Here is a 144,179-nt window from a genome sequence, read left to right on the forward strand (position 1 = left end):
TAGACACACTCCAATTTGCATACTGCCCAAACACATCCACAGATGATGCAATCTCTATTGCACTCCACACTGCCCTTTCCCACCTGCACAAAAGGAACAGCTATGTGAGAATGCTATTCATTAACTACAGCTCAGCTTTCAACACCATAGGACCCTCAAAGCTTGTCACTAAGCTAAGGATCCTGGAACTAAACACTTCCCTCTGCAACTGGATCCTGGACTTCCTGACGGGCCGTCCCCAGGTGGTGAGGGTAGGTAGCAACACATCTGCCATGCTGATCCTCAACACTGGAGCCCCCTAGGGGTGAGTGCTCAGTTCCCTCCTGTACTCCCTGTTCACTCACGACTGCATGGCCAGGCACAACTCCAAAACCATCATTAAGTTTACAGATGACACAACAGTGGTAGGCCTGATCACCGACAATGACGAGATAGCCTACAGGGAGGAGGTCAGAGATCTGGCCGGGTGGTGCCAGAATAACAACCTCTCCCTCAACGTAACCAAGACTAAGGAGATGATTGTGGACTACAGGAAAAGGAGGACCGAGCATGCCCCCATTCTCATCGACGGGGCTGTAGTGGAGCAGGTTGAGAGCTTCAAGTTCCTTGGTGTCCACATCACCAACAAACTAGAATGGTCCAAACACACCAAGACAGTTGTGAAGAGGGCACGACAAAGCCTATTCCCCCTCAGGAAACTAAAAACATTTGGCATGGGTCCTCAGATCCTCAAAAGGTTCTGCAACATCGAGAGCATCCTAACTGGTTGCATCACTGCCTGGTACGGCAATTGCTCGGCCTCCGGCCGCAAGGCACTACAGAGGGTAGTGCGTACGTCCCAGTACATCACTGGGGCTAAGCTGCCTGCCATCCAGGACCTCTACACCAGGCGGTGTCAGAGGAAGGCCCTAAAAATTGTCAAAGACCCCAGCCACCCCAGTCACAGACTGTTCTCTCTACTACCGCATGGCAAGCGGTACCAGAGTGCCAGGTCTAGAACAAAAAGGCTTCTCAACAGTTTTTACCCCCAAGCCATAAGATTCCTGAACAGGAAATCAAATGGCTACCCGGAATATTTGCATTGTGTGCCCCCCCAACCCCTCCTTTACGCTGCTGCTACTCTCTGTTTATCATATATGCATAGTCATTTTAACTATACATTCATGTACATACTACCTCAATTGGCCCGACCAACCAGTGCTCCCGCACATTGGCTAACCGGGCTATTTGCATTGTGTCCCACCACCCACCACCCGTCAACCCCTCTTTTACGCTACTGCTACTCTGTTTATCATATATGCATAGTCACTTTAACCATATCTACATGTACATACTACCTCAATCAGCCCGACTAACCGGTGCCTGTATGTAGCCTCGCTACTTTTATAGCCTCGCTACTGTATATAGCCTCGCTACTGTTATTTTTCACTGTCTTTTTACTGTTGTTTTATTTCTATACTTACCTATTGTTCACCTAATACCTTTTTTTGCACTGTTGGTTAGAGCCTTTAAGTAAGCATTTCACTGTTGTATTCGGCGCACGTGACAAATAAACCTTGATTTGATTTGAATTGATTTCTATGTGGTGGGCATCCTTTAAGTTGCTGATGTGGAAGAGAGAGAAAGTGTCCCTAGGGCTCTCTCCTAGCTGTGACTGTCCCCAGGGCTGGGCACAACTGCTGTGCTGTGTCCCCCATGCTCATAGCACATCATGCAACAAATGAGTCCAACAGGATGGTCTGACAGCATTTATGCCCCAAAGGCCCACTGCACCAAATACAGAAGATGGGAAGCTATATAGTCTGTAGTGTTATTGCTCTGTCAGGCTGTTATCAGCCTATAAAACACTTAATTCCAAGGTTCTGTTAAACACATGCAGCTGTTAGGTTTTATGTGGATGCTTAGTGTTCACAAGGGACAGGGGTACAGCTCTGGAATCTGGTAATGGGGAAGGGTTGACTAGGGTTATCAGACTGAGTAAAAGCTCTAGACAACATGCTCTTATGGATCCCCCAAGCACTGTCTGCTTATCACATGGTGATTTAATGGCTGACAATAGGGGAAGTGGCTGTCATGGGTCCCACAGAAGAATCGCATCTCATTACGTATGGTGCATTTACATTTACGTCATTTAGCAGACGCTCTTATCCAGAGCGACTTACAAATTGGTGCATTCACCTTATGATATCCAGTGGAACAACCACTTTACAATAGTACATCTATATCTTTTTTTTTTTGGGGGGGGGGGGGGTTAGAAGGATTACTTTGGTAATACACACAATCCAGGGTTTCATTAGACCTGCCAACAGCAACAGTGTCCATGGGGCTCTGTCTGCTCCACCGGTCTATTAGAAACTCTGAGCTTTAAGGGGCCGCTGGTAGTTTGAAAATGTGAATGCCCCCTCCTTTTTCAATATAGGCATATGCAAATTCATACTGTAGGCTATTATGTGTACTTATATGGCCTCATGAAAAACCTACTGGGAACTCAATATTACTGTGACAAATGAATCTCATCAAGAAGCAAAAAACTGTAATAAAAAAGGATCTGAAAACAGAGACTGAAAGGGAAGTGTAACACTCCATGTTGCAGTTCAATCTGTAACACCAGGGGCTTGTGTTTAGAACACTGAAGTCATATGTTGTAAGCAGAGGGTGGATGCCAATCAACTAAATGGTGGCTGGTTGTATCTATGAGGGTGCACCTCAAGCATGTCTACTTAATAATGGGTGAAAGTATGTAAATGAGTCTAAAATGGGAAAATGTCTGTCTATATGAAGTTTGGCAAATTCACTCTTCTGCATATTACATTTTCCTAATAATTATCTCCCATTGTCCTGTACAGCATACTAATCAGGTAATCAGGTCCACTGTAGCTCAGTTGGTAGAGCATGGCGAAGCATAGTGAAGTCAGGAACCACTGTACTCAGTCAGTTAGGAAAGCTAAAGCTAGCTTTTACAAACAAAAATGTTCTTCCTGTAGCACTAATTCCAAAAAGTTTTGGGACGCTGTCAAGTCCATGGAGAATAAGAGCACCTCCTCCCAGCTGCCCACTGCACTGAGGATAGGAAACACTGTCATCACTGATAAATCTACGATAATTGATCATTCAATAAGAATTTTTCCACGGCTGGCCATGCTTTCCACCTGGCTACCCTTACCCTGGCCAACATCTCAGCACCCCCTGCAGCAACTTGCCCAAACCCCCGTCCCCGCTTCTCCTTCACCCAAATCCAGACAGCTGATGTTCTGAAAGAACTGCAAAATCTGGATCCCTACAAATCAGCTGGGCTAGACAATCTGGACCCTTTCTTTCTAAAATTATCCGCCAAAATTGTTGCAACCCCTATTACTAGCCTACTCAACCTCTCTTTCGTATCGTCTGAGATCCCCAAAGACTGGAAAGCTGCCGCTGTCATCCCCCTCTTCAAAGGGGGAGACCCTCTAGACCCAAACTGTTACAGACCTACATCCATCCTGCCCTGCCTTTCTAAAATCTTTGAAAGCCAAGTTAATAAACAGATCACCGACCATTTCGAATCCCACCGTACCTTCTCCACTATGTAATCTGGTTTCCGAGCTTGTCATGGGTGCACCTCAGCCACGTTCAAGGTCCTAAACGATATCACAACCGCCATCGACAAGAGACAGTACTGTGCAGCCGTCTTCATCGACCTGGCCAAGGCTTTCAACTCTGTCAATCACCACATTCTTATCAGCAGACTCAATAGCCTTGGCTTCTCAAATGATTGCCTCGCCTGGTTCACCAACTACTTCTCAGATAGAGTTCAGTGTGTCAAATCGGAGGGCCTGTTGTCCGGACCTCTGGCAGTCTCTATGGGGGCGCCAGAGGTCTCTGGCCAACTCTTTTCTCTGCATATATCAATGATGTCGCTCTTGCTGCTGGTGATTCTCTGATCCACCTCTACGCAGACGACACCATTCTGTATACATCTAGCTCTTCTTCAGACACTGTGCAAACACACCTCCAAACGAGCTTCAACGCCATACAACACACCTTTCGTGGCCTCCAACTGCTTTTAAATGCTAGTAAAACTAAGTGCATGCTCTTCAACCGATTGCTGCACCCTCCCGCCCGACTAGCATCACCACTCTGGATGGTTCTGACCTAGAATATGTGGACAACTACAAATACCTAGGTGTCTGGTTAGACTGTAAACTCTCCTACCAGACTCACATTAAGCATCTCCAATCCCAAATTAAATCTAGAGTCGGCTTCCTATTCGCGACAAAGCCTACTTCACTCATTCCGCCAAACATACCCTCGTAAAACTGACTATCCTACCGATCCTTGACTTCGGCAATGTCATTTACAAAATAGCCTCCAACACTCTACTCAGCAAACTGGATGTAGTCTATCACAGTGCCATCCGTTTTATCACGAAAGCCCAGTATACTACCGACCTGTCTGCTCTCGTTGGCTGGCACTCACTACATATCCAAACCCACTGGCTCCAGGTCATCTATAAGTTTTTGCTAGGTAAAGCCCCGCCTTATCTCAGCTCACTGGTCACCATAGCAACACCCACCCATAGCACGCGCTCCAGCAGGTATATTGCACTAGTCATCCCCAAAGCCAACACTTCCTTTGGCTGCCTTTCCTTCCAGTTCTCTGCTGCCAATGACTGGAACGAATTGCAAAAATCTCTGAAGCTGGAGTCTTATATCTCCCTCTCCAACTTTAAGCATCAGCTGTCTGAGCAGCTTACCGATCACAGTACCTGTAAATAGTACACCCGACTACCTAATGTCCCATATTATTACTTACCCTCTTGGTCTTTTGCACCCCAGTATCTCTCCTTGCACATCATCATCTGCACCCATATGTAAAATGTATGCCTGCTAAATGACATATAATTATATTAAGTTTATTATACTATATAGTATTATTATATTAAATGGTAGATGGCTCTTGTAGACAATGGAACAAAAATGTGCTATAATGTAAAAGGTTTTTCCATTAACTCTGCAGCACCATGACAAAGGTCAGATAAGAACACTGTTATTAGAGGCTATTAGAGGCTAGATACTCACAAAACGAATGACTCTCTAATGGACTATTATCAAAGGCCAAATAGGGTTTGCTTATATTTGGCCTGTTTCACTACATGTACAGGTGGGTAACCTGTGCGAGTGTGAAATGTGTTTTTTGCATATCCCAACTACCCCTGAGACACATACCTTGCTTGCCAACCCATGTACCATACCCAGCAGCGCTATAACATATGTCCATTTAACATAGAACACAGCTTGTCCACAATTACGTTATGGCCTATGAGCATAGGACACTATTAATAAAAGGACATAAATTGGTCTTGCAATTTTACAGTCTAATTGGTCTGCGTATCTAAGCATAACATTTTGTGTTTTATGCACCCAACAAGCAGAGAGCAACGAAGCCTCCTGTATTCAACAGACATTCTGGGTATTAAAGAGTGGAGGTACAGTATGAGTAATCATGGGCATATCCTGACTAGTGGGTCTGGGGGTTTCCGATATGAGGCTTAAAGATCAACTCAGCTGCTAATGTGCTAATGAACATTTCAATCAGTCTAGCCTACTTATAAAAACACATTTTAATACCAACCCTCAATGCTTTGTCCTCAGAGCATGCGCAGACCAGCTGGCTGGTGTGTTTACAGACATATTCAATCAATCCTTATCCCAGTCTGCTGTTCCCACATGCTTCAAGAGGGCCACCATTGTTCCTGTTCCCAATAAAGCTAAGGTAACTGAGCTAAATGACTACCGCCCCGTAGCACTCACTTCCGTCATCATGAAGTGCTTTGAGAGACTAGTCAAGGACCATATCACCTCCACCCTACCTGACACCCTAGACCCACTCCAATTTGCTTACCGCCCCAATAGGTCCACAGACGACGCAATCGCAATTACACTGCACACTGCCCGAACCCATCTGGACAAGAGGAATACCTATGTAAGAATGCTGTTCATCGACTACAGCTCAGCATTTAACACCATAGTATCCTCCAAACTCGTCATTAAGCTCGAGACCCTGGGTCTCAACCCCGCCCTGTGCAACTGGGTCCTGGACTTTCTGACGGGCCGCCCCCAGGTGGTGTGGGTAGATAACAACATCTCCACCCCGCTGATCCTCAACACTGGGACCCCACAAGGGTGCGTTCTCAGCCCTCTCCTGTACTCCCTGTTCACCCATGACTGCGTGGCCATGCACGCCTCTAACTCAATCATCAAGTTTGCAGACGACACTACTGTGGTAGGCTTGATTACCAACAACAACGAGACGGCCTACAGGGAGGAGGTGAGGGCCCTCGGAGTGTGGCGTTGTACCAGCTGTCTTCAGAAATGGACCAAGGCGCAGCGGGAATGTGAATACTCTTACTTTTAATGGATCAGAGTAAAGCATCCACAGGAAAACCAATAATAACCAAGACAGCAACAGTTTTGCAAGCTATCAAACGCAGTGCAAAAACAACTATCCACAACCCCAAAGAAAAACACACTCCTATATAGGACTCCCAATCAAAGGCAACTCAACACACCTGCCTTCAATTGGGAGTCCCAATCACCAACACAACCATTCACACACACAAAACCCCTGCCACATCCTGACCAAAACTAACACCATTACGCCCTCTGCTGGTCAGGACGTGACAGGTGTCAGGAAAATAACCTCACACTCAATGTCAACAAAACAAAGGAGATGATCGTGGACTTCAGGAAACAGCAGAGGGAGCAGCCCCCTATCCACATCGACAGGACAGTAGTAGAGAGGGTGGAAAGTTTTAAGTTCCTCGGCGTACACATCACGGACAAACTGAAATGGTCCACCCACACAGACAGCGTGGTGAAGAAGGCACAGCAGTGCCTCTTCAACCTCAGGAGGCTAAAGAAATTTGGCTTGTCACCAAAAACACTCACAAACGTTTAGAAATGCACAATCGAGAGCATCCTGTCGGGCTGTATCACCGCCTGGTACGGCAACTGCTCTGCCCATAACCGTAAGGCTCTCCAGAGGGTAGTGAGGTCTGCACAACGCATCACCGGGGGCAAACTACCTGCCCTCCAGGACACCTACACCACCCGATGTCACAGTAAGGCCAAAAAGATCATCAAGGACAACAACCACCCGAGACAGTGCCTGTTCACCCCGCTATCATCCAGAAGGCGAGGTCAGTACAGGTGCATCAAAGCGGGGACCGAGAGACTGAAAAACATCTTCTATCTCAAGGCCATCAGACTGTTAAACAGCCATCACTAACATTGAGTGGCTGCTGCCAACATACTGACTCAACTCTAGCCACTTTAATAATGGAAAAATGTATGTAATAAATGTATCACTAGCCACTTTAAACAATGCCAATTTATATAATGATTACATACCCTACATTATTCATCTCATATGTATATACTGTACTCTGTACCATCTACTGCATCTTGCCATCTTGATGTAATAAATGTATCACTAGCCCCTTTAAACAATGCCACTTTATATAATGTTTACATACCCTACATTACTCATCTCATATGTATATACTGTACTCTATACCATCTACTGCATCTTGCCTATGCCGTTCGGCCATCACTCATTCATATATTTTCATGTACATATTCTTATTCATTCCTTTACACTTGTGTGTGTATAAGGTAGTTGTTGTGGAATTGTTAGGTTAGATTACTTGTTGGATATTACCGCATGGTCGGAACTAGAAGCACAAGCATTTCGCTACACTCGCATTAACATCTGCTAACCATGTGTATGTGACAAATAACATTTGATTTGATTTGAGATAGGCCTATCTCCCATCATGCATTGGTTGAGTTTGCATTGTGTGGACAGGTTTGGGGTGAATGAATGCCTTGGAAACCTTTAGAGGGTTTGAAACCTTATATGAAAGGCAGATTTATTTTTTTCTCTAACAATCAGACAGACCACACACCAATCAGCATCAATGTAAAAAGGTCACACCTCAGATTTGGGTTCTTTGTTGCTCTCTGAATCACGCCTCTACCAACGCTTGATAGATTGCCTAATGGTCAGAGGCACAGGTTACAGCATGTGACAAGGGTTAAAAATCATCCAGGGATATGAAAGGGTATGTGAGAAATGTATTAGCTAAGGCTTACATGGATTCAAAGTGGGCTAAATTTGACCAATTCAATTTCCAAATGAATTGGGTTCCTATTTGAATAGGGTTGTGTGGATCTCCTTTCTAATCTGATCAGCAATCAGCTTGGTATGGTACCAACAAAAATAAATCATGAACGAGAGAGCATAGGTAGTCACAATCATTTTCATCGCACCATGATATACCTCCCAAGCCGAGCATGAGGCTGAATGGTATGATTCCAGTCACTAATGTTTCAAATGGTTCAAATGGCTTTGGCTCACACAGCTGGACATTTCAGAGCTCTTGAATGGATTGGTTTCTGTCAGACGTTTTCATACCACAAACCGGGAGTCAATTTAATTGTGTATCACGAAGGAAGGCCTCTGTTCTTATTAATTGTGAAAAATTGCCTCCATCCAGTTAGAAGGAATTAATTAGTGCCAATCAATGTTCCCTTTAAACTGCGCGTGTGCGCGAACGCGCACCTCCTCCAGGACTGCTGTGCAGAAGAAATGCCAGGCCGCACAGAGACGCAAGAGATTGAACTTCACTGAGTTCACCCCATTAGATTCGACTATATAGATCAACGTTTTTTTTCTGTGATCGAATCAACATTATATCAGCAAAACAAATCTAACTTTGCAAGATGTAGTCTTGCAAAGGATGTAGCGCAAAGGAGTAGAATTATATTGGCGGGGGTAGGCCACGAGCGGTATTTCAATCAGTCGCGAGTGAATGCCCTTTTCAGATCAGAGCGCAGAGCCGCACATTTGTTGATATTCTTTGCTAGTTAGCGAGTTATTAGCCCAGTTATAGATAAGTATAGGTCTGCCTTGGGGAGTTACTGCTTCCTACAAGAGCACAAAACATGTAGGCTACATTTCAAGTAGTCTTTGAAAAGCCAGTTAGGTAAAAAGCTTACGTCTTAATTAAAGGGCAGTGATGTATTTTGACGCAGGGCGAATTTGCAAATAAGCCAATAGGCAGAGCGGTAGCCTATATTGTCTAATTCTCTGTATGGTAATAATAATCCCTGTTATTTTGTAAAGTGGTTTCTTGCATCATATAATACAATGCAATTTACAGTCACCTATTTGGCCCAGGCGTTACAGAACAAACCCTAGTAAAAAAATCAATGTCAAGCCCTTCAGAATGTAAAACCGTTATTAAAAGTGTCCTACAATGTAGGCCTGCATTGAACACCAAATATAGGCTATATCATAGAAATCAAAAGCTATCCCCATGTAAAAATGTTATGTGATTTGCTCCATTGGTTTTGTTGGTAGGCCTACATTATGCTCAAATAGCCACAATAGCCTATTGGCTACTGTCTAAAACTGTAAGGGTACAGCCTCAGTGATCACTGAGCATCAGTGCCGGAATTTGCATATAATTCTCACAAGGTTCAAGTTTCCGCTCACAAGACCTAAACTTTGCTCAGTGCCCCAAAACATTAGATGGAACATTGGTGCCAATAAATCCATTTGTTTGAGATTGAGGCCTGCAGGTTTCATCTAATGCCTATAGGCCTAGTGGGATGTACCCAACAGATGGCGTGCGATATGGACTCATCTCAACAGCAGACCAGTGGGTCAAAGTAATGTTTACTGATTCAAGCATTTAAAATCATACAAGTTAGTTCATTCCTACAAAGTATTTTCTGTGCTACGGCTTCATTATTCTTTACCTTTGATTCAGATGGAGATCATGGCCCTTTCTGACAGTTTCTCTCCATTTTGAGACAGGTTGGGGCATCATTTTCAATTTTACAGGAACATCCTTTTCAAGTGAATAATCTTACATCTTCAGGGAAGATTAGTCTTATCTTGAGGGCAGAAGAATCTTGTCTTCGGAGAGTAATAATAAATCTCTCGAGGGGATTATTTCATGTTCTGAGTCGATTAAAATACTTTTTTGTAACACGATAATACAATTAATCCCTGAAATAATGAAAAAGTTCCATGGTTATTTCATATTACCTTGAGGTAAACTCTTCTTAGCCTATGTCTCCCACGGCTCAACACAAAGCCGCTAGCCTACCTTTTATTCAGTACTGTTCTATCACTGTGAAATAGAAATAAGCTTGTTCCACTTCACCTGTGTAGTTGTAGGCTACAATCTACTGCAAACCAATTTTTACAACACATTCCTTGACTCTAGCCCCTCTACATACATAGCCTGTATAAAGAGAAAGGAAATGACTTTAAACTTCTATGCCCCCTCTCACTTGTCAGTGGATTGGGTTTGATATCATCTCTTGCAATATTCATGCAAAAGTACCCGGAGGAATGGTAATGTTCTTTTATGAAATTATACCTATTATCTGCTCCCTACATCTGGAGAATCCAATATGCCAGCAGCATATGTTATCCCAGGGAAGACGACATGCTAGATTTCATACAATATGGCTGCCGCATGTGATCTTAAGGTACCTGTGCCATTAGGCTACCTTCGACAGCCCTGCACTATACACAAACCCCACATATAATGTATTTAGTTAGCTTACAATCTGTATAATAAGCCAGCTGTAAAAAATAAGTCTGTGCAACTGGCAAAAATATTCTTTTCTCTATTATCGTAAAATATAACATAGCTTTGCACCATAACCAGCAATCAAAACAGTGTCAGGTTGCACGATTACACAACAGTTAGCCTAATGGAGGTAGGCAGTATTCTCTACTGTTGGGATAGAATTTGGAAGGCAGTAGAGTGCACTTGCCCCTCTGGGCATTCATTCTCTGACAGACAGTCATGAGTAGCAGAAGGAATAACAAAAATATAAGGAAGATGCGGTATTGTAGCTATCAGCACGGATCCTCCAACACACACTGACACGGTGCCCTTCAGGTCTGTTCACCACTGAGGAAGCTCTCAACTTTTCCACTGCTAGTTATGTGACTGAGGAGTTTATCTATTCCTCCTGTATATAAACACGGACTCCCAGCAGAGCCCAAGACATTGCTCTACATTCACTACCACTGCAGCTGGGGCTCTGTCACTCACTATGAAGCCTCCTGTTCTCCCGGTGCTGACAGACCTGGGAAGGGAACCTTTGTGCTGGTTGAGTGCAGGGGAGTGAGCCAATTAGAGGTGTTTGTCTGGGGAGCAGGTTTTGTTAAAGACGCACTATGGCAGATTTCCCTCCGGTACAGGGAATTACACTCCTTCATGAGACCCATTCCCTTCATTTCTTAAAAATAGGATAAGTAAATAAACTGGTATATCTTTTTGTGATGGCTCATTAATCATTCTAACAGCATAAAACTCAACAATGTTCTTCCATATTATTTTAATTTTACACCATGCTGTAGCAAACAAGGGCCTCCTCTGCTAGAGCAGAAATGGAAGTTCTGAATCAAACTTGAATGAAACATTGCCATGACAGATTGTATGTGGTAAGGTGGCTAACTTGTTGGACTAATTCAAAGTAAAACAACATCTCAAAACATGTAAACACCTACAAACAGATTGGGATAACTGGATTGTATGCTGAAGGGTCTTTTCTTTCAGAGAAAGTGAGCTTTCGGATTCCTTCAACATGTCTCATTTGCCTAGATAACAGAGCAGCAGTGTTCTCTAGTGGTGAAAGAAGTGAATAGCACCACCAATTATAAAAATGAAACTGCTTAAATATTAGGGATGCTTTACCTATCTAGCACCTTTCAGGCAAGTCTCATGTTGTTCACTATCATGGAACAATCACAATGTGAAAGGAGAAACTTGTTGAGCTAAACAGAGAACTAAGGTGGCAGTTCTGTGTCAAAATGATGACTTTGTGTCTTAAAACCCTGATATATTTACTTAAGTCTAGGTTTAGGATATCATTTAGTGACTAAAATGTTCAGTGTGACAAAACAATGTCATTTAATGCCTGCCAGTATTAGAGAAGGCATTACACAACATACCCATGTCTTTTCTTAACCGCCAGTCTGTCAAAGTCCAGGATTGTCCAGCCAATGATCACGTATTCTGTTAGATTTTATTGAATTTGGACGTCCTTAGGCACACGTCCGGTTCTGGGTAGTCCAGTAAGTTCACAAAACCAGGCTACAGAGAAAGAGAATGAAGTGAAAGTCAACCCACGTTTAACATCAGAGTCTGTTTGCTGGTCAATGTGTGTGCTGTGAGATTAGAAACAGCTACATTTCCCTATACCTGGGATAATGATTAGCTACAGTGCACTGATATCAAGACATCATTCTGACAAAAAAAGATCTAACAACTCTTAATACTGAGCTTTTACGCACATTGCTAGTACAAACCTAAATCTCTTTTTGTAATATAGTTGAAGTCAGAAGTCTACATACACTTAGGTTGGCGTCATTAAAACTCGTTTTTCAACCAATCCACAAATTTGTTGTTAACAAACTATAGTTTGGTCCCGTGTGGCTCAGTTGGTAGAGCATGGTGTTTGCAAAGCCAGGGTTGTGGGTTTGATTCCCACGGGGGACCAGTACGTAAAATATGTATGAAATGTATGCATTCACTACTGTAAGTCGCTCTGGATAAGAGCGTCTGCTAAATGACTAAAATGTAAAAATGTAAATAGTTTTGGCAAGTCGGTTAGGACATCTACTTTGTGCATGACACAAGTAATTGTTCCAACAATTGTTTACAGACAGATTATTTCACTTATAATTCACTGTATCACAATTCCAGTGGGTCAGAAGTTTACATACACTAAGTTGACTGTGCATTTAAACAGCTTGGAAAATTCCAGAAGATGATGTCATGGCTTTAGAAGCTTCTGATAGGCTAATTGACATCATTTGAGTCAATTGGAGGTGTACCTGTGGATGTAGATCAAGACCAACTCTTTGCTTGACATCATGGGAAAATCAAAAGAAATCAGTCAAAACCTCCACAAGTCTGGTTCATCCTTTGGAGCAATTTCCAAATGCCTAAAGGTACCACGTTCATCTGTACCAACAATAGTACGCAAGTATAAACACCATGGGACAACGCAGCGTCATACCGCTCAGGAAGGAGACGCGTTCTGTCTTCTAGAGATTAACGTACTTTGGTGCGAAAAGTGCAAATCAATCCCAGAACAACAGCAAAGGACCTTGTGAAGATGCTGGAGGAAACAGGTACAAAAGTATTTATATCCTAGTTTTAACTAGTTCTATATTGACATAACCTGAAATGCCGCTCAGCAAGGAAGAAGCCACTGCTCCAAAACTGCCATAAAAAAATCCAGACTACGGTTTGCAACTGCACATGGGGACAAAGATCATAATTTTTGGAGAAATGTCCTCTCGTCTGATGAAACAAAAATAGAACTGTTTGGCCATAATGACCATCGTTATGTTTGGAGGAAAAAGGGGGAGGCTTGCAAGCCGAAGAATACCATCCCAACCGTGAAGCACGGGGGTGGCAGTATCATGTTGTGGGGGTGCTTTGCTGCAGGAGGGCCTGGTGCACTTCACAAAATAGATTGCTTCATGAGGATGGAAAATTATGTGGATATATTGAAGCAACATCTCAAGACATCAGTCAGGAAGTTAAAGCTTGCTCGCAAATTGATCTTCCAAATGAACAATGACCCCAAGCATACTTCCAAAGTTGTGACAAAATGGCTTAAGGACAACAAAGTCAAGGTATTGGAGTGGCCATTACAAAGCCCTGACCTCAAGCCTATAGAAATTTGTGGGCAGAACTGAAAAAGCGTGTGCGAGCAAGGAGGCCTACAAACCTGACTCAGTTACACCAGCTCTGTCAGGAGGAATTGGCCAAAATTCACCCAACTTATTGTGGGAAGCTTGTGGAAGGCTACCCAAAATGTTTGACCCAAGTTAAACAATTTAAAGGCAATGCTACCAAATACTAATTGAGTGTATGTAAACTTCTGACCCACTGGGAATGTGATGAAAGAAATAAAAGCTGAAATAAATCATTCTCTCTACTATTATTCTGACATTTCACATTCTTAAAATAAAGTGGTGATCCTAACTGACCTAAGACAGGGAATTTTACTAGGATTAAATGTCAGGAATTGTGAAAAACTGAGTTTAAATGCATTTGACTAAGGTGTAAGTAAACTTCCGACTTCAACTGTACATTTCAAAATGCCATTGCTACTTTTCAGCCAGCACAGGTTTATTGCACCAGGTTTGTCTTATCTCTCAGCCATGCTGTCTGTGTCAGTCAGAATCTACAGTAAATGTACTCAGAGAAAGGACCCTGGCTTTAGTAAACAGCAAAAGGCTACTTGAAAGTCAGACCACCAGACCATAGGTACAGTAGACATTCATATAATATGAATTTTAGGGGTATTAATGATGTTATGTAGTATGACAAATCTGAATTTAAAACTAAGAACCAATAGAGAGATAAGAGGTAACTGAGGTCATGGGGAAAAAAAATGCATTTTGTTTATTAAATTCTTGAACATCAAATAGTTAAGAATGTTCACTCAAAATGTGCTTATAAAGATACTGATAGGTTTGTATACGTATAAAAAATATATTTGAGAGAGATAAGACCATAGTCTCATTGAAAGACTGATGATGATGCTGGTCATAGGGTATGAACAGGTTAATTCTGAGAGTTCAGTGGGTCTGACTTTTTCTAGAAAGACTAGGCAGGTTTTCCGTTCCAAATACAAATACACACGTCCTTCGTTTAGTGGGTGGCTGTCTGTCGGTCTACCTCAGTCAAAATCGCTGAAATATAAGGTAAGGTAAATTATTCTGATTCAATGAACTTTCATATTTTAAAATGACACATAACAGAAATGAATGTACACTTTATAGTAGCTTTGCATATGTTAGTAATGAATGTTTGCAGTAAAAAAAATATATAATAATATTGGAAATAGGCCTAAGCATTGCCTATACTATTGATCTTAAATTGGTTCACGTAAAATCTGAGTACATATGTTAATTGATTGGCTTTCAGGGAGGACTTAAAATGTGAGAAAATACATGTTAATTACAAAGAGAATAAGCTTATTAAGTAGTTTGAGATTAGGAGCACCGACATTGAGCTTACTTCCTCTGCTCTCTACCCCCAGCTGTTATGCACACCATTGTGCTACTGGTGTTGTGGGTACTGGGGACGTCGCTGGTGGTGCCAGACCCTGACACAGGGGGAGAGAAACCTACTGAGGAGCCCATTCCTTGTTCCAAGGGCTGCACTTGTCTGCATGACGACTACAGTCTAGAGCTCAATGTCTACTGCAGCGCACGCAACTACACCCAGGCCCCCTCTGACGTGCCAGTCTCCACTCGCTCCCTCTGGCTGGATGGAAACCTGTTCACCACTCTGCCTGTCACCGCCTTCAAGGATCTCAGCAACTTGGATTTTCTGAATCTACAGAGCGGTCAGCTGGTGTCCCTTGACTCCCAGGTGTTCAGAGGGCTTAAGTCCCTAGCTCACATTCACCTGGAGCGCAACCGCATCCGTTCACTGCCGGGCACTATCTTCCAGAACACGCCTAACCTCGCCTCGCTTAGTCTCCATAACAACCAACTTTCCCGCATTGAGGAGAAGTTGTTTGCTGGCCTCCCACATATGTGGCTTCTCAACTTGGGGTGGAACTCATTAGCAGTGTTGCCTGAGACTGGGTTCCATGACCTGCATGGCCTGAGGGAGCTGGTTCTTGCTGGGAATAGGCTGGCTTACTTACAGCCACAACTCTTCCAAGGTCTTACCGAGCTGAAGGAGTTGGACCTCACCGGAAATTACCTGAAGGTCATTAAGGCTAATGTGTTTATGAAGCTCCCAAAACTGCAAAAGCTTTACCTGGCTCAGAATCAGATAGTGACGGTGGTACCCAGAGCCTTTGTGGGTATGAAGTCCCTCAGATGGCTGGATCTCACAAACAATAAACTATCAGTGCTCCACGATGAGACTTTCCTTGGTCTTCACAGCCTCCATGTGCTGCGGCTCTCCAACAACTCCATCAGTGGACTAAGGCCCAGGACTTTCCGTGACTTGCAGTATCTTGAAGAACTGCGTCTGAGCTACAACCGGATCCAGGCCTTGGGGGACAGGATCTTTGAGGGGCTTGGGCACCTGGAGGTTCTGGAGCTGGAGCACAACCAGGTGCAGGAGGCCCGGATGGGCACCTTCATGGGCCTCTCTCACCTGGCTGTCATTAACCTGTCTGGCAGCTGTTTCCGCAGTCTTCCAGACCAAGTGTTCAAAGGTCTCTCCAAGCTCCACAGTCTTCACCTGGATAAGGGCTGTCTGACCAGGGTCACGACCCAAGCTTTCATTGGACTATCGGGTCTGCGACGGCTCTTCCTTCAAAACAACAACATCTCTGTGGTGGAGCGCCAGAGCTTCGTGGAACTCTTGGGCCTACAACAACTAGACCTGAGATTCAACAAGCTCGAGGTCCTAACCTCCCACACCTTCTACGGCCTGAAGAACCTGGATTATCTGCTGCTGTCCAGCAACCTGTTCCGTCAACTTCCCTCTGAGGCCCTCATGCCCTTGAAGCATCTCTCGTGGCTGGACCTCTCAGCTAACAGGCTGGAGATCCTGCACAATGGTACCATGCAGCTGCTGCCTAGGCTACGCTATCTAAACCTGAAAGATAACGCTCTTAGCAGCATTCCACCAGATATCCCAGACACCCTACACCAACTGTGGCTGACAGGGAACCGTTGGAATTGTGACTGCAGTGTCCTTCCCCTTAGAGACTACAGCTTGAGGAGACCACAGACGGTGCCCCGGCAAGTGGAAACCCTGGCTGAGGGAGAGGAACCCCACACTATTGTCACCATCTACAACAATATAACATGCAACAGTCCTCCAGGCTTGGTTGGCCATGACCTGAGGGATATCAGCAACGAACATTTCAACAACTGCTGAAGGGGTCAAAGACGCCAGACATTTGGAAGACAATAATTTCAAAATAATTGTTATTAGCCTACAATTTTCCCTGTACATTCAATGATTTAGCCTATATTAACTATTTCTCAAAATATGTAATGTAACAAAATATTTTTGCTACTGTGGTAATTAGGCCCTACATGTTGCAAGTATGTAGCTTTTGCATCATACACTTTTAGTTAGTTTCATATTTCATGAAATGTTCATTAAATCATTGCACAAAAAAATTGCAAGTAAGCCTACTAGAATACACAGTGTACAGTACATTTAGCTTTTAGGACATGTTTCAAAGCAGTCCACTTTTGAATGGGTGACTATTAAACTCCTCCTTTGAATAAACACAAGTCATGTTTGTTTTTGTGCTCTGAATAAATATTTAAGAGACAGATTTGCTCAACAAGGAATTGGTCACACAACCAAATATAGATATAGGCCCTAGGTAAACAATAGCAGTCTTTACCAATTAAAGGTGCAGAGGCCCAGCTATTGAGGGGCCAGATGGACCATGTGTGTACACAAGGCAAACACTTCCTCCTGTACCATAGTGGTCCAGAACTCTAAGCAGAGGGAGAAGTAAACCTTCAGGGCCTACATATAACGACACTATAACGTTTTCATTTTGAAGAAGTGGGCAGGAGCAATTTTACAGCAGCACATGTCCAATACAGCTTTGACTGCAGGATTCATAGACCGCAGAACTTGAACGGTTCATACATTACTTAACTCGCAGTCGCATCACAGATGTTGCCATGATCATGTTGACCATCTTCCCCAGGCCCCATCTCATCTGCACTGCAACACGTGCTCCTCCCTCTCGCAGTTCAGTTGTTATGGCAACCAACAGTTTGCCAGTTGTTGTTAGCAGCTATTTAACTTTAGCTAACTTAGTGTAGCTGACTGCTACTGCTTTCACATAAGAGTGGTCTATCTTGATGATTATAGATGCATTAGTTTATGTCAATATGGACACGGATCCTTCAACGCGTTGGAATGCACTTTTTGACAGCTTCAAACCCCATATTCCGTCCATTGATTCGGATTCTTCATCAGTGAGTTTGATTACTGCACTTATCTAACGTTAGCTAGCTAACAACAAGTGCAGCAGTAAGACAACGTTAGCTAGCCCTATGAAAAACCCTTAATTCGTATGGACTTTGCTACTTACTTGCTGTTCTACAAGAGTTTGAATTGTGTTTGCCACAGTAAATCTAGATAAATGTATAGCTGAAATTTGTCTAATCTTACTCTCCAGTCTGAAAATGTTAGCTGAAATTTGTCTAATCTTACTCTCCAGTCTGAAAATGAAGAAGACATATCCATCTTTCGCCGACCAGTAGCCCTTCTTCCTAAACACATAGAGGGCCTAGAGTGTCTGTCATTGGAGGACTCTGAAATAGAGGTAACGTGAAGTAGCTAGCTAGCCGAGCAAGTGTACACCAATTGGTGACGAGTCCTTATTAACAAGGTTACTGTGTGTGTATCTGTGTGTATCCCAAACAGGAGCTTCTAATATCTATGGCACAGCCACAACTGTGTTTGACAGAGGAAACCTTTTGCCCTCATAGAGAGGCTAGAACTGAACCCCATGGAGTTTATCAAGCCACTGATTTAGCCCAGCAGGGCACACTCCAGGAGCTCAGTCCCATAAGTAATAAGGTAAATGAGATATGCAGCCATGACTCTATTAGAAATGCAGCTTGGGCAGGAGGCCATCCATGCAGCAACGTTCCTGTGGAGATGAAAGGGGACACCTCAGCGCACCACAGCCATGGCACACTAAACAGACAAAAAACAACTGAGTCCACATCGCCACACCCTTCACATAACACAGCTTGTGAAGAAAACACATTGGAGTCACCCAATGCTTTGAGAAAGACACAGAGAACTGAACCAAATGGCTCTATGAAAAAGCCACTACAAAATAGTCAAACTGTTTTGTCTTTTGAGGTGAGTTTAAGTTTCCTGTTATAAATTGAGAAGGTACTACATAATAACTAATGTATTTGTTGACCTCTGGTCATTTTTATTCTGCAGTTAGATAGATACTGATGAAGTGTTATGTCCTACAAATCAGTACCTTTGTGTTTTTACCAGCCACTGGAGCACTGGGATCTGGACCAGATTCTTCTGACTCTTCAAACAGATAGACTCTTTTTAGGAGGCAGTGTGTCTGACGAACCTATGGAAATACAACCAGGTAGACAATAGGGTAACTCTAAGGTATCACTGATACAGTTGAAGTTGGAAGTTTACATACACTTAGGTTGGAGTCATTAAAACTCGTTTGTCAACCACTCCACAAATTTCTTGTTAACAAACTGTAGTTTTGGCAAGTCGGTTAGGACATCTACTTTGTGCATGACACAAGTAATTTTTCCAACAATTGTTTACAGACAAATTATTTCACTTATAATTCACTGTATCACAATTCCAGTGGGTCAGACGTTTACATACACTAAGTTGACTGTGCATTTAAACAGCATGAGAAATTCCAGAAAATGATGTCATGGCTTTAGAAGCTTCTGATAGACTAATTGACATCATTTGAGTCAATTGGAGGTGAGCCTGTGGATGTATTTCAAGGCCAACCTTGAAACGCAGTACCTCTTTGCTTGACATCATGGGAAAGTCAAAAGAAATCAGCCATAACCTCAGAAAAAAAATTGTAGACCTCCACAAGTCTGGTTCATCCTTTCGAGCAATTTCCAAACGCCTGAAGGTACCACGTTCATCTGTACCAACAATAGTACGCAAGTATAAACACCATGGGACCACGCAGCCATTATACCGCTCAGGAAGGAGACGCGTTCTGTCTCCTAGGGATGAACATACTTTTGTGCGAAAAGTGCAAATCAATCCCAGGACAACAGCAAAGGACCTTGTGAAGATGCTGGAGGAAACAGGTACAAACGTATCTATATCCACAGTAAAACGAGTCCTATATCGACATAACCTGAAAGGCTGCTCAGCAAGGAAGAAGCCACTGCTCCCAAACCGCCATAAAAAAAAGCCAGACTACGGTTTTCAACTGCACATGGGGACAAAGATTGTACTTTTTGGAGAAATTTCCACTGGTCTGATGAAACAAAAATAGAACTGTTTGGCCATAATGACCATCGTTATGTTTGGAGGAAAAAGGGGGAGGCTTGCAAGCCGAAGAACACCATCCCAACCGTGAAGCACCATGTTGTGGGGGTGCTTTGCTGCAGGAGGGCCTGGTGCACTTCACAAAATAGATGGCATCATGAGGATGGAAAATTATGTGGATATATTGAAGCAACATCTCAAGACATCAGTCAGGAAGTTAAAGCTTGCTCGCAAAAGGGTCTTCCAAATGGACAATGACCCCAAGCATACTTCCAAAGTTGTGGCAAAATGGCTTAAGGACAACAAAGTCAAGGTATTGGAGTGGCCATCACAAAGCCCTGACCTCAATCCTATAGAAAATTTGTGGGCAGAACTGAAAAAGCGTGTGCGAGCAAGGAGGCCTACAAACCTGACTCCGTTACACCAGCTCTGTCAGGAGGAATTGGCCAAAATTCACCCCAACTTATTGTGGGAAGCTTGTGGAAGGCTACCTGAAACGTTTGACCCAAGTTAAACAATTTAAAGGCAATGCTACCAAGTACTAATTGAGTGTATGTTAAACTTCTGACCCACTGGGAATGTGATGAAAGAAATAAAAGCTGAAATAAATCTCTCTACTATTATTCTGACATTTCACATTTTTAAATAAAGTGGTGATCCTAACTGACCTAAGACAGGGAATTTTTACTAGGATTAAATGTCAGGAATTGTGAAAAACTGAATTTAAATGTATTTGGCTAAGGTGTATGTAAACTTCCGACTTCAACTGTATAGCTACTGCTGAACAACTAGTAGATGTAGAGTAACCAGTGTGCACCAAGCATGTCATTCACACTCAATGCTATTATCATAATGATGTAATCAATTCATTCTCAATTTGGTCACAGATGGAGACAATGTAAGGTCACAGGATACTATATTGGAGAGGCTGGCTGCTTTCTGTAGGACACAGTCAAGTGGAGATGCTGAAGAGGAAAGAGAAACTGCGCCAGATAAAACTTCTGGTGTGCCTCAGAAAGCACCTGTCCAACATCCTACCAATTTCAGGTAAAATATATGATCAAGTTGTGTGGGTTTCACATGATTATGAATAATGTAATTAATTAACATGAACGTTTTGTTTACTGCAGACAAAATGGTGGATGGAGAAAGTCTTTCAAAAGGATGGCATTTGAGTTGCAGCCAAGCCGCCAGGAAGCGCCCACCGTTTATATTGATTTACGTAACCCTGAGCCTCCCACGAACACAACCAGACCATGTAACAGCACTTCATCACAATCCATGAAACTGACCAACCCCAACCTACACGACGAAAACCAATCTGATGAGAAAACAGACAGTAATATACGGTCTGGTTTACTGAATGGAAAAGAGTAAATATTGCCTTGAATAACTGACCCATTGTAAAGCTCTAAACATTATTACATAAGTTTGTAGATATACAGTACTATAATGGCTCTGTGTCTGTGAACTATGTACCAGTTTTACTCCTTCCTGAGTTACTGTTTTTTCTTTTTCTTCTCCCAGGGAAGTAACTGGAAAGAGCCTGTTACTCAGAATGTTACGCGAGGCGAACAGAAACAGGAGAGAGCCGGACAGGAAAGATCCAGTTCCAGCAGATTCGACATGCAGAACCCCCAGAAGAGTGGCCTTGAAGGACAAGCTGCCTGAGGCTAACAATGAGATAACATCTCTGCTTCCAGAGGTGGACAACCAAACCACATCTCCCATAATGAAGCGTGACCAAAACAGGCCGCCAGTTGAGAGAACACCTGCTATTCAGCAGAGTGCTACTACCGGGCAGCCAAAGAAACAAAGGTAGATAACATGTTCATTTTAGGGGACTTTGTCTCATATACTGTATCTTGAATCTTAGTCACAGTGGCTCACACAGGAGGTTGGTGGCACCATAATTTGGGAGGACGGGCTCGTGCTAAAGGCTGGAGTGGAATAGTATCAAATACTGTACATCAAACACATAGTTTGATGCCATTCCATTCGCTCCGTTCCAGAAATTATTATGAGCCGTCCTCCCCTCAGCAGCCTCCACTGGTGGCTGAACACCTGTTTTGTGACCTGTCAGTGACCGAGAGCAGAGAGAGCAACAGAAACAGAGAGCACAGCGCCAGCAACAGCTCCAGAAACAGCTGGAAAGCTTTAGACCAACAAGGTCTGCCGGAGACAGGGAGCCTGCCGCTGAGAAGACTGATGTTCTTTATGACGCTGTAAGTTCATCTGGAACAGAGACTCAGTGCTCACAATTCAATAGCTCTCCACTCAGTCTTCTTTGTCATTGTCATTCCCTCAGCGTTACCCCTACATATATAATATTTTTCGTTCTTTTTTTTCAGGAGGCCTCTCACCTACAATCAGTTAATATTCTGCCTGCTGATATGGAGGATAAGGAGTGCTTGCTGCTGACTGTATGCCTCTCCAGTCCAGGCCTGGTAGCCAGCAGCAGTCATCATTGGAAAGCACCAACAGTGGAGTCAGCCACAACCAAATCCCATATATACAATGCTCTGGTTGCTTGGTTTCTGTCTTTGGTGAGTATTTATTTGACTAGTTCTTGACAACGTCATTCAACTGAGATCATCTGATTATTTTTACTCTGTTTGAGATGGAGTCCATGTCTTACTGAGGCCTCAAACTTGTGTGTTTTAGGTTGGAGCACCAGGCCCTCAAGGTAGTGATGACAGGGCTGCTGTACCTTTTTGGGTGGCTGGCCTACAGCAGCTGTGGACAGAGGATGGACTGGCTCTACACATCTGTGCTGTGTCCCACGGAGAGAGCCTACAACTTGTCCAAAAACCCCGGGTGAGAGGAATGAACATGGAGATCCTTTTAAATTACTAATTATTAGTAGTGGTAGTATTCTAATTCCCAATTCTATGTGAATGCACCCAAACATTTCCTCTGTTCCTCCACCACCTTTTCTGCAGTTAAGTGATTTTCCTTTTTCTTCTTCATAGAAACGGGGTGTGGATAAGGGCCATAGTGTGTTCCAGCAGCGTGTCTGCAGGTTCCTCTCTCAGACCTCCCTCAGAGCCATCACCCATTGGCTGCCGCAGCTCAGGAGCCTATTAGACCAACAGGCCTATCCCCCAACCGTCCACATACCTGCCTCCTGCCTGGACAGCTTTATCTCTGTCAACTCAGACAAAATGGTAGGTAGTAGGTACAGGTGAATGCTTAGAATCTGAGATTGACTTGATGATGTGGATCTGTTCCCTGTAATGTGCTGTATAATTTGCCCTGTGTCTCAGGCTGTGAAGAGGACCTTTGGTCTGAACCCAGGCTTCTACTGGCAGACTGTTGAGACTCAGGAAGTCAGCTGTCAGAGGCCTGAGACCATGTGCACTCAGCAGCTACACACAGAGGTAAGAACATCCTGTCTCAGCTGTTCCTAAGCTCCTTGGTATCGTCTAACCTCAGTGTTAATACCCCATGGTCATGACTGTTGGTATAAGATGAGGAAATCAACCATACAGTTTTTTTTCTTCTTCTCCTCACAGGTAGCTGTTGCTCTGGGATACACGTCTTTGTTCCTGCATCCCCTGGTGGTTCACCACACCCTCCAGCTTCTCCACAACTCAGGCCTGGATGTGTGTGGCCTCCGCCTCCTTTACCCTCCTCCTGGCCTTCTGACCAACAGCGCCGGTAAAACGTTTATCAACTAATAAATTTCTATTCTGTTATATTCTTATCTAGTCTGCAGATCTTCAGTGGCCTAGACTGGAATGATTCAGTAAGTTATAGTAATTCTGTCTCTGATTCAGGCAGAGTATCCTACGGGCAGGGAGACGATGGGGCCGATCAGCCCGTCCTTGCCCTGGCTGTCCGAGGGCCTCACGCCCGCACCGTGTGGCAGGATGTAACAGGCCCTTCAGACCCCCTGCTGGCTAGGAAGACAGACCCGGCATCCATCAACGCCCTGCACTACAGCAGCAAGAACTTGCCGCTCCTCTACTCCCCACGCCTGGCCAGCAGTGTGCACAGGGAACTGGTCACGTGGTTCGCAGGGAGAGTTCCAGGAAATAATTCCCAGAACCCTGACCAGGCTCCAACTGACAGGTGTGTTTGTAGTCCAGCACCATCATGATGTCTCACAACCATCACTCAAACATTACAAATAGAAAAACAAACACATTACTACTACTAATAATAATTTATTGAACTTTTATAGCGCTATACCTTACATAACGAATCTCAAAGCGTTGTAAAGCAAAAGCAACAAAACAACAAGCAATTTAAAAAACAACATCATTAATCATCATGAGTAGATGGAAGGTCAAGAGACTGAAGGTTTACTCAGTAAAGATTGATTGATACATTTGTTTTCATCTTCTTGGGCTATATATATATATATACACACACACACACAACACAAACAGTAGTCAAAGTATTTCACAAAAAACATGATTTTCTTCCAACACTCTCAGCTCTGCCCATGGTGGAGAGGGAAGCAGCCCCTTGTATTTAACCAGGTCCTCTACCACCCTGTGTGCTACTGTTAAAGGTAACTCAGAAACAAGTACCCACTTGAGGTAAACAATGTCAGAGTTATGTATGGCTTAATGCTTTACTCTAGTCTAGATCCCAAGTAGATCCCAAGAAGTTTCAAAATGTCTTACTGTGGATCTGACTCTTCCCTTCCCACCTCATAGTGGACGTGTTCTTGATAGTGTCTCCAGCGGTGGTGCCATGCTGCTACAGCCAGGTTCTGTCTGTGTGTGAGGGCAGAGGGTTCAGTCTGAGGGGGGTCCAGAGGCTGCAGCTCCCCACCAAACGAACCCAGGCACTCGGACTCACAAGTCAGCAGGTAACGACCCCACCTCCACCACACTGTCTCCAGATCAGTCACACCACACTGAATTGACAGCAAAGCGCCTGAGAGGAGCTGGCGAGATCAGTGTTGACTATGCCCTTAAAAACTTGTCTTTCTTTTTGACAAGGTGTCAGTGTTCTGCAGTCCGCCCACTGTTACTGTGGATGAGAAGAAGGTTGAGCTGTCTTCCCACTGCTTGGTCTTACTTCTGAGGAGAGAGAGTGGCCTGCGTCACTGTGCCAGCCTGCCTGCAGGTATAGCACGTAACCCTGTAATAGCTAATATCTCTGCTTCTATCACCTCAAAAGTACACTGAGTGTACAAAACATTAGGAACACCTTCCTAGTATTGAGTTGCACGCCATTTTGCCCTCAGAACAGCCTAAATTCGTTGGGGCATGGACTACAAGGTGTTGAAAGCGTTCCACAGGGATGCTGGCCGATGTTTACGCCAATGCTTCCCACAGTTGTGTCAAGTTGCCTGGACGTCCTTTGGGTGGTGGACCATTGATACACACGGGAAACTGTTGAGCGTGAAAAACCCAGCAGCGTTGCAGTTCTTGACACTCAAGCCTGGCACCTACTACCATACCCCGTTCAAAGGAACTCAAATATTCTGTCTTGCCTATTCACCCTCTGAATGGCACACATACACCTTCATCTACACTGATTGAAGTAGATTTAACAGGTGACATCAATAAGAGATCATAGCTTTTACCTGGATTCACCTGGTCAGTCTATGTCATGGAAAGTGTAGGTGTTCCTAATGTTTTGTACAGTCAGTGAATAAAGAACATATCTTCCCATTTGAGCTTGTGACATCAATGTTCAGTCTATTGACACATATTCCTCTTTTTGTCAGCCCTTGTGAAAGAGTTGGAGAAGCAGAGGTTGTTGGGATATATCCACATCAGACTGTCAGATGAAGGAAAGCTGGACCCAAGCAGCTGCTTTCACATGTTGCCCTTCAGAGAGAGCCTGCTCCATAGCTTTGGTAAAGGAAGAGTTAACACAGTCTGTCAATAATGACCCCCTCCTTGGCTTCCTGGTCTAATTGAGTTTATGTTCATGCTTGGTTCTCAGGTGGGCGAATGTGGGCCGTACCCAACCCCTGCAATGTGGTGCTGTCCAAACACAGGTGTCCATCCAACCCAGAGCTGGAGCAGGTAGTGGTGCTTACGCTGGCTGGAAGGGACATCAGTCAGGGCCTGAGCCTGCTAAACAGGCTCTGGACAGGGGACACAACAGGTACTTTACCCCACATTAACCATTCCCACAACACAGCCCATGTAATGAAATATATTTCAAATGCATAATATTTTTCATAGTACCAATATTGTACTTGCAATTCAGCTGTAGCGCTGAACTCCTCACCTACCTAACCTTGCCCTGCGTTTCTCTCCTTTCTACCCTGTTTCTCCATCAGGCAATGTCGGGGAGGATGGATTCGAGCTGCTGGCCCTGAAGTGGCTGCCCACATTGTCCCGGCAGCAGGCGCGGGAAGTGAGCCCCTACGAGGTAGGAGACCGGCTGTGGCAGAGCAGCCTGGTGGGCCTGGCCTCCTCCCCTGCCCTGGTGTGTGCCCTGAGGAGGGTGGACGCCTTCGCCACTCTACGGCGGCTCCTGCCACGGGACTACCCCGGGAATCTGAACATACTGGTGTCTCCCACTCCTGAACTGGCCTTCAGACAAGCATCCCTCTTCTTCTCCCTGGGAGACATGATCCCTGGTAAAAAACGAGTCCGTGCAAGCTAGGTACTATTTCACTATACCCTATATCTGGGGTAATCATGTCAAGGATAGCTGGATCTATGTGGATTTTCTCTCATCTTCAGATCACAGTGTGCGCCCATTACTGAAGTTCCTACCCCCACCTCGCATTAATGTAGCTGGTATGTGTCACCGGGTCTTCAGCACATTCAAACGACTCTCTCACCCACCTCCCTTCTGACTTGTGTTTAATGTTCCTTACAGGTTCCCAGTGTGAGTCATTGTTAAACTGCATGGTGCAGGGTGAGTTTGGAAACGGGTTTATTTGGATGAACTTTGACCTTTAAATAGTATGATGTAATGTAGGATGTTTTATTAAACATTGGTTACTTGCAAAGTCGATTACTTAAACAATGGTTACAAATATCTAAGCACCCTGTTTGCCACTCTTATGTTTCCATCAGGCTCCCAGCCTCTGGTCACACTGTGTCTGTTCAAGCCTGGAGTGTGGAGCCATGCTCTGGGGAAAATCCTCAGCAAAGTCCAGCGGAGTGGCTTCACTGTGGTGGGCCTGCATGTGCTGGTTCTGGACAATAGCACAGCTGTGTCACTGGTGTCTGCTGCAGAGCATCAGGCAACTAACATATTCCTACCTACCTAAACCAGGCCAGTGGACAGATTGTTACATTGTTTTAAATGCATTGGCTTAGCTCAGTTTTCCTCTTGTGATTTCCTCTAGGACCCCTCTGCTGTAGAAGCCCATGTCCAGTACTTGAGCTCTGGGCCTTCCCTGGCTCTGTGCCTGCAGAGGGAGAACGCTGTGAAGAGGCTACTGGACATGCTGGGACCTGAGGACCCTGCCCAGGCCCGCGGTCAGGACCAATTCCTCTGGAGGGCCTATTACAGCTCGGACCAGCTACACAGCGGCATCTATGGTCAGTCAGTGGCCCTTGCCCCCGCACCATACTGGGCCACCTTCCAGGCCCTGCCAGACAACATAGATCAATCAGTTACAGAGTGGCTGAGACTGGCTTTGGAACAAGGCTTTAATGTTTCAGATGTAATGTTAGTAGCTCATGATGAATGATATAATTCTATGTTTTAGGATCAAGGAGCTATCAGAGAGCTGTTCAAGATGTGAAGAGGCTGTTCCCTCAGGGCCTATGCTGCACAGAGACCAACACCATGAGACAGGAGCAGGTACATCACACAGTGCTACAATAGACATGATTTACTATTCCTAGATGTATAGCCGTCTCTTATGCCCTGTGTTTAATAACGAACACATGTTGTGTCTGTTGTCACTCACTGTTCACAGATACCCAGTGTACATTCAGACCCTTTGGCTTGTCTGGCCCGTGAACAGAGCCACACTCTTGCTGCTGCGAACAAGCCATCTTTATCACACCTTATGGCTTCTGGACTGAATGGAGGTGAGGTCTAGTTTTGAATGTTTTAGCCTAGCTGAATCTTTGTTGTTGAATCGCTTATTTACTACTTTTATGTGGATACAAAACAGGTCCCTTAATCATTGACTTTTTATTGGGACGTTGCCGATGATTGGTCTGGGGCAACTGTTGTTGTGTTTAGTTGATGCGGTATCAACAGCAGTTGAACTTTGTAAACGTGGCTGTTTGTGTGTGGGTGGCAGCAGGGCTCTTGGTCCGCAGTGCTCTCTGCCAAACCACCTGCCTGCTGCTGCCCAACAGTGTACTGGGCCCAGCCCCCATCCACCTGGACCTGCTTGAGCAGCTGCTGAGGACAGGCTGCCACCTGGTGGCCGGGAGGATGACTGTCCTGGATGAGACCCAGAGATGTCACATAGCTGAGACACTGATGCTACCCTCTGAGAGGGATGGGAAGGTGAGGAGTGGGTATCTGCCATGTAGAAGGAGTTTGATAGTTGCGCAATAGCAGCATGCAGTGGTCACTCACTGTAACACTCAGCTTGTGGCATTGACTATCTCCTCTAGATTTGTGCTCTACCCGAGGGCCCTTGTCTTATCGTTGTTCTACAGAAAGATAACGTTGTGACCTGCTTTGACTCCATGCTTGAAAGGTAAGGAAATGGGCTACTCAAAAACATGTACCAGTTAGTGTTTTGCATTTTCTTCTTTGCATCATAATGGAATGCATAGATTAATATGCTATGGTTTATTTCTTTTGCACTATAGTATTTCCAGAGAGAGGTCTAACCTTGCCGAAGTGGGGAAAATGCTGATTTATCCCAGCACTGAAAAAAAAGTAAGCTTGTTCTAACTGCAGAAACATTGTGTTGTAGTACCAAATAATGGCAAAATGGACCCTTATGTTTAGTTAACAGGATCAAGTGACCTTGATAAAACAAGATTGTGAGTGAATGTCTATGAAGAAAGCACTATTGATAACAAGCATGTCTGAGAACATCTCTTGTCTGTTTTGGCTCTAGGCATTGCAGCTTCTGTGCTATCTATTTGATGTCCTGTCTCCTGATAGTCATCATGCCATTGTACCACAGCAATCTGAGTGAACCTTAATGCTATAGAGCATTACCAAGAAGGCCAACCTATTTTCTGGAATTCTGTACCAATCTTTGATTATAATCCATTTGATACATTCCAATACTGTATAAAGAAAATATTGAATTGGTTGTGGTAAGAAACCTTTATGTAACCCCCTCCCAAAAAGTAAAAACAATGGTTTTTCATGTGAAGAAAATAAATACTTAAAATGCTGGTTCATGTTTCAGTTATTGCAAGATTATACTTGTCAAGGGGCATTAATCGTTGGAGTTTAGTGATCTAGAAGTACATACTTTCATTACTACCTTGTTTTAAATCCATGAAACAAATATTCAACACATTTAAGATCAAAAATGGTTTTAATTCCCAAGATGATACAAATTGTGAATTCTGTAAACCATTGCATAATGTTGCAGTACAATTGAACAAGTTAATGATACTCTACAAGCAAAAGATTCAATACCTCCTACTTAATTTTGAGTAAAGTCAAATCCAGCCTTTCTTTGATTCCATAAAGAGGATCAACTTTAACACAGGGGAACTCCCATAATTTATATGGGGTAGCTGAATACTAATTCAATATACAATGTCCTATTTGTCCATACTTTATTGTAACAAAATAAAGGATATGTTTCTCATTCGTAATACAAATGTCTACTTCCGTCGACATCAGCGCAAATACATCTACGAACTACAGTTCACAATTTAAGAACCTTATCCTACAGTCATAACCGAAACCCTGAGAAAATAAAATGTATCCCCCATCCCCTTAATCATTACACTGATAAATACAGAGACCGGAAAACTGCATGTGTTTAAGTCTTACATTTATTTCATTATATAGCAATTCACAAAACTAGATGCTACATCATAGCTAACGGATGAACTGCTCTCCATATTATTCCAGTGACCTATTAAATATCTAATTTAGAGCGGTACATTCAATATTTCAGGGTTTCTATGTTAAATGAACATTTTGAACTATTGGGAACAATTAAATCTTTTTACAAAAGTTCTATGCTGCAATATGCATTTTTTCTCTCCATACTAAATTGGAACAGCGTCATACATTTATGTATGTACAAGATTGCATAAAATCTTCAGGTTCCATGATCACAATATTTAATAAAACAAAGAAACAAACACTTCACAAGAATGCAAAATAGATTATGCTAATCCACTGCAGAGCATTGTTACATCTCAATTACATTTAATTTACAAAACAAAAGAGTCGTACTTGGTGCTTTTCTTTAACAGTAATTGTCTTTTCTTGTGCCAATAAAGTTGAGTACAGAAGGAATCATATTTATTGGTGGTAGGTATTGTGGCATGTTATGAAGACTGATATGGCAAATACAGAGTGAGATAAAGAAGCAGTATTCATCATTCTAAGGTTGCCCTAAGCCTCCCTTACGAAACATGCAGTCTGGTTCAAAACGGCCTTTCTCTGATCACTTACGAATGCTAGCTCTTTACATAGAATTCTTAACTTTTCAGTTTTACTGTAATATAACAATTTACCCTCAATGAAGTCACCCCTCATTAAGAGCAATACTCTTCAAATGCCAGTTAAAATATGACATTTTAACATAAGGCACAGATTTATTTATTTTTTTTAAATAAAATTGGTCCATAGTAAAAGAACATTAGTGTAATATGGCCATAACATTGAATGATTTAGAGCCATATTTATAAAATATGAGCTTATGTTTTTTCTTATTCAGTGTAAAAGGGAGATGTATACTTAGTATGCCACATTGAAGAGGGGTTAAGGACCAAGAACGAATGAGTGATAAGAGTTGCTCCTTAAACTTATGTCTGTATCTGCCATTGATGCTGGTTTAAATAAATCAAGTTGTCATTTCACCCGTCAATGACTCACTCATATCTAACCAATAAACAAATGATACACTATTGCCATCTTTCCAATGACTGCAGTAAATTGTGAATTAAAATGTGAAGAAAACACCAGTCAAATTAAAATGAAAGAAAGCACATTACAGTCAGTGTACTCTATACTCCTGACAGCATACAAGTAGTGCACAACCATCAATATTTAAAACTGATTAAGAGATTTTAGCTGTAAAGTGAAAAGAAAAACATACTTCAAAATAGTACTCATCACAGGAGGTTGGTGGCACCTTAATTGGGGAGGACGGGCTCGTGGTATTGGCTGGAGCAGAATGGTATCAAATACCATTCCATTCGCGCCATTCCAGACATTATTATGAGCCGTCCTCCCCTCAGCAGCCTCCACTGGTACTCATCTATATGGCCACTTAACAATATTAACACGTCACTAAACAACTAGAATTGTGTATGCTGCTAACCACAGTCATTTGTTTTACAAAAAAAGGATGCCATTAGTTTCTGTAAATGCACACCAATCTATATAAGGTGTTAGGTTTGGTTTGTTTCAAATCAGGTTTTTAACGATTTGCTTAGATTACTGAAATTAAGTTATAAAAAAAGGAAACATAGCAATAAAGATCTTTGGTAAAACTACAAATGGGCTTTAAGTCCATCACTATTGTCAGCAAAAGCAGTTGGCATAGTTCTTTCTGTCATTGAACCATTGAAGAGAATGTTATACTAATTGTACATTTCAATACATATTTTTAAATGTAACTACAAGAACAAAACTACACCACCACTTTGGTTCATTTGAGTCAAGTCCACATTAACTTAGTTGGCATCACAGGAAAAATAAAAAACCTGTGGTATATTAAAAATTGGTGTGAGCATTTACTGTAGCCCAGTAGCTTTATTAGGATTCTCCAACAACCAATTTAAGAATCGAGACATTCTACAGCAGTACATTGATTGACCTGTAACAATGTTTCGAAGATTCACAAAAGTACCCGAACGTGCGACTGACAAAAAAAAAAATTAGAACAATTTAATCAAACGAGTCTTTGTTTAAGTGGTACTTTACTTGAACTATGACATTATAGAAGTTATAAACTTGGTATACCAAATTTTAGACACCATGACATGTCTCTGAATGTCAGGTAACAATTGTTATGCCATTTTGATATATATTAAGTAAAACGTGTTACTGCTTAACGTGTGTGACAATTTACGCTACCGATGTCTGAAATCTGAACTGTGTATGCACAATAACATTCAAGAATGTAAATGCATTACAACTACATGTATACATCTTTCTTTCAGCAGCAGCAAAGCTTGCAAAAGTGAAGTGATCGACTCTACAGTATGCTAGACTGACAATACAAATATATCTGGCAGTGATCTAGATTTGTAGCTGGTTAACGTATAACGCGTATAAGACATGCAATAAAATTGTTTCGCCTGCCATTTTAACATGATAAACATGAGGGAACACAATACCTTTTTTATTTTAGGAGAAACACATGTTTTGTTTTTCTGAGTTTCTGAATTACCATCCATGTAAATGTAAACAATTTTATTTCTAAATTTGTATAACTAAGTTACAAATCGTGTACCTGGGTATATATATGGTTCTTTCTACTGAACATACTAATTGCTGTAAATATTAAAGGACCAAGATATAGAGTGAGGAAAAATACATGTTTTGAACACAGTAGAAGGTCATTTCAATTAGATTAACCTAGCTAAGCACATTACACTGTCATATTTGAAAAAACAACTTACAGGTTCAACACCAATGATGCATCTTACACCAAACATCAGTCTAAAATGTATAGCAGAGCCTGTTTTTATCTTGTTTACAAACAAGACCAGTGTTGTTTCCTTGCTTGCATACTCCCAAACACTAAATCAAAGATTTAAATCAAAGCCGCACCAAAAAAAGCACCAATGCCTGTTTAGACAAGGAAAATATATTGTTTGTAAGCATGAAGTCAGGACACAGGCACTGACAAGATTTATATCATCATACAACTATAATCTGAGGAAATAATTTGACATAGGATTGGGCAATACACTATGGCATATACATATGCAAAGTAACAAAATTAAGTAGACATATATGCAGAAATGTGTGCAGAAGCTTTGACTACCTGTGTCTGCTTTTACAACAATCCTCTAAGCATCGATGCTCATGGTTATCATCTAAGGCAAGGCACTTGAGACTAGAATAGAGGCCAAGTATCAGATATGTTTGAGAGCTAGTAGGAATCCTATCAAATTCACCATGTCAGACTTATGTACATCAAGACATGCTCCTCTAACAACTACATAATGAACATTTCAGTAAGTCACTAAAAGACACAATTGATTTCCTAACTGCTTTAGCATAAATGTGCCTTACTGACATTACAGCTGCTGGTTATGCCTAAAATGCATTCAAACGTGTGTACTTATTTGATGGAAATGTGAAAAGTAGAAACTGTAGTTTAGTACTTTTCTATGAAAACTAACAAGATATATAGAACTATACCATGATTTAACAATGGGAAACATGAAATATTCTAGTATGTTTCACAGTACACACAAAAGCTCGATACATTAGCATATTAAGAAAAATATGTAAATCTAAGAAACAAAAACAACAAAGCTAATTTCTAAAATACCCTTTAACAAATTCCCAGGTCAACAAAGTGCTTTACGAGAAATCAATCTTCACAAAGATGGTTGCAATACTAATAATAATGTCTGACTGATGTGTTTCAGTGATAAAGTCAAATTAGGCCCACTTGAACTATGGATGCCCAAACTTTTTGGAAAATGTAAGTGATCCATTACAATACAAAATAACATACTACATTTAAGTACTTGATTTATCAAACACCATTTATGTAGTTCAAATTAAACTATTAATTGAATTACTATATGAATACTGAAACACAAAATGCTATTTAGAAAATGTAAGCATACTATATGTATTAGTAGTTCTTCAAAGGGCAAATTCCTTAAGTAGTACCTTGAATAATTGTACATCACCACTTCAATATTTTTGTCTTACAGTATGGACATTCTGATTTACTAGGTGCACAGTTCTTACAAAGTACATAATGTTGGCAAGGCTGCAGGACTATGCAACGATCATGCGTTTGGCAAACTATACATTTCTTTGACTGAAGCTGATATATTACCTGTGTTGGGAAGAGAAGAGGTTGTATCAGAAACTACTCGCAACAGAATAACTCAATACAATGATTCCAAGCAAGATCTTTAAAAAAAACATGCTTCACTAGGCTAAATAGTCTGCCATAATGTATATCCTGATCACTATAAATAAGAATGCGTTTAGTATCTGGCCCTTCTTACCCCGTCTATAAGGTCTAGGTCAGTGCGCAGCTGGCTCTGGATGGAGTGGAGCTTTGGTAGAGGGAGCTGGTCCAGGTCTCCATAGCTTCTAAGCAGGGGTGTGCCAGGGGAGCGACACAGCACGTCAAAGTCCCCCTGGAGCTCCTTCAGCTTGCACTCCGTGTCCTCTCGCTTCTGCTCTGCCAGCTGCCGCTCTGCCTCGGCCGACTTTGCTTGTTCTTTTGCATCATGGGAGTCTTTCTGCCAGGCCTCACATGCCTGGAACAGACAGACATGTCAAATATATAAATTGGTTTAACAAGGGTCAGGATGTATTGCTTACTGAGGCAGTGCCTTTAGTTCATGTCATAGTTCTTGCATGGGACTAGTGTCTGACCTGCTTGACCTGGTGCCAGGCGTCTTCCCATTGCTTGATCTTCCTCTTTGCCTCGTCCAGCTCCCTGAAGAGCCGGTTCAGGTCAGCGCTGCTGCTCACAGTGGTGGAGCCCAGGCTGCTGAAGACTGGTGATGGGCTGGGAGAGAAGTTGCCACTCACAAAGTCCCATATGCTGCTAGCTCCCCCATTCAAACCTACGAGGTGGGATCAGGACAATTGTTTAATGTCAAAGCGCAACAACAAAAACAGTGGAGTGATGTATTTATTAATTGTTGATGATGCCTCAAAGGTAAAAGAATAATGCTTACTCTTGCATGTTTATCAAGATTGCTAGTAAATATTCTATTGTTAACTTACCCAGAGAGTTCTGAGAGGAGGTAGGTGTTCCCAGAAGACCATGCTCAGGTTTGGTTAGCAGGCCCTGAGGCTGAGTCTGCTGTGGAGTCATTCCTGACAACAGGCACTGGGACAGGGACTGGGAGAGGGAGCTCAGAGGGGAGGCAGAGAGCGAGGAGTTGGAATTCAATGAAGAAGACCGTGCAAGGGAGCCAGGAATGTTGACCGGAGCGGATCCTCCCAGCATCCTTTGACCTAGAGGGCAACAGGAAGCATAAATCAATTTCGCAATTTAAAAACGCAGAACACACTTAAGTCAATTGTGTTCAATGTTTCAAACAAGGTTTGCTTACTTAAACCAAGAGTGTTGTTTTCTTGCTCCTCAAACTCTTTATCAAGAGAGGCAACATTGATGTCACAAAAATTCAGGTCAAGAGCAGAACCTGAAATAAAAGGCAAGTTGTTTTTTTATTTTATTAGAAAAAAAAGTATTCCTTGTATGAAGAGGTACATTCACCCCTCAAACAAGTTTGCACAATACAAGTACACTTACCTATAACTGACTCCACAGTATTGCTCCCAGGATAGAATGGGGTTGCTTTTGCATTCATTGTTGATAAGGTGGTGGGTGAGGAACTATCCGATCCAATACTGGAGGCCAGGCTAGATTCTATACTGGAGGTTATGCTGGATGCCAGAGGGTTCATCCCAGAGAATACACTATTGTGTGTCTGTAAAAGAGGGGTACATAGTAAGGTATTGTTTCATTAATAGTGTCAATTTGAGCAATACTTAGCTTTACTACATTGGTGCTTGGTTAAGAAGTAAGACAAGCCACAGATACCGTGCCTGGTCATATGCTTTAGATGGGAGACCATGAATAGGCCTTTTTTTAATCAAGTCGATTGGACGGGTCCCAATGACTTTGAAAACAGCAAAACCCTTTTGCGAATACCTTTAAATATAAAATCTTCTACATATCACTAGCGGTGTTTACCCTATGATTTTTTTTCAGCAGAGGCAGCAAAATTGAAATTCTACACATTTTGCCATGGCTTATGCTATCAGTGACTCAAACATTAACATATCAATGGGGGTCCGATGGCATTTTGGGAATTTTAGATTCTCCCTGACTGTATAGTTTTTATTTTGGTGATTGTTAGTTCTCAAAGATTAACTTGTTTAAAAAAGATATATATAGCTCCATTATCTTTTCTACATACTTTATATCTGGTTTTAGTCATTTAAGTTTACACTTAAAATGATTCTCCATAAATCATGTTTTTTGGACCGGCTATAAATTAATATTAGGGGGAACTAGCTTCTAGGAATACAAAGGCAGTGGCAAATGCCTTAGTTATTCACCTGCTTGTCTTGGTCCATCTTTTGATCACTATGTCCCTTATAGTTCTTTATCTGAAAACAGACAGCACATTCACATGACCCAACACTTAAACCCAGCAATGGGCTGGGTCTTAGAAAGCCAACACCTTTCTTAAAAGTGAAGAAAATTCAGTTAATACATCAGTCATCTGCAGCCCTATCAAATGAGAGAAAATGTCTAATGTTATCACCACAACCCATTAAGACAGTCTAAAACTAAATAAGCAGACATTTGTTTTATAACTAATAGATAACATGAACACAAGTTCCATATCCAAACATAATGTCTAATCTACGTTCAGAAAATGTTAAGCAAAACACAGAATTTGACCTGGAACGGGTAAACTATTATTTATTTTGCCTTGGTTGTTAATTTCAGTATTCACCTTAGTCATCACAAATTTATAGAAAATGACGTAACATAAAAAAAGTGACTGACAAATAATTTAATATGGAAATAAATCTAAATTCTGAATCAAAAGAATGGAAACTATGACCAAAGTGTGTTTAGCAGTGGGTCAGGCCCTACACTAAGCTGAGTACAGGGGTCTTCCCGTAAGGACGGTGAAAGAGAGAGAGCAGTCTTATTGTAGTACCTGATCCTCGCGTTCAAAGCCCGGCGCTTTGGGATAGTTAGACGTCAGAGATGACACACTTGACGTGGTGGACTCTGAACATAAGCTACCATTAGTTAAGCATTTGGACCTGCCGATGGGTCCGATTGGGGACAATGAACTGTTGCTTCCTGAGCATGGCGTTACAGTCGGACTATTAGAATATGAAACCTGAGGGAGAGAAGTACACATGGTCTTAATAGGGTTTTAGAGCCAGCCAAACAAGCCCAGCTTTCCAAACGAGGCCAGAGAGCAGATGATAACTGAAGATGTTTAGATGGAATATTGGCTTCAGAGAGAGAGAGGGAGAGAGAAAATGACACTGAATTGTTAAGGTTTGGTTTCTGTTGAATCCTATATTAAATTTACACTGTATGTTTCTTGGTGCACTAGTACTACCAGAAACAAAATGATGTTCCAGACTAGTGAAATACAAGGCAAGTACAGAAAACAGAAGAACGTAAACAGAAAATGACAAGAATATACAAAACAAAGGTGTGACATAAGGAAAGTTAACAGTTTAAATATCTATTCAGGGTCTAATCTATAATTGTATCTAATCTATTGACAGCATGTTTTTCATACAAACTGAGATGCCCTTGTAAAAGACAGTGGAGAGAAGTAGAGAGGGAGTAGTAATCAGATCCCATACATTCCCCACTTGGCCGTTGTTGATGCTGCTGATGGAGTGTGCACTGCTGCCCCACTCGCTGGCCGGACACTCTGAATACTGCTGAGAGCCCAGCTTGGCCTGGGAGCCCGACTGCATCGCTGTTAGCAACGAGTTCATGGTCTCTTCTGTGGAGGGAATTCCTGAAAAAGTACACAATCACAGACAGGAGGTTTTAACTTTGAAAGTTTGCCAACAAGCAAGATAGCAGTGACTTATTTTGAGGAGCTTCACTTACTTTCTACATGCGCAAATGCACAGAACGGCCCTCTAGGACAATAACCAGTTTGCCTCATGTCATTGCATTTGGTGGATTTGTAGATCTGTAGTGAGAAAGAAAGGTTCTCTGCTCATAACTGGGTGGCATTTTCCCAAATCAAGGTTTGACAGATTCCCCATTGCAAGAGACGAAATGTGCTAAGCGTTTATAAAGTCTGCAATGTCCCACTTACCTCTGGGTGGAACTGCTGTTCAGTGCGTGAGTGACAGTATTGACAGCTGTCTCCGCTGTCACACTTCGATGGCTCTCCCCACTCATCCCCATGTTTCACATTGGGACATGGAGTTGACCTGACACATCATTCAAGGGGTTAACTACATATTACAGAATTATTACACAGTTGTCAAAAGGCATACTCTGTTGTTTGACAGTCCTAATCACCTACCTGTATTTGAACTTCCGTGGATTTCGTCTTCTGTCTCTACTATTGTGGTAGTGAGGGCAGGCATAGCCCTGTCTGCATAGTCGTGGAGGCTTGGTGCACTGCTCTGTTTTGTAGTTTGCTAAAACAAAATTGGTGTCTGGAAGGAACGCACACAATGAGTTTGTTGCGTGCACACAAAACGATTATTGTAGATAGTCAGATTAATATAATCGTTTGATTTAAAACGTTTACATGCTTTTCAAGAACGAGTCTCCCTAATAATCCTGTTTACATGGACATCTGAAATCAGGCTACCTGACGGGACTTTGATGAATGCAGAAAAAAAATACAAATGTATAATAATAAGCTAATGAAAATAAACGTTCTACCACAGCAACCCTGTTATTTTGGCGAAAATATTTAGATTCTTAGTTTTCACATACAAACTATCTAATATGTATACTTTCAGTTTTTCCGAACTCACTTCACTCGCACAAAAGGAAGAAGCTCACGCACACTGCTGAACTCTTGTTAAAGCATTTACATGTCCTAATAATGCGAAAGATTGCGCCGAAAACCAGGTGTTTTAATCGGCGTATGCTTACTAACATTATGATCTTAAACCAATTAAGATAAGCAGAGTAAGGTGTTTACATGGCTAATGCCATACTCTGCCATAATCAGTTTAATATTGATTTATTAATGGGCATATAAACATACTCATTGTAAGACATTCTGTTCTTGACCTAACGCAACAGGTCAAGGAAATCCAATCAACAGAAAAATGATGTGGCACTGGTGACACCGCCACCAGAATCAATGTGTCTGCTGCTCACCCTGCCACCGGGGGTCCTCTGTAAGAGTCTTCTCTATCATGGCTTGGCTGGCCAGTACTCCAGGCTGTAGATCAGGGATACCCTCTCCAGATCCCAACTGGCCATTCTGGAGGGCTTCCTGTGCCTGGATCTCTCTGTGCACATGAAGAAGATCAGTGAGAGAGCTACTACACAAAACAAACAAAAAGAGGAAGAGACAAAATATAGAATATTCAGGCAATGCCTTGCTCTTACAGACTTGTTCTGCTCAACAGTTGCTAGGCAACACTTGAGCGTTCCTCTGATACCACATTTAATGTTGTTTTTGTTGAATTATTTCAAGCTCCCATTCCTTAATGTGACGTCATTCATGGAACGTTGGACAGGGCATTGCTATTTTCTAGTGACAGGAATTTAAAATGTGAACACATGGTTCATAGTAAAAGGGCAAATGTATGTTATTGTTAAGCTTAAGTCCATTGCTTGCATTACAGATATGGGCCTACTTTTTGTATCCATCTCTGAGATATGTGGGGTTATTACTTTAAATATACCACTGAATCTTTCATCCCATTAAAGAAATCACCATAATTTAACACTTTCATTGTTTGTACAGTATTGGTACTCAACAAAACCAACCCTGGCAATAAGTACACTATGACTGATGTCTATGAAGAGAAAAATTGTGCTTTCATCTGCTCTTACCCCCGGCCAATTCGAGAGGCATCAGGGAGGCTAATTGAGCTAAGAAAATAGATTAACACGCTTCATTCTCCCACTGCCATGTATGGGCATGTACTGGAGTGGATACAGACTTATCACTTCAGCGGAGACAGCTAGACATACCATGTCAAATCAAAGTAACACTAACAATGGTAGAGAAGGGGTTGACAGCCAGCTTCAAAAATATAGTCTACAGGTAAATTTAAGAATTTCATTAAAACTATGATGCACGAATGGAATCAGTTAGTACATTTTGTCAGTGCATGGTCAGACCTTACATGATTTATCCTTGTGTACTCAGCTAACTGGCTTAACAAGCCTATTCACATGTTCGTTGAAGTTATGACACCTTGAGAACAGAGTGGTTACTAAAGGCATGATAGATCACCTGATATCGTAGACAGGGGGGCGGAGATCATGTGGGCCATGGGCAAAGGCGCAGTGTAGGCCGTTCTTCACGCAGTGCCCGCGGGCATCAGTTTCATGGATACAGGTACCAGTCTTGTAATAGCGAAGATGGTACTTCCGCTCTGTGTCACCAGTGGTCCGGTGCAAGTAAGGACAGCTGGACAGGAAAGGAAACGATGATTAGACAAATGCAGACTCCCTCATTAAAATGATCAGGATTTGATGTGACAGAGATACAATCTGCATAAATACATTATTATATATATATATATTTTTTTTTTTAAATCGGTCTTTACCCCATGTTTCTAGAATTCTATGCTGTGCTTATCCTAAGAAGTCATTCCACAGATTTTAATTGAAAGGAAACAGACCGAGGCTAGAGGAATGAGTTACATCTGTCTTCCTCCCTGTATTAGTGGCAACTGTTCTTGTCGGTGCTTAATATGCACATCAGACAAACAAAAATGTAGCCAATGCCCACAGTGGGAGTCAGAGGAATGCAACGCCTTTTATAGATACAGCACTCTCACAGGCTTTGATGTATGGTGAGGAATTTAACTGAAATAATAGCAACATCGCTATTAACGTTCTCAAATTCACATTGAAAATGCTAGATAACCAATCATTTTCTCAAATACAGCAAAAGCTTCTGACTCAGCAACAGTAACCATGGCAACGGATGTGATGTCACGAGAAGACAGCAGCCACTGGTAGAATGAGGAATAGAGTGCAAGTGCTCGCTCTCAGGCAGAGTTCAAAAATTGTATAGAACTTTCAATATGACAGCTGGTTGAATTGAGGAACATTGTTTACTTACTGCAGAGAAATTCCAAATACACTGATATAGGAAACTGGAACTCAACCTCTCAATGATTAACCAACCACTCTATAAAAAAGTATTCAGTATGCTACATATTTAACACAAATACTTTTAACATCGCATCTAGTCTCTACACATCACTAAACTGTGGATCTGACCAAAGCACTTTAACCAGACCTGTGCCATTGAACTAGTGAGTGAGACGTTTCAAGTTACTCAATTTCTTTATGGTGCTCTGACACAAATAGGCCCAATTTATAGGAGTGGCTTGAATAGCATGTTTCAGAGCTGTTCTTCTTAGTGTTGAACAGCATCTTTCTCAAGATATAATCTAGAACTTCTATCCTGTCTTATTAAATAGGCTAGGTTATTAGCTGTATAGCCTGCTTCCTTTCAGTGAACCTTAAATTCTTTTTGAAATCCCCAACCAACACATACAATATTAACATTTCCATATTTTTACTTTAAACTGATAGCGCTGCCAGTAAGTATACTTACAAGTACATCTGTTCCAGTAGGCCAAGTATGGGTATTTTGTAATATTACTCAGGACAGGTTAGTAGTCCTGGAAAATGCCTGGGACTTCACGATACTATTACGATACTTAGGTGCCGATATGATATGTATTGCGATTGGCTCCCTATTGAAAAATAAGATAGTATTTTTTTCCTTCATAGAAAACAAGCTGGAGTTTTGGTGCAGGTATCGTCAACTATAGCAGAAATAATATTATGATATTGTGAATATGATATATCGTCAAAAATAATATCCTGCTATGTAAGTTCCCCCTTCACTGCAGGGTAGCACTCTGTTGTTTTTACAACAACCCTGTGACTTTGTCACACCTGGGAACTGAATACTGTAGCTTTTATTTTAGGTAGATGCAGATGAACTGCTAATTTATGAATTTATTCATCCTTCCTTTGGTGTCTATCCGCACCACCAGAAGCCTTCGCATATGTAATCTCAAGTGACAAACTGTATCCGCACAACTTGACTTGCTATATCATATTTTAGGCTACATCCATTACCATTTGTACATGCTATCATTACCATGATTGTGTCTTTACAAATGTGTAGGCTCATTTAGGCCTATTCTTTGTTAAGTTCATTTTCAGTAGATTGATGTCACACCAGTAGTGAAAACTACAGTTCTAAGAATGAGCTGAAGTGGCGTACCCCAAACATTCAAAATATGTTCCTCTGATTTTCTTACAAAAATTAAGTGAAAATAGCTGATGCTTTGAGGGTTGGGCCTAAAAATGCTGCAGTAGCCATTAAATAATAGAGCAAGAATAGTATAAAGACTTACATACTCCATCTGTACCCCTCGGTACATCTCTATTAATTATCATAAAAGAGTAGTTATGCTTAGGCTGAGTTGATAATTGAATTAGGCGATCCCTCTTGTATTGTACTTGCATGAATTCACACGGAAACGAATCAATTCATGCTACTTAGGTTTCAATGAACATAATGATACAGTGCAAGTGGTAAAAACCAGACACGTCCATGTATAACTACTTGTGACAACATTAAGGATACAAATACAAAGCAGGAACTCGTTCAAAGCGACCTCATTTTCAACGACTCAGGAACAATAAACATCGCTTGCTCGACCAATGGGAGAAGGCTATGTGCAAAGGCGGTTCAATCACGAGCAAGAAAACAGGGGGTGTGTTCATCGTTTCCTTGCAAGCTGGAGGAAGAAGCTCAACCCCACTCTGCAGCTCAAAACAGACGTGTGCAGCAGGAATTACAACAAAAAAACACCCATGAAATGACAATGAATGTGGTTAAATCATTCAGTTAGTTCCGCATTATTGAGAACGGCTGTCGTCCCACACAGGGGCCATAGGAGGCCATGCGGATCGACATTAGCTCGAACAATAGACAAGTCAACAACACCATGTGCAAGCTAGGTCATCACCAAGCTCGTGGTGCGAGCTGAATTCTGTGCAACGAGGATCATTCACTTCAGGAATTCGCATGAATCTGACTTCCTACTGAAACAATGCAGCATCCATAAAATATCAGCAACACCGTTATAAGTGTGCTCACTAAACTGGCAACCTGCATAAATTGAGTGAATTCTCAACCGGAATGAACAACAGCCACAACACAATATTAATAAGCATGATACAGTAGCAACAATCTAACCTGAACATAATTCACAGGGTGGGAAAAAAATGAAGCTTCACACTTACTCCTCTCCATCTGGGCAAATGCCCGTAGTCTCGTCATATTTTGTGCAATAAACGTCAGGGCTGTAGTTAAAAGTTCCATCTCTTCTTCTAATCGGTCGTCTTCGCCTCTGGTTGAGGAAATGCCAATGAAAACATGTAAAGGGTCTATGTTGTGTGCACTTGTGCTGCAAGAAGAGAGGGCACTGTTCGGTCCTAAACTCCTTCAAATATCTGCAAAATGGAAAGACAAAGGAGGTGTTAATGACAGACACCGTGTAAAAAAGTATTGAGTCCAAAGCTCTGGGGAAATATCACATTAACTTTGATAGCGAAGCTGTAACATTTCTATCTGAAATTTAAAGTAAACACTATCTATGCTAAAGGTAAGGAGAGAAACGTTTACACCATCTACAACTAATATTTCATTGACACTAGCTAGCTATGTAGCTGAATTTTACAATCACTCGAACTGATAAAACTACTTGGTAGTGATAGCGAGTAGCTATCTACTTTCACCATTCACATACAATCCACGCAAGATGTTCGGCGTTGCACTCTATCAAACAACCAGAACGTACGTCAAAACACATGCGTAGACAGACAGCAAATAAGGCCGAGGTGGAAAGACGAAAAGGATAACACTGCTGGCTGGCAAACCATTCAACTTCGCTAACGTTACCCAGTCCACGATAGCACGCTGACTGTCTAGCTAACCACCAACCAAGTTTCTGCGAATTCCGCTTTGTAATGTTACGCCTCTTTTTTATGTGGAACATTTTCACGGTCACAAAATAAAATTATCCAAATGTATTTGTTAAAATTCAGTTACTGTATCATTTTGAATATGTAGCTAGCAGGTTAGCGCTAGGCTAGCTGCGTGCATTGGGAAGAATTTACAAAAGGAAAAGCACCATGTTTTACTGCACTACGAGTGAAGAAATATCAAGCAGTCCAACTATAAAACAATATTCTGTACATAAAAGAAGCACGGTATTTTAACAAATACGTCTTTGTCCATTTAACGTTTGCTTTACTTACGTATAGTGGGTTGGTTTCTCGGTTTGAGGAGAAGCGTTCGCCGCCGTTTTCGAAACCGACGGCATTTTCAGTCAAAACAATGAAACGCGCCTGCGCGAACTGTCCTGTTTCGTTCCATTTGCGTGTGAAGTGAGATTTGTTTCTTTATTCTGTACATGTGTTTACCACGATCCGTGCGTATATTCAACATAACTCACAAATAAAACTTTGATGTGTGAATATATTAAAAAGGAAAGCTATAGTCCGGATATATGTAAAACAAATATTTCACAAATTAAACCATAATCCGTGAATATCTATAAATATTTCACAGATATTCACCATAAATCAAATAAAAAATATTATCTGTAAATATATTCAATATAGCTCACAAATAAAACTACAATTTGAACAAATGTAGAAAGATTTTCATGCAAATATTGAGAAATCCCTAACATTTACAACTTTGGAAAGTGTATTTGCGCATTCAAAAAGTGCTTGTGGATCTGTAATAATAGCAATAGTACAAAGTTACATAACAAGCAAAGCACACTGTGCACATCCTCGAATCACATCAAAAATATGCTGACCAAAATCATCAGCAACGTCAGCATCACCATGTTATGATGACCAAGGACAATGATGCCAGTTCCTGTACAGACAGACAGCTGTGTATTCGTGCTAGGACAAAATCCCCAAAAGTCCACCCCTTTGGGTCCCCAGGACCGTTTTCTGGGAAACGCTGCGGTGGGTCCTTGGGCGAGTCAGATGTCAGATCAAACAACTAAGGAAGGGCCTGAAATAAATGGGAGATTGACTAGTGGGGAGTTGCAGTACGGTCCAAAGGCAGCTGGTCAAGCGTTATTGTTAGGTTAATAATTTGTACAACTTTGCCTTTTATTGAACTGGCAACATTGCCCAGTCCCTTAACTCAATGATGCAACACAATACAGAGATGTATTGAACTGACAGTACTCATACACAGAATGCATGTATTGACTAGGAAACAACATATTAATACATTTATCTAAGGATGCACAACAAATGACTTGGCTAGCTAGCAAGCCTAGACGGACGGAGCAGAAAACAGTAGCTGAATTTCTAACATTTCTAATCAGATAAGGTTACAATTTCTTAATACCTCCACACCAGTCGGGAAAGAGTTGCCCTGCCCTGCTATTTTTTATTATTAGAATTTTCATTGTTGGACATCAATTAGTAAGTCGCTCTGGATAAGAGCGTCTGCCAAATGACTTAAATGTAAATGTAAGTCCCTGAAAGACAACAGATTGAAAAAGATGATTTGCAACATTTCAATTTAGCTTGCTAGCCAGATCACAACTCAGATTTTTTTTACTGAGTAGTTCTTCATAATTGACACGTTCCTGAATTAACAATTAACTATTAAGCAGTGTTGTATACTACTTAAGTAAAAATACTTTAAAGTACTACTTAAGTAGTGTTTTGGGGTATCTGTACTTGACAAGTTTTACTTCACTACATTCCTAAAGAAAATAATGTACTTTTTACTCCATACATTTTCCCTGACACCCAAAAGTACTCGTTACATTTTGAATGCTTAGCAGCACAGAACAATGGTCCAATTCACACACTTATCAAGAGAACATCCCTGGTCATCTCTACAGCCTCTGATCTGATTGACTCACTAAACACAAATGCTTCATTTGTAAATTATGCCTGAGTGTTGGTGTATACCTCTGGTTTATACAATAAATAAAATAAAAGGGTGCCGTTTATTGATAGAAGGAATTTGAAATGATTTCTTCTTTTACTTTTGATACATAAGTATATTTTAGCAATTACATTTACTTTTGATACTTAAGTAGATTTAAAACCAAATACTTTAGACTTTTACTCAAGTAGTATTTAACTGAATGACTTTTACTTGATTCACTATGACAATTGGGTACTTTTTCAACCACTGCTAGTAAGTTTAATTTAGGTGGTTTGTCTAAACAGGTGACGAGATCGCCTGCTAGCTATCGGTACACACACTCGGTATTGCATGCACCAATGGTCAAATTTAATATTCATACGAAAGTCATTTGTTGAACATTTTAACATCATTTGTTGAATAAATAAACGTTATACTCACATTTCATGAAGCTGTTCTTTCTTCTAGCTAAGGACAAGAAGTACACAGTCGTGATGTTATTTTGTCACGTGACATAAAGATTATCCCAATGAATGGAGATAGCCGACTCTCATCTGAAGCTACGTTTGTGGATTGCAATACATGGACGTGGGGTGAAAAATCTCAAAATTCTGTAAACACAGAATACAGATCCACAAGCACTTTTTGAATGTGCAAATGCACATTCCACAGTTTTAAATGTCAGGGATTTCTGAACATTTGCTCACAAATCGTTCTACATTTGTTCAAATTGTAGTTTTATGTGTGAGCTATGTTGAATATATTTACAGATCATATATTTATTATTATAAACTGGGTGATTTGAGCCCTGAATGCTGATTGGCTGACAGACGTGGTATATCAGAGCGTATACCACGGGTATGACAAAACATTCATTTTTACTGCTCTAATTACGTTGGTAACCAGTTTTTAATAGCAATAAGGCACCTCAGGGGTTTGGGGTATTTTGGCCATATACCCCAACCCTTCGTGCCTTATTGCTTAAGTGACTTATGGTCAATATTTGTGAAATATTTGTACATATTTACAGGTCATGGTTTATTTGTGAGTTACACCGTAAAACTTTTCCCTGTAAATCTACAGCATTATACTGCCACCAGAGTTGCAAGCTTAATACTGTAATTTTGTTTACAGCAGAGATGCTGTAATATATTTTACAGTACTATTTTCCTTATTATAAAACATATTACAGCATCCCTGCTGTAAATTTAGAGGGATGCTGTAATGTTTTACAGTAAGGAAAATAGAACTGTGAAATATTTTGCATCATCTCTGCTGCAAAGCATAATTACAGTAATAAGCTTGCAATTCTGGTGCCAGGATACTGCTGTAAATGTACACTGAAATTCTCTCTGAAATCGAAATGTAAGAAAAACAAAACATTTGTAGATAAAATACATTTATGAAAAGTGGTAACAACATTAAAAACAAATTAAACAACAAAATTGACAATATATAACAGTTAACCAAATAAGAACCTCATTACAACACTAATTTAATGTGGAGAGAGCGACAAAGAGAGGGAGTTAAAATTGAGGTTGATCATAGATCTAGGATCAAGGGCAACTCTATTTGGGGTAAGGGGGTTCAGAGGCGGTGAAACACAATGGGATAGTTTGGGCAAGAGAGCATCCAGGACAGAGAAGTCAGCGCAGTATCAGGTGCTCCTCATGGGGCTCCCTAACAATCCTACTCAGTTCTGATTTGTCAGCTCTTCTCAAACCCTAGGTCAAGCATAGAGCAAGAAAAAGTAGAATGAGACAGAGAGCACCAGAGCTGTTACTCTGTGGGTATAAACACAGGTGACAAGGGACATATCAAGCTGGTATGTGTATGTGTGTGTATGTGTACTTACCTCACTGGAGGTCTTCATTCAGAACAGCTGGATTCCTCTGGGCCACCTTGTCATGCACTTTGTCCCATCTTTAGGGTTCATCATCTTGGGTTGTGTCATGCGACTCTAACATGCAGGAGGGGTGAAGTCAGGCGCAGGAGACTGAGGTACATGGGAAAAAACATGTTTTAATAAACACAGTGCAAGAGAGCCGTAAATACAAGGCAGGGTAAAAATCAAGCAACAGGCAAGAATCCTAAACGGAGTTGGGATGCAGCCCAGCAAACCCGTGAGCCTCAAACCGAACGGCAGAGTAAAAACTCAAATACCCAACCTACAATACAATGACACAAATAATCCCGCACACTCCCAAACCAAAACAGACAGACTAAATACCCCCACTAATAACTAACTCAAAACAGGTACTAACATAAAACAGACATCACCAAATGAAAATGAAAAGGAGATCGGTGGCAGCTAGTAGGCCGGCGATGACGACCGCTGAGCACCGCCCGAACGGGGAGAGGCGCCACCTTCTGTAGACGTTGTGACAGCACACTGCGGCTCCCGCAGTGTGCCGACGCCGGCCTCGAGGACGACCCAGAGGGCGAGGCGCAGGGCGATCCGGATGGAGGCTGTGGAACTCCCGCAACAGTGATGGATCCAAGATGTCCTCCACCGGTACCCAGCATCTCTCCTCCGGACCGTACCCCTCCCAGTCCACGAGGTACTGCAGGCCCCCTACGCGACGCCTGGAGTCCAAGATGGACCGGACTGTGTATGCCGGGGCCTCCCCAATGTCCAGGGGGGGGGGCGGAGGGACCTCCCGCACCTCAGCGTCCTGCAGAGGACCAGCTACCACTGGCCTGAGGAGAGACACATGAAACGATGGGTTAATACGGTAATAACGGCTGGGAGAGTGGGCGAGGTTCGTGCCATGGGCCGAGATGGCGCAGAACTCTCTCCGCCACTCCTCTACTAACCTGTCACCCTTTCAGGTGGTGTTGGGTTACCAGCCGGTCCTGGTGCCCTGGCATCAGAGCCTCCACAAACCATCACACCCTGACCGAGCAGGTCCCTGAGAATCTCGTCCACAAAGGATTGGAAGAAAGTTGGAGCATTCTTCAACCCATACGGCATGACAAGATACTCATAAAGGCCAGATGTGATACTAAATGCGGTTTTCCACTCGTCTCCATCTCGGATACGCACCAAATTGTACGCGCTCCTGAGATCCAGTTTTGTGAAGAAGCATGCCCGGTGAAATGACTCCACCGCCGTTGCAATGAGAGGTAGCGGATAACTGAAACCCACCGTGATGGAAATTAGACCTCTATAGTCAATGCACGGATGCAAACTTCCCTCCTTCTTCTTCACAAAAAAGAAGCTTGAGGAGACGGGTGAGTTGGATGGCCGAATGTATCCCTGCCTCAAGGACTCAGTGACGTATGGCTCCATAGCCACTGTCTCCTCCTGAGACAGAGGATACACGTGACTCCTGGGAAGTGCAGCGTTAGCCTGGAGGTTTACCGCGCAATCTCCTCGTCGATGAGGTGGTAATTGAGTCGCCTTCGTTTTACTGAAGGCGATAGCCAAATCGGCATATTCTGAGGGAATGTGCATGGTAGAGACTTGGTCTGGACTCTCCACCGTAGTCGCACCGATGGAAACCCCTATACACCTGCCCGAGCACTCCCCCGACCACCCCTTAAGAGCCCTCTGTCTCCACAAAATTTTAGGATTGTGAGTGGCCAGCCAGGGAATTCCCAGTACCACCGGAAACGCTGGGGAATCAATGAGGAAGAGGCTGATACGCTCCTCATGAACCCCCCGCATCACCATAACCAGTGGCACAGTGACTTCCCTAACCAGGCCTGACCCAAGTGGTCGACTGTCTAGGGCGTGCACGGGGAAGGGTTGGTCCAACTGAACCAGGGGAATCCCTAACTTATTGGCGACCCCACGGTCCATAAAACTCCCAGCCGCGCCTGAATCGACTAGCGCCTTATGCTGTGAGTGAGGGGAAAACCCAGGAAAAGAAACTAAGGCATGCATGTGGCCGATAGGGGGCTCTGGGTGAGGCTGGTGCTGACTCACCTGAGGTGTCGAAGTGGTGCTCTGCCTGCCCTCTGAACTCCCAGGCGAGCCTCTCCAGCACCGGTCGGCAGTGTGCCCTCCGCGACCACAGTGGGCACAGGAGAAGACTCCCCCTCCGGTCTTCCTAGCTGCAGCCCCCCCTATCTCCATGGGCGTTGGAGCGGGAGGACTGGGAGGTGGAATGAGAAGGGCCCGATTGGAACGCCCCGCGGGAAGCCAGCAGGTTGTCCAGTCTGATGGACAGATCGATGAGCTGGTCCAGGGTGATGGTGGTGTCCTGACATGCCAGCTCCCGGTGGCCGTCCTCTCTCAGGCTACAGCGGTAGTGATCAATCAGGGCCCTTTCATTCCACCCCGCTCCACCCCACTCCAGCGACTAGGGCTACTCCAACGCGAAGTCTTGGGCACTCCTCGTCTCCTGTCTCAGATGGAACAGTCGCTCACCCGCTGCTTTGCCCTCCGGTGGATGATCGAATACAGCCCATTCTAGGCCTCTACCCGTGAGACAAGAGACGAGGACACTAACACTCTCCTCTCCCGAGGGAGTGGGGCGAACGGTCGCTAGGTAAAGCTCCAGCTGGAGTAGGAACCCCTTACACCCAGCTCCCGTCCCATCGTACTCGCTCGGGAGCGCGAGTTTAATCCCACTGTGGCTGGACTCCGTCGGCGCTGGCAGGGGCGCAGGGTATCGAACAGCAGCAGGCGTGGGTGGGGAGGCGCTTCTTTCCCAGCTCTCCAGACGAGCCAACACCTGGTCCATGGCCGTACCCAGGCGATGGAGGATGTTGTCGTGCTGGGTAACCCGTTCCTCCATGGACGGGATTGGCGCTTCCGCTCCTGCTGACTTCATGATTCTGGTGCGGGATTCTGTCATGCGACTCTAACATGCAGGAGGGGTGAAGTCAGGCGCAGGAGACTAAGGGAAAAAACACGTTTTAATAAACACAGTCCAAGAGAACCGTAAATACAAGGCAGGGTAAAAATCAAGCAACAGGCAAGAACCCTAAACGGAGTCGGGACGCAGCCCAGCAAACCCGTGAGCCTCAAACCGAACGGCAGAGTAAAAACTCAAATACCCAACCTACAATACAATGACACAAATAATCCTGCACACTCCCAAACCAAAACAGACAGACTAAATACCCCCACTAATAATTAACTCAAAACAGGTACTAACATAAAACAGACATCACCAAATGAAAATGAAAAGGAGATTGGTGGCAACTAGTAGGCCGGCGACGACGACCGCCGAGCGCCGCCCGAACAGGGAGAGGCGCCACCTTCTGTAGACGTTGTGACAGGTTGATTCGAACCAGGAATCTGTACAGACATATGTTATATCCAATATAACTTCTGAAATCAATTGAGGCATTGAACAAATACAAAATAAGACAGCTAGATAAAATTACTTCAAATCATAGCTAACTTATAAAACATTGCTACAGCCTACACAATACTACAGATTATTTTACCAGACTCACAACATTTTCCTGTCTTTCGGTGCCACCAAACATTTGCATACTACTAGTAAACTGAACTGGTTTAGCTAATACTGTAACATTATGGAGCAATGTTGTTCAAATTAAACAAATAGTTAGCGGGGAGATGCTATACGGACAATACTGGCCTGCAAAACAAAGACTTACTGCATGTTGCGCAGCTGAGAACCGAGTGATCATATCAAATTGTATTTGTCAAATGCGCTGAATTACAACAGGTGTAGACATTACAGTGAAATGATTACGTCCAATCCCTTAACCAACAATGCAGTTTTAAGAAAAATAAGTGTTAAGTAAAAAATAGATAAGTACATTTAAAAAAATAAAAGTAACAAATAATTCAACAGCAGCAGTAAAATAACAATAGCGAGGCTATATACAGGGGTACCGGTACAGAGTCAATGTGCGGAGGCACTGGTTAGTCTAGGTAATTGAGGTAATATGTACATGTAGGTAGAGTTAAAGTGACTATGCATAGATAATAAACAGAGAGTAGCAGCAGCGTAAAAGAGGGGGGCAATGCAAATAGTCTGGGTAGCCCTTTGATTAGCTGTTCAGGAGTCTTATGGCTTGGCCATAGAAGCTGTTAAGAAGCATTTTGGACCAAGACTTGGCGCTCCAGTACTGCTTGCCGTGTGGTAGCAGAGAGAACAGTCTATGACCAGGGTGGCTGGAGTTGTTGCCAATGACACCGCCTGGTATAGAGGTCCTGGATGGCAGGAAGCTTGGCCCCAGTGATGTACTGGGCCATACGCATTACCCTCTGTGGTGCCTTGTGGTCGGAGGCCGAGCAGTTGCAATACCAGGCAGTGATGCAGCCAGTCAGGATGCTCTTTTCAGTCTCCTGAGGTGGAATAGACGTTGTCTTTCCCTCTTCACGACTGTCTTAGTGTGTTTGGACCATGATAGTTTGTTGGTGATGTGGACACCAAGGATCTTGAAGCTCTCAACCTGCTCCACTACAGTCCATTGATGAGAATGGGGACGTGCTCAGTCCTCCTTTTCCAGTAGTCCACAATCATTTCCTTTGTCTTGATCACGTTGAGGGAGAGGTTGTTATCCTGGCACCACACTGCCAGGTCTCTGACCTCCTCCCTATAGGCTGTCTCATCATTGTCGGTGATCAGGCCTACCACTGTTGTGTCGTCTGCAAACTTAATGATGGTGTTGGAGTCTTGCTTGGCCATGCAGTCATAGGTGAACAGGGAGTACAGGAGGGGACTGAGCATGCACCCCTGATGGGCCCCCGCGTTGAGGATCAGCGTGGCAGATGTGTTGTTACCTACCCTTACCACCTGGGGGCGGACCGTCAGGAAGTCCAGGATCCAGTTGCAGAGGGAGGTGTTTACTCCGAGGGTCCTTTGCTTAGTGATGAGCTTTGAGGGCACTATGGTGTTGAACGCTGAGCTTTAGTCAATGAATAGCATTCTCACGTAGGTGTTCCTTTTGTGCAGGTGGGAAAGGGAAGTGTGGAGTTCAATAGAGATTGCATCATCTGTGAATCTATTGGGGCGGTATGCAAATTGGAGTGGGTCTAGGGTTTCTGGGATAATGGTGTTGATGTGAGCCATGACCAGCCTTTCAAAGCACTTCATGGCTACAGACGTGAGTGCTACGGGTCGGTAGTCATTTAGGCAGGTTACCTTGGTGTTCTTGGGCACAGGGACTATGGTGGTCTGCTTGAAACATGTTGGTATTATAGACTCGGTCAGGGACAGGGTGAAAATGTCAGTGAAGACACTTGTCAGTTGGTCGGAGTACACGTCCTGGTTTAAAGGTCTGTTGACCTGTTTAAAGGTCTTACTCACATCGTCTACGGAGAGCGTGATCACACAGTTGTCCTGAACAGCTGATGGTCTCATGCGTGCTTCAGTGTTGCTTGCTTCGAAGCAAGCATAGAAGTTATTTAGCTCGTCTGGTAGGCTCATGTCACAGGGCAGCTCGCGGCTTTGCTTCCCTTTGTAGTCTGTAATAGTTTGCAAGCCCTGCCACATCCGAAGAGCGTCGGAGCCAGTGTAGCAGAGTTCAGTCTTAGTCCTGTATTGATGCTTTGCCTGTTTGATGGTTCGTCAAAGGGCATAGCTGTATTTCTTATAAGCGTCCGGGTTAGAGTCCCGCTCCTTGAACGCGGCAGCTTTACCCTTTAGCTCAGTGCAGATGTTGCCTGTGATCCATGGCTTCTGGTTGGGGTATGTACGTACGGTCACTGTTTGTACGACTTCATCAATAAACTTATTGATGTAGCCAGCGACTGATATGCTGTAATGCTATCGGAAGATTCCCGGAACATATTCCAGTCTGTGCTAGCAAAACAGTCCTGTAGCTTAGCATCTGCATCATCTGACCACTTCCTTATTGAGCGAGTCACTGGTACTTCCTGCTTTAGTTTGTGTTTGTAAGCAGGAATCAGGAGGATAGAGTTATGGTCAGATTTGCCAAATGGAGGGCAAGGGAGAGTTTTGTACTAGTCTCTAAAGGTGGTCTAGAGATTCTTTCCTCTGGTTGCACATGTAACATGCTGGTAGAAATGATGTAAAACCTGATTTAAGTTTCCCTGCATTAAAGTCCCCGGCCACTAGGAGCGCTCTCTCTGGATGAGCCTTTTCTTGTTTGCTTATGTCCTTGTACAGCTCGTTCAATGCCGTCTTAGTGCCAGCATTGGTTTGTGGTGGTAAATAGACAGCTACGTAAATAGTGTGGTCTACAGCTTATCATGAGACACTCTACCTCAGGCGACCAAAACCTTGAGACTTCCTTAATATTAGATTTCGTGCACCAGCTGTTATTTACAAATAGACACAGACCACCACTACTTGTCTTAGTGGAGGCAGCTGTTCTATCTTGCCGATGGACCGAAAACCCAGCCAGCTGTATGTTATCCATGTCGTCGTTCAGCCACAACTCAGTGAAACATATGATATTACAGTTTTTTATGTTTTATGGTAGGATAGTCTTGATCGGAGCTCATCCATTTTTATTATCCAATGATTGAGCGTTGGCTAATAGGACTGATGGTAAAGGCGGATTACTCACTCGCTGTCGGATCCTTACAAGGCTCCCCGACCTAAGTCCCCGATATCTCCGTCTCTTCTTCATGCGAATGACAGGAATTTGGGCCTTGTCGGGTGTCTGAAGTAAATCCTTCGTGTCCGACTCGTTAAAGAAGTACATATGTTTAGTATAGTATGCATTGAATTGTGGATGTAAATCCCCCATTTTGTATGATATGTTATGAATTTACATTCGTATTGTTACAAATTTGCAAAACGTATAACATATTATCAATTTTCAAAACTTATGATCTGTTACGAATTCTAGCTTGGTGACTCACTTTAGCTAGGATAGGATTTAGGGTGAGGGTTAAGTTTAGGAGTTAGATTAAATGGTTGGGGTTAGGGTTAGCTAACATGCTAAGTAGTTGCAAAGTGAGCTAAAAAGTTGTAAATAGTTGAAAAGTTGCTAAAATGTTAAACTTGACCGCGATGAGATTCGAACTCGCAATCTTTGGGTTGCTTGACGTTCACGCTATACACCCACCCATCTACTCCGACCAACACCCTACTTTAGCCTTAAACAATCATCTGTTTTATGTAACCATACCAAACGTATTATGCCATACTAAATGGAATGTCACAGATTTCCGCACAGAATAATCAAAATGCTCTGAGACAAGGCTGTTTGTCAGCATATGCAATAGAGGTGGTACGTTTCTGTAAGCTAAGCACTTGGACAGTAGGGCGAGTTCATGTGTGTTGTACAAGTCTGTTTTAGCAGTTTTCTGTCTGTGGCTGTTCTTGTTACGTCGGATTTGGCCCACTGAAAGTGGTCAAGCCTCCGACCGACTGGTCTCTGCACACATGCCTACAGTTCATCATTCGTGCCACCGCCATAAAGAAAGCATTCAGGGAAGAAACCACCATTTAGGCTACATACTCATAGGCTGCTATTGCCTACATATTTATTTGGTTTGTCATTCTAGCGTTTTCATGGAATTTTGGTGGTAGTTACGCCTAAATATAATTTATTTATAATTTATCAGAATATATTTTCCAGAAATTATTTTACCATGCAGCTCTGCGTATTCTCAAATAAAAAAAGTGAGGGAGCACCATCACGCTATGGCAGCACTGCTGCAACACTACATCTCTGGGTTGCAGTGAAAACCTACATGAGAGAGCTCTCCACAACCTGGTCTCAGAGCATTTAGTTTTATTCTGTATGTAAATCCGACCATCCAACCTACTTTCGTTTTTGCCTTAAGTAACCATCTGTCTTATGTAACCATTGCAAATGTATCATATCATACTAAATGGAGTGTCTGAGATTTACGTACAGAATAATACATAATGCTCTGAGGGGGGTGTGTGACTGGTATGATGATTGTATTGTTACTGCATGCATGTGCTTCTGTGACTGTCACCATGATATCCCACGGCATTGCCCACGCCGTTGCCAGACAGTAGTGCTTGTCAAGAGAGAGCAAAGAGCAGTGTGTCCTGGTGTTGCCGTTTATACCCTCCCCGTTGAGTAGTAGACTGCATGTAGGTTAGGTATCAAGGTGACACCTAGATGGTTATCAATATTAGTTATTTCTTGTGTAGGCTGCTATCTTACTTGAAATAAAATCATGTGAGAGAAAAAAATGGGCACATTAGCTACCGCCGGCGACTCAAGCGTGTATCAACACCGGTGCACTGGTTGCTCGCCGGCTTATCGACTCGAAGCAAAACGTTCTTGAGTGGCAACAAATCTGCACAATTATCTGATTTGCTTTCCATAAACCCACTCCTTCTGACACACCCACTCGCCAATACTCCGGTCGTCATATGGCTGCAGCTACCCATAACTGGACAGTGGTGCTTAGTGACTTCTTTCTACTATTGCCTGGGGGTCGCTGTTATGGGTGTAAGATGGCACAGTGATGCCATCTGTTGGTAAATGTTAATTACTGCAACTCCAGTGTTTTTACCAGTGTGCTTGACATACCCGGATGTATTGTAATGTACTGAACAAGACTGGTTACTCGCATCAACGCCTCTGTCTCGTCATTTAACATTCAAACAGTCGCTGTTGGGTAAATTTCAGGGATGAACGTTGCACATGGGGATGTGTGAAACTTACTCCTCAGCCTGAAGTGTCCCCACTTGTGCCACCGAATAGCTAGGGCCGGATTTATTATCTCAGATAAAGCATCCGAGCGAGCAAAACAGCCCCCTCTGTCTCCGTATGTGTAAACCATGTATCTGATGCTGTCTGGACAGAAGGAGTATGGCATGTCATACTGTTTCTGGGCAGACAGCATCAGATACATATAGTAAGACAGAACAGCACTGTTTCGCTCACTAGTTTCAGCAGAGAGGGCGAGGCGAGAGGGCTCACTGTCGCCAAAATCTGTCCTGAATAATCCCAATGCGTTTCAATGGGCATAATATGTAGATCTAAACTTGTCGCCTGCATTCCCTTAGTTTTTGAGGGCGACTGAGTTGCACGGCCTGCTGCTGGCCTTTCACTCCCCCCCTCCATAGCCCCAAATGCAATACACCGTATATGCAATACTGGGGTAGAAAATACTCAGTAGGGCCTCTACTAACCAAATGTTTACTTTTTGAGGGGGACTGTGTCGCACGAGTTGTTGCTGGTTTTTTACTCTGGCCCCATATCTCCAAATGCAATACTATATGGTATTCATACAGTATTTGGTTGTAGAGAAACAACTTTACTACCTGTCTCAAATAAAGTGGGGTGAAAAATACTTAGTAGGGTCTCTACTAACCAAATATGGTTACTTTTTGAGGGAGACTGTGTCGCACGGCCTGCTGCTGGCTTTTTATGCCAGCCCCTCCATAGCCCCAAATGCAATACAATGTGTATGGAATGCATATTGGATTGCACATTTAACAGAATTCCCCCTCCTGGACATTATGAGCATTACATTAGCACATTTTTATTTGAGAGAAATGGTGGTCTAAATAAACATTGTCAGTCAGTTCTCTGCTCTTCCTGCTCCCATCCTCTTGCTGACCTGAATGATAACCTGTCAACTACTAGTGAATCTGTGTTTTAATTTCAACAAGTTACTACTGTACCTGTGATGTGCTGAAGGCCTTGCTTAAGACTGAGGTTAAAACATCCATGGGGGGTTGATATGCTTGACCTGTTTTTATTGCAGCTCTCCGACCCATTGATTGCTGAATCATTAACCCATAATTTTTATTTGACGATCATATCTGGTACTATCACAAGGGTTTAGAAGGCGGCTCACGTGCTCCCTTTCCACAAAGGTGGTGACCCTTGTGCCCTAAATAATGATTGCCCTATTTCTAAACTTTCTTACCTAGCAAAAGTATTAGAATCATTTGTATTTGCATTTATTATGGCAGTAATATACATTATAATAGAATTTCTAAACATTAAAATACATTTTACAAAAGATTTCACAATACATTGTGTGCCTTATGGCCACTACTCTCCACAACACACAATCCAGGTGTACATGTGTGTATAGTTTGTATGTTATGTGTGTTTGTATGTGTATTTGTACCTGTGTGTGACTCTTCAGTCCTCACTGTTTTTTTAATCTGATTTTACTGCTTGAGTAAAAAAAACAAGTAGTGATGAAGTCAATCTCTCCTCTAATTTGAGCCATGAGAGATTGACATGCATATTATTAATGTTAGATCTACGTGTACATTTAAGTACCAGCCGTGCTGCCCTGTTCTGGGCCAGTTGTAATTATCCCAAGTCCCTCTTTGTGGCACCTGATCACACGACTGGGCAGTAGTCCAGGTGCGACAAAACTAGGGCCTGTAGGACCTGCCTTGTTGATATTGTTGTTAAGAAGGCAGAGCAGCGCTTTATTATGGACAGACCTTTCGCCATCTTAGCTACTGTTGCATCAATATGTTTGACCATAACTTTACAATCCAGGGTTACTCCAAGCAATTTAGTCTCCTCAACTTGCTCAATTTCCACATTACTCATTGCAAGATTTAGTTCAGGTTTAGGGTTTAGTGAATGATTTGTCCCAAATACAATGCTTTTAGTTTTGAAATATTTAGGACTAGCTTATTACTTTCCACCCATTCTGAAACTGACTGCAGCTCTTTCAGTGTTGCAGTGATTTAACTTGCTGACGTGCATAGTGTTGAGTCATCCGCATACATAAAGACACAGGCTTTACTCAGCCAGTGGCAGGTCATTAGTAAAGCTTAAGGGGCCTAGACAGCTGCCCTGGGGAATGCCTGATTCTACCTGGATATTGTTGGAGAGGATACTATTAAAGAACACCCTCTGTGTTCTGTTAGACAGGTAACTCTTGGAGTTACCTGCCTAACTCTCAACTAAGAACTTTCTTATCTAAGAAATGTAGTGTAAATGTTCATCAATATGGCTTTAGACCAGATCATAGGCCTGGATCAGGCTGCGTGTAATTGGTTTAAAAACTACCTGACAGAAAGGAATACCAGACACATCAGGAATACCAGATACATGTATAAATATTCCCATATACTCGATGGTCGATATTCACGCCATAAGAAGTAATTCCCCTCGGCCACACCCACAAATTGGGGGAAACAAACATTCTTTCCCATTGACCCCCATTGTAAAAGAGCCAACTTCATCATCAATTTTCTGTTATACAGAAAATTGAAATAACAAAAGATGCTGTGTTGTTGTACATGTAACTATGTCAAAAATCATGACCAACAGTTCGCAATGCTCCCATGTAGGGAAATAGATCCTGTGAGAAGAGCGCTGTGGCTTCAGGCTATTCAGTGTGGGATAGTGGGAAAATGTGAGAACTCGGTGTCCAAGTAGTCTAGACATAGCTATGTGTGTGGAAAACATTTAATTACAGGTAAAGCATTTAACTCGTTTCATATAGTCAGTTTGTTTGTTAGTTGGTCTTGGCTAGCTTAATGTTCTGGTCAGTAGCAAAAAGGTGATGTTTTTGAGGTGAGACAATGGGGTAACCACGGGTCATTTTCCCCCATAGCGGGTGGGGCCGCAACATTCTATCTAATACCAACTGGGAGTATGCTGTAGGTACAGTTTAAAACATTCCCACCCCTGTCAGATAACTCAAACTCCTGATGTTAAAGTTTAAACACTGAGGTAAACACTAATGCTTAGGCACTATTTAAAAGCTTATTCAGTTCAGAAGGGTTCTATGTCCAGTAAAACCCTCTTGCCTTCCAAAGAATCCTTCTTTCCTACCAAAAAAATCATTAAAGAACACTTTCTTTCGAAAAGCGGTTCTTAGGATGAAAAAGGTTCTAGGTTCTTCCAAAAAGGGTTCTTCAGATGTAAATGGTTCTTGGTACAACCCTGTCCCTCCGCAAATAACCCCTTTGGAACCCATTTTTCTAAGTGTACTAATTAGATCAGTATCTTTCAATGTAATAATACTAACTAACTCAAGATTTGATAAAAGTGTTACAAAAATCTTTAATTGCTTTATTTTCAAACATGAATTTTAGGAGTCAGGGTGTGGGACAGCCACCTCTAAATAGGAATGGGTATTTAAACAATGACTTTGTACTATATTAATTTCACAATGTTTGTAATTGCCTTGGAATTAATTAGAATATATTATGATATAAATATATTTCAAAGTAAATAAATAAATGTTTGAAGACGTATCTGTTTTTTTTAATAGTACTTTGATAGGGGACAGCAATTTGAACCAGTTCTGTAGAATCACTAATACAAATTACACAACTTAATGTGCTTTGCCTGACTTGAGTTTGCTGAAAGTCAGCCAATAGATCATTCAGCCAATCGATAAATTGGTGGAATTGTCTATTGATTGATTGAGTACTGACACAGTATACGAACACAATCTATGGTTGTGACAAAGGGCAGTAGGCCAGATTCAAACCTATATGGACACTTTTAGCCATGTGTGCCGCAGGGCTACGGAACTACCGCTACACCAGCCAGGTGTCAGTAAGTGATCTAAAACGCTGCCTTCAGGATCAGTGTGGAGAGAAACATTTACAGTAAATCCACAACCGCCACTGTTGTACATAATCATTGTTCTTTATTAAAACACAGAAAAGCCTATTGATATGAATGAACTATTACACAACAGTTGTTAGAGACATTTTGTATGTGAAAAGAAAATATGTTAAAGTTATTATTCATAGTATGGAAACTGTTTATATGGAAATATAATGGGTTAAAGCGAAGATGTGTCAGTGGAACCCATAGAGGTAGAAAGAGGACTCTGGATGGATAGAACCTGTTTCAGCATGAACATTGCCATTGAGGGCTTTGACCATTTTAAAGTAGTAAACTGTTTGGGACTTCCTATGGGTTAAGGAAGGATCACATAATTCCATCCAGGTATCAGCCAATGAATTATACTCCTGAGGAAACATTCCAGAACTGCAGGTGGCAGTAAATCACCAACCTTGGCTTTATACCTGTTCAGACAACACATTGTTCAGACAAGTGTTTTTTCTCCAATTTCTGCTTTGGCCACAAAAGAGTATAGGATGAGCCAACAACATTATTTGGGTATGAGTTATCAGAACATTACATTTTAAAAGTGAGATTATCACTGGACAGTTACTTTAAAATGGAGATACCCCTCAATTGCACTGCCCATCCTGTCTCAGAAGCAATTATATCACAGATACAATGATTAGCCTTCTTTATACCTCTATGGTGGAACCGAATTAGAACGGGATAGAAGCCCTCTAGAAAAATGCCTTCCAAAAACTAGTGTGATTAATACTGTTTCATTTGTGGATTAATACCTTTGAATTTACCTTTTCATTTCAAAACAATCATCTATTTTACCTTAATCATTTTGTGTACCTTTTTGAGTTAGATCCCAATTAATATTTATAGTAAAACTGTCTATGCTTACATGGAAACCATGCTTAATTTATTATGTATGACATACCTAGACAGTATGTGAGTAAATGAAATGGGATTTTTGTTGCAACCAGGAAATTATCTCATGCCCTTTCTTGGAAATGCGTTGGGACCTTCTTTGTATGGTGTCTAAGGAAGTGGCTTATTAGAATGTTGAGACATTGTTTGAAGCCACAACAACAGTGTTTGTTGTTAGTAGTTCGTTCTATCAGTGATGACAAAATCTCTATATTAGGTTTAGTAAAGCATGCATACAAAATAGCATTTGATTAAATGCAGAAGACACATTATCGGTTGAATGAATTCAGTTGTGCGACTAACTAGGTACCCCCTTTCCCTTTCCTTTTGCTTTTGGTATTTCAGGGAAAGACAGACAGGTAAGAACAGTACAAGTACAGTAAAATTAAAAGGGCTGTGTAGCTACAGTATTTAACGCAAGTGATGAGTGCAAAAAAAATGTAGCCTTGATTGATAAAGTGTAAAAATGTAAATAATGCATGCAACTCTGAAGACAACGCTGATAGGAATACATTGCATAGAGTTTGTGAGGGCATGAGTGTCAAGACTTCTGTCGCCTTATCCCTTGGACGAAGACGGGCATAGTACCCAGCTGCCCCGTAGAGTAACTCCTAAGAGAAAGGCTTCACAATTTTCATTGAGATGTAGTTCTGGAGAGGCAAGAGAAAATATTTAATTAATAAAACACATCTTTGACTTTTAGTTACAGTAAGGTTAAATCCTCTGTTATATTCATAAGCAGGATGCATTTGTGGAGTGGAATTATTGCAATATTGCACTCTATTATCAGATCAAATAAATGCAGTTATGCTTAATTTTACCATATTATGTTACAATTCAACATATCAAAGGAATGATGCACATTGCCTGTTTACACTATATGAGTGAATCACATACAAACACAACAAATGTATGGACTATGTACTCACTATAGTTGCTATGGATGAAAGTGTCTTCTAAGTGGCATAGACATATTCATATTATAGATTACAAGGACATATATCTTACTGGTAGGGAGTACAGCAGGATCCCAAGGAACAAGAGCACAAGCAGGAGGACTATCAAACCAATGAAGATCCATTTGAATCTGCGCCATATGATGAACCTCATGGTCTTGCATGGACTGGTGAACCAGAAGAAGGAAGTGTCGGGGCGACTGTATGGGGAGAGAAATACCAACAAAACACATTTTTTTAGGGGGTAAGCCTAGGCAAGCCCAGTTTGAAATGTAGATTCTTACTGGGTGCCGTGACGTTTCTGAATGTTATAGCGCTATGTAGTTCGTATGTTAAAACATTCTACTGACAATGTACAAGCTACAATGATATTGTCATAGGTGGTTGAAAGGTGACTTGTGGATGTTGTCTTACTTGGGAAAGTCTAGTTTGGGGTTCATGTTGGGTTCGTCCCGGCCCTTCCCAGCAGGCCTCTCTTCTACCTCCCTCTCTTCCACTATTTCCAGGGTCATCTCCACTTTCCCCTATGGGAACACAGAGACAGTCATTAACCCTCCACAGACTTTCTCATCCATCTTCTCTGTGATCTATAAACACATTTAGCCCTAAAGCTTGTGACTTCAGACATCTATTTCACGTCATTATGTTTATCAATACTGTGCAAAGGATCAAAGTGACGAAATACTGTCACCTTGAGCAGGCATTTCTGGTTATAAATTCATCCACAATGACACATGATCCACTATAAGAATTTATTTTGAGGAAATATGTATTAACTTATTTTACATTTACATCTTAGTCTTATCCAAAGAGGCTTTCATTCATCTTAAGGTAGCTAGGTATGACAACCACATACCACAGTTACAGTAAATTCCCAAAGGAAAAGGTTGGTGTGTGTGCGTGTGTTCTGTCCATGTGTGTGTGTTGTCCACAGGGCCGGCCCGACCGGTAATCAACATAAGCGGACACTAGGTGGATGTTAGGGTCTCAACTTACATTGAGAATTAAAATAGTAGAAAACACAAGGTGCAATTTTTCAATTTGGTACTGTTCCTCCATTGATTTTGGGGGCACAAAGGTAGTCTAGCGGTTAAGAGAGGGGCCAGTTTCTGAAAGGTCGCTGTTTCAAATACAAGAGCTGACTAGGCGAAAAATCTGACGTGCCCTTGAGCTGAGCTCCTGTAAGTCGCTCTGGTTAAAAAACGTCTGCTAAATGACAATTTTGTTAGTCGCTCTCATCCAGGTATCGTATGAACATGGCATAAAGTAATGGGAAAATTTGTAGAATTGCAGTAAATTAGCTTGAAAACGGCAAAATATTCTCTCTGCCCCATGGCAGAATGTGTAGAATTGAAATATTTTCTGTATTCATGGCAAAATGGGAAAATTAACTTAGAATTTGCAATTTTTTCTCTCAGTTTCACTACAACAGGACTTACACCCAGGATGTGCTTCCCGTCCTGCTCGATCATACAGGGCCACCAGCCCCGCACAGACTTCTGGGAGAACAGAGAGTTGGGCGGTGGTTGTTTGGAAGGTGTGGAGCCTGTAACCCCTGGTAACATTTTCAGACTGCATTTCTCAGGGGTCTTGGCAGGGGGGATCAGATGAAGCAGGTCCAGCTCAACTGTGCCTGTGTCCCAAATACAACACAAACTGTATTAGCAATCCCTTTATATCACTGTTTCCTTCCCACATTTCCTATTCACCATTATATGTTATGCACTGCAGACCTGGGTTGAAATAAGATTGGTTTTCAGATGCTGTGTCATTGGGTGTACTAGAGGCGAAGTTAGGTGCAGGAGAGCATAGTAATATTTAACAGGCGCACTGTTATTTTTGTTCCCAAAAACGAGAGCACTACATAAATCAAATGCGCTCAAAACACGGAACATAACAAAAGTAAGGCGCGTAATAAAACACCACAATAACACGAAACAATTACACACAAAATACATGATGGGAAACAGAGGGTTAAATACAAGTAGATTGATTGGGGAAATGAAAACAAGGTGTGTATGGAACAAGACAAGACAAATGGAATATGAAAAATGGAGCGGCGATGGCTAGAAAGCCGGTGACGTCGATCGCCGAACGCCGCCCGAACAAGGAGAGGATCCGACTTCGGCGGAAGTCGTGACATGCTGATGGATGTTTCTTGTTATTGTTTTGATGGACAATAAACATAACTTAATTCAATGAGTTAACCAGTCAGTCAGTCAGTCAGTCAGATTTTTGGAGACATCCGGTGATGAGAAAAAGAGAAACACTTTGTATCAGTTAGTTTAGATCAGAGGAAATAAATGTATCTTACCCAGGTAGTCATCCAGTGAGAATTTGTCATTGTCCCAAATCTGAACAATAAATTTTGGGGGGGTCCGAAACTCGGTTTGGTCCAGATTCCAAAAATGCTCCTGACAACAAACCAAACAAACACATTTGGATGTAAGTCTGGAGCTCACCATCGGCCCAACATATACGTTTCTGAAACTATTATTTACGGTCAAACTTTTACTTAATTTGTCAAAATGCTTCACTTTAGGTCGTAACTGTAAAAGAGAATGTGTTAGCGCAGTTGGTAGGGCATGGCGCTTGCAACACCAGAATAGTGGGTTTGATTCCTGGTACCACCCATACATAAAATGTATGCACAACAAACATGACTAAATCGCTTTGGATAAAAGCATCTGCTAAATGGTGTATATCGTTGTTAGAGTCAAATAAAGGCAATAAATAATACAATAAATCTCTTCAAACGCACTTTCCTGGAAACGAGGCACAGTTGCTCTGCGGGCAGGTAGTCAAAGCCAAAGACGAATCGCCAGTTGAAGTTGCCGTCACCATCCAGGGATCTGTAATGGACGTCTGTCTTCTGCTTGTCCTCCTCCATACCAGGCATCCATCTGTAAATAAATATACTTTCAAATGACTAAAACCAAATGGAAACAGTGTAGTAATGATCATGGACCTACATTCATACAGTTTGTTGACTGTTTCCAACTCACTAATAATCACCAAAATGAAAGCTAGAGTAGGGAGCATCAACATTTCCCAAACAATGGATAGAGCACTATTCTTTGCTAATTTTGACGGCAAGGAATTATAACAAATATTCAGTGCGTCCCTTCAGACCTCGTATGTGGCCTCCAGGGCAAAATGAGTTTGACACCACTGATTGCTCTAGCGCCTATTAACTCGATCAACCATACATCATTATTTCTCTATCAATTCCCTGTTTACTGTATGCCACCAATCGATTCGGCAATGGGGTACACTCTCATGCTCTCTGCAATGAAAACATTTCAACATAATTATGAAGTCAAAGTTGGTTGTGTCTACTTGTGTGTATTGTTTTACATTTGTTTTGGACACCTAGGTTTTCCTGCTAGAACCAGCGCCTAGATCTAAAGTAGATGGACAGCTGTGCACGGTTTTCACTTCTTTTTTGTACACTTAAAATGTAGGGTTCACTACCCTTGCTTGATCAGCAATACAGTATGATCCGTATGAGTAGCCAATCACTCAATACTGTACCATTGAGTAGCCAATCATGCTCTGCCGTACCCTTTGACGTAAATGTCACTCATGTTCTCTCCGGTGATGCTGGTCTCATCTAGTATGACATCAGTGGTGTTCCAGACGATAGCCCGCATGAAGTACCTGTTGAAAAATATCATACACTTAAAGGCTCAATCTGCCATTTCAATAAACAGCCTAACACTGCCACTTTGTTTGGTAAATGTAAAGGTATGAAGTGGGGATGTAACTACGCAAATTCATAAGCAGAGCTGAGAATGAAAGAAATGACAGTCTATGAGATTGACACCATTCACACACAGTCATCCTGATTCCCATTTAAAATAGCCTTATGAGTGACCAAAATATATGTTCTCTCGTATCTAACTATCAGTAATGGTGAAAAGACAGGCTGAGTGGGTGGAGCGCTAATAGCTGAAGTGGATAGGGAGCTCACCTTGACTGACAGTTCTTTGAAACACCTATGTCATGAAACTTGGACACAGTGAGCAGTGAGATCATCCAAGCAACTCAAACAGCATTGAAGTTGTATGCAACATCCAATCCTGTCATACATCACATGATGGTTTCACAAATTATTTGTTTTTCCAACTGTTTTGTTATTGTAAAAGCATCAATATGTATACATAATGATGCCTGTATAATTGAGTTCGCTAACCAAGATGGAATTGTCAGCACTGATTTATCAAGCTAGGTATCTAGTTCATATTTCATTTGAAACTGGACGGAGTGAGGAATGGGTACGCCTCATAGAATATATACATATACAGTACCTTCGGAAAGTATTCAAACCCCTTCACTTTTTGTTAGGTTACAGCCTTATTCTAAAATGTATAATACCCCCCAATACCCCATAATGACAACTACTTTTTTGTTGTTGTTGAAGTTTTTGCTAATTTATTACAAATAAAAAACAGAAATATCACATTTACATAAGTATTCAGACCCTTTATTCAGTACTTTGTTGAAGCACCTTTGGCAGCAATTACAGCCTTGTGTCTTCTTGGGTATGAAGCTACAAGCTTGGCACACCTGTATTTGGGGAGTTTCTCCCATTCTTCTCTGCAGATCCTCTCAAGCTCTGTCAGTTTGGATGGGGAGCGTTGGTGCACAGCTATTTTCAGGTCTCTCCAGAGAAGTTAGATCGGGATCAACTCCGGGCTCTGGCTGGGCCACTCAAAGACATTCAGAGACTTGTCCCGAAGCCAATCCTGCATTGTCTTGGCTGTGTGCTTAGGCTCGTTGTCCTGTTGGAAGGTGAACCGTCGCCCCAGTCTGAGGTCCTGAGCGCTCTGGAGCAGGTTTTCATCAAGGATCTCTCTGTACTTTACTCCGTTCATCTTTGCCTCAATCCTGACTAGTCTCTCAGTCCCTGCCGCAGAAAAACGTTCCCACAGCATGATGCTGCCACCTCCATGCTTCACCGTAGGGATGGTTCCAGGTTTCCTCCAGACGTGACACTTGGCATTCAGGAGAAAGAGTTCAAACTTGGTTTCATCAGAACAGAGAATCTTGTTTCTCATGGTCTGAGAGTCTTTAGGTGCCTTTTGGCAAACTCCCAAACGGGCTGTCATGTGCCTTTTACTGAGGAGTGGCTTCTGTCTGGTCACTCTACCATAAAGGCCTGATTGGTGGAGTGCTGCAGAGATGGTTGTCCTTCTGGAAGGTTCTCCAATCTCCACAGAAGTACTCTAGAGCTCTGTCAGAGTGACCACCTCCCTGACCAAGGCCCTTCTCCCCCGATTGCTCAGTTTGGCCAGGAGGCCAGCTCTAGGAAGAGTCTTTGTGGTTCCAAACTTCTTCCATTTAAGAATGATGGAGACCACTGTGTTCTTAGGGACCTTCAATGCTGCAGAAATGTGTTGGTACCCTTCCCCAGATCTGTGCCTCGACTCAGTTCTGTCTCGAAGCTCTATGGACAATTCCTTGGACCTCATCGCTTGGTTTTTGCTCTGACATGCACTGTCAACTGTAGGACCTTTATATGTGTGCCTTTCCAAATCATGTCCAATCATTTGAATTTACCACAGGTGGACTCCAATCAAGTTGTAGAAACATTTCAAGGATGATCAATGGAAACAGCACCTGAGCTCAATATCAAGTCTCATAGCAAATGGTCAGAATACTTATGTAAATAAGGTATTTCTGTTTTTTTTTTTTTTTTTTTATACATTTGCCCAAAAAACCATGTTCATAAACCATGACTATCAATTATCTCCCAGAGGTGTGGACTCGAGTCACATGACTTGGACTCGACTTTGCAAATATGATGATTTGCAACTGGACTTTGACTTTAACACCAATGAATCGTGACTTAACTTGGACTTGAGCCTTTTGACTCGAACTGACTTGATACCCTCTCCAAGCCCAAATATTAAAAATGATGCTATAAAAAAAATGTGTGCAGCGCATCAACTCTTCATTTAACGGATTACAGTTTGAATTGGACAGCAGCCAATCAAATTGTGCCAGCTGAGAAAAAGTTGTGCGTGGCAGTGCAGAGGAACATCGGCTGGTAAATTCAGATGAAGCCCTTGGAAAGATGATACGCAAAATTATTATTTTCAGATATAAAGACTATGCTGTATCAACAAAAAACGGATTGCAACCTCCAAAACATGCAGGAAGAAAATTACAGACGGAGGCGCAACAACTTACAACTTTGTTCGACATTTGAAGCCCCACAAAGAACGGTAAATCATGGCTAATATAGCCAACAGCTATATAATTTATAACTTTGCTAGTGTAGCATGTAGGCTAACGTAACATTAAATCAATGAGCCTCCATACAGTCAGTCAGTGCGGGAACGTGATCATTGCACCCAAGATTGAGCTACAACTGGCTAGGCAGTTGGTAGCCTAAATCCTGCCTGATGTTACTGCTGTTCCTAACACCATTGACATACGTAAGCCTACTGTAACTACACACAGAGAGGGTGTGTGTGTGTGTGTGTGTGTGTGTGTGTGTGTGTGTGTTAAGGTTGGGCAATTGTGTACAAGCCTACATCACCCGATTGCACCCCATAGTGATCCTCGATAGTCAATCTCTTTGGGGGGGGGGGTCTTTCTCATGGCTACCCATGTATTTCCATGGAAATATAAAGTTTATTTGGAAAGTAATAAATTCATATATTTTTTAAAAGCATTCATGATTTGCGTAAATGTAATATACTAACTATTACTCTTGTTAAAAATATGAAATGGTATTACATTTGGTGAAGAGCACATTATGACTTGTTTAGGACTCGAAACTCAAAGTTTAGGACTTGAGACTTGACTTGAGACTTGTCGGTCTTGCCTTGAGACTTGACTCGGACTTGCCTGTCTTGACTTGGAACTTGAGTGCTAAGACTTGAGACTTACTTGTGACTTGTAAAACAATGACTTGGTCCCATTGGTCCTTTCTCCTATTTGGCATGCCTATTCTGTTGCAGTTCGCAGCAGCATTGACAGATGTGTTGACATGACATCTGCGTAGGAGTTTTGAATGACCCTTCCCCTTTTTTTCCCCATGCTGGCTGATGACCTAGCTAGCCATTAACTAGCTAACACCAGACACAAATGAAAGAGGAAACCTATAAGTAACTTTGCTATAGATGAATAGGGGAAAACAGTCATTATATTTGCTGACACACAGTCAAATTTTGGCACCAATAGACTAGCTAGCTAGCTATGTAAACTGCTCCCCTCCACGATGATGGTTGCAAGGTGGTACTTATTTAAATTAGGTAAGAGAATAAAACGTTACCATTGGTGTATTAAAAGGAGGTGAATGAAAATGTATGTGATGTCACATAAAGCCTCAATTAACCCCGCCTCCTGAGTTCAAATTTTTAACACAGAGGAGGAAGCCAGTAAGTGTATGATCAAATTTCATCAATGTATCAGCACTAGTCATTTCTCATACTTTGGTCATCCTACTTTGATCTGGTTTCATACAAATATCATCAAATGATTTTGACTGTGCAGGGTCTTTATTTTTTTATGAATGTAATAAAGGCCCTCACTTCTTGGCTTGGCGTGGAGTAATGTGGCAGGGAGGTCCCAGTAAACCCAGGCTCTTGGGGAAGATGTCCACCCACATCTGAATCTTTCCCTAACAATGGGGAGAGTGAGAGCCAATACAATTGGTAAGTATTCTCTAGACCAGGCTTTCTCAAATCTCTCCTTGGGGAGTCCCAGAGCTAGCAAATCTGATTCAACTTGTCAATTCAACATCAACATCAAGCCCTTACTACTTGAATCAGGTGTGCTAGTTCAGAGCTACAACAAAATGGTGAAACGCCCGGGGGTCCCCGAGGAGAGGTTTGAGAAGCACTGCTCTAGACAATGTCATGTTGTCAAACAAACACCACATGTAGACATTTCTTCTTTTTTCTTGGATAATGTGGCCTGATAATGCAATACAATGTTTGGACATTTCATGAGGGCAATAAGGAAACACTTTATAATAACTATAATAAACTATAAGCAATTCATTATTTCTAAATGCATTTTTTTACATGCTTATAAACTTTATGAAGCACTTATAAACATTTACAATGGCTTACAATGAAGGCTATTAGAAAGTGTTATCAGGAAAAAGGGAATAAGGTACAAACCTGGGACAGTGTAGGTTGGTAAGTACTGTAGAGAGTCCTGGTTTCCACATGCTCTGGTACCAGACCCTGTTTATTGAGGACATGCAGGGCCATCCTCTCCCTGGCTGGACCCAGGTGCTGGTGGATGACTTTGTTGGCCTCTAGCGACAGGACACACAACTCAGTCAGGAGACAGAAGTTTGGGTTGACGTTCAGATGACTAACACATTCACTATGTTGCGGTTGAAGTAAAATGCCAAATGCCACATGTATTTAAAAAAAAAAGAAGTAATATTCTTTCTGCTTTATCTGTGGATCTCCCCTAATAGAAATGAATGTACCTCAGATGGTTGAATAGTAACTTATTGGGCAAATCTCCCATTGAAATGGATGGTTTACATGGAGGTCTAAAGTGATCCCTCAAGTTAACAACGTGTGGTTTGCTACTTAGTGGTTTTCTGTACCAAAGTCCAGCAGGCTGTAGTCTCTCCCCCCGAAGGAGAGCGTGCTGCCATCAGCAGAGGTGCGGGGTGAAGGGATCCCTCTCAGTCTGGCCAGGTTCTCCAGGATCTGGGAGGGCTTCAGCTGATCCCTCCACTGGTTGGTCCCTGAGCTGTTTTGTAATGTTATATAATTGTTATATCGTATACACTACCGTTCAAAAGTTTGCTGGAAATGGCAGATTCTTTATGGAATATCTACATAGGCGTACAGGGGCCCATTATCAGCAATCATCACTCCTGTGTTCCGATGGCACGTTGTGTTAGCTAATCCAAGTTTATCATTTTAAAAGGATAATTGATCATTAGAAAACCCTTTTGCAATTATGTTAGCACAATAAAACTTGCCCTCTTTAGACTAGTTGAGTATCTGGAGCATCAGCATTTGTGGGTTCGATTACAGGCTCAAAATGGCCAGAAACAAATAACTTTCTTCTGAAACGCCTCAGTCTATTCTTGTTCTGAGAAATTAAGTCTATTCCAAGTAACTGAAGATCTCGTACAACGCTGTGTACTACTCCCTTCACTGAATAGCACAAACTGGCTCTAACCAGAATAGAAAGAGGAGTGGGAGGCCCCAGTCCACAACTGAGCAAGAGGACATTAGAGTGTCTAGTTTGAGAAACAGACGCCTCACAAGTCCTCAACTGGCAGCTTCATTAAAGTACTCGCCAAACACCAGTCTCAACATCAACAACGAAGAGGCGACTCCGGGATGCTGGCCTTCTACGCAGAGTTGCAAAGAAAAAGACATATCTCAGACTGGCCAATAAAAAGAAAAGATTAAGATGGGTAAAATAACATAGACACTGGACAGAGGAACTCTGCCTAGGCCAGCATCCTGGAGTCGCCTCTTCACTGTTGACGTTGAGACTGGTGTTTTGAGGGTACTATTTAACGAAGCTGCCAGTTGAGGACTTGTGAGGCATCTGTTTCTCAAACTAGACACTCTAATGTACTTGTCTTCTTGCTCAGTTGTGCACCGGGGCCTCCCACTCCTCTTTCTATTCTGGTTAGAGACAGTTTGTGCTGTTCTGTGAAAGGAGTAGTACACAGCGTTGTACGAGATCTTCAGTTTCTTGGCAATTTCTCGCATGGAATAGCCTTCATTTCTCAGAACAAGAATAGACTGACAAGTTTCAGAAGAAGGTTCTTTGTTTCTGGCCATTTTGAGCCTGTAATCGAACCCACAAATGCTGATGCTCCAGATACTCAACTTGTCTAAAGAAGGCCAGTTTTATTGCTTCTTTAATCAGGACAACAGTTTTCAGCTGTGCTAACATAATTGCAAAAAGGGTTTTCTAATGATCAATTAGCCTTTTAAAATGATAAACTTGAATTAGCTAGCACAACATGCCATTGGAACACAGGAGTGATGGTTGCTGATAATGGGCCTCTGTACGTCTATGTAGATATTCCATAAAAAAATCTGCCGTTTCCAGCTACAATAGTCACTTACAACATTAACAATGTCTTCACTGTATTTCTGATCAATTTGATGTTATTTTAATGGACAGAAAATGTGCTTTTCTTTCAGAAACAAGGACATTTCGAAGTGACGCCAAACTTTTGAACGGTAGTGTAATACAATAGCATTCTCTAGTGGGGGCTGGATTAGGCCAGAATAAAAGTTGGACAACTACAGGCAATTAAAAGTCATGAATCATAAATTCAACAGATCAGAGACACAGTGGGAAAGTTGGAAGGAGAGACCTTTATAACTGACAGTCGTACAGACAGACAGACACACGCACACATGCACACTCACATGCAGTAGGACTGTGGCAGGCCGCAGTAGGCGCCGAAGCGAGAGAGGAGTCTGTTCTCCAGGTCAATGACCGTCTCTCCCACTTTCTCATCTCGGCTGAGCAAGTCATAGTCGTACACGGCTATCTTCAGGTCTTTGTCTTGAGGGAGGAAACAGGACAGCTCAAACATCCTGACACAGGAGGAAGAGATGAGGTTAACTTGGTCAGGTGCACTTCTGTGTGCATTATTGATTTCACTTGGCTGAAACAACTTTATACATTTCAAAATAACTCATTCATCCATCCATCCATCATTCATTCAACAGTTTCAGTGGCATTTTGACAGTTTTCTGTAAGTGAAGGTTTTAGTTAAAACTACTCCTGTAGGCAGTCATTGTAAAATAAGAATTTGTTCTTAACTGACTTGCTTAGTTAAATAAGGTTAAATAAAAATGTTTACCTGCCAAACTCTGGATTGAGGGTGTTTGGTTTATAGTCATCCCTGTCATCTTTTGTTTTCTTCCCCAAAGAGATCTTGATGTAAGGGTCACACTAAAAACCAAAAAGAAACACAAATGTTGAAATATGGTATGGTGTTTGTGTGGGAAAAGGCTATGTAAGTCATGTATTTTAATGAGAACTGTTGGTTGGTGAGGGGGAGGGGCAAACTTATGTATATGCGCTGCAAAAACGCTCAGCTGGAAGTTGAAATTAATTCAGCTTTTGACATACGCCTGATCCAGGATCGCGTTGGAAGTGTTCTCAGTGTGTAGAGTCTCTTAGACTGGCGTCCACTCACCATGCCGTTGTTGTCTTTAGGCTGCAGGTCCATGCATCGCACCACGTAGATCCTGACCAGGCACTCCTGCAACCCGCTCTCAGGCAGCTCTCTGAACTGGCGTGGTGGGGCTGGCACCCCTGGGTCATCAGATAGGGGGTACACCCGGAATGAGCCCTACAGCACAGGAGACACCAGCAGGGTCAGGGGTCAAAAGTCAGGCTAGGTGTCAATACTTAGGCTGGGTTCACATATAAAGTGGAGAAAATAAGGACGTTTCATCATTGGTTCTATGTAACGTTGTTTTCCCCCCTGAGCTGCTGTATGTGCAGGGCTTTAAAAGGACCCCAGTCCATGTCTCCTTGTTATTGAAAAAAGGCTCTGGACAGAATTCCCTTGAAAATATATCTTAACAGGATGACGTGTATGCATGAAGGATCATACATTCCTAAAAGAAAAAGAGGTCTGCGATCACCTTGAACTCTCCGACCACTGAGGGGTCGTCGTCCTCATCCTCAGTCTTCCCCCGCTGCAGTCGGAATGTTTTACAGAAATCTGTCAGCCCTCGGAAATCTGGGACCTCCTCCAGCTCCCCTTCATACACCTGGGAAAACACACACATCACACTGTTATACACATGAGGACACATACCTTAATATGTTGAGGACAAACACACATCACACAACCTGAAACACCTTAAGACACACACAGATACAGACAGACACACAAATCAAAATGATTGGCTCCCTCGATAAAGATAACAAAAAAAGACAGTATAAAATAAATAATACAAACACTGAGCTATATTGTTATTTATTCTAATACAATTGCTCAGGGAAAGAGACTTTGTTAAACAAGTAATAAAAAAAATCTAAAAATGATAGGTGTCAAAATTATTGGCACCCGTTTTCAATACTCCAGCACCCTCCTCTTACTAGGACAACAACACTAAGCCTTTTTCTAAAATGTTTTATAACATTGGAGAACACATTGGGAGGGATCTTAGACCATTCCTCCATACAGAATCTTTCCAGATACTTGATATCCTTCCTCTATGCTTATGGACTGCCCTCTTCAAGTCAAACCACAGGTTTTCAATGGGGTTCAAGACCGGAGACTGAGATGGCCGTAACAAGATGATGATTTTGTGGCCAAAGAGCTCTATTTTCATGTCATCTGACCATAGCACCGGTTCCAATCCAAGTGCCAATACCATTTAGCAAACTCCAGGCGGTGCTATGGTCAGATGACATGAAAATAGAGCTCTTTGGCCATGTACACCAGTTGTTTGAATTGAAGAGGGCAGTCCATAAGCGAAGGATTAAAAGGATCTGGAAATATTCTGTATGGAGGAATGGTCTAAGGTCTATTGTTAAAAAAAATCTCTTTCTCTGATCAATTGTATTAGTATAAAATACAATATAGCTCAGTATTTGTATTATTAATTTTATACAGTCTTTACTGCTCATCTTTATCAAGGGTGACAATAATTTGGGACCTGACTGTATGTACAACCCTGATACACCTGAGACGACACACACAACTCACACCATCATACATATAAGAAAACACACATTTCTCACAGCATCACCATTATACTGGTTGTCGTGTAAAACCCAGGTGGGTGTTAAATATTGATGGAAAAAGTCCTATGAACAGTCCTTGTGACCATTGTAAGACAAAAGAGATTTCCCCCAAAAAAACAGGTAAACTCAAACCTTTCAGTCATGGAGACAGAAGTGGTAGAATGTTCTTACTGTACCTTTAGGGTGTCATATCCTTTTTTGAGGTACGGCCCACACTTCTCGTGCTCTCCCACAGAGGCATAGAACTTACTCCACCAGTCAACTGCCTCCTCCTCCTGCAAAACAGACAGACTCAAATAAGCCTCAATAACAGCCCATTTTGACTCTGTCAGAAGTGTACAAGCTGTCAAATCCTTGATTCTTTCCATCCTTGATAATATGTGTTCATACAAGAAAGGAAAAATCTCACCTTCTCTTTGTGGAGCTAAGAAGAAAAACAGAATAAAATCATCAGAATGTGCAACCACACAACACATTTTTGCTAGCCTGATCCCAGATCTGTTTGTACCATCTTGTCAACTCTTTTTCACTCATTGTCATGCCAAGCTACAAGACAGCAGAAACAGCATGGCACCCGGGCTACAGTGCTGGTACATTTCTGATAAAACAACACAACACAAGCTAATACTGTAAAGTCTTTCTTGAGTTTTACAGTAGCTACCTCAGTATTAAGGATGGGCCTATCCTCCATGTTAATGATGATGTCTCCTTGAGTTGCTGCCATCATGGCCACTAATACAACAATACACAACAGAAAAGAAAGGGGGTAGTAAATAGATGTGACACATACAGTACGCTACTTTAGCAATGTTGTGTGTGGATGTGTGTGTGTGTGTGTGTGTATCTGTGTGCACATTCGTGCATACGTTCATGCGTATTTGTGTGCGTGCATACGTGGTTCTGTTTGTATGTGTGTACCTTTGGAAGACATGGCCACCTCAGCATTGGTGACGTAAGGGTCACAGCGGAACTCCTCCAGGGAGAGGGTACACTGGCCCACAATGGGCTTCCTGCCGAAAGGCCGGTGGTCGATCACCTTCAGAACGATGGGAGGGGTGTACATCTCCTCTTTGGGTAGGAGCTGGGGGGAGGGGGGTTAGGGTTAACCTGGCTCAGACAACTCACAGTGTTACCAGTGATACAGAAACAACATTTTACATATCCATATTAGACATTGAGCAGACAGACGGTCTTAGCGACTTAGAGTTAGTGCATGAACTATAGGATCAAATCGATGACAATCAATCAATTAAACAGAAAGCATAATATCAATCAGCTTAAATTTAGAGACATTTAAACTGGTCTATTTATTGGGATGGAAAATGCATTAATAATTGGGGTCCTTAAAGCTGGAGTCTGTAGTGGTGATACTTCCACGTCCGTTTGAGATATTACAACAACAAAGACGTTATTTCAAACAACGAACGCTGTTTACTTGGTTCTGACATCATTGCAGGAATGATAGAACATCAGAGTATGTACTAGGATTTTTTTTTTTATCATGATGATGGATGCTCATCTCCTCAGTTACAAAAACATTAACAAATGTGCCTGGGGCGACAGCAGATTAGCGTTTTTGTCATGAATCATTTTCTGGAGGCAGCTCTGCAGCGTGGTCACTAGCTGCCCACAGCCACAAAGTCATAAAATCTGATTTTAAACCTAACCTTAACATTAACCACACTTCTAACCCTAATGCCTAACCCTAACCTTAAATTAAGACGAAAAAGCTCATTTTAGTTTCCATGAATTTTTACAATAGAGCCAACTTTGACATTGTAGCTTGCCGAAAGGTTTCTGGATCAAATCCCCGAGCTGACAAGGTAAAAATCTGTCATTCTGCCCCTGAGCAAGGCACTTAATCCACTGTTCCCCACGCGCGGAAGACGTGGATGTCAATTAAGGCAGCCCTCCGCACCTCTCTGATTCAGAGGGGTTGGAATAAATGCAGAAGACACATTTCAGTTGAATGCATTCAGTTGTACAACTGACTAGGTATTTCCCTTTCCTATCTAAGGGGAAATTGCTCAGTTCTGCCTCCAGGACAATAAACGTCAACCTGGGAGGCGACCAGTGACACCTTTCGTGGATTTCAGCTCTAACGATTAGCCTGGTCCTAGATCTGTTTGTGTTGTCTTGCCAGCTCCCATGGTCATTGTCAATGTCAAACACAAACATATCTGAGACAAAACTAGTTAAGTATCACCTACAAATCTACAGTACGTATGGTGTACAGTTAAAATACCAGTAAATACAACTCAAATATAGTACATTTATGTCACGTTCATTCAGTCACTTTGTTGACATCGAGAGCATTTGTCTTTTCATTCCAGTCCCTGATATTAATAGTATATCTCATAGAGAGAACTGTTATACAGTACACTGAGTTTGAAGGGAAGTTGCAGTACCACTTTAAAGAAGAGGACAGATCCGGGGAAGTTGGGGTTCTTCTTGATGTTCTTGATGACGGCCGTCTGGACGACCTCCCCCCCACACTCCACCATGAGACTGGGAGAGGTGACTGTGGCCAACTGGTAGGTCTTCATGTTCCTCAGACCCCAGGCTAAGATCTAGGACACAACACACACACACACACACACACACACACACACACACACACCGCACACACATAAGCACGAGTGTGCATGTACACACACACACACACACACACACACACACACACACACACACACACACACACACACACACACACACACACACACACACACACACACACACACACACACACACACACACACGCAGGCACACAGAGGAGAATGTGTGTGTCTTCATGTGCGCGAATGTGTACTTGCGTGTGTGTGTTCATGTCTGTGTTGTGTGTTTGAGTTCATGCATGCGCAAGCGTGCATGTGAGTGTGTGTGATGGTGTTGCGGGCTGCCTGAGGCCTCACCTCGATGGCGGTAAGCTGTACGACAGGCCTGATTCCCTGGGGAACCATGTAGAGTGTTGCTCCTCGTCTGGGGGGCACCAGGGGCAAGTCACTCTCATTGGCCTAAAAGTAATACACATCAATCAATCAATTAAATGTATTGTATATTGTGATTTTCACAAAAAAAGGGCTCTACAGTAACTCGACCTGGACTGGAGTTGGTGGAAGTTGCATCAACCACTGACACACAGTCAGATATTTTTCACCCGCCTGGCGTGAGGTTAGGGGTAGAGAAATCTGATCCTAGATCTGTGGTTAGGCGCAACTTTCACCTTAACAACACTGGGCACTACCCAGCTAGCATATTTGCTTCATTGGAAGTTGTGGGAATGTATTTTTTTGGTTTCACATTTGTTCTGGTAGAGAAGCCATAAGAGACGCCACGTTCTTAGAACGTAAGTGAACATTTCACCTGTTCTGGGAACACACATTTTTAAGTTGCAGGGAGGTTCTGAGAATGTTTTATTATGGTTCTCTAAAAGTTTCCCTGGCTGTTTTCTAAACTTTCAGAGAATGGAAATTCTAGGTTATTTGAAGACAATTAAAAAACTGCTAGCTTAGTTTGGGTTAAATTTTTTGAACTCCAAGCACAGATAGGACACATGAAAATGAATTTGCGTAGGCATTAATCATGCAAACACATTTATTTTTTTATTGTGGCACAGCGTCAGTGAGATGAGCTTCTATGAGCTTCTGTTCTCTATCTTCTAGCTTCTGTTCTCTATCCATGGAATGATCCCACTGTACCACCAGGTTGGAGCTAGCATGCCATATTTTTTTTAAACTCATACAAAGGTGTTAATTTTAGTCTACAAACAGACCCCATTTCAAAGGAAACAAGTACACATTAAGATCAGTTGTGGCCAATTAGTGGGCACGGCCAACACACCTGAACACACTTAATAAGACAGAGGATAGAGAGAGTTTTGTTGATGCTGAGAAGAATGGAATGTATATGTTTTTAAAATACATTCTAAAAACTTTCTCTGAGCGTTACAAACAAAAGTTTTCTTCATGTTCTCCGAAAAATTTGACAACATTACTTTAAATAGAACCACGAGGAAACCTGTAAGAAAAGTTATTCTGAAGTACTGAAATTCCCACAGAAGAATGTTGTTTCTTAACATTCTCGGAAATATTGCAGAACATTCCAATGTCAAACAAATTGGAGAACGTTCCTAGAACATTACCAGCATTTTAAATTGAATGTAACCATCTTTGAACTTTTGGAAACGTTCTGTTAAAGTAATGAAATTCCAAGAAAATAACGTTTTTTGTCAGGTTCCTTAAATGTGCTGAGATAGTTGCTTGGCCTTGGAACAATCTAGCACCATTCCCAGAAAGTTGCGGGAAGGTTGTATGCAAAATAACCATAGGACCAAGAAGCTTTCACCAAGCTCTAAGAAACATACGGTTCTCAGAACATTATGTGCTAGCTGGGTAGTACTTTACCTTGTCTTTCAGCAATAGCTCGGCAGCCACCAGCATCTCTCCTGCGTTGCGGCCTTTCTTGGTGACGGGGAACCACAGCAGTTTGGGGGAGACCACTGTGCCGAGATTCAGCTTCACCACAGGGGGGCACGTACAGCGACCCATGGCCTCGTCTTTACCCTGAGAGTCGGACACAGCACAGGGATATGTAGCATCCACATTTATATTTTAGTACATTTAGCAGACACTCTTTTTCAGAGCGACTTGCAATCAGTGCATTCAACTAAAGTAGGCAAAACAACCACATATCCAGATAATTTCAAGTAAAACCTTCAAAATTATCTAGCTAATAGTACAAGAGTAAGAGTAAAGAAAAAGACAAACACAACAGTTACTTTTTTCCTTTTTGTCTACAAGGACAGTGCACTCATCCAAGATGCTTCCAACATACACGCTTAAAAGAAAAAGAATAACAGATAGCTAGATAAGTATCAACTGCTTGCACTAGTCAAAAACAATGGTACCGAAATATTCTTGAACTTACAATATGACACTGTTGAAATAGACAGGGCTGGATAGGGATAGCCCCCTTTTTAAAAATTTTCACTGAAATGACAAACCCAAATCTAACTGCCTGTAGCTCAGGACCTGAAGCAAGGATATGCATATTCTTGGTACCATTTGAAAGGAAACACTTTGACGTTTGTGGAAATGTGAATTGAATGTAGGAGAATATAACACAGTGGATCTGGTAAAAGAAAATACAAATTCCCATCTTTGAAATGCAAGAGAAAGGTCACAGTTCTAGCCATCACTCTGGTTGTAATTCCGATAGTGTCCACAAGATGGCAGCAGTATATGTGCAAAGTTTCAGATGGATAACTTGAAGTATCAGTGAACTACAGAACCCAGGTACATTTGGGCTAATCGTGAAGGACAAATTCGCATTCATATTACATTTTTATGCGAGAATATCGTCCAATATGTATACTTGGACTTTGATTTAGCTTTCCAAGTATTAGTATAACCATGCAATTTTTGTCCAAAATGAAAAGGCATGCTGTCGTACAAAGTTAGTAGCTACATTTTACAACATATACATGGTTTCCAGATATTCCCATAAATCCCAGCTCATTGGCTATCTAGCTAGCTTTGTTTGACACCGATCGGTGCTTATTTGACAAAGATACAGTCGTTCAAGTGATGACCGCCCGCGTCATCGGCGTGCCATGAAGGCATCGCTCTCTGACCAAATATGGTGTCCTATAAGATACACTACACCCCTAATGATATAGTGAAGTCTTGTTACCTTCTAGGATCTCTGAGGAATACATACAAACGTGATTTGGCTGGTTGAAACAACGTTTAGGATGAGACAGATTCCTTTCTTTGCAAATTGAACGAGTGGAAATACAAAAATCGATCGTGCATGCTATAGGGACCTTTTTAGGATATGAAAAAGGATTTTATCTAACAAAACGACACTTCATGTTATCTCTGGGACCCTTTGGATGATAAATCAGAGCAAGATTTCAGAATATAAGTACACGTCACCTTCAGAGGTGAATTTATCAAACCTATCGAGGTAAAAAAAAGTGTTTTGTTGTTAGGAGCTCTCCTCAAACAATAGCATGGCATTTTTGTGCAGTAATAGCTACCATAAATTGGACAGCATAGTTATATTAACAAGAATTTAAGCTTTCAGCCGATATAAGACACTTATATGTACCGGCATTTGTTGTTTCTCTAAAATCTGCGATCTTGACATAACGCGCTGCATGATTTACTACTGTCCTGTTGATGGGACACCGATCCTTAAGAAGTTTTAACAGGGCACAGGTGAATAAGTCCAGGTGAACAGGCAGTGGATGGAAATTGACTGGTGTAATGTATTGACTTGACTCGGACTCACAGGATTCATTGAAATGTACTTAGTGGTGGTCGCACACATTGACCACTAACATGTACATAAGTGTATCACGTATGAATAGTGCTCGGCTGGTATTGCAGCACTAAGTGTCGCTAACACACTACAACTGGTAGGGTAAGTGAGGGTAGGATAGGGTACATACCACCTGGTCACTGTCGTAGAGTTCCAGCACCACGTTGGGGGGGTTTTGTGCAATGGTCTGGGGGTCTCCATAGATCTCGATGTCATTAAAGATGAGGGTCTGGTCCCAGGTGGGGTTCAGAGTGGACCTGATGACCTCCGTGGTCTTACTCACATGGAGGAAGGACACATGGGCGTAGGGATCTGAAGCAGGAGACCAGAGCACAGTCATTGTACTGATAAAAGGGATTTAATCAGCTAGTGGTTCAATTACAACTGCTGTGAGGATTGGGTTACGCTTCCACCTCCACCTCTCTCTTTCCCCATGCAAGGCTAGTAGAAACAACCCAGTCTGTTCCCACTAGTATTGCTTAGATGTTTCAAAAGTGCTAGCCAGGAGATTGTGGACGGTGCTCAATAACTAGCTTACAAACAAATGATTTGGATGTAACAACCCGCTTGGTAAGTAAAAAAAAAAAAGTGAGCTATCCATTTATCTACATTTTATGATGTTCCTCACCTGAGAAGCTGTCCCTGTCCATGGCGATGAGATTCCTGGCCTGATAGACATACACCCTCAGATGGTACATATATGACCCTGAAGAGAGAGTGATGGTGATTTAATGTAATCTGAAAAGTGTGGGCCCAGACTTCCTGAGAGGAAGGGCAGTGGAGTGGAGGAATCTGAGGAGAAATAAACATTTAGGCTGCGGTCCAGACAGAGATTGTCTGGACCGCAACATTTGGCCCAGTGTTTTTTCTAGTGGAGTCATACCTTCACGAACAAAGGAGATGATGAATGTCTACCTGTCAACAAAAATGCTGATGTTGTCCATCTTGTTAAGTATGCAACTCGTATGTAAAATGTGTAAATTAGTTTCCTTTTTTGGTGGACAAACCAATGCAGGACCAATGCATATGTGTTTTTCATACTCTTTCATCTATCTCTGTGTGGTCACAGCCTTAATCACGTAATCAGTGTCTGTAATCAGCTGGCATGGGTCAGTGTTACTCACGGTCAAAGTTACAGGAAACGGTGGGTGTGTTGGCACCAAACAGTCTGGCTGCGTCCTTCTTACTGGCCTTCTCATCAACATCTACCCCCTGTAGACAAAACACAGAGGCTGCGTTTACAAAGACACCCCCAGTCTGATCTTTTCCCACTAATTGGTCTTTTGGCCAATCAGATCAGCTCTTTTGCCAATAAGTGGGAAAAAGATCAGAATTGGGCTGCCTGTGTAAACGCAGCCAGAGAGACCAGTTCAGAACAGGACTAGCAATGCCTTCATTAGAGAGACAGGTAATTCCAGAGTGGTGAAAGTTGAATTTTTATTTTATTTTACCTTTATTTAACTAGGCAAGTCGGTTAAGAACAAATTCTTATTTTCAATGACAGCCTAGGAACAGTGGGTTCAGGGGCAGAACAACAGATTTTTACCTTGTCAGCTCGGGGATTTAATCTCGCAACCCTTCGGTTACTAGTCCAACACTCTAACCACTAGGCTACCTGCCGACCGAATACATTTGTCTTTATTTTATAGTTATTACTTTATTATGATCATCCATCAGGAAAATATTTGCATTGATTACAAGCTCATCATGACATGACAACAGGACATAATCACACAACCAACACAACCATGTCCCAGTCCCCAAAAAATTAACCCTAGTCCCTACCCCCAGACACAAGATTTTAGATTATTGGACCCTGCTGGAGCTATAATGATATTGCTTAAATCTATCCAATCCTCTTGAATCTCCATAAGTGTCCAGGGACTAGGGGTTTGGGTTTGTTTCTGGATTGGGCCCATGATGGTACAGCAGCACAAATAGCACAACACTGTGAATTAAATTTGATTTGATTTGAAATAAATAGGGCATGAGTCAACTCTGGTCTAATCTGTGCCTTTGGAGTGCTTTGCCAACCAGGATCACTGGGCAGGAAGGGGCAGATGGAGGAGAATAATGAGAGGATATTATAATCAAGATAACACACTAAATGGCACTTGGCCAAATTCCATTGTACACTGCTCAAAAAAATAAAGGGAACACTTAAACAACACAATGTAACTCCAAGTCAATCACACTTCTGTGAAATCAAACTGTCCACTTAGGAAGCAACACTGATTGACAATAAATTTCACATGCTGTTGTGCAAATGGAATAGACAACAGGTGGAAATTATAGGCAATTAGCAAGACACCCCCAATAAAGGAGTGGTTCTGCAGGTGGGGACCACAGACCACTTCTCAGTTCCTATGCTTCCTGGCTGATGTTTTGGTCACTTTTGAATGCTGGCAGTGCTTTCACTCTAGTGGTAGCATGAGACGGAGTCTACAACCCACACAAGTGGCTCAGGTAGTGCAGCTCATCCAGGATGGCACATCAATGCGAGCTGTGGCAAGAAGGTTTGCTGTGTCTGTCAGCGTAGTGTCCAGAGCATGGAGGCGCTACCAGGAGACAGGCCAGTACATCAGGGGACGTGGAGGAGGCCGTAGGAGGGCAACAACCCAGCAGCAGGACCGCTACCTCCGCCTTTGTGCAAGGAGGAGCAGGAGAAGCACTGCCAGAGCCCTGCAAAATGACCTCCAGCAGGCCACAAATGTGCATGTGTCTGCTCAAACGGTCAGAAACAGACTCCATGAGGGTGGTATGAGGGCCCGATGTCCACAGGTGGGGGTTGTGCTTACAGCCCAACACCGTGCAGGATGTTTGGCATTTGCCAGAGAACACCATCAGGAGCATGCTCAGGCGTTGTAGGGAGGTCATACAGGCACGTGGAGGCCACACACACTACTGAGCCTCATTTTGACTTGTTTTAAGGACATTACATCAAAGTCGGATCAGCCTGGTTTTCCACTTTAATTTTGAGTGTGACTCCAAATCCAGACCTCCATGGGTTGATACATTGGATTTCCATTGATTATTTTTGTGTGATTTTGTTGTCAGCACATTCAACTATGTAAAGAAAAAAGTATTTAATAAGATTATTTCTTTCATTCAGATCTAGGATGTGTTGTTTAAGTGTTCCCTTTATTTTTTTGAGCAGTATATTATCATGGACTTGGTTTCCCAAAGCCTTTTGATGGGTTCTGACTTTTAGATATGAAATACTCTTATTCATGTCACTGAGGGAGAGAAGGGAATGTATAACGTTTACATTCTGTCAGGATATGTTATTGTTAGTCATCAGGGATCCTATGGGAGAAGAGACATTGTCTGGTACAAGTCAACATGACAGCCGTGAGTTGGGGAAGAGTGAGCAATTTGGGCAGAGGTTAGGTTAGATGAAGTGAGGAAGAACATATATCACTAATCTTCTTGATAGCAACAGAGGTGTATTGGTTGTTCAGATGTGTAACAAGGGGCTCAACATATGAGAAAGGGTTAAATACCAGTGCTTGTGTGAATATGTTCTTTGTCTTATGCAGCTGTATGACCCAGTGGGTGAATAAACTTGGTTTGAACTTTAATAAGCGTGCGTGAGTTTTTTACTCTGTTTAACTAGAACCTAACACTTTAACAGTATTTTATTTCTCTCCATAACCCAGTCACACAGCTGGGAGAGAGCAACACTTATAAAATTTTTGATTGATAGTCAATCTTCTGCGGGTGAAAAAAACAACATTTGTAAAATGAAGCACTTTTGATGTACTTTGATGTGTGGTATGAGTCTAGTTTATGAGTCTAGCCTTCCTGTGTAGTCAACTGTTTTTGAACTCAGAAGAAGTTACTGACCAGCGCCCCCTCCAGTCTGAAGATGGCTGACGCTCCTATCCCATCTGACGGAGCCATCTTGCGTCTCCAGCGGCGACGGCGGAATGTGTCAGACGAACGCTCCTTCCTGTGGAACTTCCAGCCAATCAAGGACGAGTATTCCCAGCCTTCGCCGGGATCCCGCCTCTGTAGAGTCAACGGAGAGGAATTGGACAGTGTGTAAGAAGTAGAAGTTTAGCACTTGAAATTGACATACAGACACACACATGCTTCCACTCTACCCTGCACACTAAACATTTTCCTCCTCTCTTCTTCTGTAACCACTTCCTTCTCCTCCATCCTCCTTCCCCTTCTCCTCCTCTTCCTTCACCTACCCTCCTCTTCCTGCTCTTCCTCAATTACCTCCTCATCTTCCTTCTCCTCCAACTCCTCCTCTTCCTTCTCCTCCCTCCCTCCCTCCCTCCCTCCCTCCCTCCCTCCCTCCCTCCCTCCCTCCCTCCACTTCTCTTCTTCCTCCTCCGCTCACCTCAGGTGCTGCTTTAGCGTCTGCTATTTTCCTGCGTGGTCGTAAGAGTCTCTTCCTGCGGTGGATGTGGTACATCTTCTCTGCTGCTCCCCAGGACTTGGGCTTGTCATCGGGGGGAATGGTGACGCCATACTCCCAACCTGGTACACAACACACACAGTGACAAACGGTATACAGAGTCAGAGGACATTCAGCTTTATACTGTAGTATCATATTGGTTATAATAGGTCAAGTCAAAATACAGTACAGAAGAGGTGTATCAATTAAATTGTATACAATACAGTGCCATACTGTTCTACATATGATAATGCAATCCTTAAACAATATTGATTGTTTGATTGAAACAAGTATTCAGCAGTACACCATCAAATCAATCCCAGTGTTAGCATCTGGGTTATGGATATGAAGGAGAATAATTCCAGTGCTTCTTTACCTTTCTCATCCACAGCCCTGTTGCTGTCGAAACTCCAGTCATCCTCCCACTTCCAGCCAGCAGGACACTCTATCTCCCCTGGACTCTGGCTCTTCTGCCCATTCTACACAGAACAGTCACAGTCAGTCACTTCCACCATTACACAATGGCTGTATATCAACATGTGACAATGACACCACATACAACATCAAAACAATACAGAGACACTGTTTATAAAAGTAGTGAAGTAGCACTCTATTTTCCCCTCTGGGTATTCTGTGTGGGGAGGGATTGATTCACATTGGTTTCTAGTCTCCTATCAAGTATTTAACTAAGCCTCTATATTTATGGGGTTCATTGAAACAAGCACCATTGTGGTAAAAGGTTGCTGGCTGTCTAATCTCCCCGACGTCAAAACAATAAGCATCACAGTTTGAAAACATCAAGGCTATGCAGCTTAGCCTGAAATCCAGACCTGTTTTCATTCCTTGTACTCGGTGTCATATGTCAAACAGTCTGGACATTTGGCAATTTCAACGTTCAACATGCAGAATTTTAAGAACAACTATAAATACTGTTATTAAGAAACAACTTTTATTTTATTTTTTAGATACAATTCTTGGGATGACAAGGAGAGACAAAAAGTGGAATGGTACCCAGGCTATATGCAGCTCTGTTGACAAGGGAAACATGACTTAAAACATGACAGTGAGTGATATGTGCATAAAATGAATCCAGGGAAGAGCACCTGTCGCTACGTAGTCTAGGAGATCAAATTGCAAGGGTAACAGACGAAATGGTTTCAGTTTCGTTGGCCTCTTTTCGTAAGAAAAAGACAACATACAATTTCATCCTAAAAGGAGAATTGATGTGACACTGAGGGGTCTCAGCTTAACTTCTCAGTGTTACACATCTATCCTCTCTTGTAGATAGAGGGGTCTGAGTACAGGCGACAGGGTTGTCTCTAGCAATAGTGTGTGTGTCTTGCTCTGTCTCACCACGTCTGTGAAGGGGTCGGCAGCAGGCTTCCACTCCCCACCAATGAAACGTGTCTCGTTCTGGAAGACCTCGTCTGTGAACTCTGTGTGCCCCGCGTCTGCTTCTGTTAGCAGGCTGAATCACATAGACACATACGTTTGTTTGACTATCCTTGTGGGGACCAAACAATTGATTCCCATTCAAAATCCTATTTTCCTTAACCCCTAACCCTAACCCCTAACCCAAACCCTAACCCTAACTCCTAAACCTAACTCTAATTGTAACCATAACTCTAAACCTAGCCTATAAGCCTAAAATAGCCTTTTTCCTTGCGGGGACCGGCGAAATGTCCCCACTTGTCAAAATGTTCCTGGTTTTACCATCCCCGTGAGGACTTTGTGAGAGAAAAACTGCAAGATTATGTTATAATACTTTTATTGCATCAAATGGTTGTTTTATTCGACAGAATAGAGTATAACTATTGTGTGTGTGTTCTACTGAGGATGGGCCTCTGGAAGATAACACTGACAGAGGAGATTTACGATGTCTTTTGGGTGATAAAACCTAAAGAGCATTCCAGAGCATGAGTTAATGTTTCTGTTCTATATGGTAGTAGAGAGAGATGGTTCCAGTTTGGAGTTGGAGGGCCAGACACTGATCTATACAATGAAAACTGTTGACACAGCAGATACTGTCTGCTATGTATTATAGGTATCTTTCATACAAATCTTAACCTTGTGACCCATTCTATATATCTATTGTTCGTCATGTAGGTTAAAAGGGGTGTATCTTGGCTATAAAAGACCTTTGTACTTTTGTCTCGCCGCTCTCAACGGATCATTAGAAATGGTGATTCGTCGACCGGCCATCACTACTGCAAAGCTCTCACTATTAAAGATTTAGTTGAAGTTATAACACTGACTTGTGTGATAAGTTTGTCTCTCCTCATTTGATAGTAAAGAAATTAACCACCACAACTTCTGGTCCCCACAAGGGTAGTAAAACCAAACACAGACATACACATCACAAATAGCGGGCTTGATCCCACTAACCTACCGAGTACTGGCAGCTGGAGCATAGACCAGGAATGCTCACCTCTAGTGGAAAGAAGGTGGGATTACAGAACCACTGAAGGAATGTCTTGAAAAAGGTCAAATCAACCAAATCAATGAGGTAACTGTGTCTGGGGAAAGGTCAAATCAACCAAATCAATGAGATAACTGTCTGGGGAAGTGTTTCTATAGGAGTACTATGAGGGGGCTGGTCTTGCGCACTCCTGACTCAGAGGCAAACAATGAGGACTTAGGTGGAGTGGATGAGGTGGAAGTGGGACTATTGTGTACTGAGTACTCACTGAGTACTATGACTCCTTGCACATCTATAGAGACGGAAAGAGGATGATTCCCTAACCACAACCACAGACAATGCCAGACCAAGCTAGATTCGTGTGGGTGGGGTAGTCCAACTGAAATGTAAACTACTGAAAACAAACAATGAAAACAGGAAGTTTCTACTTAAATTCAATTATTTATAGAGCTAGAGATCTCCAGCTCACCATCTATCAGGGTCCACAACCTTCTGTGTGTGTGTGTGTGTGTGTGTGTGTGTGTGTGTGTGTGTGTGTGTGTGTGTGTGTGTGTGTGTGTGTGTGTGTGTGTGTGTGTGTGTCTGAGTTAGTTTGTGTGAGTGTGTGTGGATATGAGTATAAGTATGAGTGTGTGAGTGAGTATGAGTGTGTATGTGTTCGTGGGTGTGTTTAAGCATGCCAACAGGTCACTCTCACCCTCTCTCGGGGTCGACGAACCACTCGCCTTCCCACTCCCACGCCCTGGGGGGCATAAAGCGCTCCTGTTTCAGCTTCACCTTCCCCGTCACGTCAGAGAACTTATGCCGGCACACCAACCCTGTGGTGCCCCACTTCCCAAACACCTGGGCCTGGTTCTCATACTGAGGGTGAAGAGGGAGAGTGAGAAAGAGGATGTGAGGGAAAATAGATTTTGTCAGCATAGTAAAGACCAGGTAAAATACCAACTTTAGGACTGTAAAACAAAGCATTGCCACAAAACCCATGTGAATAACAATAATAATACCATTTCTGCAAACACACTGAAGGTTCCCTCTGAGAAGCTGTTGAACTTCTTCTCGTGGGCAGAGAGCCCCAGCCACATGTTGACACGGAGCTGGACAGGGATCTTCACACCTTTGTTTTTGTCCATGGGGTACTGGCCAAAACAAACAAACAACAAAACTAAATACTATACATCGGGGTTGAGCGGTATACAGATTTTCATATCTAGCACTAATCGGCGTTTGCTACCCTTAGCTACCCTTAGCTAACCAGCTAATGTTTAAATTATATTGACGGTATTGAAAATCCTACCTGGGTTATTTCGAAATATACCGTAAATACCGAATACCAGTGTATAATCTAACCATACTGTACATCACCTATGAAAACGCCAAGTAGCTAACTGCATGTTATCTCCGAATGTTTATGCCATATCTGAGGTTTAAACCAATGCACCTGCGTTTAAACAGATCTGCCCCCTGGACTCTTCCTCTTTTCGCACTCTGACAGACATTGTCATTGGACATTGACACAAAACTGATTGATTATGAGCCACTTCCCAGCAGGCAAAACTGAGAAAAACTATTTGAAAAGACATCAGTTTCCGATTATAATGACGTCACTTCAACCAGTTTCGCTTCAATATCCACTAACAATGTCTGTGGCATCAGTTTTAACTCTCTGCACACCTTAGTTACTGCATGAAGACTGTCTTGGTCCTGCTGCAGTATTCCTGTACTATTATCATACCACTATACCAGGGGTAGCCAATTAGATTCAGCAGCGGGCTGAATTCTGTCGGATCGGATGGTTGGGAGCCGGAACATAATTAGAATAATTTGAACACTGCAAATTGACCACAACTAATTCCAAAAAGAGATTGTATTTGAAAAGAATACTTTCATACCTTGATTACATTGAGACATGATCACGTCACTTTTTTTATTTGTGTGAATACTTGGGTACAGAATACCTAAAGTAATACTTTTTTTACTGCAAAAATAATAATAATAATAAAAAAATCCTATTTATATATATATTTTTTTTTTTTTTAAATAAAAAACGTTGAGTGGGGGGTAAAAGAAATCACTTTCGGGCTGGTTTTAGCGTGACACCTGTTGCCGACCCCTGTACTATACTTAAACAATAAGACCTGAGAGGGTGTGATATATAGCCAATATACTACAGCTAAGGGCTGTTCTTATGCACAACACAACTCGAAGTGCCTGGATACAACCCTTAGCCGTGGTATATTGGCCATATACCCCACCCCCTTGGGCCTTATTGCTTAATTATACCACTATTACTACTACTACTACTACTACTACTTAAACAAGTACTACTACTATTAGCACTAATATTACTAATACTGGTGATAATAGTAGTAGCATGATCAGTAGTCTCTGTTCTCCATCATAATACCTGCATTAAGATAGTATGGGTCCTGCCATAGAATTTCTCTACCATTATCATACTGCTACACTTATTACTACTACTACAACTACTACTACTATTATCACTAGTATCAGTCTGTTCTCCATCCTAGTACCTGCATGAAGATGGTCTGGGTCCTGCCACAGTATTTCCCACAGGCCTGCTCACTGTAGGTGGAGTAGAGGATCTGATTGGCTGGGAGACGGGCGTACGCCACCCTCCTCTCTCCACGCAGCATCCAGATCACCACGTCAGGCATACTGTTCTGGGGCTGAGGGAAGAGTGAAAGACAGGTATGAAAGAGAGATTATTAAGGGATGGGGAGAGAGAGAGTTTTCCATTGACAGTAGAGAGAGAGAGAGAGAGAGAGAGAGAGAGAGAGAGAGAGAGAGAGAGAGAGAGAGAGACAATTCAATTCACAAGCTGGTTCAAATTGAGTGGGCTTGGCACTCCTATAACAAGTCATGGCACCCTCAAAATAAGGGCACGCCCTTACTTTAAGGACATTCCAATATTCAATGTGCTATTGAACCCTGAATGTCGTGAGAATGTCAATGTCTTGGTGCTCCTGACCTCCTCTGCAAGCTGTTTCAGTCTCTCCAGCCAGCCCTCGATGTCTGTCAGAGTGGCTATAACGTCGGTGGCCTCCTCCTTCAAGTGTTTGGCCATCTCTCTGATGCTAGCCACCGCCGAATCACGCAGCTTCTTAATCTGGACGTCCAGCGCCGTCAGGTTGGGCCTGCCCTCAAGCTCTGGTACCTGAAAGCTATCAGAAGCTATAATGAGGCTACAGAAACTGTACTGAAGCTATCAGAAGCTTTAAAGCTTTAAGAACCTATATGACGCTATAAGAACCTAGCACTAAGCAATCAGAAGCTAGTGTTCATCTATCAAAACGTATCATGAAACTATCACAACCTCACATTAACTAACGAATGTGAAGCTAGGGTGAAGCTATCATAACCAAGCACAAAGTTACCAGAACCTAGCATGAAATGATCACAACCAAGCATTAAGTTATCAGAACACATCATGAAGTGATCTGAATCTAGCGTGAAGCTAGGATAAGTTAGAAGGAAGCTAACAGAACCTAGCAAGAAACAATTATAAGCTGAGATACGATCGATGAATGTCTTACTTGCTCAGATCCTCAATCATGTGGTCGATGAGTTTGAGCCAGATCTCAGCCAAGCGCGCCTCTGAGGCTTTGGCAAGGATGGCTGTTCTCAAAGAAGTGAGGTTGGATTCCTGGAAGAAATGACGACAAAATAATAAAGTTGCAACAACTGAGAATTATCCCATGATTGGTTGATTGATTATTTGATTGGTCGATTTGTTGAAAGTGTTTCTCACCAGTCTATCTGCGATGGAGAGGATGATGTTGACTGAATCTAATCGGTGACTAATGTCTTCCCAGAAGGATGTGAGGATGACAACAGGTTTGGTGTCAGCCCAGGGCAGGTAATAGTAGTGGTTGCCTACAGGAGAAACAGAACTAAGTCATATTCAGTTCAAGCTGCAGAGTGGTATATACCTGTAGAACTTGACAATTTAGTCCTGCTGTATGGGGATGTCTCTACTGCATTGGGAACAGCAATGCAGTTTTGATAGGCATGAATGGTGCCCTCGGAAAGTATTCAGACCCCTTTACTTTTTCCACATTCTGTTAGGTTACAGCCTTATTCTAACATTGATTAAATAGTTTTTTCCCCTCATCGATCTACACACAATACCCCATAATGACAAAGCAAAAACAGGTTTCTGAATGTCCTTGAGTGCCCCAGCCAGAGCCCGGACTTGAACCCGATCGAACATCTCTGAAGAGATATGAAAATAGCTGTGTAGCAACACTCCCCATCCAACCTGACAGAGTTTGAGAGGATCTGTCCGAGAGGATCTATTTCCGTTTTTTTATTTTTTATAAAGGAGCAAACATTCCTAAAAACCTGTTTTTGCTTTGTCATTATGGGGTACTGTGTGTAGATTGCTGAGGAATTTGCTTTATTTCATCCATTTTAGAATAAGGTTGTAAAGTAACAAAATGTGGAAGAAGTCAAAGGGTTTCAATACCTTCCGAAGGCACTGTATGTTTTCCTGTTTTGATATGCATGACTGTGTATAGTTGGTCTGCCTTGTGCCTTTAGAATTGATAGATAAACAAACACATGCTCTCAAAGCATGGGTGCTAAAAAAATCTTTATTTTGTAAACATTCAAATTTCAGGTCTAATCAAGGTCTAATGTGTTGGCACTGGGCTGGAACAATAGCTAGCACACCAGGAGGGTACCCATCAGAATGAAGAACACTGGTGTATAGTCTAGGTTTTCTCACCATCAAACACAGCACAGCTGTATTGGGTTGTGGATGCCAGCGGCATGCAGGTGGAGTCCAGCTTGTTGCCGTAGTTACCGATGCTGACCTCGAACTGGATTGGCTCACCGGGCTCCTGGAGCATGCAGGAGCTGTGGAACACAGCACACAGCGAGAACTTCCTCCTCCGCTGGTACTTCTGAAAGCACAAACAAGAGGTCAGGGGTGCTTAATTCCAGTGTACATTCATTAAAGGTGCATTATTGCCTGACTAAATCAAAATTGGATTTGGAAACACTGGTCTACACACAAGAAATCTGGATGGAGGGTAAACTTTTCCCTTCAAGCTTTCTCTGTATCCATTTCTCATCAGTTCTTCTCTAAGTTTTGCAAGTTTCGTACCAGGGTTGTTGGGGTCAATTCGAAGTCAATTCCGGAAGTAATTTGAATTACTTTTGAAGTAAATAGCTTCTACCTTACAGTTTATTGAGAAGTCATGTAAAATAGATGCCCTTTTTTAAATGATTGAACTGGAATTTCAAATTACTTTTTAAATTGACTGCCTTCAATTGGAATTGACACCAACCCTGTTTCAGACCTTTATTAATACATGAAGCAACAATATCCCAGCTATGGCAGGGTCCCACCCTCTCTGTGTACCTGGGCCACCAGGATGTCATCACTGGAGATGTTGTCCAGCTTCCTGTCAGCTTTGCCCTCCAGCTGAGTGGAGAGCTCGATGAGGACTCTGCCCCTGTAGGCCACCCCTTCACCCTGGTAGACAGACCGACAGACAGACAGACAGACAGACAGACAGACAGACAGACAGACAGACAGACAGACAGACAGACAGACAGACAGACAGACAGACAGACAGACAGACAGACAGACAGACAGACAGACAGACAGACAGACAGACAGACAGACAGACAGACATGAAACAACACAGTGATACTGTAATCGTGTTGCTACACAAGATGTTCCTGTCAACACAGGAAATTACTTGAAGGAAAAATTAAGCTTAATGACAATTGTGTTAGACAGCTGACCTGTCTGCTTTAAAGCTATTATCAAAGTTGAACTGGAACCGGACTATCTGGATTTGAGGAAGGGAAGTATGAAATGTGGAAATCTCACATGTGTTATACATTGGAGGGGGGTGTATATATATAAATTGGATACCTGTATGTTTTATAGATTAGATACGCTTGCCAAGAAACTCAGCAGAAAAGAGAATACTGATCTAAACCAGATGTTCCTTGCCTATATTTGCTCAAATGTATTTTTGTCTAAGAGAGTCCAATGCTGGCTGCGTCCAGAAAAGGTTTCCCCTGCACAGGTCACTACTGAATAAACCCTGGGCGAATGCTTCATAGTTTTCTCGACTACAAGAGCTGATTTTCTACAACAATTGAAATTCTGAATCTTAATAATGACATGTTTCTGTGAGAGAGAAGTGCATGTTAGATATGCAAATATTTACAATAAGAAAAAGGAATAACAAAACATCCAGCCAGAGCTGAAGCACTTGTCCTCAACCCCAGTGATGGTCTTACCTTGCCAAAGTTGAGTTCCTCGTACGGGTCTGGGAGGCCAGTGAACTCTCTGGGACTGCCGTACAGGTTTAGGTAGCAAGGCCCAAACGCTGGGAGGAAACCCACCCCCGCCTCTCCACTGCTCACTGTAATAAAAAGGCAGGTTCTCTTTGTGAAATGGTTTGCTACAGATATTTTGAATTAATGTAATATTTACTCCAGTCCATTGCCAAGTACACTGTAATTAGCCTGGCGACCAGACTCTGAGCGACAGTGTTAACAAATCAAATCAAAAGTTATTGGTCACGTACACATATTTTGCAGAAGTATGTATATAATGGTGTGTATAGACAGTATGGACAGTATATGAATAGAAAATGTGTGGACAGCAGTAGTTATATAGGATGAGCCTTGACTAGAATACAGTATATACATATGAAGTGGGTAAAACACTGTTCAAATGACCAGTGTTCAATGACTATGTACATACAGTAGGCCAGCAGTCTCTAAGGTGCAAGCTAGAGTACAGGGTGGTAGCCGGCTAGTAACAATGACTAAGTTCAGGGCAGGCTACTGAGCCCGGCTAGGGGTGACTATTTAACAATCTGATGGCCTGGAGATAGAAGCTGTTTTTCCGTTATTTCCCCCCGTTTTTTTTTTTTACATGGTAATACAACGTGGTCTGGTGCCTATCCTACATCTGTAGTCAAACTTTAGTATTGACAAATGCTGTCCCTGGTTGACAAATGCAATAAAAATCTAACATTTTTATTGTCACACACCAGATAGGTGCAGTGAAATGTGTTGTTTAATAGGGTCAGCCATAGCAGTAAGGCACCCCTGGAGCAAATTAGGATTACGTGCCTTGCTCAAAGGCACATAGATAGATGTTTTGACCTTGTCAGCTCAGGTATTCAACAAGGGACCTTTCGGTTACTGGCCCAAGACTCTAACTGCTAGGCTACCTGCCACCCTATAGGGAGGCCTCATACAAAAAGATGATGGTTCTTTACCTTCAGATGACAGATTGGTGCAATTTTCTGCAGGTGTATCTGTTTGAAGGGACAGATGCAATGTGGATGAGACAAGGAACCCACACACACACACACACACACACACACACACACACACACACACACACACACACACACACACACACACACACACACACACACACACACACACACACACACACACACACACACACACACACACAGTGAGAGAGAGTGAGAAAGAGCGATACCATACCTTCAATCTCACCACCAGATGAGGCTATTTTGGTCAGATTTAGAAATGTGGTTCCTATCACATCATTCCTGGTCAGACGATCCCTGTGTGAAAAGATCAATACGCTGTTAATAAACGTTCCTACGAGATCCATGTCTTCAAACTCAAAGTAGCAGCATTTAAAAGTGAAGGTATACATGAATGTGGATAGTGTAATCCACAGTAAACCGTTATTACAATTGTTTGAACGTCCAAACATGCACTGTATCTGTCTTCCAGGGAGGATAACCAAAGTCTTACCAGTCAAATACAGTCAACTTGATGCTTTCACACATGGATGGGAACTAAAGAGGGAAATGAGAGCATGTTGTGTTTGTCTGGCTTCCATTCATATCATCCAATTGTGTTGTGGTGTACTACATGTAATACGAGAGAGCTAGGTCATACCTTGACCTGAAGGTTGATCAGCTGGTTCCACTCAGGATTGGCATTTTTCTCGATAATTTTGGTGCACAGCTGAAACCAAAGCAATGTCATCATTAAGCAACATCTAACCAAAGACCTGACAAATATTTGCCTAACGACTTGCGTTTTGTCTTTCTCTTGCATTCTAGGAGTTCTGAGTCTTAGCTTTACCTTCTTGCCAGCGAAGCTGACCTCCAGAAATGGATCAACTAAGTTTTTCTTCTCGCCTTCCCCTCCAAATACTTGTTTCACAGTCTGTACAAACGCATCATCCACTGTAAGACGGAGTGAAAGGATATTAACATACACCCACAGAAAAAACAACAGGCGTTCAGTCAACGTTTTGAAAGAACAGGCCCACTGACAACAATGTTGGATTACTTGAAATTAATTCCCAGATTCAAAAAGAACACTTAAACACTTGGTGTTTGCAGATACGTGCAATCAATATGGTTTTGGCTGTTCATACTAACTTCTGCCATATTGCTTACACGTTTCCTTTACCTAGAAATATGCACACCCAATGGGGTAGGGGGTAAGGGGCAAGTGATAGGTGGAAGAAACAAGAGGTTTAGGGATAAAGAAAGGGGCAAGGGGTTGTTTTTGGACTGAACTAAAGGATACTTTGCTGCTGATGGAGGAAGAAGGGTGGAGGATGGAGAAAGAAGGAATATACACGTACTCTGAGGCATGTCCTCTGCACGGTACACCTTCAGGTTGAGAGTGACCAATCTGAGTGTTACCCCAGCCGGCACCAACAGATTACTCTCTATGTCATCTTGCTCCTCGTTCCGCTCTCTCTTCTCAGTCTGAACACACAGGAGGGGAGGGGAGGGGAGAGCCTTGATGAAATATGGTATGTTGTATGTAGTTGTATAACATTCTGATATTGTATACACATTCTACTAAACTTAGCAAAAAAATTAACCTCCCTTTTTCAGGACCCTGTCTTTCAAAAATCCAAATAACTTCACAGATCTTCATTGTAAAGGGTTTAAACACTGTTTCCCATGCTTGTTCAATGAACCATAAACAATTCATGATCATGCACCTGCGGAATGGTCGTTAAGATACTAACAGCTTACAGACGGTAGGCAATTAAGGTCACAGTTATGAAAACATAGGACACTAAAGAGGCCTTTCTACTGACTCTGAAAAACACCAAAAGAAAGATGCCCAGGGTCCCTGCTCATCTGCGTGAACGTGCCTTAGGCATGCTGCAAGGAAGCATGAGGACTGCAGATGTGGCCAGCGCAATAAATTGCAATGTCCGTACTGTGAGACGCCTAAGACAGTGCTACAGGGAGACAGGATGGCCAGCTGATCGTCCTCGCAGTGGCAGACCACGTGTAACAACACCTGCACAGGATTGGTACATCCGAACAGCACACTTGCGGGACAGGTATCAGGATGGCAACAACAACTTCCCGAGTTACACCAGGAACGCACAATCCCTCCATCAGTGCTCAGACTGTCTGCAATAGGCCGAGAGAGGCTGGACTGAGGGCTTGTAGGCCTGTGGTAAGGCAGGTCCTCACCAGACATCACCAGCAACAACATCTCCTACGGGCACAAACCCACCATCGCTAGACCAGACAGGACTGGCAAAAAGTGCTCTTCACTGATGAGTCGCGGTTTTGTCTCACCAGGGGTGATGGTCAGATTCACGTTTATCATCGAAGGAATGAGCGTTACACCGAGGCCTGTGCTCTGGAGCGGGATTGATTTGAAGGTGGAGGGTCCATCATGGTCTGGGGCGGTGTGTCACAGCATCATCGGACTGAGCTTGTTGTCATTGCAGGCAATCTCAGCACTGTGTGTTACAGGGAAGACATCCTCCTCCCTCATGTGGTACCCTTCCTGCAGGCTCATCCTGACATGACCCTCCAGCATGACAATGCCACCAGCTATACTGCTCGTTCTGTGCGTGAATTCCTGCAAGACAGGAATGTCAGTGTTCTGCCATGGCCAGCGAAGAGCCCGGATCTCAATCCCATTGAGCACGTCTGGGACCTGTTGGATCAGAGGGTGAGGGCTAGGGCCATTCCCCCCAGAAATGTCCGGGAACTTGCAGGCGCCTTGGTGGAAGAGTGGGGTAACATCTCACAGCAAGAACTGGCAAATCTGATGCAGTCCATGAGGAGGAGATGCACTGCAGTACTTAATGCAGCTGGTGGCCACACCAGATACTGACTGTTAGTCACATGTCTGTGGAACTTGTTCAGTTTATATCTCAGTTGTTGAATCTTGTTATGTTCATACAAATATTTAGACATGTTAAGTTTGCTGAAAATAAACGCAGTTAACAGTGAGAGGACGTTTCTTTTTTTGCGGAGTTTATAAACTATATAATCAATATTACATTAAGTACAAAGGTAGATAATGTAAAGAAAGACAGGTGAGGTGTGTGGTGTGGTGACATAGCATAGTGACACAGCAGTCGTACCGGTGGCTCGTCTCCTGTTCCCACGATGACCAGGCTGACCTTCAGGTAACCTTTGGCCCCCGAGCTAGAGTCATCAGGGTCACTCAGGAGAAGCCACTTCCTCATTATGGCGTGGGCTGTTGACCATAAGAACATACACATTCCAGACACAGACACAGACACACACAAAGGATGTCTTTGAAGATAATTAAAGATCAAGATAATACTTTGTTTCCTGTGTCACTCTTCTGTAAAGATGAACTTACCAGGTTCGTCATATATGTACCCAACATCCAACTGTTAAAATAAAAATAAAGTCTGGTTACACTACACAACTGATTTTAACTAGATTTCAACCATTTTACTTTTATTTCAATAAAAATGCATATTTGTTGACAACTCAATTAAATATCAACCAAATACGGATATTGAGGTTATTGCCTGGAAGGATGATTACTGTAATATATTCAATACTGTATAAATACAGTGTGGTAGTGTGCATTGTAGCCATACCATATTTGAACAAAGGATTCCTGTGATTTATCCAATGTTTTCTGTCATTGTTATGGAAGGCAAACGTAATAGATTGGATGTAATTGATGTATTGCTCTGTAAATAACTAAATGAAATGCACTTTTTGTAAATTAGGATGTAAGGATATTTAAATGTCTATGTCACCTTGAACTCCCCCATTAGACTGTCTGCTCTGAGGGAGAATGAATCATAGACCTAGAGAGAGAGAGAGAGAGAGAGAGAGAGAGAGAGAGAGAGAGAGAGAGAGAGAGAGAGAGAGAGAGAGAGAGGATTAGTGATGTTGAAACAAACCCAGCCCTTAGTTCTAAACTGCTTCATAGTTTACCACAATGAAGGAGTTTTAAAATGATTGATTTACACTGAGTGTTCAAAACATTAAGAACACCTGCTCTTTCCATTACATCAAATCAAAATCAAATCAAATGTATTTATAAAGTCCTTTTTATATCAGCAGATGTCACAAAGTGCTTATACAGAAACCCAGCCTAAAAGCCCAAACAGCAAGCAATGCAGATGTAGAAGCACGGTGGCTAGGAATAACTCCCTAGAAAAGGCAGGAACCTAGGAAGAAACCTAGAGAGGAACCAGGCTCTGAGGGGTGACCAGCCCTCTTCTGGCTATGTCGGATGGAGATTATAATAGTACATGGCCATTAAGGTCAGATTGTTCTTCAAGATGTTCAAACGTTCATAGATGACCAGCAGGGTCAAATAATAACCACAGTGGCTGTAGAGGGTGCAACAGGTCAGCACCTCAGGAGTAAATGTCAGTTGGCATTTCATAGCCGAGCATTCAAAGGTCAAGACAGCAGAAGCGGTAGAGAGAGCGAAAGAGAGAGGGAGGGAGAGAGAGTGAGAGGGAGGGAGAGAGAAAGCGGGTCGAAAACAACAGGTAGTGGGGGGGGCATACTTAAGTTCACACAGGACACCAGATAAGACAGGACAATTTCACCAGATAGGACAGACTGACCCTAGCCACCCGGCACACCCTGTTGCAGCATAGATACTGGAGGCTGAGACGGGGGGGGGACACTGTGGCCCTGTCCGGCAATACCCCCAGACAGGGCCAACCAGGCAGGATATAACCCCCACAATGCACAGCCCCCACACCACTAGAGGGATATCAACACACCACCAACTTAGTACCCTGAGACAAGGCTGATTATAGCCCACGGAGATCTCCTCCACTGCACGAGCCCGAGGTGGCGCAAGACCAGCAAGAGGAAGATCACTTCAGTGACTCAACCCACTCAAGTCAAGTATAGGAGAATAAGCCTGGCACAACATGATGCACCCGTCCTAGGGACGGCATGGAAGAGCATTAGTAAGCCAGTGACTCAGCCCACGTAATAGGGTCAGAGACAGTGGAGAGAGAGGAGCCAGCCAGGCAGAGACAGCAAGGGCGGTTTGTTACTACATTCATAGGACCTACTAAAGCGATGAGTCTTTAGTAAGGACTTAAATATCGAGACCAAGTCTGTGTCTCTCACATGGATAGGCAGACCTTTCCATAATAATTGAGGTCTATAGGAGAAAGCCCTGCCTCCAGCTGTTTGTTTAGAAATTCTAGGGACAATAAGGAGGCCTGCGTCTTGTGACCATAGTGTATGTGTAGGAATGCACGGCAGGACCAAATCGGAAAGATAGGTAGGAGCAAGCCCATGTAATGCTTTGTAGGTTAGCAGTAAAACCTTGAAATCAGCCGTAGCCTTAATAGGAAGCCAGTGTAGAGAGGCTAGCACTGGACTAATATGATCAAATTTTGGGGATCTAGTCAAGATTCTAGCAGCCGTATTTAGCACTAACCGAAGTTTATATGCCACAGGGGGCCTGTAAACAGTAGCTATACAACGGGACTGAGTGGGCTGCATAGATTTCATGGCTAGAAGCTCAAAAGAAGAAAGTGCAGTCATTTCTTTTTGTAAATTGAAATTTTCTGTTGTAAATGTTAGCAACACCTCCGCCTTTCCAGGGGATATGGTCACTAGTGTAACCAGGAGGAGTGGCCTCATTTAACACAATTACATTCATCAGTCTTGAGCCCTGTTTCAGTCAGGCCAATCACATCAAGGTTATGATCAGTGATTTCCTATACTTAAATTGCCCTTGCCTAACGATTGCGTCTGAAGCCGAGCTTGCAACTTGGCTATCCTCACCAAAAGGCAATGGTTCTCCTGTCTTTTTCGGCCAGAGGAGGTAATGCAGATCTATGTCCAAATAAAGCATCCGGGGTGAAAAAGTTCAATTAAAAAGTTGTGTGAGGACAAAACTAAGACACTGGTAAATTTGTTAAATACAGAGTTTGATTAAATAGTTGAAAAGTTTGGCAGGTAGCCAAGTAGCAACAAAAAGTACAGCAGTATGGCGACAACACAGAAGTGACATAGACTAACAGACTGACCGGGTGAATCCAGGTTAAAGTTATGATCCATTTTTGATGTCACTTGTTAAATCCACTTCAATCAGTGTAGATGAAGGGGAGGAGACAGTAAAGAAGGAGTTTTAAGCCTTCAGACAATTGAGACATGGATTGAGGGTGAATGGGAAACACAAAAGTGCCTTTGAACGGGGTTTAATAGTGGGTGCCAGGCGCACCGGTTTGTATCAACAACTGTAACACAGTTTTTCATGCTCAACAGTTGCCCAAGTGTATCAAGAATAGTCCACCACCCAAAGGACATCCAGCCATCTTAACACAACTGTGGGAAGCTTTGGAGTCAACATGGGCCAGCATCCCTGTGGAACGCTTTCGACACCTAGAGTCCATGCCCCAACAGGCTGTTCGGAGGGCAAAAGAGTGTGCAACTCAATATTATGAAGGTGTTCTTAATGTTTTGTACACTCAGTGTATGTCATTCTATTTAAACCATACTCTGGATGACCTCCCAACGGTCGGATACACACCATATAGATCAAGTGGAGGATCTTGGAGCAGATGACGTGTGTGCGTGTGTGAATGTGTGCGTGCTTGTGTGTGTGTGCCAGAGGAGGCTGATGGGAGGAGCTATAGGAGGACGGGCTCATTCTAAAGACTGGAATGGAATTAATGGAACAGTATCAAACACATCAACCATATGGAAACCACATGTTTGACTACATTCCATTTATTTCATTCCAGCCATTACAATAAGCCCATACTCCAATAGCTCCTTCCACCAGCCTCCTCTGGTGTGTACATACGTGTGCGTCTCTCTCGTTCTGTCAGTCTGTCTGTTTATCTGTCTGTCTCTATGTATGTGCATGTGAATGTATGTAGGCATTCAGGACATGTTTTATATTAATCGCAGTTGATAACATCGTTTCAGGAGGAGAGCTTTAAGCTTCAGACAACACATCTAATCCACATCTGGAACTGTTGCCTCCACAGTGCGCCTCACACCTCCACCACGCCCTTCCCGTCATCTTGCGGCCTATCTTGCCTTCCCGGCATTCCCAGCTTCTCCAGATGCACCATTCCGGCATCTGCGACCTGTATCCCTCGTCCGCCTGAACCATGGAGTTCTTTTCACCAGACTGGGGGTGGTCTACCCTCGTCCTAGTTGCCTTTCCAACCTTCAACCCACCTCCAGTTCTCAGAGTGATGACGACGTGGTTCCCTCTTGACCTGCTCAGGTTGACGTGGCTCCCTCTTGACCTGCTCAGGTTGACGTGGCTCCCTCTTGATCTGCTCAGGTTGACGTGGCTCCCTCTTGACCTGCTCAGGTTGACGTGGCTCCCTCTTGACCTGCTCAGGTTGACGTGGCTCCCTCTTGACCTGCTCAGGTTGACGTGGCTCCCTCTTGACCTGCTCAGGTTGACGTGGCTCCCTCTTGATCTGCTCAGGTTGACGTGGCTCCCTCTTGACCTGCTCAGGTTGACGTGGCTCCCTCTTGATCTGCTCAGGTTGATGTGGCTCCCTCTTGATCTGCTCAGGTTGACGTGGCTCCCTCTTGATCTGCTCAGGTTGACGTGGCTCCCTCTTCACCTGCTCAGGTTGACGTGGCTCCCTCTTGACCTGCTCAGGTTGACGTGGCTCCCTCTTGACCTGCTCAGGTTGACGTGGCTCCCTCTTGACCTGCTCAGGTTTACGTGGTTCCCTCTTGACATGCTCATGTTGACGTGGCTCCCTCTTGACCTGCTCAGGTTGACGTGGCTCCCTCTTGATCTGCTCAGGTTGACGTGGCTCCCTCTTGATCTGCTCAGGTTGACGTGGCTCCCTCTTGACCTGCTCAGGTTGACGTTGCTTCCTCTTGACCTGCTCAGGTTTGCTTCCCCCGTGACTTCCTAAAACTGCTCTGTTCCCAAATCCCTACCCCACCCGACCCCTACTAGCCGGGACTAGCTTGTTGCATGCACTCTTGGCCAGTCATGGTGGCAGCCACTCCACGACTCCTTGGTTTGCTAGCCTTCTCACACCCCAGAGTGTTATTCCCATCAAGGGCAGCACTCCTTTTGGGGGCAACCAACTTCAGCCCTTCGTGCGACTTCCCACAACTGCTCTGTGCCAAAATCCCTACCCCACCCGACCCCTACTAGCCGGGACTAGCTTGCTGCATGCACTCTTGGCCAGTCATGGTGGCCGCCACTCAATGACTCCTGGGCTTGCTAGCCTTCTCACTCCATAGAGTGGTATTCTCATCAAGGACAGCATTCCTTTTGGGGGCAACCAACTTTAACCCTTCGTGCAAGTTTCAAAACACTCATGGTAATCCATTGAAAGATGCAACAAGACATGGAAAATAAGCCCACAGTCACGAAGGTAACTTCAGAGCAAGATGATGCTAAAGCTACAAACCTAGCTCCAAAGAACTACCTGGCTAAAGACTTGGAGGATATTCACCGGCTCCTGGAAGAACTGCCATAAGAGAACAACTACCATCTCTCTCTCTCCACTTCTATCTTTCCCTATGCTGGGCAGTCCAGATCACACTTTGGTCCATGACCTGGGCCTTTCCCTGCACTGGGAAGTGCAGTCAAACCTAGTCAACAACTGAGGGTTGGCCCTACCAAGAAGGGGGTTCACCACAACCTTGGTACAGGACCAGGGGCTGGGCCTTCCTTACACTACCTTCTCACCCCTTCCATTCCCTTTGGCTCATGTCGCTTCCTCTGTGCTAAATTCACCATCTGACACTCAATGTGCTCCACTCTAGAGCACGTCTACAGCAAGTACTTCAACCAGGTCGAGTAGGTGACAAAGCTTATTCACCGAAGTGCAACTTGGTCAGTTCAACTTGGCACCCTCCTGGAGCTCTGGCACCTCACCTGCCTGGGCTAAACTCTGGACCTCCTGAACTTCCTCCCTGCACTCCCCACCACCAGGTTCCCTTCTCGCAGCCTACTACTCAGACCGACGGAACAGAGCCTCTTGCAGTCACTGTAAGGTCATCACATGGCCTTCCCCACAGCGCCTTGCCACGGCGAGACGGAAAGAGCCTCCCGCTTCCACCGTACATCCATCACATGGACTTCCCCACACGTGTCACGCCGAGACGCAACAGAGCCTCCCGCTTCCACTGTACTCCATCACATGTCCTTCCCCACATGGTTCTTGCCCACACCGAGACGGAACAGATTCTCCCGCTCCGCCAGGCAGCCATCACATGGTCTTCCTCAGATGTGCTTCGCACACCCCAGGATGGGTCTGAGCAACCCACGGGTAACCATCTTTTCTCCCATGCAGTGTCTTCACGCACCGACTCCACTCTGACCAGTGGTGACTCAGACTTGTACCAGTAGCGACCTCGTTGTCAGAAAGTCTTTCTCACTCTTGTATAAGGGCAGGGGGGCCAGCACAACCTTGGCTTATGACTTGGGGCTGATCTTGCTGGGGGGGCCAGCTACCAACCCCGATCACCGACCAGGGTCTGGCCTCCCCATAGCCTCCGGGCTTCCTACACAATGGTGGGCCAGCTCAACCCCTTCCTGCATGTCCATCAGATCCATGCTCACACAACCTTGGCTTACAGCTGTGGGTTGGCACTGCCAGCAGGCTCAGCACAACCTCAGTCCATGACTGGGGGCTGATCCTGCTGGGAGGGCAGCTACCAACCCCGATCCCCATCCAGAGTCTAGCCTCCCCGTCCACCATCCACGCCAAAAACCCCTTACCATACTCCAACTACTACCCCTTCCGACATGTTCGTCAGATGGAGAGATGCCAAACTCGTGAACACACTGTATATAGACTATAGTCTGAGAGGGAGTGCTGTACTTACCCGAATACTGATGTAGTCATCTAAAAGCTCTGAAGGCAGCATGTTGACATTGAAGAAGAACATCTGTGGAGAGGGTTTATAAATATGTTGATATATATACAGTATTTTCATAGTTTTTTTTATGTACATGGTAGAGAGTTAGGCATAACCATGACCATTTCCCATAGCTTTCTATACTCTTCATTTTGAAGGAAATTCGTACAGACATACTGTCGCAATTGTATAGTAATTGACTAGGAAAGGTTGAGAAAATGCATGTGAGAGGTCAAGGGTGATAGATAAAGTATCTAACGGAGGATTCCACTTTAGATTTACTCAAACATATCACTGTTGCAGAGAGAGAAGATCCGAATGGAACTCAGTGAAGCAGGAGAAGGAGGAGTGCATTGAGAGAGGGATCAGCAGGACAAGATAAAAGAGGAGCAGGAGTCAAATAGACAAGCGTTTAAAGGGGTGAAAAAGACAGTCAATCAAAAGATGAAATACTGAAACAAAGATTCCCTTCAGTGCAATCAGATAAGTGTGTCTTTGCCCTAGTGGTTTTGATTTTGGAGTGTAAGGGCAGTTTAAAACCATAGAGTTATGAAGAGATTACCTCATCAAAGAAGGGGTTGTTTCCTCGTCTGATCCTGGTTCTGTGGGTCTGTCCGCACACATTCACTTTGACAACTGGTTTGATGTTGTTTCCCGGCAACTGTCGGCCCTCAATAACTCGAACACGAATCTGGTCATTGAAGACAACAGTGTAAGATAATTTAACTAACACTGAGTGACTTCAACAAACACAAAATTCCTTAATTATGCCTTTTATTTATTTAATTTGTCAATAATAGGAGAGGTCAAAGAGGACCCGCGGGTGCTGTTCTACTACAAAATGCACATCTCCTTCCGTTTTTCCTTCCTTCCTTCCTTCCTTCCTTGAGGCAATCACTGATCTGTTCGTGATTGGATTGATGAATGCATAGTTATCATATTGCTGTCACCTCTCATACCTATACAGATTAGTGATTACCTCAAGTAAGATAAAATGGGATGAAGGACGCATTTAAACAGGGCCCCATACTACCATCCAGGGCTGCATCTCAATAGTTCTTGGCTCGTCTTCTCTCCCACTGATCTGAAAGAACTGGAGGGTGAAAGCCACCATCCACCATACTGCTTTCATCTCTCCTGTGGTTTCAGATCAGTGCAAATGAAGGAAGAGAGATGAGGAGGGGATTATACTTTAAACTTTTGACATGCACTTCATGTGCTAGCTATGTACTCTACCTGGAAGTCCTGGGGCTTGTTGGCCAGGGCCCGGTGTCTCTTGCGGCTAGTCCGGACAGGCCTCTGGTTGGGGTTACCAGGCTGGCCAGGTGTGGGTGGAACTCCAGGGGTCCCCACCTGACCCCCAAGGGATACCTCCTCCCCATCCTCACCTTCCTCACCCCCACCTGGGAAGCCAGAACACACACACACACACACACACACACACACACACACACACACACACACACACACACACACACACACACACACACACACACACACACACACACACACACACACACACACACACACACACACACAGTCTTGTACAACTAACCTTGTGGGGACACACAATCCAGTCCCATTCAAAATCCTATTTTCCCTAACCCTAAACCTAAACCTGACCTGTACCCTAACCTTAACCCAAAAACCTAACCTTAACCCTAACCCTAACCCTAGCTCCTAACCCTAAACCTAATTCTAACCCCAACACTAATTCTAACCTAAACCCTAAACCCCATAGAAGTAGAATCTGACCTTGTGGGGACCAACAAAATGTCCCCAGTTGGTAAAAACATTTTAGTTTACTATTCTTGTGGGGACTTCTGGTCCAGGTGACCTGTGTTCAGCATATTGTCTGCTGAGAGTACTTGTGTCGTGTGTATATTTAAAAAAATATATACTCTACCATCCCTACCCTGATTCGAGTAAACTAACAGACAACATTGCTTCTACTGCTACTTACAGCTATTTTAACTCATATCTACAGTACCTGTAGTTAAATAATTAAACACACAGACATATTCCTAATTTCCTCTTTCTTCAAGTGCTGGATTTTTACCCACAGCGCCAATCCAGCATTCAATCTGAACTCCCACCCTCAGATTCACCTATCTTTCCCAGTATAATGCCATTTTGCTATTTCCTTTTGCAATACATCCATCCATTTTACTATGATGTTGTCACGTCCTGACCAGCAGATGGAGCTAGTGTTTTAGTTTTGGGGTCAGGACGTGGCATGTTTGTATTGGTTAAATGTTGGGTGGATGATTGGGACTTCCAATTGAAGGCAGGTGTGTATAGTTGCCTTTGATTGGAAGTCCTATATAGGTGTGTGTGTTTTTCTTTGGGGTTGTGGGTGGTTGTTTTTGCACTGCGTTTCTAGCCTGCAGAACTGTAGCTGTTGCCACTTTGTTTGCATTGTTAAGTGGATGCTTTACTTCTTTATTTTAATTAAAGATGAGTATTCACATACCTGCTGCGCCTTGGTCCATTTCTACAGAAGACAGCCGTTACAGAACCACCCACCAAAGGACCAAGCAGCAGAAGAGGAGGAAGCCACAGGAGAGAAAAAGGGAACAATGGACATGGGAGGACGTCCTGGACGGCAAGGGAGCCTACACCTGGGAAGAGATACTGGCCGGAAGGGATCGCCTCCCATGGGAACAGGTGGAGGCACTCAGGAGAGTGGAGGCAGCTGGACAGAGGAACCATCGGGAACGTTACGCTGGAACACGGTTGGCTAGGAAACCCGAGAGGCAGCCCCAAGATTTTTTTTGGGGGGGGCACACGGGTAGTTTGGCCAGGCCAGGGAAGAGCCGTAAGCCAGCTACCCGTGACTACAGGGAGGTGCGTACGAGGTGGAGGGCGTCATGTTACGCTGAGGTGCGCACCATCTCGCCTATACGGACGCACAGCCCAGTTCGCCCAGTACCAGCGCCCCGCAGGTGCCAGGGCAAGGGGAGCATCGAGTCGGAAGGGGTGATGCCAACCCTACACTCAAGACCGCCAGTGCGCCCTTTCGGTCCGGTGTTTCCCGCTAGACACACTAGCATGGAGGTGCGTGTCTCCAGGCTGGCACGTCCTATACCAGCCCCACGCATCAGGAGTCTAGTGTGTCAACCAAGCCTCGCCAGTCAACAGTCACCAGAGCTGCCCGCCAGTCAACAGTCGTCAGTGCTGCCCGCCAGTCAACCATCACCAGAGCTGCCCGCCAGTCAACAGTCGTCAGAGCTGCCCGCCAGTCAACAGTCGTCAGAGCTGCCCGCCAGTCAACAGTCGTCAGAGCTGCCCGCCAGTCAACAGTCGTCAGAGCTGCCCGCCAGTCAACAGTCGTCAGAGCTGCCCGCCAGTCAACAGTCGCCAGAGAGGTCAGACTGCCCTGAACTGCCGGAGTGGCCAGACTGCCCTGAACTGCCGGAGTGGCCAGACTGCCCTGAACTGCCAGAGTGGCCAGACTGCCCTGAACTGCCGGAGTGGCCAGACTGCCCTGAACTGCCAGAGTGGCCAGACTGCCCTGAACTGCCAGGGTGGCCAGACTGCCCTGAACTGCCAGAGTGGCCAGACTGCCCTGAACTGCCAGAGTGGCCAGACTGCCCTGAACTGCCAGAGTGGCCAGACTGCCCTGAACTGCCAGAGTGGCCAGACTGCCCTGAACTGCCAGGGTGGCCAGACTGCCCTGAACTGCCAGGGTGGCCAGACTGCCCTGAACTGCCAGGGTGGCCAGACTGCCCTGAACTGCCAGGGTGGCCAGACTGCCCTGAACTGCCAGGGTGGCCAGACTGCCCTGAACTGCCAGAATGGCCAGACTGCCCTGAACTGCCAGGGTGGCCAGACTGCCCGGTTCTGCCAGAGGTGCCCGACTGCCCGGTTCTGCCAGAGGTGCCCGACTGCCCGGATCTGCCAGGGTGCCCTGCCTGTCAGGATCGGCCAGAGTGGCCCTCCTGTCCTCCGGCCCAGCCCGAGTGGCCCTCCTGTCCTCCGGCCCAGCCCGAGTGGCCCTCCTGCCCTCCGGCCCAGCCCGAGGGGCCCTCCTGCTCTCCGGCCCAGCCCGAGGGGCCCTCCTGCTCTCCGGCCCAGCCCGAGGGGCCCTCCTGCTCTCCGGCCCAGCCCGAGGGGCCCTCCTGCTCTCCGGCCCAGCCCGAGGGGCCCTCCTGCTCTCCGGCCCAGCCCGAGGGGCCCTCCTGCTCTCCGGCCCAGCCCGAGGGGCCCTCCTGCTCTCCGGCCCAGCCCGAGGGGCCCTCCTGCTCTCCGGCCCAGCCCGAGGGGCCCTCCTGCTCTCCGGCCCAGCCCGAGGGGCCCTCCTGCCCTCCGGCCCAGCCCGAGGGGCCCTCCTGCCCTCCGGCCCAGCCCGAGGGGCCCTCCTGCCCTCCGGCCCAGCCCGAGGGGCCCTCCTGCCCTCCGGCCCAGCCCGAGGGGCCCTCCTGCCCTCCGGCCCAGCCCGAGGGGCCCTCCTGTCCCCCGGCCCAGCCCGAGTGGCCCTCCTGTCCCCCGGCCCAGCCCGAGTGGCCCTCCTGTCCCCCGGCCCAGCCCGAGGGGCCCTCCTGTCCCCCGGTCCAGCCCGAGGGGTCCTCCTGTCCTCCGGCCCAGCACGAGTGGTCCGTCTGCCAGGGTCAGCCCAAGTGGCCCATCTGCCAGGCGCAGTTAGCAGCGCCACCGAAGTGGGCTACGCCGATGGTGGAGCAAGGTCCACGCCCTGCACCTGAGCCACCTCCAGGATAGGTGGGTTGGGGAGGGAGGGTGTAGCACAGTGCCGTCGGTGACGGCAGCCACCCTCCCTCCCTTCCCTTCCTTATTGTTTTAGGGTTATTGTTTATGGGTTTTGTGTTTTTTTTTTTTTTTGGTAGGTGCATTCCGGTGTCTGCACCTTGAGGGGGGGGGTACTGTCACGTCCTGACCAGCAGATGGAGCTAGTGTTTTAGTTTTGGGGTCAGGACGTGGCATGTTTGTATTGGTTAAATGTTGGGTGGATGATTGGGACTTCCAATTGAAGGCAGGTGTGTATAGTTGCCTTTGATTGGAAGTCCTATATAGGTGTGTGTGTTTTTCTTTGGGGTTGTGGGTGGTTGTTTTTGCACTGCGTTCCTAGCCTGCAGAACTGTAGCTGTTGTCACTTTGTTTGCATTGTTAAGTGGATGCTTTACTTCTTTATTTTAATTAAAGATGAGTATTCACATACCTGCTGCGCCTTGGTCCATTTCTACAGAAGACAGCCGTTACAGATGTCTTATGAGTCCTGAACCTCCCTATTTGTAACATTTCTTCCAATATTGCCCCAAAAATAAACACTTTACCCAGGAGTTAAATTATATTTCCCATTGACTGATCGTGGTTTTTCAGATCACCAAACAGAACATTTTGCAGGTCCATCTGTAACCTGATATTATGACATAACAACCATTCCCAGACCTGACTCCAAAAGCGAGCCACAGATGGAACGTACTACAGAATACGTTCTATTGATTCTGTTTCCTTGTGGCAGAGTCTGCAAAAGGCTGTGAGTGTTTGTCTTTTCAATTTGCATCCTCCATTTCCATAAACAGCGAGCAGCCTTTCACTAGTGTAATGAACACAGACAAGCCAGTACCACTCCAATACTACCAACCAAAGCCTAAAACCACAACATCACCTCACTAGCCTGGTTACCTGGTTTGCATTCATTAGAGACCAAATGGTGAAAAAAAAATCTGAAACAAGTAGGGACTACCTGTGTGCCCTAATGAACACAACTCTGGCTACCAGATCTGTTTGTACTTTAGTCAACTGCTCGTTACATGACATTGAACAACAGAGGAGTTGGCTAACACACAAACAAATCTGGGAACCAGGCTACCACTGCAATACCAAACCCAAACATACCACTGAGATGGCTGCATACTTTCCCAAACAGCATGTATAAGAGTTTACTTACATTATCAGCAATACAAAGACATCGGAACTGCTCTCATGAGAGAAGGACACCATTTTGCTTAACCAAAACAAATGATGGCGTGCCACATATTTGTTATGCTAAACTGACCTGTGTCCCCATACGACTGGTCTTCATCAGTTTGATTGTTAGGGTTAGGAGTTGTGTTAGCTGGCGGCTCATACCCTATCATCAAATTAATGGTCGCCTAAAAAAACAGATGGGATTAAATGTCAACATGCTGCTTCAAGACAATGTCTCAATGTATTGACAACTTTAACTTACATTTTTTTTACATTGACATGATATGGCCAATGATCAAGAAGTTTTAACCTAGATATTATATACAGGGGGTAGTTCTGACTGGGACTCAGGCCTGGGTCCAGCAACTGTCAACCCAACACCTTAGCAGTTACGCCAAGAGACCCGAACCTCTTGACGAGGCCCCTAGGTGTTGGGTTGAGGTCTCTACTCCAATCAAATCAAATCAAATGTTATTGGTCACATACACATGGTTAGCAGATGTTAATGCGAGTGTAGTGAAATGCTTGTAGTGTAGCGAAATAATCGCTAAACTAGCCCCTCCCTTCAGGAGAACATCTCCCCAAGCTTCTTTATTCCAAGTCCTTCATGTGTACACGCCTTTCCGATGACCTTATGGGTGCCATCCCACTTCTTACACAAATGTAGGGAATTTGTGTGTTTGTTCTGACCAGGACTCAAACCCGGGTCCAGCGATTGTCAACCCAACACCTTAGCCGTTAAGCCAAAAGCTTAGCCATAGAGAAACTCACCCCAGTGTCCTGTTTCTTCTCATTGACCAGGGACAGGTTCTTTGCTGGGAGGGACTTGGTGTGACCATGAACCAGGTCTAGGAGAGAGATCTTAGCTGAGCCAATAAATCTGGAATACAGGTAAAAAGTCATGAGCACCTACTGTATTTATGTGATATGAACCTTTCTTGTGGAAACGCATACAGTAACATAGTAATATCATACCCAGATCACTTAAACAAATGTATGTATTATGCTTGCTGGTCTACTGCATAAAGAGGTGTAGATTTCCTCTGTTGTTTGTGTACAATGATGTATGTCATTTTATATGTATGAATATATTCGTTTTTTGGACTAATCACAGGCAGTATCCAGTTCTCATTTGTACTTCTTTCAGAATTGACAAACCTAGCAACAAGTCCTATAGAGCAGTTATATTTGCCACACAGATCTGATGAAAGTCCCTTATGGAGCAACTGAGGACTAACTAGGAAGGTAGCAAGGGTTCTTTATTACGCAATCAACCATGATTAAGAATCACGTTGCATTGCTTAATATCAGTTATTCCTGTTATGTATACATAGCCACCACTGTGCCATGCAGCCACAATTTAAAGAAGTGTGTATATGTCAACATATTGTTGATACCATTGAGGCACTTCGCTTGTACTGGACAGGAGGGACTCAAGAAAAACAAAGTGGTAGGGTGGTAGCGAGAAGACGACTTTCCTGTAACGGAGTGATCTTAATAAGCTGTCACAATGACAAACATCAGCCTAGCTTAGCTTATTTTGGCAATCATTAGAGCCTTCCCCGGAGAACACTGGGAAAAAATGTAATCTGTGCTCTGTAGTGAGGAACAACACTCGATCCCACAGACGAGGGCAAAGAATCATGAAAGGGAGGACGAGGAAAGACTAACCGCTGGGAGCAATTAGCATCTACCACAGGCATGCCTGTAGTCTGGCCTTGTGTGTCAGGCTGAGGGGAGGAGAGAGACAGGAGAAAGAGAGAGAGAGAGAGAGAGAGAGAGAGAGAGAGAGAGAGAGAGAGAATTTAAGTGAATTGAAAGAGAGGGAGGGAGAGAGAGGGGGGATAGAGAGAGAAGAAGAGAGGAGAGAAGAGAAGAAGAGAGACGGGAGAAGGGGAGAGAGAGGAAGAGAGGAGAGAAGAGGGTGGGGGAGGAGAGAGAGGGGGGAAGGTGGGATGTTGTCATGCCTCTCCCCTCTTGGCTATGTCACCTCAGTGTTGAAGTAATTTATCATCACACACAGAGAGATAAACACGTCCTGGAAAGGAAGTTGAACTACAGGGTCAGCGGTAGAGATCTCACCTTGGCATTGAAAGCAGGCTACTCTGAAGCTGAGAGAGGAATGCTCTTTGAGTCTTTTGTTTTTATTCCTCTTGGAATTTTACACATTTCACATTTTTTCTTCACTCAGTTAGTTGACACTTGACTTTTCAAAGGCGAGCAGACACATGCAAAATACCCATTGTTGAATATTTTCCCCCTGAGGAAATGAGTTGACGGTTACTAATGATATGAAACACACACTACCTGTCAGCACACTAGCTGGCTATATTTATGCACTGGGTAGTGGCTAGTTCCTCTTTTATGAGTCTAAAGCAGTTCCACACCATAAAGTCAAATAATACAGCATAATATGGAGTTCTTTATTTTGCTGATATCAAAGGCCCTGCTGCTAACTGCCAGTCTATTTGTGCTATCATGTCAACTCCTTGTCACTCAATGTCATGCCATGTTTGGATTGACAATAAGTAATGGAGTTGGCAAGAGCAGGCTATAGTTAACTGTCTAGTGTCTAGCAGAAAAAAACATACTGTATGTATCCATGTTTGTATATAATTTGGGGCTTTTTAGAATTCTGACGTTGGATATGGAGGATTCAAAATGCCTCAACAGGACAAATGATTGTATATAGTGGTCACTAGGAGATGTCCTTATATCCAAAACAACCCTCCCCCCCTTATTGAGTGTGTGTTTATACTGAATGAGTCAACCTCACCCATATACACACACATCTGCCAAGGATTCCCAAACATACTCAAGATCAATCCCCCATCTGCCAGTGACAAGCCTGTGCACGCTCTGTAACTTTGCTTGTGTTTGAGGCTGGACTCTGCCAGTGCCCCCCCCAGACGTTATAGAAAATCAAAGACGTGAGTGACTCTCATTACCATAGCCTGCTCTCTCTCTCTCTCTCCCTCTCTCTAGACATCTAGATTAGAGTTCCTGCTGAGAAGTGGTGAAAAGCATGTTGCTAAATAGAGGCTGCTCATTACGTGACTTAAAAAAGTCACAATGGAAATGGAAGAACAATGAAGCATCAATACAGCTTAGATACGTTTCATCAATCTAAAAGTACTAATATGTTAAGTAAAAAGCATTTTGATACCTGTTTCTCTTGATATGGAGTAGACACATGAGAGGCCATTTTGAATCTATTGAGTTTGAAGTGATTTGTGCTTATGGTGAAAACAGTAGCCTTTTGGAGAGAGAAAACGGTTTCATCATAGAGAGAGACAAATCCTCCTCACATAGCACAGCGAGTCTGAACACGGAGGTAGGTACAGGGTGTGGTAGAGGAGCTGTAAGGGATTGTGCTACTTCAAATCACCCCTCACTTTTCACTTACCAATGTGGTAATCATTGAAGCTCTGCGGTAACACAATTTTCCTCAACACATGTTGTCATGGCAAGAGGAGTTCCTGTAAACATTATGTGGCCCATTGCAATGGAAAAACTTGAGCTTTTTAATGTAATTGTAGATCAACTAAGTTCTCTTTCAAATACTTGTTTCTGTATCTCACGTATGGGGTAAGCCCTTCGGGACGGGATCACAAGGACACTCCAATCACACAACCTATTATAAGGCACCACGTCCTGCCCTCTAGCTCATTATCATTTTCTTCCTTACGGAGAACACAAACTCTCTCTACACTTTCCTCAGCACGACTTGTCTCATTGTTTTCCTACTTAATTGTGAACTCGCCACTGAGGATAGGATACTGCTTCTCGTATAGAGTGTTAAGTACTTTTACCAAAAGGAAAAGTTGGGTATTTCTCAGTCTCCAGTCAAAACTAGCGCCACATGGCTAACTTTTGCCCCACTCGCCCACTTAGCAGTACCTGCTTCGTGCTGCTAATTCCAACCACAGTGGATGGGAGAAAAGAGAATTTTGAGATTTGGTCCCTTACAAAAAAAGATTGCAGTCAGAGTACAGTATAAATGCAATACACTGCAGTATAACTGCAGTATGCGGAGTGCAGTATAACTGCAGTATGTTGCAAATACTGCGTACAAAATAACACTGTTTTTTTTTACTACAGTCATTTTGCAGTGTAAATGCAGTTACAGTGCAGTATAACTGCAGTTCAACTGCAGTACACTGCAGTTATTCTGCAATTACTGCGTCTGAAATACCACAGTCGACTGCAGTTACTGCACTTTTACTGTAGTTTCAAAACGGCAATCTTTTTTAAAAGGGGTTAGCCCACAGTGTAAGGCAAAGCTAACCTAGCTAGCTCACCGAAGACTTACACCACACGCTTTTTCTTCAGCTAGCAGTGTGCTAGCAATAGCTAGGCTATTAGGCCACAAGGTGAATGCTAGCTAGCTAACACCAGGACTAGTTTCACAGCTAAATGCCGGCCAGCACACGCTTAGAGATAGCTCATTCAACTAGCCCTTTCTATTCGGTTAGCCCACGCTGCAAGGTAAAGATAATCAGCTAGCTCATAAAAAATGTATGCTATACACTTTGTCTTCAGCTAGCAACATGTTGGCAAAAGCTAGGCTAATAGCCCACGGGGTGAACGCTAGCTAGCTAATGTCAGGACTTGCTACACAGCTAAGCATCGGCCAGTACACGCATAGCCTTGAATCCTCCACTATCCGGAGCTATGGATACTACTACATTTACATTTTACATTTTAGTCATTTAGCAGACGCTCTTATCCAGAGCGACTTACAGTAGTGAATGCATACATTTCATACATTTTTTTCCCGTACTGGTCCCCCGTGGGAAACCCCTTCACAGTGTGTACCCAGCTGGCCTCCTGTTCCCCAACCGGCTCACCCATGCCTGTGTGGGTCCATGATGTCAGTGAAGGACACACATCCTATCTGTGTTGCCTGCTTGGGACTGGAGCATGTTCAGGCGGCTCTTGCTAAGCCAGAGTCCTGCGAGCATTGCAAGGAGTTGCCGGAGTCCAGCCTCAGATGGAGGGTGTGCAGAGCAGCCCCCCTCGAGGCTCCTCTTCCTCCCAGCCTTCGAGCGAAGAGGCAACTCAACAACCCCGAGCTGGGCCAAGGTTATGGGCGGTCTCCCCCCAGATATCCAGTCTCTGTTCTACGAGCTAGCAGCAGGGAAAGGAGGTATAGGGGTTTATGATGAGGAGGACAACAGTATTGTGTGACTCTTCCGCAATGAGGATGAGGAAGGGGCGGAAGACCCCAAGGCTCAGGCCTCAAGGCCTTCCAGCACCCTGAGTGGAGGGCCCTCCTCTCCCAGCCTGGAGTACAGGCTAATCCATTTGTGCGAAAACGGCGAAAGAGACTGGTTCGATGGGAAGAGACTCTCATCCCGTACCGTCCCTGGGAGACAGCGTGTCCCCCTGATCCCAGCATGCTTGGTGGAGGCTAAACACAACTGGGACAAACCCAATTCCAGTAAGGTCCCACCGAGGGACTTCACTGCCATGGACATGCAAGGTATGGAGGAGCAGTGGAACAATCTCTCGCAAACCACCTCCACCCTGAACGCTGTGCCTCCCTCACCGACACGTCTCTCCCTGGCAAAATGGAACATTTATTTTCATCCATTCTCCAGCGCCCCATCTTGGACCGACAGATCCTCAACAGCTATCTGAAAAAGTTCACATTCCTTATGCTTACACACAAAGTGCTGTCTTGCTTTGTTTGTCGAGGCGATTGGTTCACTAAAGTCAATTTGCATGATTTTCACATAAGCATTCTGCCGGCACATAGGAGATTTCTCAAGTTTGCCTATCAGGGTTTTGAGTATCTCGCAGTTCCCTTCAGGATATCACTAGCCCCTCGGACGTTCAGCAAGAGTGTAGAGGTGGCCCTAACTCCCCTTGTGATGCAGAGGACACAGGATCTCCACGTACATAGACCACTACCTGCTCTGCTCCCATTAACAGAAGCAGACAGTGAGAGACAGAGCTGCCCTTGTAGATTTCAGGATGAATCAGATAAGTAGCTGTTTAGTGCCCACATAGAGAATAGAATATCTAGGCATAGTTCTGAATTCTATCTCTTTCCAGGCCGCACTATCAGACAGGCGAATCATGTTGCTTCGGGCGAATCATGTCTCTCCATGTTCCAATGGGGTCATACGGTCACGCTCAAGACGTGTCTCTGTATGTTGGAGTTGATGGCCTCCACCATCTCAGTAGTTCTGTTGGGACTGTTGAGGATGAAATATCTTCAGTACTGGGTGTCTGCCTTACGCCTGTGTTCCCTTAGTCACCTCCATCGGAGGATAACGGTGTCCTCACCAAGCATAGCGTCTCTCCGCCACTGACGGGACCCCTCGATCTTCGCCAAGGGTATTTCCCTAGAGGTAGTGTCTGCGAGGAAAGTAGCGATAACAGACGCATCTCTCACAGGGTGGGGCGCAGTCTGTGAGGGGAGAGCATTGAATGGATTGTAGTCCCCACAACTACGTCATGCTCACATAAATGACCTTGAGTTGCTTACAGTGCTGCTTGCACTAAAGCATTTTCTACCTTTTCTTCGGAATTGTCACATCCTGGTCAGAATGGACAAATGACTGTAGTGGCATACATCAACCACCAAGGTGGCACCTGATCTCTGCGTTTGTGCAGACCGGCCCAGAAAATTATTCTGTGGAGCAGCGCACATCACTCTTTACACGTGACTCATGTCCGGTACGGACTTGTAGTCCAGAGGGAACCCCCTGTATGGGGACTGGAGACTCCATCCCGAAGTGGTGGCTCAAGTGTGGTGGAAAAATATGGACAAACATCCATAGATCTCTACGCATGCGCAAAGACGCACACTGCCCGCTGTTTTTCGAACTAGCAAGTGGTGACACTGCAATGCGGCATGTTGGGCTACCCCTCATACGTTTATGAGGATTTACGAACTAGATGTCACTGCGCCCTCGCTGACATATACGGTGCTCTGTTGGGGCCTCTGAGGGATGATTATGTCAAGACTATCTAGCTTCGGAGAGCACATGAGCACGATGGGAGTTGACTATATGTGAGATACCCATACTTGAGATAACGAAAAAAGCATTTGAAAAAGCACTAGGGTAAGCACTTCTGCAGTCAGAGATCCATAATGTTCCTTAAGGTCAAATCTTAAGGTTACTTGCGTAACCCCTGTTCTCTGATTATATGATTGGGGTATCTCAATATGCATAAGGAGGAAAACATATGTCTGATAATGAGCTACACTACCAGCATTTCGCTACACTCGCATTAACATCTGCTAACCATGTGTATGTGACAAATAACATTTGATTTGATTTGAGTACGGGACTTGGCGCATTATAATAAGTGGGGTTGCCCACTATTCGCCACGCCTCCTGTCTGTTGACGACAGATGTTGTGTGATTGGAGCTTCCTTATGATCTCGCACCAAAGGGCATGCCCCATATGTAAGATAGCTCACTCACTATCAGAGAACCCGGGGTTACGCAAGTAACCTGAAGATTTGACCTTAATGAACATTATGGATCTCCCTCCGCAGAAGTGCTTACTCTAGTTTTTTACAACTCAGTTTAAACTCAGCACTGGCCTCTGGGTTTGAACTTTCCCTTTAAGTCATTCTCTGTATAACCTGTGCTTAGCAGACACTGTATTGTAATGACCAGGTTCACATACTAATGGAGGGGCACATTGACTGAGAAATGACAGAGATCAAACTGAGTAAAACACTGTTCCTCCTCCTCCCTAGCAGCACTAGCAGCGTCCGATTAGCAGGAGGTGTGTGTGATGTGTTCTCTCACAAAACATTTGAGACATATACAGTAGATACATGCCAGGTACGTACTTGTCTTTACCAATAGTCTCATAGTCTTTCACAATCACGTCCAAAAAGGAGGAGGCATCCAATGGGGAGCCCTTTAGGTTGAACTCAAGCACCTGCAACCACAAATTGAGTTAGTTCATAAAAACGCAACTTTGCCAATGTTAGTTAAATTATGAAACTATGAAACATGGGGGTGGGGGGTGCAAATGTTTTATATCAAAGGGGAAGTGTTAACAGTTATCATTCCTCTATCTAATAATAACTATTCCATGTTGAGTCATCAACAAACAGGAAGCACAACAGACAAAATATTAGCCTCATTCCCTAATTCATTCTCATAGCCTCCTTCACATAACACATTCCTCTCGAGGCCCTCCTCCACATAATACATTCCTCTCAAGGCCTTTTTCAACATTCCCAGAGACTGCCAGAGAGAGGATGGATTGTAATGTAAATATTATACTTACTTCATTCCACACGGGATTGAGTTCACTGTCAATTGCTTTAGTTTTCTTCTTTTCACCTGTAGCGTTTACACAAAGTGGCAAGATGATTAAAACATGGAATTTACGTTTTTATATGTACCCTTCATATAACTAGGCAAGTCAGTTAAAAACAAATTGTTATTTACAATGACGGCCGACACCAGACAACGCTGGGCCAATTGTGCACCGCCCTACGGGACTCACAATCACGGCCGGTAGTTATACAGCATGGAATCAAACCAGGGTGTCTGTAGTGACACCTCAAGCATTGAGATGCAGTGCTTTAGACAGCTGCGCCACTCGGGAGTATATGTATGGGTAGAATATATTTCTCTGGGTCCAATGCAGACGTTTTTATCTCAATATCAAATCCTTTCTGGGTAACAATTACGTTACTGTGATTGTTTTTAATTAAATGGTCAAAAATAAACAAAAATAGCTTCTTTGCAAAAATGCAAAGTTCTCAAGCAATAATTTTGCTAGGACTGTTTAGGAGTGGTCTAAGTGGGGAGGGGAAAACTAGCTGTTATTGGCAGAGAGGTTTGTTTCTTATTGGTCTCTTAATTAATTTACAACCTGGTGATGTCACCAGGTACGCCAACATTCCATCCAACCAAAACAGGCTGACATTTTTCAAACAGCTCTTACACTAAAAGGGCATTATCATAATTTTCTAAATTTCAATTTCCAACCTCATAATGGAAATATATATAAAACACAGGTATATCACGTTTTTAACTGCACTGGGCGTTTAACATATACAGGTAGTTTTAAAATGAGTAATAACTACAACATCCCTGGGGCTGGTAACATAGTGAGCCAACTTACAGTGGCAACATATTGAACCATAAAAGTTGAATGTGCATCTTGGACTGACTCTTATCCTAAAATAGCCATGCAAAAATGAAGCACATTGACCCAGCTGCAGAGCTGTTGATGAAGGGGAGAATGGGTGATTCCAACCCCTTATAAGGGAATGTGTTTTCCCTCTGTGTAACACAATAGAGGCAACATTATTGAATGTGACTCATTGCCTTAAAGCAGGCAAAATGAGGTTTGGGAATCTCAGAACCAATGCACAGTACCATTGTTGTACCTTCAATGCAATTCATAGTAGTTTTGTGCCCTTACATGCTCAAGTTAATGACTCAGTATCTCCACTTTGAATACAAAGATCATCATGTTTGTGTTTATTGAACATGTTAAATGTTTGAGGACTACAAAATCCATCAGAAGATCATCTTATTGTGGAATCTTGCAGTTGTTGGTTCAAAGAATAAATCATATGCAGAAAATTGGTCAATTAACCTAACACTGACAGCAAAGGGCAGAAAGGATAATGTGACTTTAAAATAAAGAGAACTATAAAGTAGCCTAACTAAAAAGTAGGCTACAACCTGAAAGCAACTCTGCATGTCTTCATCTTTGATTTATATTAGCCTACATTTGGAGAACGTCTTTGATCCAGATGTTTTGAACTTCTCAAGAATAGCCAACAATCAAGGCATTGAAACCAAAGAGAAAAATGTAGGCTAAATGCCACAGCAAGAGGCAACAAAACAATAACTCACCTTTGAACACTACCGCTGCTATGGGATCTGGGTTTCCGAGTTTCTTTTTGGGGATGCCTTTGGCTGATTCCACTACGACGCGCAACATTATTACAGAGTTTTTGAAGTCTGTATTATATCTCCCTTATGAATCACAGCATGTTCCCCTACCAAGGCGTCTCTTCACCAGCGGTCATTGTAACAGAGGAAATGCTCCCTTAGAGGAGGAGTGAAATCCCGAATTATTTGGCTATCCACTGTATGAGTCAGAATGGAAAAAAATATTATGGATGTGTGCTAAAAAGTATTCCATCACGTCGTGTAGGCTATAGTCAGAATCGGTTACTAGCCATCCTACTTGTTACATCTACTTGTGATATTGTTATGAGTTTATAAACAAACTTGACGCTGTCAAAATATCGTTTGACTATAGGCTACTCAAAAAGGCTACAATTCGTCATAGCCTACGTTGAGTGATTTACATGCATCTGTAACAGCTTTTTACAGTCTATCGTGGTTCAAATGTAGCCTACACGGCAGCGCCACTCAGAGGTGATGGGGTTGAACAACGTTGAGTGTGGTACCCTAAGGTGACCGCGGCGAAGTCCCGTGACCAACCTTATCACAGCAAGAATACTGCTGTTATTCCTATACTTTTATTATTTCACGTCTAAGTAATTTTGCTGGTTTAATTCGGCAATTTGAAATCTGATATGCCAACTTGTGTATTTGAAAAAAACGAAACAATTTTTTTTTCAATGAGGGCTTTGCACTTTTGTAAGCATTTATGCACAGTGAGTGAGCTCCAAAAGAATTGGGACAGTGACACGTTTTACAGATAGTCGGATAGTCCTGAATGAATCGTGAATAATCATGAGTGAGAAAGTTACAGATGTACAAATATTATAACGGTGAGAGGTTAGCATGTCCTGAGGGTATGATTTGTATTTTTTATTATTTAACCTTTATTTGACTCCAAAATGACACAATCAATTATTTACCATACATTTCTATTGGGAATAAAATAATCTGTAACTACCAAAACAAACAGCAAATACATCCAACAAGTTCCTAGAGTCACAAGCTTGATTTAATCAATGTGGGACTATGTACAAAAAGTGCTGTCGTTTCTAAACGGTTCATCTGACATGGATGAAAATACCCTCAAATTAAAGCTGACAGTCTGCACTTTAACTTCATAGTCATTGTGTACTGGAGTACAGAGACAAAACAACAACAAGAAAGTGTCACAGTCCCAATACTCTTGGAGCTCACTGTAGTCTAAGTCATAAAATGAGAATAGGCCATTTTGAAATGCCCCTGCCTCAAATATCCTGATTTCTCATTTTAGTAGTGTGCACAAGCTACTAGGCAGAAACGGTAGGCATAATTGCAAAATATCTTGCCTATGTAGAGTAAGATGATGGCAAGGTTTTGTAAATCAGCCTCAACCACCAGAAGATTGATTTTCATTCGATTTTTCTTAAATGTGGGATAATTTGTAGAATGTCAAATGTCACATATTCCAACCCCCAGTATTTGGGAAACATAGACCTGGGTTGGCCAAACCCCTCTAGGCAAGACTTATTACACTCCTTATATTTACATGTCGGTTCCTTATGGATAAGGAGAGACTGCAATCCATCCTATGGTTAGACCATTATTAGTAACCTTTTCTAACCAAAAACCTATGCAAAAGCATACTCTAAATTCCATGCCGAAATAATCTCACAGTAACTTCAAACCAAGTCATCAAGTTTTTAGTTTATATTCAACTTTAAGAGAATCCTGAATACACTTGACCTGTAAATTAAACAGAGGTCAGGTGACCTGACCTGAGCTTTAAAACTGATTTTTTTCAAAGGTGGGACCACCAGAAACCCTGGCTGGAGCCAATGGCATTCATGATAGGACGTCTCACTTCACACACACATCCCACACACACAAGCACACACAAAAAAACACCCTCCCACTGCACCACACAAGCTAACTGAAGCGCTCCTACAGCCTACTCCTTTGCGTTACGCAACATTTGGTCACGCAGAAATGAGAGAGCAAATGTTTGTCTGTTTTGGGAAAATCTGGGAATACTTGGCCAAGGAAACATTTGTGGTTTGTCTCAGATAGGAAGGGAGACGTTGACAACCGGATTGAGTGATGTAGCAGCAAAATGTTAGACGAGCAACTAATGAGCATGAAGAGCCTCACAAGCGTGACAAAATCACATGATATATTTTCAGCTTAATAACCTTATATATATTTTCAAATACGGCTATTTATTTACTTTTGTAGCTTTTTATCAGACGCATGCTTTTTTAACCTGTTGGGGCTCGGGGGCAGTATTGAGAAATTTTGAAAAAAATATGTGCCCATTTTTAACTGCCTACACCAACTCAGAAGCTAGGATATGCATATTATTAACACATTCGGATAGAAAACACTCTGAATTTTCTAAAACAGTTTGAATGGTGTCTGTAAGTATAACAAAACTCATATTGCAGGCAAAAACCTGTGAAAAATAGATTTAAAAAAATGTGAATTTTGTGACTGTACTATTTAGTGTCATTGTTTTACAGATACCATAGTGAGAAAGGATTCATTTCGCAACACCTACGGCTTCCACCAGATGTCAACGATCTTTATAAAGTTGTTTGAAGCGTCTATGATAAACAGAGAGCAAATTAGAATGCAAGGAAGTTGACATGTCATCACTTCATTTTTTTTGCGCTTGCGCATAAATCTGAGAAGCGTGAGTTTGTCATTATTGTTTATCTAGACATAGGATAGGTTGTGTGAAAATATTACTGATGTTTAACGTTAAAAATGGACCAAAAGATTAATGCTAAACAACGTTTGACATGTTTGAACGAACGTAAATAGATTATTTACTAGGTTTTTTTAGCTTTTCGGCGTGATTTACACCCCCCCCACCACGTTTTGTGGGAGCATAATGAACGCTAACTACTTGGTGTTATTTGGACATAAATTATGAACTTTTGTTCCACATTTGTTCCGGACCTGGGATTCCTGGCAGTGCCTTCTGATGGAGATAATCAAAGGTAAGGGGATATTTACAATGTTATTATCGATATTAGATGATGCTAACTGTATAGCATAGCTTATTGTTCTTAGCATAGCACCCCGTTTATTGCAAAATGTGATTTCCCAGTAAAGTTATTTTGAGATCTGGCCATTCGGTAGCAATTACGAGATGATAATATATTATTCTTTGAATGACAATATTATAATTTACCAATGTTTTCGAATAGTAATTTTGTTATGTTCACCGGAAGCATTTCAGAGAAGAAAAAAATCTGAATTTCACGCTACTGTAAAATGCTGTTTTTGGATATAAATATGAACTTGATGGAACAAAAAATGCATGTATTGTATAACATAATGTCCTAGGAGTGTCATCTGATGGAGATTGACAAAGGTTAGTGCATAATTCTAGCTGGTTTCTGCTTTTGGTGACGCCTGACCTTGAATTGAAAATGGATGTTTGTACTTTTGTGGCTATGTACTGTCCTAACATAATCTAACTTTATGCTTTTGCCGTAAAGCCTCTTTGAAAATCGAACAATGTGGTTAGATTAAGGAGATGTTTATCTTTTAAATTGTGTAAAATAGTTGATTGTTTGAGAAATTGAAATTATTAGATTTTTGATGTTTTGAATTTCCAGCCTTGTTAGCAATCCCGACTCGGGGTTCATTGCTAAACTGTAGCCCCAACAGGTTTTTAACTGTCCCCTCCAAGTTTAGCTGGAATTTAGACCCGATAGGATTTTATAAAAGTGATTGGTTTGACGATATGACGTTGGCCGTATCACCTAGCGCGGCACAGAATATCAGATCTCAACAAGGATTGGAGAAGTGTTTAACATCATCAGTACCACATCTATATTATGTATATATTGTCTAAAGAGCAACGTGACTGCAAACAGAGATCAGTATATAATGACGAGATGCCCATGAATGCGTCCTAACAATGGGAGTCGTTGTCCCAAATGCGGGAAGGCAGGCGAAAAGCTTAGGTCCAAAATAAGCACAAAGAAACGCGTTGGGCTTATTTTTGGACATATCTTGCTTCGCCTCTTCCTCTCTGCTGCAAAAGAGACAGATTTGAATGCCTAACTGGAATACGTATTAAATCAACTTTTTTTGTAAGTAAGTGGTGTTAGAATTTTTTGATTAAATGCGGGACATGATTGTTTGGTTGCGGGACAAAGGGACAAAGGGCCAAAATGCAGGACTGTCCTGCACAATCCGGATTCGACTTTTACTCGACCCTTCTTCCTGACAGCTAAAGGCCCCGAAGCTTCTACTTTACGCAGTCTCTGCTCTACTCCTAGAGAACAGGCTACTCTGGGGAATGGTGCGTGTTTAATAAAGTGAGATCAATGCTGAATCAATGTCTGCAAGATCACAAATCATAGTATTGTACATATCAGAACCAAATATAATAGCATAGTAAAACGTTACTGTAAGACAAAAAAACCCACTTCATTTCTAATGAGATTTCAGTAGAAACCACACTTGTTTAAGCAAGTCAGTCATATCAGCTATGTTTTTTTAAAGGCAGTAAATGAAGCTGAATGAACTGTTTCGCTGCCAAACAAGGCTCCGCTGATAGCCAGTTGTAGCAGTGGTAACGATTCACTCCATGGTGCTGAAAATAAAGCTCTGCAGTTCAGACAAATGTATGGAGGTTTTAACAGCTTGTGGGCACCGTTTGTCATTATAATGAAATTATCATGATCGTTATAGTGCAATTAATGTATTGTTTACTGTTGTGTTGTGTTGAGTTTGCCCCACCAAGATTGACATGCTAGAATCGCCACTGGTAAAACATCATGAGATTACCTATACAACTGCACATGTTCCTCTCTTCCCTTGCAGGGGGCCCCCGAAACTGCGCTACGCCACTGATGATTGTGCGAATGGTCTCGTTTTTCTCTCGTGCGGCCACAACTCAACAGCACGCACAACTAGGCATTATGTGCTTTGATTGAAACTAAACACACGTAGAATATGCTGCAGTTTGTTAACACCATCTGCTCTACAATTTGTCCACTTACTGTATGTGTAGGGCCTACGTGCTATTGTAATTTTCGAGAGGGAAACCTAACCAATTAAATACTTTTTGTAATTGCGCACACATTGATGTCAGACATGCACCTACCCCAATGCTCTGTTTCGGATTTTTATTTTATTTCACCTTTATTTAACCAGGTAGGCCAGTTGAGAACAAGTTATCATTTACAACTGCGACCTGGCCAAGAAAGCAAAGCAGTTCGACACAAACAACAACACAGAGTTACACATGGAATAAACAAACGTACAGTCAATAACACAACAGAAAAAAGGTTTATATACAGTGTGTGCAAATGGCGTGAGGAGGTAAGGCAATAAATAGGCCATAGTAGCAAAGTAATTACAATTTAGCAAATTAACACTGGAGTGATAGATGTGCAGATTATGATGTGCAAGTAGAACTACTGGTGTGCAAAAGAGAAAAAAGTAAATTAAAACAATATGGGGATGAGGTAGGTAGGTTGGATGGGCTATTTATAGATGGGCTGTGTACAGCTGCAGCGATCGGTTAGCTGCTCAGATAGCTGATGTTTAAAGTTAGTGAGGGAGATATAAGTATCCAACTTCAGCGATTTTTGCAATTTGATGCAGTCATTGGCTGCAGAAAACTGGAAGGAAAGGCGGCCAAAGAAGTGTTGGCTTTGGGGATGACCAGTGAGATATACCTGCTGGAGTGCGTGCTACGGGTGGGTGTTGTTATCGTGACCAGTGAGCTGAGATAAGGCGGAGCTTTATCTAGCAAAGATTTATAGATGACCTGGAGCCAGTGGGTCGTGTTGGAGGCTATTTTGTAAATGACATCACCGAAGTCGAGGATCGGTAGGATAGTCAGTTTTACAAGGGTATGTTTGGCGGCGTGAGTGAAGGAGGCTTTGTTGCGAAATAGGAAGCCGATTCTAGATTTAATTTTGGATTGGAGATGTTTAACATGAGTCTGGAAGGAGAGTTTACAATCTAGCCAGACACCTAGGTATTTGTAGTTGTCCACATATTCTAAGTCAGAACCGTCCAGAGTAGTGATGCTCGGTTAAAAGCATGCATTTAGTTTTACTAGCGTTTAAGAGCAGTTGGAGGTCACGGAAGGAGTGTTGTATGGCATTGAAGCTCGTTTGCAGGTTAGTTAACACAGTGTTCAATGAAGGGCCAGATGTATACAGAATGGTGTCATCTGCGTTGAGGTGGATCAGGGAATCACCCGCAGCAAGAGCAACATCGTTGATATATACAGAGAAAAGAGTCGGCCCGAGAATTGAACCCTGTGGTACCCCCATGGAGACTGCCAGAGGTCCGGACAACTGGCCCTCCGATTTGACACACTGAACTCTATCTGAGAAGTAGTTGGTGAACCAGGCGAGGCAGTCATTTGAGAAACCAAGGCTGTTGAGTCTGCCGATAAGAATGCGGTGATTGACAGAGTCGAAAGCCTTGGCCAGGTTGATGAAGACGGCTGCACAGTACTGTCTTTTATCAATGGTGGTTATGATATCGTTTAATACCTTGAGCGTGGCTGAGGTGCACCCGTGACCAGCTCGGGAAACCGGATTGCACAGCGGAGAAGGTATGGTGGGATTCGATGGGATGACTGGGATGAATGCAGAAGCAGATTTAAAGAGCAGGACAAGACACCCTCTTTTTGACTGATGATTGGCATAAGGGCATGTCCGTGATAGGCTTACAGTGGTGTAAAGTACTTAGGCAAAAAAGTACTACGTAAGTCGTTTTTTGTGGTATCTGTACTATTTATATTTTTGACAACTTTTACTTTTACTCCACTACATTCTTAAAGACAATATGTACTTTTTACTCCATACATTTTCCCTGACACCCAAAACTACTCATTACATTTTGAATGCTTAGCAGGACAGAGTTATGGTCCAATTCACGCATATCAATATAACGCTTTGTCATACCTTCTGCCTCTGATCTGGCGGACTCATTAAACACAAATACTGCGATTGTAAATTATGTCTGAGTGTTGGAATGTGCCCCTGTCTGTCCGGGAAAAAAAGAATAGAAAATCGTGCCGTCTGCTTTGCTTAATATGAGGATTGGGAAGTATAGCATTTACTTTTACTTTGTACTTTTACTCAAGTATGACAATGTTGTACTTTTTCCACCACTATACTATTTTTTTACTTTTACTCAAGTAGTATTTTACTGGGGGACTTTTACTTGAGTCATGTTTTATTAAGGAATCTTTAATTTTACTCACGTACGACAATTGAGTACTTTTTTCACCACTGCTGGATTATTTAATTATGATGGTCATAATGCTTCTTGACGGTGTCATAAAGTGTATTTTCTTAGTCCAAGTAAAGTGACACAGGATGTTCTATCGATTGTAGTGTGTGTGTGTGTGTGTGTGTGTGTGTGTGTGTGTGTGTGTGTGTGTGTGTGTGTGTGTGTGTGTGCGTGCATGCCATGCATGTTTGAGTGAGAGAGAGAAAGAGAGAGAGAGAGAGAGAGAGAGAGAGAGAGAGTATAGTGCTTGGTTAGTATGCCACTAGAGGGCAGAGTAGTATAATATGACTGTGCTATATCCAGGGGTTCATCACTTTGCATGATAAAGACAAATAGAACTGAGGATGGAGATGAAGCCCATATCCACCCTGCTCAACACTTCTCACTAATCTGTGGCTGCATACAGTACATACTCTTCTGATCTACCTCAGACATAGCATAACCATATTTACTATATCCCCTGTGTGTGTGTGTGTGTGTGTGTGTGTGTGTGTGTGTGTGTGTGTGTGTGTGTGTGTGTGTGTGTGTGTGTGTGTGTGTGTGTGTGTGTGTGTGTGTGTGTGTGTGTGTGTATGTGTGCACGTATTGGTGTGTGTGCAGTTGTTGTAGCAGGTCAAATCAATAACTAGAGCAGGGGTGCTGCTAGGCAAGGGGGAGGAGGGATGAAAACACATTAAGCTTTCACTCAGCTTCAGATCGAGTACATCAACTTCGTCACCACGTGCCCTCTTCATTTTATGTATGCTTGCTGTCTAAATTGAACTTGTCTCAAAATCAGCCAATCATTTGCTTGAATGCACGCTTGTGTATCTCAGCATACGTGCAAAAATCCTCCTTCGACCCCTCCTATTACCCAGAACGCAATCTTTCTTTTTCACCTCTCGGTTTTCTGTGAATCATTTTCATTTACAAATGCAATTATGAGTCAGATCCATTATTCATCTACCTAGCGCCACAGCGTGCATTGCCATACAATTATGCATGAGCCCTATCCAGTCTTAATTACTTTGACATGGCAGCAGCCTTCTCTCACTCCTTGGACTGGTCAGTGTTGGGGAGTAGTGAACTCTATGTAGTTCAGTTTGTAATTTAAGTTTTCAAAGTAACTTCAGTTAAGTAAAATCTATTTTTCTTAAGGTTGCTTTAGTGTAGCTTAACTTCTTATAGCGTGATGTAATTAGTAGCTTGGTAAACTGTATTTTCGGAGTAGTTTCCCAACACTGTCTGTGGTGCATGTGTTTCCCCTTTCTTCAATTTGCAATAGAATGTCAGGGTGTATTACTCTGGTCATCTTTAAAAGTCAAGTTATGCTGGCCAAGCATGCTCAAAGGTCTAAGCAAACCTCATTCAAAGAGAAAAAAATGCTGTAGATAAAATCAAAGGAAAAAGTCACACCATTTCTGCTTTCTATGACGTCAGTCACATCCAACTCTGATCCCTACTCAACAGACAGCTGCGCACACAGTCCCCTGTCAAACTCTTCTCACAGTCTATATTTCCCTGTGTGTCTGTGTCTGTGTACACCACACGTGTGCCGGACGGGTCCTGCTCTGCCTCACCCCAGGGGTTGGGTGACCTGGGGTGCTTTTGGTTCCGTCCGTCTGGCCGCCGCTTCTGTATATTAATGAACTTGTCTGTCATCCTTGCGTTATCGCTCACCCATCTTCCTGTCTTCGTCCCTTCTGTCCCCTTCCTTGATAGTCGCATCCTCAGGTCGTTCTCACAGGGATCTTTATTTTATTTCTAATTCTCATCCAAACATTGATTAGGCAGACATACCCAGCCCCGTTCTAGTGTTTTTGAACATTCTGCTATATGTGGTTCACAAGTGTACACAGAGAGTATCTCCTGTATGTTCTCATGCACAAGCAATTTAACATGCTGTTTCACCCAAAAGAGATGAGGTACTCTGAAAGGATATGATGTGTTTTGTGTGAAAAGGACAGATCTTTGTATCATGTACCACAACAAGTTTGACATTTTCACAAAAGACCCCCTACAAACAATTATTCAAACAATGCTCTGAGCTGATTTCCCAGGCTGCCTGGATTATCACAGCTGGAAAAACAGTTTGTGGTTTGGGCTCATGCTTTTCCCAGACTACGCCAAGCCGCCATCTCCCGCAGCACAGCTCCGTCCACAAATACAGCCCAGCCTTACCACAGCCACAGGCTGGCCATGGAGCCCTAACAACCATCCAGCCCAGCAGCACACTTTCCCATTCACACACAATGTAACTTACTGAACTCTCACTGGCATTACTGTAACAGACCCACAGGGAGGTTGTCTCAGCAACACCCACAGAAACAATAATTAAACCACAGGATACGACTACAGTACATGCTAGATGCAGGCGTGCCCTGTATCATCCTTGAAACCATTTTTCAATGGGAACCTATTTGCTCTCTGGAATGATACCGAAGTAGCTTTTTGTTTATAGCTTTGAGAATATTAATTCCAACATGTTGTTTAGGATAGAGGGTGCAATTCACAGTAATATGAGAGAGTAATAAAAAGACAGATCACTTTTAGCCATGTTAGATTCAACCTGATGCATTAACTGTTTATTGCACTTGCTCTGGCTGACAATGATATACACAGAGGCTGTAAACTGGATTTATGTCAGATGATTTGGAGCCTCAATTAACACGCTTATAGCACTGTCCAATGGGTTTTCTACTCCTCTTGTGTGGCTTAGTAGCCAGCATATAGTTGCCTTGTAATTATTAGGAATAGTTTGTTAATTACTACTCATTATTGCTCATTTGATAGTGTATATTGTTAGTATTTATTACAAGGTAAGAAACAAGTTGATCATGATAGTCTATCTACTTCCAACTAGGAACCCAGCTTTTGATGCCCTGGCTTTTTTTTTTAGAGAGGCACTCTAAAATAAAATCAATGTGCTATTGTATTTTTCAACAACGCACATGGGTTAGGCCATAAATGTTACAAAGTGGTGGCACCCAAATGTGCCACTGCCATCCTGTTTGAGTGGCCCGCCTGTTGCATAATCCTGAAGTACATAGCCTCAAATTGCCTATGACTAGCAATGGCAGTTACACACTGTGCGTGTGTTTTGTTAGTGCTAAACTACGAATCAAAGTTATTTCTCTACGAACCCTCACACTACTCTACTACTAAACACACATTCCAATGATGAGCTGAACTGGTTCCAAACATTGATATCTCAAATCTCGAGGTTATTGATGTGTACATGTTGGTGGAAAGGAAATGCCATGGAAGTAACACCCAGACTATGCTATTATTGATATCTTGATTGAAATTAGTTTGCTTGTTTTGGGTGGCTCACGCGTGGGAATTCAGGCGCACATAAAAGGGCTTGTTGGCAGATTTTATAAGATATTTTATGATGTCTATAAAATAATACCGTGCCTCTTCTGTTGTGGTTTCAGTAAGTAGGCCTATTAGTCAAACAATATCTGACACATGCACTAATCCATCATTTCCCCAGATTCAAATTAGAGATAGAATGAATTACAGTTTGAGTAACCTAGGATCAATTCACAAACACAAACAAATAGCACAAAAACCTAACTGCTGGGAACTGCAATTACTGGAATCCATTGTATTTGTTTGTGTTTCTATCGGTTCCTTTTACATTCATGGGAAAGGGATACTTTTCTCAGAATGCACCGTAATGCACAGTAATAATATCATACACAGTAATGACTGAGGCAATGGTCTTAGAGTTGAATAAGGGTTAACAGAATCATGGCATACATTTACAGAGATTGGTGTATTTCCGCAGAAGTTCTGTGTTTATAGTGAATGAGAACAATAGTTGAGGGGAGCAGTCCTTTTGCCGGCTTCCTGTAATTGAGGAGATTCTTCTAGCAAAACAGGAGCAGGTGCGACTCCTTACAGTAGCCTACTGTACATGCTCTCCACTGTAACAAGAACTGAAGATCTGGTCTTTATTCAGCCTTATTTCACAGACAGATTAGCAAGACAGAAAAGGATGTTTAAAAGGATGTTTACCCTTACCCTCACCCCTTACCCAAAATAGTATTTGGTAAATAAACAAGCATTTGGTAAATAAATCTGTCCCTGCTCACTGTAGTTTTCGAATGACTGAAACTGCTGGAGACTGAGAGTAAACACAAGAGATGATCGCAGCGTCTCCATCGTCTTCACTGAGTAATGTGTTTACATATAATCCCATCTCCTCTGCTCCGAACAACACCTGCCTCCTTGTTTCTGCCTCAGGCAAACAGGAGTTGACAACTAGGGTCATAATACTGTGGATAACATCTGTCTTTAGAATGAGTATCGGTCTTGACTAGATATATTTAGCGTTCTCCAAATACTGAGGGCACTGGCACACAACTGTTTGTGTACGCTTGAGGGAAATGAACATTCATGTTTCCTTTGCTATCTACCTTGATTTGAATAATATTTTTGTTTAAAACATTTCAAATGAATTCTGTCAAAATAGGAGAAAATCAAAGGTAAATACGCTTTTTTCTGACGTCTGCACACATGCAGCAGGTCACCACCTACAATTCTTTTTCAGATGTAGAAAAATTATTTTGTGGAATTGATTTGTGGAAGGCATATCATGTCTTCTACTTCCACTTTTTGTAATACACTTAAGGTTGTCAGTACTAAGTCAGCAAAGAGCTTCTCAACAGTTTCCTAAAAAACAAACATTTATTTAATTTATTTAAATAAAAGTGGTGTTAGTGGACAATTGCTTGCACAGGCAAACAAAGAAAAGGACATCTACTTACAATACAGTGCCATTGTCAGTACATAAAAAAACGAGCCGACAACAGGTTTGTCTAGCAGTCTTATGGGTTACCCAAACAGTTCTGAGCAGTATACAGTGTTACAATAACCACACTGGGGTCAAGGAGAAGCAAGTCACTGGTCCCTTTGATGTGTCTGTTTTAATTTGTTCCCTCACCGCCATTTCTCTGAGTAGATTGTTGCGGTTTCATGACAGGTATAGCTTTGTTACATTAGAATAATGACTTTGTCTTTTGATAAGCGAAGAGAAGACATTGAAAGAACACCAAACCTGGTATTTTCATCAATTTGCCTTCTCCATTTTCCAAATGTGTATTTAATACCCTGATCTCATTATTTATATCTAATGACATGTGCGTTCTCCACCCGCGCTTACAGGAGACAAAATGGCTGTCTCAGGGTCAGTTTCTAGTTTTTCCTCCATGGTATCTCTACCACTTATAAGAAGCGAGTTCTGGAAGCCTTGAGGGTGTCATGAAGACAATTCCCAGGATCCTGCTGGGTAGACACAGCAGCACATAGCTCTTCCTCCCCCCTGGACTTCTGTTACATCTTAACCTTTCATACAAACGTTGCTGATCCTGCAGCATCACACCTCCGATACCTCACTCCTCACAGGTATGTGTAAATCTAGGGTGTGGTGGCAGAAGCGGTAGAGCACGGACCAGCTGGCCTTCTGCTTGATGAAGAGTCTTAGCTTGTCCCTGAAGGTCTCCCCCAGGAAGCTGTAGATGATGGGGTTGAGGCAGCTGTTGGAGAAAGCGGCCAGGTTGACGATGTGGCCCGTCAGCGGGTAGTCGTGCCACAGGTGGCCGCTGAAGGTGCTGCGCTGGGCCGGGTCGTCCGTGCCATGCAGCAGCTGGATGCTGATGAAGATGTTCTCAGGCAGCCAGCAGATGAAGAACACCAGCACCACCACCCCGATCATCCTCAGGGCCTTCTGTCTGCGAGGCCACAGGCCCCGGTGCTTCTGCGCCCGCATCAAGATACGCACGATCAGCGAGTAGCACAGGCCGATGACGGAGAAGGGCACCAGGAAGCCGATGGTCACCTCTAACCACTGGATCTCAAAGACGTTGGCGAAGCAGAAGTGCACCTCGCCACGGTGCTGGGTCTGGACGATGGTGAAGGGGAGCAGCGTAGCCAGGATGGAGCCCATCCAGATGAGGCTGCAGCTGAGCTTGGCGTGCTGCATGGTCCTCAGAGGACTGCTGCTCATGGAACTGGCCAGAGCCACGTAGCGGTCAAAGCTCATCCATGTCAGGAAAAAGATGCTGCTGTACATGTTGACCTGCAGGAATAAGGACATGAAAGTACACAGAACAGCGTACTCATAGTACTTCTCATTGAGGTTGAAGACCTCGATGAGGGAGTCTGCCACCAGGATGAGGTCTGCGACCGCCAGGTTGACAAAGTAGAGGTCCGGGATGGTCATCTTCTCCCTGTGGTTGAGGTTGACCACCAGGATGAGTATATTCCCAATGAATCCGATGGGAAAGAGAAGGATGGTGTAGAGGCAAGAGAGGAAGAGGCCGATGGTGTAGAACTGATAGGTGTCTGGGTTCTCAGACGCGTCCGTGACGTTGTAGTCATATGAGGTGTTCAGTTGCTCCGTACCATTGACATATACCTGAACCAGAGAGGTGGTCTGCACTTCCATACTGCCTGTGTCTTTGCTTCGAAGGTCCTGAATCATAGGTCATGTAGCCTACATACTTCAATCGTGTCAGTGCCCGATTCTCTGTCTCAAAAGGTTCTCTCATCTATGCTCCATTTGCATGCTGACAGAAGTCAGTTCTTATAAATATATACATAGTTTAAGGGTTGTCTGACCCCATGTTGATATCAAGGTTTGCCTAGCAATAGATGACAGAGGGTACAGACACAGAGCAGCACCTCCATGTTTTGATATCACCCCTTCTTATCGGCAGAGGCTGCTAGGGCTTACATGATCCATGTGGTCCCACCTGAGGACCAACATGTACTTAGGGACTTTGCTTCTTTCTCTTTTTTTGAGACGTTTGTTTTTCACACGTTCTGATTCCAGTGCTGGCTTGTCTCATCCAGTCCATGTGCATGTTTATTCACCCAACCTCAGCCTGTGACGCTATTGCTGTGACACCTGAGCTGTGGAGAAGACAGAAGAAAAAAGTCATTACATGAAAGAAGGATTAGGTGCTCAGCAGCCTTTGGTCAAATGACATATGTCTGATTGTCTGTCTAGTGACTGAGCACATATCAAACTCCAAAGGACCAGAGGTTTCATCTCAGGTAAAATGATTTACTGGTATCGAACTGTATACACAGCAATCAATCATATATGATGGTTGAACTCAACAGTTTGTCTCTACTAATTCCGAGATGAGACGAAGTTCATTGGTGGTTACCAAAGGACATTAAAATGCACATTCTCAGGCTTAAACAGATTCATTGAAAACCTGCTGCTTTGAAATCTTCAGCCAATCCTAGCTCAGTCTATCAGCCTGCTCCAGACTTAATTTTTATTAATTGGTGGGATGGTGGGAAAATAGATTTCGAGCTAATTAACATTGAACAAAACCATTCTAAATCTGATGTTTTGGCTAGAGCGGGGCACATGCTTTCTATCACGTAAGAGACAGCCCTTGTTATATTCTTGATAAGCAAATATCATTAATCAGTGAGATGATATGTTTATATTCCTAAACAGTGACGCAGTAAAGACATTTCATAAATCAATGTTCCATCAATGTTTTATTCATTTAACCTTTTATTTAAGTCAGTTAAGAACAAATTCTTATTTACAATGACGGGTTACCAAAAGGCAAATGGCCTAATGCGGGGACAGGGGCTGGGATTAAAAATAAAAATAAATTAAATAAAAATATATGACAAAACACACATCACGACAAGAGAGACAACACAACACTACATGAAGAGAGACCTAAGACAACAACATAGCATGACAGTAACACATGACAACACAGCATGGTAGCAACACAACATGACAATAACATGGTAGAAACAAAACATGGCAGCAGCACAACATGGTACAGTAGCAGCACAAAACAGGGTACAAACATTATCGGGCACAGACAACAGCACAAAAGGCAAGACGGTAGAGACAACGAATCATTACGTAAAGCAGCCACAACTGTAGGTAAGAGTGTCCATGATTGAGTTTATGAATGAAGAGATTGAGATAAAACTGTCCAGTTTGAGTGTTTGAGAGTTTGAGAGTCAATGTGCGGGGGCACCGGTTAGTCGAGGTAATTGAGATAATATGTACATGTAGGTAGAGTTATTAAAGTGACTATGCATAGATAATAACAACAGAGAGTAGCAGCGGTGTAAAAGAGGGGAGGGAGGGCAAATGCAAATAGTCTGGGTAGCCATTTAATTAAATGTTCAAGAGTCTTATGGCTTGGGGGTAGAAGCTGTTTAGAAGCGTCTTGAACCTAGACTTGGTGCTCCGGCACAACTTGCCGTGCAGTAGCAGAGAGAACAGTTTATGACTAGGGTAGCTGGAGTCTTTGACAATATTTAGGGCCTTCCTCTGACACCGCCTGTTATAGAGGTCCTGGATGGCAGGAAGCTTTGCCCCAGTGATGTACTGGGCCGTACGCATTACCCTCTGTAGTGCCTTGCAGTCGGAGGACGAGCAGTTGCCATACCAGGCAGTGATGCAACCAGTCAGGATGCTCTCGATGGTGCAGCTGTAGAACCTTTTGAGGATATAAGGACCTATGCCAAATCTTTTCGGTCTCCTGAGGGGGAATAGGTTTTGTCGTGCCCTCTTCACAACTGTCTTGGTGTGCTTAGACCATGTTAGTTCGTTGGTGATGTGGACACCAAAGAACTTGAAGCTCTCAACCTGCTCCACTACAGCCCCGGCGATGAGAATGGGGGCGTGCTCGGTCCTCTTTTTCCTGTAGTCCACAATCATCTCCTTTGTCTTGATCCATTTGATCCATATTTTCCTGGCACCACATGGCCAGGTCTCTGACCTCCTCCCTATAGGTTGTCTCGTCGTTGTTGGTGATCAGGCCTACCGCTGTTGTGTCATCGGCAAACTTAATGATGGTGTTGGAGTCGTGTCTGGCCGTGCAGTCACGAGTGAACAGGGAGTACAGAAGGGGACTGAGCACGCACCACTGAGGGGCCCCTGTGTTGAGGATCAGCGTTGCGGATGTGTTGTTACCTACCCTTACCGCCTGGGGGCGACCCGTCAGGAAGTCCAGGATCCAGTTGCAGAGGGAGGTGTTTAGTCCCGGGGTCCTTAGCTTATTGATGAGCTTTGAGGGCACTATGGTGTTGAACGCTGAGCTGTAGTTAATGAATAGCATTCTCACATACAATTGAACATTGAAGTTTACATTCACTTAGGTTGGAGTCATTAAAACTCATTTTTCAACCACTCCACAAATTTCTTGTTAACAAACTGTAGTTTTGGCAAGTCAGTTAGGACATCTACTTTGTTTCATGACACAAGTCTTTTTTTCCAACAATTGTTTACAGACAGATTATTTCACTTATAATTGACTGTATCACAATTCCAGTGGGTCAGAAGTTAACACACACTAAGTTGACTGTGCATTTAAACAGCTTGGAAAATTCCAGAAAATGATGTCATTGCTTTAGAAGCTTCTGATAGGCTAATTGACATAATTTGCGTAAATTGGAGGTGTACCTGTGGATATATTTTCAGGCCTACCTTCAAACTCAGTTCCTTTTTGCTTGACATCATGAGAAAATCAAAAGAAATCAGCCAAGAAAGAAGATTGTAGGCCTCCACAAGTCTGGGGTTTTTTTTCAGAAAAAAGATTGTAGACCTCCACAAGTCTGGTTCATCCTTGGGAGCAATTTCCAAACGCCTGATGGTACCACGTTCATCTGTACAAACAATAGTACGCAAGTATAAACACCATGGGACCACGCAGCCATCATACCGCTCAGGAAGGAGACGCGTTCTTTCTCCTAGAGATGAACGTACTTTGGTGCGAAAAGTGCAAATCAATCCCGGAACAACAGCAAAGGACCTTGTGAAGATGCTGGAGGAAACAGGTACAAAAGTATCTATATCCACTGTAAAACGAGTCCTATACCGACATATCCTGAAAGGCCGCTCAGCAAGGAAGAAGCCACTGCTCCAAAACCGCCATCAAAAAGCCAGACTACGGTTTGCAACTACACATGGGGACAAAGATTGTACTTTTTGGAGAAATGTCCACTGGTCTGATGAAACAAAAATAGAACTGTTTGGCCATTATGTTTGGAGGAAAAAGGGGGAGGCTTGTAAGCCGAAAAACATCATCCCAACCGTGAAGCACGGGGGTGGCAGCATCATTTGGTGTGGGTGCTTTGCTGCAGGAGGGACTGGTGCACTTCACAAAATAGTTGGCATCATGAGGAAAGAAAATTATGTGAATGTGTTGAAGCAACATCTCAAGACATCAGTCAGGAAGTTAAAGCTTGGTCGCAAATGGGTCTTCCAAATGGACAATGACCCTAAGCATACTTCTGAAGTTGTGGCAAAATGGCTTAAGGACAACAAAGTCAAGGTATTGGAGTGGCCATCACAAAGCCCTGACCTCAATCCTATTTGACAATTTCAGGGCAGAACTGAAAAAGTGTGTGCGATCAAAGAGGCCTACAAACCTGACTCAGTTGCACCAGCTCTGTCAAGATGAATGGGTCAAAATTCACCCAACTTATTTTAGGAAGCTTGTGGAAGGCTACCCGAAACGTGTGACCCAAGTTACACAATTTAAAGGCAATGCTACCAAATTCTAATTGAGTGTGTGTAAACTTCTGATCCACTGGGGATGTGATGAAAGAAATAAAAGCTGAAATAAATAATTCTCTCTACTATTATTTTGACATTTCACAATTTAAAAATAAAGGGGTGATCCTTTCTGATCTAAAACAGGGAGTTTTTACTAGGATTAAATGTCAGGAATTGTGAAAAACTGAGTTTAAATGTATTTGGCTAAGTGTATGTAAACTTCCGACTTCAACTGTAGGTGTTCCTTTTGTCCCGGTGGGAAAGGGCAGTGTGGAGTGCAATAGAGATTGCATCATCTGCGGATCTGTTGGTGCAGTATGCAAATTGGAGTGGGTCTAAGGTTTCTGGGATAATGGTGTTGATGTGAGCCATGACCAGCCTTTCAAAGCATTTCATGGCTACAGACGTGAGTGCTATGGGTAGTCATTTAGGCAAGTTACCTTGTGTTCTTGGGCACAGGGACTATGGTGGTCTGCTTAAAACGTGTTGGTATTACAGAGTCTGACAGGGAGAGGTGGAAAATGTCAGGGAAGACACTTGCCAGTTGGTCAGTGCATGCTCAGAGTACACGTCCTTGTAATCCGTCTGGCCCTGCGGCCTTGTGAATGTTGACCTGTTTCAAGGTCTTACCCACACCAGCTGCGGAGAGCGTGATCACACAGTTTGCCGGAACAGCTGGTGCGTTCATGCATGTTTCAGTGTTATTTGCCTCGAAGTGAGCATAGAAGTAGTTTAGCTCCTCTGGTAGGCTCGTGTCAATGGGCAGCTCTTGGCTGTGCTTCCCTTTGTAGTCTTTAATGGTTTGCAAGCCCTGCCACATCCGACGACCGTCAGAGCCAGTGTTGTACGATTTGATCTTAGTTCTGTTTTGAGACTTTGCCTATTTAATGGTTCATCAGAGGGCATAGCGGGATTTCTTATAAGCTTCCGGGTTAGAGTCCCGCTCCTTGAAAGTGGCAGCTCTAGCCTTTAGCTCAGTGCGAATGTTGCCTGTAATCCATGGCTTCTGGTTGGGGTATGTGTACGGTCACTGTGGGGACAACGTCATCGATGCACTTATTGATGAAGCCAATGACTGTTGTGGTGTACTCCTCAATGCCATCGGAGGAATCCCGGAACATACTCCAGTCTGTGCTAGCAAAACAGTCTTGTAGCTTGGCATCTGCTTCATCACTTTTTTATTGATCGAGTCACTGGTGCTTCCTGCTTTAATTCTTTCTTGTAAGCAGGAATCAGGAGGATAGAATTATGGTCAGATTTGCCAAATGGAGGGCGAGGGAGAGCTTTGTATGCGTCTCTGTGTGTGGATTAAAGATGGTCCCGAGTTTTTTTCCCCTCTGGTTACACATTTAACATGCTGATAGAAATTTGGTAAGACCGATTTAAGTTTCCCTGCATTAAAGTCCCCGGCCACTAGGAGAGCCGCCTCTGGGTGCACTTTTTCCTGTTTGCTTATGGCAGAATACAGCTCATTGAGTGCGGTCTTAGTGCCAGCCTCAGTCTGTGGTGGTATGTAGACAGCTACGAAAAATACAGATGAAAACTCTCTAGGTAGATAATGTGGTCTACAGCTTATCATGAGATACTCTACCTCAGGCAAGCAAAACCTTGAGACTTCCTTAGATATCGTGCACCAGCTGTTATTTACAAAAAATACAATGTTAATCTAACCCTGACTGTTTTGCACATTATCCCATTTTTAATTTCTCCACGTTGTTCTTAGCTAAATAGTAGTCTAAGCTACACTGTAAAGGAAAACTAAGTTATATGGTAATTTTGGGATATTATCAACGGGAAAATACCACGAAACCTTTTACTGCAGCATATTGTAAATGATGGTGCATTGTGAGAAAGTGATGTAGGAGGGGAAAGAATTGCTATATTTCGAATGGTACTGTCATCCATCCCTGTACCGTATTTTTTGGAGGGCCAAAAACATTTTAACCACTACTAGGAACATGGTATTGTTGTTTCTGGCTCATTCAAATATTTTGAGGCGTGCCTTCTAAGAGGCTATATTTGTTCCACCCATTAGTAAGAGTGCTGTACCAATTTAACCGATATGTGGTGTGTGCAATATGAAATACAGTAACTTACATGCTTCTTTGCTGCCTGTAATTTACTGTTAAATTCACAGCTACCCCTTTACAGTGTAAATAATATCAGGACACTTCCCGTTGCCTGTTTTCCGTCAGTGCAGAGGGAACCTTGACCTTTAGCATGCGTTCACACTCAGACCCTCAGACTTTTCATTTACACCCAGAGGAAAACCTCTGCAATATTAATGCTGCCTCCTCTCCCCTGAGTGCCGGCTTTCACAACCATATCTCAGCCATGAAGCATGTATGCACAGGAAATTTAAAAAAAAACTGTATAAATGAGACATAGTGATCTCATCTCACAGGGAGAATAGCCTCTGAGCCATCTGAGAAACATCCAGGAAGCCTTACTAACCCAGCCATGCAGTATATTACCATTATCCTTTGGCAAACAAACTTTGACTGTCTGTTCAAACAGAATGAAGGATTTGACACTTAGAGCAATACATCCTCTAACTTTTTGACAATGCAGCCTCAAACTGCTGTGATGGTTTTGAAACATATTGCCAATGAAATGGCACTGGCAGTCCTAGGAGGCAGATAAGTGTAGAAAGACATGCCAGCCCGATTAGATTAGACACGGGGACTTTATTTTGATATGGACCAAGATGGATGGCTGATCAGGAATCAACAGGACCCACATTAGGAAAGCTAAGATTAATATAATTCCCTTATAAAGGCAGTTGTATAATTCAGAGATAAACATACTGGTACATTTTATTTGACCCTTTATGTCGTTTAGTACAGTCATATATGAAAACTCCTGTTACCAGGAGTATAACCTTATAACCTGAGGCAGAATGATGTGAGGCATTCTATCTGTATTAATTGGCTCGATATGTAATTTGTTTATCCTCCATCTGCACTGTCTATAAGCAAGGCTGGTGACCCCATTTTGCGTTATTATACAGCTTTGGTCATAACACGCCATTTATAAGCCAGCTAAAAAGCTTAAGCACCAGTCAAAAAGCTCCCCCAATGGCCCTATTGACATCAAGCGGGGCATCTATCTCTAGATACTAAGGAGGGGTTCTTTTGTTGTGGACAGAAGAAGAGATGCATGGTGCTAGTGAGACATGAGACTTGACAGCTCCCTGTCTCTCTAGGGAAACAGGATGTCAACCTCCCAGTTCAGACATGTAGGTTAGTATGGAAAAATGAAGAGCGGATAAAATAAATTATACATCACAAATCACTTTCTGTTCACTGGGCACGAAGGTACAAATGGTCCATCAACCCCAAAAGCAACAGACATTTTATCCACACCAGGCTGCACATGTTCATTTTCTTTTGTAGAATGGACTCTTTAATGTCCTCGTTTTTTACACAATCTTAAATCTGAAAATAACAACTTGAACTGTCTAATTTGTAACACCATTGAAGTGAAATTAAATCTGACAATGAGCAGAGGAAAAACCCCATTCATCTCTGGTCCTGATCTATTGAAACCTCCCATCCAATTCAAGTTTGCACCTTCTCCTTCTAATATCTAAGACTATTTATTTTTTCTTCAACTCTGTAGTAGTTATAAAACAGCTACAATATCACACAGGGATGGAGAGCAGAGAAAAAACCACTTACTTTTCCGTGGTGGGCTTGTTGTCCATCCAGTGTGAAGCTCCAGTGCAGAAGTCAGTGGAGTGTCACCGATTTCTAATCCCCATGTCCAGCTGAGGCTGCACTCACTGCCTGCGCCACCTGCTGTTCACCCCAACCCAGGGAGAGAGGGAGAGAGAGAGAGAGGAGCCAGAAGAAGAGGAGGAGAGAGCGCTCAAGCAAACGCGGGAGCTGATCACTAGACCTCCTCCCTCATGAAACTTGCTTTGTTTGTGACCATGCTTGTTCCCTCACTCATCTACCCCCTCCTCCTCCTATCCCCTCCTCCCTCAGACCTCTCTCCCTGAACCCTCCCTGAATTGCTCAAAGCATTCAGGTTCCGTGACCTAATTATTAACCCAGAGAGGTGTGTGGATGCTATGGGATCTTCTAAAGGCTCCGGATGTATCTTGGCCCAGGTCTCTATGTACATAGTCCATAGACTGTAGCCTGAGAAAACAGCCTCATCTGTAGAGTCCATCTAGTCTGAGCAAGGAAAACAGCGCTGTACACATCCCGTCAGAGAATACAGTATATCGTTTGTATAAGGTCATAGTCATACATCACTATACTGTATATACTTTATAGACATATACCTCATTCCTCGTAGTTATGCCTCTCAAAGGAGTTTGCATTGACATCCTGTTCACAGCAGATCTGTTTAATGTTTCCATTGCATAGTGAACATATTTCACTAGTTTCGAAAAGCACTGAAAAACATTTGCCATAGGACAGCCTAACTGGGTCCAACTGGAGGGAATCTGGCATGAGTGGCTTTAAAATGTGGAACTCCAGTAAATACCACTGATGCCACTTTTACCAGCCTGCTTCCAAGGGAAAAACAGATGATAAGAAAGCTTACCAGGCGGTACACTGTAAATAGATTTGTTAGTCCCAAAAGGGTATGTAGAGCTCACAAAACGTTTTAGTCACTAACTGTTTTTGTATTGAATACTCGTAGACTAGAAGATAATTATTGGTGAACACCCATGACTATAAACAGATATTTTTTTCAAGAGGCCAAATGAGGACAGCCAAGCATGGCTTCCTTATATTTTACAGGTAATAGTTGACCCCGCTATGTATTAACAGCAAAGTGAGTTGTGAGTTTGCCCCATTCTCCTCATAATTACATTTGATGTCCTTTAGAGGCTTCTGGTTTCGTCAACACAGCTTTGTTATCAAGATGAGAAGAAAAGGAGGAGTAAAGAGAGAAAGCAAAAAAGAGGGAAGAAAATTAACCTCCGAGCAGAATACATTTTGACGAGAGAAAAGGGGAGAGTGAAAGAAAGAGAGGGATGGACACCACATGATGCTTAGATGAGACTTATAGTTGAACACTTCCTGTGAGGTTGGTCCTCAGTGTCAGCAAGTGGGAAGGTAAGCAGGTGCTGTGGCTCTAGGGGTTAGAATAACATCAACATCGCTTTGAAGCCAGCCAGTCCCAGACTGTAGACCCAATTGAAGACTTTATTAAATATTTTATGACTGTGTCCCTCTTCTTATTGCAGTTGATGGTGGATAGTGTAGTGCCTCTGTGACAGCTGAGCTATCTGACAGTGTACAGAGCCAGTC

The 144,179-nt window shown here is 43.2% G+C and overlaps 5 protein-coding genes across 14 annotated transcripts; 2 read left to right on the forward strand and 3 right to left on the reverse strand.

Moving 5' to 3' along the window:
• Positions 1 to 14,582: 14,582 nt before the first annotated feature.
• Positions 14,583 to 17,299, forward strand: LOC106607361 (insulin-like growth factor-binding protein complex acid labile subunit). The gene is made up of 2 exons (XM_014204263.2): positions 14,583 to 14,793; positions 15,132 to 17,299. The coding sequence occupies exon 2, from the start codon at positions 15,137 to 15,139 to the stop codon at positions 16,937 to 16,939; it is 1,803 nt and encodes a 600-aa protein (XP_014059738.1). The 5' UTR covers positions 14,583 to 14,793; positions 15,132 to 15,136; the 3' UTR covers positions 16,940 to 17,299.
• A 480-nt stretch (positions 17,300 to 17,779) lies between these two features.
• On the forward strand, positions 17,780 to 29,299 carry LOC106607235 (dynein axonemal assembly factor 8). 2 transcript variants are annotated; one of them, XM_045720521.1, is made up of 30 exons: positions 17,780 to 18,009; positions 18,255 to 18,359; positions 18,461 to 18,907; positions 19,055 to 19,157; positions 20,935 to 21,094; positions 21,178 to 21,420; positions 21,575 to 21,865; positions 22,131 to 22,272; positions 22,399 to 22,593; positions 22,712 to 22,864; positions 23,020 to 23,214; positions 23,314 to 23,427; positions 23,563 to 23,707; positions 23,827 to 24,121; positions 24,490 to 24,566; positions 24,715 to 24,869; positions 25,003 to 25,129; positions 25,737 to 25,868; positions 25,958 to 26,122; positions 26,301 to 26,603; positions 26,710 to 26,766; positions 26,849 to 26,887; positions 27,049 to 27,218; positions 27,324 to 27,519; positions 27,690 to 27,784; positions 27,903 to 28,017; positions 28,239 to 28,447; positions 28,558 to 28,643; positions 28,759 to 28,828; positions 29,013 to 29,299. In XM_045720521.1, the coding sequence occupies exons 1-30, from the start codon at positions 17,893 to 17,895 to the stop codon at positions 29,091 to 29,093; spliced, it is 4,782 nt and encodes a 1,593-aa protein (XP_045576477.1). In that variant the 5' UTR covers positions 17,780 to 17,892; the 3' UTR covers positions 29,094 to 29,299. The 2 variants fall into 2 exon arrangements, with proteins under 2 accessions (XP_045576477.1, XP_045576476.1); XM_045720520.1 differs by having other exon boundaries at positions 17,782 to 18,009; positions 28,236 to 28,447.
• Positions 26,943 to 46,500, reverse strand: LOC106607360 (putative E3 ubiquitin-protein ligase UNKL). 9 transcript variants are annotated; one of them, XM_045720522.1, is made up of 16 exons: positions 44,313 to 44,447; positions 43,296 to 43,505; positions 40,249 to 40,425; positions 39,159 to 39,325; positions 38,344 to 38,479; positions 38,131 to 38,248; positions 37,917 to 38,001; positions 37,661 to 37,821; positions 36,991 to 37,179; positions 36,377 to 36,427; positions 35,565 to 35,742; positions 35,365 to 35,454; positions 35,033 to 35,266; positions 34,676 to 34,869; positions 34,300 to 34,557; positions 26,943 to 27,569 (listed from the first exon to the last, which is right to left on the reverse strand). In XM_045720522.1, exons 1-16 carry the CDS (start codon positions 44,375 to 44,377, stop codon positions 27,525 to 27,527), a joined length of 2,358 nt encoding a protein of 785 aa, XP_045576478.1. In that variant the 5' UTR covers positions 44,378 to 44,447; the 3' UTR covers positions 26,943 to 27,524. The 9 variants fall into 9 exon arrangements, with proteins under 9 accessions (XP_045576478.1, XP_045576479.1, XP_045576480.1 ...); XM_045720523.1 differs by lacking the exons at positions 26,943 to 27,569; positions 44,313 to 44,447 and adding exons at positions 29,426 to 34,124; positions 46,408 to 46,500 and having other exon boundaries at positions 39,159 to 39,292; XM_045720524.1 differs by lacking the exons at positions 26,943 to 27,569; positions 44,313 to 44,447 and adding exons at positions 29,426 to 34,124; positions 46,408 to 46,413.
• A 13,922-nt stretch (positions 46,501 to 60,422) lies between these two features.
• LOC100380767 (myoferlin) lies at positions 60,423 to 121,492 on the reverse strand. Its single transcript, XM_045720525.1, has 54 exons — positions 121,059 to 121,492; positions 119,470 to 119,525; positions 119,024 to 119,115; positions 111,976 to 112,084; positions 111,293 to 111,389; positions 106,513 to 106,679; positions 105,839 to 105,967; positions 105,244 to 105,306; positions 99,192 to 99,242; positions 98,780 to 98,810; positions 98,535 to 98,650; positions 96,771 to 96,897; positions 96,260 to 96,363; positions 96,071 to 96,139; positions 95,924 to 95,967; positions 95,645 to 95,727; positions 95,410 to 95,448; positions 94,418 to 94,542; positions 93,522 to 93,635; positions 92,883 to 93,060; positions 91,905 to 92,029; positions 91,690 to 91,799; positions 91,125 to 91,317; positions 90,667 to 90,822; positions 89,140 to 89,271; positions 88,833 to 88,996; positions 87,070 to 87,184; positions 86,093 to 86,195; positions 85,660 to 85,799; positions 85,155 to 85,319; positions 82,433 to 82,520; positions 81,937 to 82,014; positions 81,439 to 81,620; positions 79,388 to 79,546; positions 77,897 to 77,998; positions 77,393 to 77,554; positions 75,903 to 76,065; positions 75,646 to 75,716; positions 75,394 to 75,408; positions 75,161 to 75,259; positions 73,874 to 74,002; positions 73,420 to 73,575; positions 73,081 to 73,172; positions 72,641 to 72,811; positions 70,837 to 70,985; positions 70,394 to 70,533; positions 69,800 to 69,888; positions 65,820 to 65,915; positions 65,017 to 65,158; positions 64,570 to 64,669; positions 63,695 to 63,888; positions 62,670 to 62,779; positions 62,308 to 62,455; positions 60,423 to 61,949 (listed from the first exon to the last, which is right to left on the reverse strand). The coding sequence occupies exons 1-54, from the start codon at positions 121,144 to 121,146 to the stop codon at positions 61,911 to 61,913; spliced, it is 6,159 nt and encodes a 2,052-aa protein (XP_045576481.1). The 5' UTR covers positions 121,147 to 121,492; the 3' UTR covers positions 60,423 to 61,910.
• A 9,437-nt stretch (positions 121,493 to 130,929) lies between these two features.
• LOC106607359 (G-protein coupled estrogen receptor 1) lies at positions 130,930 to 142,709 on the reverse strand. Its single transcript, XM_014204254.2, has 2 exons — positions 142,590 to 142,709; positions 130,930 to 135,272 (listed from the first exon to the last, which is right to left on the reverse strand). The coding sequence occupies exon 2, from the start codon at positions 134,839 to 134,841 to the stop codon at positions 133,735 to 133,737; it is 1,107 nt and encodes a 368-aa protein (XP_014059729.1). The 5' UTR covers positions 134,842 to 135,272; positions 142,590 to 142,709; the 3' UTR covers positions 130,930 to 133,734.
• Between the last annotated feature and the right edge of the window lie 1,470 nt (positions 142,710 to 144,179).

This window comes from Salmo salar, chromosome ssa06 (assembly GCF_905237065.1).
Source record: "Salmo salar chromosome ssa06, Ssal_v3.1, whole genome shotgun sequence".
In the NCBI taxonomy this organism is placed as follows: domain Eukaryota; kingdom Metazoa; phylum Chordata; class Actinopteri; order Salmoniformes; family Salmonidae; genus Salmo; species Salmo salar.

Excerpts from the sequence above, each read along its gene's own strand:
- LOC106607361 (XM_014204263.2), top strand. The coding sequence starts at position 15,137 with ATGCACACCATTGTGCTACTGGTGTTGTGGGTACTGGGGACGTCGCTG.
- LOC106607235 (XM_045720520.1), top strand. The coding sequence starts at position 17,893 with ATGATTATAGATGCATTAGTTTATGTCAATATGGACACGGATCCTTCA. Across the intron at positions 18,908-19,054 it reads AAACTGTTTTGTCTTTTGAG|CCACTGGAGCACTGGGATCT; the intron begins GTGAGTTTAAGT and ends TGTTTTTACCAG. Across the intron at positions 24,122-24,489 it reads GACCAGGCTCCAACTGACAG|CTCTGCCCATGGTGGAGAGG; the intron begins GTGTGTTTGTAG and ends CAACACTCTCAG.
- LOC106607360 (XM_014204256.2), bottom strand. The coding sequence starts at position 44,377 with ATGCCGTCGGTTTCGAAAACGGCGGCGAACGCTTCTCCTCAAACCGAG. Across the intron at positions 39,326-40,248 it reads CCCCCTGTCTACGATATCAG|TAGCTCTCTCACTGATCTTC; the intron begins GTGATCTATCAT and ends TGTTTTGTGTAG. Across the intron at positions 34,558-34,675 it reads CCTGGCACCAGGTCAAGCAG|GCATGTGAGGCCTGGCAGAA; the intron begins GTCAGACACTAG and ends TGTCTGTTCCAG.
- LOC100380767 (XM_045720525.1), bottom strand. The coding sequence starts at position 121,146 with ATGTTGCGCGTCGTAGTGGAATCAGCCAAAGGCATCCCCAAAAAGAAA. Across the intron at positions 96,140-96,259 it reads TCAGCTTCGCTGGCAAGAAG|CTGTGCACCAAAATTATCGA; the intron begins GTAAAGCTAAGA and ends CTTTGGTTTCAG. Across the intron at positions 72,812-73,080 it reads CTCAATCCAGAGTTTGGCAG|GATGTTTGAGCTGTCCTGTT; the intron begins GTAAACATTTTT and ends CTCCTGTGTCAG.
- LOC106607359 (XM_014204254.2), bottom strand. The coding sequence starts at position 134,841 with ATGATTCAGGACCTTCGAAGCAAAGACACAGGCAGTATGGAAGTGCAG.